This window comes from Oryzias latipes, chromosome 21, assembly GCF_002234675.1.
Source record: "Oryzias latipes chromosome 21, ASM223467v1".
Taxonomy (NCBI): domain Eukaryota; kingdom Metazoa; phylum Chordata; class Actinopteri; order Beloniformes; family Adrianichthyidae; genus Oryzias; species Oryzias latipes.
In genome coordinates, this window is record NC_019879.2 from 25,635,536 (window position 1) to 25,779,714 (window position 144,179).

The 144,179-nt window shown below is 39.1% G+C and overlaps 1 protein-coding gene across 4 annotated transcripts; it reads left to right on the top strand.

Annotated features, from left to right (window-relative positions):
* Positions 1-11,174: 11,174 nt before the first annotated feature.
* Positions 11,175-112,861, top strand: myo16 (myosin XVI). Of its 4 annotated transcripts, none has more exons than XR_002292838.2 (36): positions 11,175-13,933; positions 19,702-19,971; positions 38,419-38,489; positions 38,733-38,876; positions 43,410-43,518; positions 45,809-45,933; positions 46,017-46,142; positions 51,020-51,095; positions 53,865-54,015; positions 54,096-54,246; positions 54,736-54,846; positions 56,949-57,014; positions 57,761-57,888; positions 59,149-59,254; positions 60,572-60,689; positions 60,982-61,129; positions 61,254-61,371; positions 63,286-63,403; positions 64,073-64,144; positions 66,687-66,828; positions 68,267-68,339; positions 75,629-75,781; positions 76,141-76,341; positions 78,463-78,538; positions 81,687-81,886; positions 82,740-82,820; positions 86,139-86,344; positions 92,228-92,330; positions 93,389-93,485; positions 93,590-93,863; positions 95,157-95,542; positions 95,636-96,862; positions 99,004-99,153; positions 99,892-99,971; positions 102,292-102,397; positions 108,355-108,467. XR_002292838.2 is itself a non-coding variant. In XM_020713268.2 (35 exons), exons 1-35 carry the CDS (start codon positions 13,906-13,908, stop codon positions 108,526-108,528), a joined length of 5,859 nt encoding a protein of 1,952 aa, XP_020568927.1. In that variant the 5' UTR covers positions 11,175-13,905; the 3' UTR covers positions 108,529-112,861. The 4 variants fall into 4 exon arrangements, 2 of the variants coding, with proteins under 2 accessions (XP_020568927.1, XP_011488238.1); XR_002292839.2 differs by having other exon boundaries at positions 108,358-108,467; XM_020713268.2 differs by lacking the exon at positions 102,292-102,397 and having other exon boundaries at positions 108,355-112,861.
* Positions 112,862-144,179: the final 31,318 nt, after the last annotated feature.

The following is a 144,179-nucleotide window of genomic DNA, read 5'->3' on the forward strand; positions in this document are numbered from 1 at the left end:
CATTTCCCAATGGGACTTCAGGCAGAGTATGGAGTTGACTTCAACTAGAGCTACAACAGCTCTGACAGTGGACAAAAAAAAAGAGCACAAGTGCAGAGTGATCAATTCAGATCATAACTCACTGGACCATTGACTGTAAAATATCAAATGAATTATTTATCCAGAAAGCCAATAACCCACTATTATTGGTGTGTTCAGTAGTTCACCGGAACAGAAAAAAATAAAAAAATAATACACTGAGCAACAGCCAATAAATGAAAGTAAAAACGAGTGTGGAGGACAGATCATCCATCCATCTGAACCAGCTGGATTAATTTTGGGGTAACTGGGTTGGTGGAGCCTGTCCCAGCTACTGTCGGGTGAAGGCGAGATGCATAGGTCGCCAGTCTGTCGCAGGGTTGGACAATCATACATACACACATTAGAGGAAACATTTTGTTGAGCAATTGACTCCATCTTTTCTGGCTAGTCTAAAGACCCACTCCCATCATCTCTTGAACCATTTGAACAATTTTTGAAGTGTTTATAATTATTATGCAATGTTTTGACAAAATCAAAAACCTGCCTTGTTATCTAAGACATAGTTTCTAGGAGCGGGACTTTTGGTACGTAGCAATTCCCTCCCAGTTTTCCCTTACCTTGTTGTTCTTGAGAGCTCTCTGTTTACAAGCAATATTGAAGCTACATCGTACATTGTAGTTTCTAAATAAGACTCTTTTTAAAACTGCGTTTTTTTGTCTGCTCCTGATTCACAAAAATTTGAATAAAGAAATACTCAGAAATGCAAATGTTTTCTTAATTTTCTTTAAATATGTCCTCCATCATCAGAAAAATGCCACGAAAAAACATGTTAAAATCAACAAAATTACAATTTTCATCAGTGTAAGTGCCATATTACTACAATTTACACCTCCATTTACATTCACACACAAGGATGGGAGCAGAGCAGCCATGAGAGATGCTAATAAGGCAATGTGGGGGTTCATCATGTTGCCCAACAACACGTCAACACATTAGCGGGGAGAGTGAAAACCAAATCTGTGATCTTGCCATCAGGGGTTATCCAATCTGCACCACCCCTGCAACCTTCAGTCAGTCATGCATGTCCTTTAATCAATGTATGCTGACCACTAGCTGAGACTGTGATTCTAATGGTGGATCAGTGGACCCAAATAGATTCAAAGAACGTTTTACGTTCTTCCATTTAAAAAAAACAATCTGTTGATAACTAGATTTTCTGTTCCCAAATTTACTTGCCTGTGAAGAAGAAGAAGAAGAAGAAGAAATGGTGTGTACTTATATAGCACTTTTCTTCCTTCCTTAATGGCCCCAAGCCCTGTACAGTCACAGTTCCATTCACACACACACATGTGGCAGCTTTGGTGTCAACCTTCCACCAGAGGCAAAGTGGGGGTCAGTGTCTTGCCCGAGCACATTTCAATAAGGCGGGAATCAAACCTGCAATATTCCGATTAGACTGCCATACCACTGCACCACAGCCATCCCCTTTACCTCTTTAGGTGACAATAAGTGAAACAAATGCCTCATTTTCAGAGCCAATGGGTCCACATACATCAACAACCTACAGTCAAGTCCATTGGAATAACATCCACCAGTGCCAGCAGAGCTTTTTAGTATCATTAAACTTTTTACTCTTTGAAGTTGTTCCCTCACTTTCTTAGTTCTTCAAAAATACTAAATTTCACTGCATTTGCAGAAAGATTAACTCATGAAGCGAAGCGAGTTTATGCGGGAAAAAAAAAGACCACTGAAAATATGACCCCACAACATTTCATTTCTCCACGTCTTCCTTATCTCTGAGTGAAACCCAACAGCTGAATGTTGGAGATGCCGATTTGCATGTAAATGAAACCGTAGTCTGTTTTTTTCATGAAACCACACCTTAAATTTCACCTTAACTCAATTTATACAGATTTGCGGGTTGTAGAGGAAAAAACACCTTTGGAAAATGTTTCATGAACGGCCGATAAATGAGAAAAAAAAAGTTTTTATTATTATTTCTTTGCTTGAAAAAGAAAATACTTATTTATGTGTTGAATAAACAAAGAGATTATCCATGTTGGACCAGGACTGATGCAAACAGATGGAAGGATTTTTCAGAGGAAAAGCACAGCAATCTACAGTAAATATTAATTATAAATAAAAACATATTGGTGCCATTTTAGGTTACGTTTTTTTTTAAACAAATAAACCAAACTATAGTATAATTTCCAAATTCACTATTTGACAGAAAGATATTAGAGCTGCACAACAAAAAAAAAACAGGGATAAAAGCAATTTGTGATGCTGTTGTTTTTAAAATATAGAAAATAAATAATTGTACACAAAAATGAACATATATATTTTGCTGTCATTATAATATTACGTGTTTTGCTTATATATGTGCAAGCTTTACAGTGTGTTTTACTTCATTATGCAATCCTGAAGAGAGCTTTAGTGTTGTCGTTAGTTGATCTATTCTTGGCTCACACATTTCTCTCCTTGTGTTGTTTGATCCTTTTTTTTTTTTTTTTACCAATTGGAGATGAGAGGGTGTAGTAGATGCGTTTAGAGTTTGAAAGCAGCAGGGTGGAGAGAAGCCCAGCAGCTAAAGGAAACTGCAGGAGGAAATAGAGAAACATCTTGACCCTGTGGATACACTGGAGAAAGGACTTTCTGGATGCTTGCAGAGCAAAGGAAAGCTCACAAACGGGTAAAAACTATAATCAGAGGCAACTTCTTTTTTCCACATCCAAGGTCAGTGTAGAAATTATGAGCAGGGAAAGCAGCATAATAATGATGGCGGCAGTCATTAAGTATTTAACACCCTATTCCACACTGCATGCTTTGGACTTGTGAGCATAAGGAGTAACAACAAAGATGTCTCTTTTTGCTCTAAAGCTTTTTTTGCTGTTGTCTGAACTGGATTTTTATTTTGCAAACTTTTTTGGAACTCCCTGTTGTCTGACTTGTTTTGGGTTTTTCCCTCATTCCTTTGTCATCTGCAGAAGCTCGGTCGGTCACGCTTTTTAGATTATAGGAGCTAGGTGACTGTTTGCAAGGCTGGATGGAGTAAATGGGCTGGGCTCGCCAGGGTCTGAAGATGGGGGGGAGTATTCTGGAAGAAGAAAAAAAAAAAGACAGTTTAATTAGAATGTACAGCTAGAAGCGGTTGGGTTGCCATGGTTACGGGAAAGGAGATGAATGAATGACATCAGAGTGGCGGGGAGGTGAGGGAGTGTGAAATTGATTTGGTGGTGGAGCACGGGGGAGATGACTCTCACTGGATTTTCGCCAGGCAGACACATTCCTCGCCACGCTGGTGTTTCCTTCTCTGGCAAGGTTCTGGTGTGTTCTAACGGTGGCGGTGAGTCCGGAGGGTGAGTGATGGGGAGGCTTTTGCTCGTACGTGTGGCTTGGGGGTTCAACAGCATGTAAAGGAAAGCATGAGAAGAGGACATGTGCGTGATTGTTTCGAACACAGCTCTTGCCGTGTCACTAGGAATGAAAGGAGGCAGATATGGCATGCAGTTGTCAGGGGGGCTAAATATACCGCGAGATGCTCCTTGTGGAGGAATGTGAGAGTATTTGGTCAAGAATGAACAGTTGATCAGTCAAAAACAGGTTTCTGTATGGAAAAAAGATGCATGTGTTGTAGGAAATACTCTCCTAATGGATCAGTACTATTATCTCATGTATAAGTTGTTATTAAATTTAGTAAGTTGATAATTTTTGGTTAACCTTTTAATAACTTGGCCACTTTTCTTGTTTCGTTTTACAGTTAAAGTAGGAGTTAGTTCCATATAGTCTTAGGGTGCTCCTCCTTTGCAGTGACAAGTTTTATTGACCACCCACTTGACCTTTCTTTGGTGATAAATGAGAAAACCGACCTTGGCCGACCCCCTCTGAACAAAGGCCTTGGTGTTGAAAAGTACAGGAGCAGGAAATAACGGCGAAAACGGAGGATCTCAAGTGAGGATGAGGATGTAACAGATGACAACGCGCTTAAAGGATTTATCTTTATGCTATTATGGAAAGCATCACTCCTTAATACAGCTGGAGGAACTAGTTAATGGTATCTTTCACAAAGTTAATCAGCGATATTGGAAAAAATATCCTACTTTCAGAATGCACTACATATTGTAATTGCAGATGTGATTGCAGCTACAATGTTATTTTTTACATAACATTTGTTTGCGCTTATGTCAGAGCTTCAGTTAAAAAAAATAAAACATATAGATATATATATGAAATTTGAATAGAGAATAACAAATATATCTACATATGCACACACAAGAGTTTTAATTGAAGTCTTTGACATCAATTATAAGAAAAAGAGCAGACAAACTTATGAAAGATGAGAGGGTGTAGGATTTTTTTTTTTGCTGTTTTGTCGGAGAGAAATAAAGAAAAATATACTACAAATGTAGAAAATGTGTAGGTTGTTGTTTTTCTCGTGTGTGTAGCCCTCGTAACCTGGCGTGCATTTGGAGGGTTGGCGAGAGTGGATGTTGAGGGGCTCAGAGCAGATAACCTAAAGCCGCGTTGGCACTCCTCCTGAGTCTTTAAAAGCTCGGCTCAAAGCTTGAGTGGAAGGCTGCCAGCTTTTTGGACGACATGGTTGGGGGCACAAGTGGGTCAGATAGTCACTGGTCTTTTTTACTGAAATCTCTTTATTCGGAGAACAAAACTGAGCAAACAAGTTTTTCTTTTTTTTTTATCAATGAAAGTAAATGTACAATTCAAACTAGGTCAGCCTGCGCCGTGTGTAAAATACTGCAATGTTGGTGGAATTCATGTTTTTCCTTTCTCTTTTATTTTTAAACTCCAGTTATATTCTGTCATACTGTAGAAATGAAAATTTAAAAGATTTGCTATGTTTGTAGTTACAAAAATTATTTAAAAAAATCAGAAGCAGTTTGCTGACTTTGCATTGAAGCTCCTCAATCAGGAAGTTGAATTTATTTGATTGTTGATCGCCATTGTAAATTTGATACTGGCTTGATTTTGTAAGTGTCTAGAAATATACATTCCAACATCGCCGGACTGCGATGATGATGATGCTTTGACCCTTCAAAGAGTAAAAATACCAAGTTTGAGACAACGCAGACCAGGTATTCCAATTTTAACCCAATGATACCTGCCCACATACAGCAAGAGTTGTCCTTCATGTTTTGAGCAAAGGACAACATTGATACTGCCATGGTCAGTGAAATTACCCGATCTCAGTCCTATTGGAGATTGTTTCAGATGAGATGGAGTGTCGTTTATGTCAGCAACCTGGTGGGGATCTGATCTAGGTGTGGACGACTTTAACATGTCATATTGGCTCCATTGGGTGAAGATGCACACATTATTGATGCACAAGGGGAACACATTCAATAATGTCTATGTAAAGTCAACTTTCAGCGACTTCTGAGAACTCAAAAAAAGACATCTTGATGGCTTTAAGTTGGGTTAATCATTAGAATGATTTCTCGGAATTTGATCATAAGTTTATCCCAGCGAGGTACATATCATGGCTAAAAAAATACAACCCTTTTTTTTAAGAGTTTAATTCACTAGGATATCCTTATTTGTCTCAGCTTTACTGTGACTCTACTAGTATTGGTTAAAAAGGCGCATTTTTGAAAGATTAGCAGAATATTTACCAAAGTCGTATCTAAAGCATGGGATGTTCTAAGCAGATGAGTTGGGGTATCACAGCATGTTATGAGTCCATTTGTGTGACTTACATTTGATCCACTGCACTTTCTCCAATTTTTTTTTGTTTTTTCATTGCGAGCTGGTGCAATTATAAATTCTGTTATTTTACAAGATTATACATCAATTCATGAGCATAAAGTCATTCATGGTTTTGGGTAGAAACACTTGTTTCACAACAAATGTAAACTCAAATCCTTCAATCCACTTCAGGTTATGTTTTTATGTATGTTAAATGTGTTTCTTTATTGCATTTCCCCCCAGTCTAACCACCAAATCTTTAGCAGTCTAAGACAGTTTCAAATGCATAAGTCCTTCATTTGAAATGTGTGCAACATGCAAGATATGTATGTGCTTCTAAACACAACAGCACTTTAGTGAATCTTTTTGGTGTTTTTAACATCTTAAAGCTGCATTTCTGAGTACTTATTTATTCAAACTGGGGTGAATCGGGGACAGACTAAAAAAAAGGAAGTTTGAAAAAGTCTCAGCTGCGATGCAGCAACTGAAAAGGTGGGCCAGAATCTCCCTACTCTGCTCCATTTGAATGCGTCCACTTCCAGACAAATATTTGCTTTAACGTCTTTACTTTCCTCATCTGAGCTGCCTTCTGGCTCAAAACTGGACGGCTGGATAGCTCCAATTTTGCTCGCCATTTGTGTTGCTCCGCTGATGTTAACGTGAGGTTGTGAGAGGCTGGAAGCTAGTGGGAGAAAGCGAAGGCTTTCTTCCACGTTCACAACCCAGAGGCAGGTTTTGGATGAACTCCTTTTGCGCTGCACAAACTCTGTCCAAAATAACAACACAGGTTTTTTTTTATTGCATAATTATGATTAAAAGAACACTGGAAATGCTTTTACAATAGATAAACTGCTCTCAGCAGGGTTGCAAAAGCTGAGGACAAAATGTGGGTTAAAAGCTGAAGTTGTGTTTCTGTGTCAGGCAGCAGTCTATTGGTTCATCCTCAGTCATCAGGGGGACACAACAAAAGGCAGGAAAGACACCATGGAGTGTTGCTCCACTCAGATTTGTTACATGCTGACTTGAGCTGTTCTTTCATTTGTTGAGGTATTGATTGGTTCTCACCGAGACTCGCCTGCATCCAGTCTAGTCCACTGTGTGCCGGCAGCTTGGAGCTGAGAGTCAGAGGAGGGAAGTGAAGGACAAACAAAGGCAGACTCTTTCAGTTTGAGGAATTCAAGCGGTTAAGAGGAGGGAAAAAAAGTCATTTAGAGAGCAGGGGGGAAGGAGAACTCACTTAACCAATAAAAGCAGAGAAACTGGCGTGTTAATTTTTACAGCTCTCTTGTCTTTTCTGCCTTCATCACGTTTCCTAATTTATTTAATTTGTCTTTTCTATTGTCTTGACAGCTGTTCTCTCCCCTCGTGTGGTTAGAACGTCTGCAGGTATGAGCTGAATCTGTCCAGCAAGACGCAGATTAGATGGTGTCACAGATGTTTTGTTCTAAGTAATTACCAACCAACCTCTTTATTTTCTCTTTTTATACTTCTGTGGAATCTTGAATTGCAAAATTAGAGGAGTTTTGGCTGATCTGTCTGCTGTAGAGTCCACAGTGAAGCATGTTTTCCAGCTTCTGTGTGGCCACTTTTGTTGATTTATGGTTCACATCCAGTTTCCTTCGAATTTACTTTTGGTTTTTGTTGTGTCACAGTGAACTTCCAAAAAAAGACTGAAGATTTAAAGTTTTTTTTGTCTGTTTTTACCATGTGGATGTATGTGAATCTCATAAATGGTCAATTCCGACTAATTTTGCGGAGGACTGACCTTCCTGCTGATGTTGAAATAAGTCAGTGTTGTGTTTAAGGTTTTTTATGTTTAAGCTATATTTTCTTGCGACAGTACTCATAGGTTTCCACACCTCTGACAAACGAACAAGCCTAACATACACAGAAAGTTGCTTTGCTGTAGATTTTAACAGCAATGTTCTTGCAGTCATCTTAGTTCTCAAAGTTATTAAAACGGTCAACAGATCACGATCTGGCTCCTGCAAACACAGGTTCAACTACACAAAACAGATGAACTGACAACAAAGTGTGATTTTAATCTAACAGATTATGTTTTGGCATCAAGAAAACATAATCAGTCGAGTTAATTTAAAAAAAATAAGTGTTTATAATTGTTCTAGATTAGTCTGCTTAAGCTCAGCAGTTCATCTCAAAAGTTCAAGCATGAAGGCGCAGAGGTTTGCAATTTGTTATTTCATGATCTGTTGGTCAGCATTTGCCTCAAAGCCATTTTTTTCAAGTTATTAAGGATAAACTTAGTCCCACAAATAGAATAATACCAAATACATAAGTATTTGATCATGTTTCAGCTCAAAAATCTCTTTCAGACGTGTGTTTAGAGTTTTGGCACGATGTTGTATTACAGACCTTGTTTAGAGCAGACATATTCAACCTCTACAGACACTTCTATCTTTCCACTTTATTTCTTTATTTATGCTGCATTTCCCCTCAACTTCAAAAGCAGAATTTGGAAAAAAAAATATTTTTTTGTGCATTTTTAACAGAAATACTCCAATTATCATCTGAAACAAATGTGCAAAAATGCTTTATATGCTTTTATATTTTCTTACATCTACATTCTGTTCAGGAAACTTTTATTATTATTTTTTGCTGGGAAAAATTATTTTGCCATCTGTCCTGCTTTCAGACGAAAGCAGGCAATATATGTTTGCATTTAACACACTTCTCTTTACAAAAAAAGTCACATTTGTATCCAACATCGTGGTAAAAAGGTACGGTGTCACAAGAGCAGGCAGACGGCTGGATTCAAATGCAGCAGGTTTGTTAGCTCGGCTAAAAGTCCACAAAGCTAAATCAAGGTCAGGCAGACAGGGGTCAATAGCAGGCATAAGATCATCAGAGGAGAGATAGGTGTAGTCAGGAACCAGGCAAGAGTTGAGGCAGGCAAACAGAGTCAGATACAGGGTCAGGAAATAGTTGGTAAGAAAGGCAGGGTGGCACAAACAATACTTCACACTGAGTGGGGCTCAGGTGTGCAACATCCAGGAAGTGTGCGCTGGGGTTGCTGGGAGGTGTAGTGGGGTTAAAACTCTGGGGACTGCTCCTGGCAGTGACCAGAGGGGGATACAGAGTTCTGACTTTTGACACATGGCAACACAACATCAAATATTTTCATATGTGTGGAGCTGATAAAGATCTTATGGCCTTATCTCAAAGCTTCCCATTTCCATAGCAACTGAAGTTAACATGATACTGTTACAAACCAAATGATGTTTTGAAATATGGAAGGGAAAACATCATTTTGTTACATTTTATGTCAAAATTTGATGAAGAAATTCTGGAAAATTTGTCTGAAATTCCAGCACTTTGCAGGTCATTCACTAGGACCCCCCCCCCCCCCCTGAGTGTCTGAAATGACATTCTGAGTGTCTGAAATGACATTTGACTGAAGGTGGCCCCCCCACAACAGAAGAATCTCATTTTCATTTGAATGTTTGAAGTGACGAATGTTTATACAAATTTTCTAGACGCCCCTTACATCTTTAATTTTCATGTATTTCAAAAAAATTGAAATAAAAAAGTAACACTAGCATTGGAAATAGTTTTGTTTTGTAGGGTTGTATTTTTTTTTTTTTTTTTAAAGTGGATGGGATACCAAGAAAAATTAAAGTACCCTACCAGATTAAAGGTTTTTATTTGAAACATTATTAAAGTATTTATTTAAAAAAAAGTGAAAATGAATTAAAGTAAAAAAAAAAAAACTCTACAATGATTCCAACAGCTGCTGCAATTTTCTCCTCCCATTACAGTGCCATTATGTAAAAAAACTGATTTCCCTTCTTCACTGCATACCAAATTGTTAAATGCATGACTTTTCCTTTGTTTTTATTTTTACTAAGAATACCCTTTTGCTGTAATGCAGATGGAAAAACCCAAAGGGGACACTTTTTTTGTTACGGTTTCGTTACAGAAGAGAGAAATTAGCAACAGGAAGAAGTGGCCATTGGAGCTGAAAAACACTTTTTTTTGTATTTACCAAGATGTTTGATTATTTTCTATGTCCATAAAATTTTCTTTGAAAGAACTGACCTTGAAAGAAAAATGCATATTGGTTGAGACCAAAACTCCCATTTGATTAGATGCTTTTTTCTAGCTAAAGCTTAACTGAGGTTATGTAAAGCTGAAGGTTGTAGAGCAGGGGTCGGGAACCTTTTTGGCCAAGAGAGCCATAAATGCCACATATTTTGAAATGTAATTTCGAAAGAGCCATACAATAATGTAGTGTCCCTTCCCCACACTGAGGCACGGAGACTTAACCTCTTTTAAAGTTCTTTATTCCGATTACTGCAGACCGCAACAAACGTCGTTCAATTAATTCAGCAACTCCTGAATCTCTCCCGCCGACACGAGAGCGCTTCTCCCAACTTTATATTCCCCCCTCCCGCTGCAGCCCTCCCATTTCCCTTATTCGGCCCATAGCTGAACCCCATTGGTCCAAACTACCTAACAACAGGCTGAGCGACAGAACTGAGGGCCAATCAGAGCTCTGCTTGACGCGTTCAATGAACTCCAGAACTTTTAACGCGGCCCAACAGCCATCCAACTCAGTCCGCGACAATTTGTTTAAAACTAAATATACAAATGAATGTGTGCATTTGATTTAATTTCAACATTTTTAAAGTACAATAAGTCTGTGGATTCTTTTTAATATTGTTATTCTGTTGCTAATAAATGATGAGTATTTCTCGTGGTAGTTTTGTTGATGGTCTAGTCTGGTTGATACGTGGTGAGTTTCTGCTTCGTTCAGGCGTTGAGACTTTAAACGTGATCGTAGGTCTGAATGTTCTGTAGATGTGACAAAGACTCCTCACATGCAGACGGGGAGCCAAACACACACTCACACGCTGCAGTGAGTGACGGGAAGCGGGTTTTACGTTTTTACAATCCCTGCGCGATTCACCTGCTGCCTGTCCCCACAACACCTCAGCCCCACCCCCCTGCTTTCTCCCTCACACATCCCGTCCCCGCATCTGCGCGCTCTTTCTCAGAGACGGGAGCGCGTAGTTTTATGCACGTCAATTCACAGGTTTCCAGCTGGTACAAACTCTGTGAAATAATAGATAATAGTAACTGATAGCGCTGGCGCAGATTTCTCTCTCTAAGCACTGCTACTACTGCGCGCCTCTGGCATCGCATCGCGCCCGAGAAGGACTGGTCTAATGAAAAAAAAAAACTATAATTAAAGATTTGTCTGCGAGCCACATGTGACCATCAAAAGAGCCATATATGGCTCGCGAGCCATAGGTTCCCGACCCCTGTTGTAGAGGAATAATTAAAGTAGCAGTTTTCTTCCTGTGCTTTACCTCTTTGTTTGTGTGGCAACATCACGCATGCAAATACATTCAGACTTCTAAATGTGCCTTGTAAAATAAATAATATTTGTATAAATATATCACACAAAATGAATTATTAATTGGAGGAGGTCTCCTTTCATTTATAATGCATCACTGCCGAACATGCAAAGTGCCTTTGGATGAGCCACAAAATATCCCTGCAAAAGCCAGGATGTCCTATTGGTGTGGTTAATTACATTGGATGCAGTCACAGTGGCACACATTCCAGCCTAAAATTATGGAAATCATCCCACAGGTTTGCTCCACACATCAGGAAAAGTGCAGCAGAATGATAGGTGTGTCAGAAAGTATGTCACATCTGCTTTTTCTGTAAATCCGAGCATCCAATCAGAAGAATTTTGCACTCCTTCATAGAAGGCGACACAGACTTATATGCCCTGCAAGATATTTTAATCACGTGATCTCCGCTGCAAATTCACCTCCTCCACCTCTGTTTTGACGCACAGAAAATTCGCTGCTCCATGCTCTTCTGAAACTGTAATCATAAATGTGATGATTCTACCGCGTGTGGGAGGAGCTACTGTTCAAAGCTCTCAGTCTCATCACTATATGGGAGCTTTGACTGTATGTCTGTATATCTCATACAGTCAATGCATGGAAGACATGGATGAGGCTGAGAGATCAGGTTTATCTAATTTGAAGAGCTCCACAAAAGCGTCTGTAATCATGTCTCCATGTCTGGGGGTCATGAGATCATTTAGAGACTCACCCAGTACGATGAGCTTCACCATCTACTGCTGGAGCTGCATTTGGGTGACGGTTGCTTTCAGCGGTACTCCCATCTCTCTGTGACCAAGTTTGCAGTTTTACATTAGTCCCAGGAGGAAAAAAAAATCTATTAAATTAAAGGAACTTAGTAAGATTTTCCTCATTCAAATTAGAAACATATGATAAAGTTTAGGAGGAGAAAGATCCACTCCAACATGTTGGTTTTGGACTCCACCTGCTGATCACGTCGTCAGCACCTCATAGGCCGAAGCTCTTGATTGATCGACACGATGCTTCTTCTTCACCAAAGTTCAGATATTTAAACTGTTGACATGCTGGGATGCCCAAATCATGACACGACGCCCGACGCTCAAAACAGGCCGCTGGACCTCCGATAGTGATGTACATCGACTTCACATTAAAACTGGATGCCCCAGACATGCTAATTGCATTCTATGTAATTACAGGTCAAGTCATTAGGTAAAAAAATTATAATATATATATACATATAAATATGTATATATACACACACACATATGAACGCAAGTATGCATTACGTGACTTCACAAAGCATTCATGCAAACTGACATTTAAAGTAAAAACATGACATTCAGATCTACTGCAGCGAGGTCAGAATGTCACAGGGAATGGCATTAATACAGAAGGCTCTCTGCATTATCCTCGCCCAAAAATATTACACTACCTGTAAGAACAAGACAAAAAAAAGCATCACTTGATGTTTTCAGCCTGTGAAAATGTGTTAAGCTGTGTGAGAGTCAGAGTGAAATGTTGGCAAATGGCACAAACATGCAGGCAGAAACACACACTTGCATAATTTTACAAACTGATCTCACATAAAATGTGGCGTGCAGCAAAAACATTTGGCGTGATTTGACCTGATTTCCAATGACGGGACATTCTTTAGTATCTAAACACACATGCGCACACGTATGCACACCACTTTGTCCTGCTCTCATTCTCCTTCAAGCTTCTCCATTGTTCACCAGCACTGAAACCCACCGAGCTTCTCATCTTCTCTCTTTCCATCTCTACACATTTTTGACAGCAGCCGGGCGAATCAAAGCTCCCACTCTCTCATGCAGACGGAGCGTGCTTTATTACCCGCACAAGTGGAGGCATCGTGCCGCAGTTTGCTAAAACTAATGTGGCTTTAGTAACACACCGCTGCCCGATCAAATTAGTTTGCTTATTGTTGTGTTTCATAGCGTTCCTGTGAAGACTACTATTCAAAGAAATCTTGAGATTAGCTGTGAGGCATGATGTCATTAGGATCGTCCTTCACATTGCTTCATTATGAGTGTCTGCATTTGCTGTCTCGTCAGACTCATCTGTGAATTTGGGAGCATTACCATCAACGATGAGCACTTAACCTGCACAGAAAACCGCACTGCAGCAGCGTTTTCTCCGTCTGTCTGTTCCCTCCAAATAATCTTCCCGCGCTGCATCCCTCTCTCCTCCATCATTGTATTCTCCATTATGTGCTTCGAGAAAATATTTTGTTCTTTTGCCTACAAACAATTACAAAGCAGAATGAATGCTTGCCTCGTTGCCCTTCTGGAGCAGAGCTTACAGCAAAGCATCGGTATTCATCTTTGCGTCTATGTGTGGGGGGTTAAAAAGAAAGGAAAAAAAATCAGAGCAGCAGTGAGGAAGGAGAATGAAAGCATTGCGTCATGGGGGTGTGTTTGAGCAGGAGGAGGATGAGCCGGTTATCAGTCAGTGACGCCAGTCGCACACGTGTGTTGGCTGTGGCTGGGAGGACATTAGACAGTGCTAACCTGTCTGAGGAGAGCTGAGGAGGAAGCCGCAGTTCCCCTGCGCTGACCAAAGGCAGGCGTTCATGTGTGTGTGTGTGTGTGTTTGTGTGAGGCTGCATGAGCTGCAACCAGAGTGGCTGGTGAATAATGCAGACAGGGGAACCGAGTTTGAGTAACATGCACCAAGCCGGTTTAATAATGCATTGTGCCGGTAACAAGCTCTGCGTTAGTTAGTCGTTCTGGAACCTGTAGCTGCTTACCGCCTGCCTGACAGCCTTTCCGCCTGACTGCTGGACTCCTGGTCAACTCAGAAGATGTCTCACTACCATTTTATTAAATGTTGTAAGTAGCCTTTTTAGATGCTGTTTTCCTGCATGCTTTCTTACTTATGCCATTTTGCACCTTGTGTGTCTGTGCCCTAGGTGGGTGTGTGTGCTGCAGAGAGCTGCTGCAGATGGGTGAAGTTGACCGGTGAATGCGGCAGGTAGCCGGGGAAAAAAAAAAAAGACAGGATGCAGAGATGTCACATGCGAGGAAAGCAGCAGAGAGGGATAGACATTTCTGAGAGAAGGGGACAGATGGAAGGAAAACTGAGGGTGATTGAGAGGAGGACTGGAGAGCAGGAGGGAGAGGCAGAAGTGGAAAATGGAGATGAGGTGAGGATGGAGCGAGTGTCATGAGGAAAATGTGTTGCAAAGAGTGAAGCCACAGAAACAAGGGGGATGCTGTTATGTCAGGAATTAACAAAGCTCTGAAAGATGACAAATGCATGACTTTTTTGATGAAGAAGAAGCAGAATGCTAAGAATTTCCCTCCAAATCTGTTCCTTCCTCTCCCTTCTATATTCTGTATATTAAACATGTCTTACATCCTGTCTCTGCACCTTTATTTGATAAATTATAGGCACCTGCAGCACTGTCTGTGCTATTAGCAGACGCCTGTATGGAATAACATTTACATTAGATAAGTCACATGGCAGGAAAAGGAATATCTCTGCTCTTTGTCTCTATTTTCTTTCTTAATTTTTTCTACTTTTTATCACTTTCCATTCATTAGATCACAGCCAATCCTCATTGATTTAGCATGTAAATGGAAATGAAATGTACATGCAGGGCATCACTGCAGCCATGACGCCCTGCTGGGAAATCTCTTCTCAAAGCTCTCAAGCAAATTGTGTGCAAAAATGAGTAGGATTAGTGTGTTTTTCAGTTCAGTTTGACATCAATGTCTGCACACTTTTTTTATGAAACTATAGAACATTCAAATGTCAGTAAATTACAAATGTGCACAGTCCCATAAAAATGATCAAACAGAAGGCAACATGATATAGTTGACTGCATTTTCAAGTCAGACCTTTAGTGTCCTGATTCATGCGAGTCCAGTCACACCATTGTTGAGATTTTTCACATGTGCAGCGAGTTTGCAGGATTCTGCTGCCTTGGAGGTGTTTTTCAGAGCTGATGCAGGTGTGGGACTATAGTGCAGGGTAAAGTGTTAATCACAAAACGGTCCCAGCACAGGCAAAGATGGAGACCGTCTCCACCATCTCCATGTGTGAGGTGGAAGTGCGAGGCGTCCTGTACTTGTACCTTACAACAGATCATAAATACTTCAGTTAAAAGAAAAATGTTCATAAAGTAAGCATTACATTTTAATGTTGTTTATCACTTTTCTTTTGTTTTGTGTAGAGGAAAGCAGTGAGGCTGAAATTAAATAAAATTGTTCTCTGTTGCATTTTTTTTCCTTTTTACTAAAAAGATTTTTTGCCACTTTTGGTTTTACATCATCCTTTTGATGCAGTTAAGTTACTTTATTGATGCAACTTTTAAAATCTGACAAGCATTTCTTTATTGTTCTGTGTTTTAGTTGACAAACGCTTTAGACATTACATAATTAGTTGTCGTGGCTTTAGTTGGCCAACAGGTGTCCATGTTTCAGAGCGAAGCCAGACAGTTTTATTTATTTATTTCAACAATTTCTTCAAAACCTTAAAGTACCTCTCCGATCTGCTTTCTATTAGATCGAATTTGAATCAAATCGATTTTAATTTCAAAACATTCTCAGTGGTCTTTTAGTTACTATTATGCCATTTCTTAGCCAAAATAATACTAAACAAATAAAACTATAGCTTTCTAGGACATAGTTTCTGCAGAGCGGCAGAAGTTCATTCGGAATTCACCTCTGAATTGTAGGCGAAACTGTTAGGCCGAATCCGAATTCTTCCCCAACCCCTCCGGCTTCTTGCTATCCCTCCAACTGCAGGGGCATTTGAAAGGATGGGCAAGATGCACAGCCTCATATCCGCATCACAAAAAGAGAATCACAGTCGTCAAGCTTATATGCTTTTCTTGCTTTATTTTCCTATCACAGTAACGCAATGACAGTGTGTTGTGCGTTTTTGTGGTTTTACTACGTGTGGGTCTTCTGCCTGAACAATGTAATCATGAACTTTCACTCCTCAAGTCTGACAATATTTATATTTCTGCTTTTGTATTCATAACCAGAGCAGAGGACAGAGATGGATTGTCTTTAAAAGTGCTGCAGGATCGATCAGGCAGGTGTTTCAGTGAAACCTCAGATAAAAAAAACCTCAGATAAAGATCTCACTTAAGCAGACTTCAGAGCCTGCAGATGGACGTCGAGCTCATGTGAAGTCTATTGGGGGACTGCTGAAAAGATCTTTTGATGTGTAACTTTTCACTCCTGCATGTGTTGATCTCTGTTTAAAGCAAGGATGTGGAATGAAATTTCACACTGGTGCCAGGAGGGACAAAAGTCTCCCGAAGGGATCCAACAACACATGACAGCTTTGCTTTGTGGCATAAGGTGAAAAAAAAAGCCTTTTCAGATAATAGCTTAAGCTAAACTTACAAATTCATCTTGAAGATTTTGTGTCTGGAATTTGGAAACTGTCCCCCCTTTATTCGTGTGTCAATATGTTCAGTTTAGCACCTGGGTGTTTTGCAGAAAAAATACTCCCACTTTGGGCTTAGAACAACTTTACAGTGTTTTTGTTGATGAACTCCAGAAGGAAAAGGTGATGAAGGCAAAAATCTGCTTTGGCATCCTGGCATATTTGTTCAGAACCAAACAGTTATCAGTTTTTTCAGCAAGAGAGAGACTCCCTATGGCTCAAAAAAGTTAGTCTTGCTTTATTTAACATAAAAAATGACCCATGTTCTCCAAACGCCTCACAGTGGTAAAAAAATAAACAACACACCATAGGTCAAAATAATACACAAATCATATTCTTCACTCAAGTGAGTGAAATAAAACTTCCTAAAGACTAACTTAGATCACCTTTTGATATATTTTCAAAGCGTTCTGAGTGTTGTTTTTTTTGTTCTATTATGATTATGCTGTTTAACCCAAAAATGTTTCTGCAGTGGCAGTAGTTCATTAGAAATTCACCTCTGAATTGTTGGTGGAACTGTTGACACAAAGCAACCCCACCTCCCCTTCCCATCATCCATAACTGAGGCATCTCTTTATGCACTTACTCCTGCTAGTTCACAGCCCCTCACATCCCCGATGTAACATTATCGGTGCAATTGCAACGGGGAAAAATGTTGGATCTATCCAGCAGTACAGTTTTGAGGCAGATTCCAGCTTGGATGAGGAAAACAAAGACACACGTGGATCTAGTCGTCTACAAGTGGATGCATCAGAATGGAGCTGAGCAGGGATTTTGTGATCCGCATAGTGTATTTTCTATGTCACAAATGCAATCTTTTTCCAATTGTATTTTTTCGTGTACCTCTGATTCACAATTTGAATTACAAAATAAAATACTCAGAAATGCAATGTTGAGCTTAATTTTCTTTATATATGTTCTCTGTCTTCAGAAAAAAACTATAGGAACCTGTTAAAAACACAGAAAGCACCATTTTCATCAGAGAGGGTCTTTAACAGTTTTTCTCACCATAGTGATAAGGACTTTTCTAGTTTTCACAGATCGTATCATATGTGTGCTAACATCACATGTAAAAATGGCAGAACGCGTTTTTTTTAATTATTAATAAAATTGTTAATAACATCAGCATCTCAGCTCGCAGCAACAAGCTATTTGTCAGTATGGTGTTGTTTGGTGGTTTTTCTAGTCTGTGGTGCTGCTTTCTGTCTTTTCTGCACCATTATGCACCACTTGGTTGGAGCACAAAGTAGTCTTGGGTGGCTGTGACATTAGCATTCAAAGCAGTCAAGCATCAGAGATTTACAAATTTGAATGTCTGATTTTCCATGATTATTTGTTGAATTTGTGGTTGCCGGTTCGGGTGGCAGTATGGGTGACAAGGCTTTATATTAGAGTGGCAGCTGCCATTCTATGCAACCTCAGTATATCCAGTATATCCAGAGCGAATAAAGCAAAACGGTGCATGCTAGTCATGGCAGGCCTCCTTGCAGTAGGAGATTGGCTTTTTGGCATCTGCTCTAGATTGATTGAACAGAGAGGTGTTGGGAATATTGTTCAATAATCTGTCAAAGCCTGCCTGCTATAGTGTTTTTCTTTTTTCTTTTTTTTTGTTTTAAGATGATGCTAACTCAGAGCTAACACTGGGGGCTTCCAGCAGCTTAAAAAAGGAGCAATATTTTCATGGGTCCAGCCCACATACACAGCTTTGTTGCTCATCCTACACATACATATTCCACACAAATCCATTACAGACACACTTTCAGTTGTATAAGAAATTCAGAAATATTGCTAAGTATCATGTTCAAAAAAGAAAGAGAAAACAAAACACACACAATTACAAATTTTTGAAAAGCCAGAATTAGCCAAATCCCCCTGGCCATGATTTAAAAAGTACACACAAAATATAACACAAAGTATGTATACAAACACTTACTATATAATACAACATCACAACATATCAAAAGATTCATTCACAACATCCAAACATGCTAAGCTCTTAGTGTTGGCAGAAACACTGCTGCAAATGTTTTGTGCTTCTTTCAATTTTAGTAACAATATAAATCACCAAGAAGTTCCCACTTTTTCCTTTTTATTTCATTTAGTCTCATTCTGCTGTGTTAGAGGCTTCCTAATGTCTCACAAGAGACTTTTCTTAGAACAAAGTAAGATTTAATGACGCTGCATGTAATCGAGTTTAGTTCATCATTGCTGTCAAGAGAACAAATTATCTTAAAGTCCAAACTGTGAAAGTTACCTCGCTTTCGTGTTTTCAATGATAGACAATGTGATTTTAACATTTTTGCAAACTTTTATATATAAAATGTGTCCGATAAGTGAGAAAAATGTTTGACAATGCTCCATCCTTCAGCAGTGTCAAAACAAAACTTTTCACCTAATGAACTGACAAAGAGTCAAATTGAGATGCAGCGAAGTCACAAAATGCTTAGGGGAGAATTTATTACAATATAATATGTACAAAACCCAGAAGCCTCAAAGGAAAAGATAGTAAGAGGCTGTTCAAGAGATGAGAAGTGCAGACAACATGGACAAAAAGACAAGTCTGAGAGCCAAAACCAGAACATAGACATCGTTTTCTTTGGATTTTCATCATTTTTTGGCGTGCCTGTGACCTGGATTTGTCAAAATACTGAGGTCCATCAATTTTAATTCTCATTCAACACACTTGTCTTCTGTTTTTCCGTTTTTATCTCTCTTGACTTTTGCTGGCGAGATCCTGGGGGCTGCAGTTCTAGTCCACCTGCTGCTCAGGGACGATACATCTGTGGTCTAAATAGGCAATAATCGTCCCAACATCAACCTCGAGACAAGATATGTTTTATGGAGCTCCACCGAGGGCCGGTTAGATCATGCACAGTCTGGAGAATTGCTACACTCTGTCAGGATTAGAGAAAACAAGCCGTAAAATGCAGTGATGCCCACCTCAGGGCAAAGCACCCTGTAAATATGCTAAATGGCTGCCCGAACACAAACTGCTGACGATCATATGAGAGCGCACAAGACAATAACAGATGCACGGTGCCTGCCTGGAGGTAACTGTCAGTGTCGGTGTGTTTCATCATGCACTGCAGTCTTTTCCCTCAACGACCTTCATTTCTCTTCAGCTGCTTTTCTTCACAGATCAGGTTGAAACCGCCAAACCTCCTCGTCATCCTCGCTTGTTTTTGTCTTTGCCCAGGTTGTTTCCAACTATGTAACGTCTTCCGCCAGAACATGGAGATCGACCAGTGTCTGCTGGAGTCTCTCCCCACTGGCCAGCGCCAGCGGCTGGTCAGAAGGATGCGCTGTGACCAAATCCGAGCGTACTACGAGAGAGAGAGGAGCCTCCAGAGGCAGCAAGCTGGAACCAAAGTTCGAGCTCCAGCCACTCTTTGCAAGAGGAACCGTGTCCGCTTCAGACCTGCTGATGTTTTACAGGACGCCATCATACATCATCATGACAAAGAAGGTGTGTATGTGTGTTTGGAGCTCATGGGGACAGCTGAATGGCAGCACATATGCAACAACAAGTCAAATATTCCTAAAATTTTGCTTTAAATAAGAAAATAAAAATCTACCAAATGGGTAAAAAAATGGTTTTGCAAAGAATTCAAACTTTTAGAAAAACTTTTTAGTCAATGAAACATTTTCTTAAAAGGGTTTATATCATGCAAAATAAACTTTTTTGAACTTTTAAGTGATTTATAATGTTCGTTCCTCAAAAACAAAAAACAAAAAAAACAACAACAACAACCATAAAGCCGTATTTTGCTCCATTCCTGCATCTTCACACAATATCTTAAAAACCTGAGCTCTAAACACCAGCCCCTCCAAATCCATGAAAACGAGTTTGAGCTGGATTGGGATTCTGGTGGGATCTGGCGTTATGACATCATGAGGAAAAGATGCACACCCATCTTTGCAAAAGTTCAGATGTTGTTTGATTTCGTGAGCGAAACGCAGACACACTGCCGAGGCCAGGTCTAGGTTGGCTTCATGAAATGGACGGCACCCACACGGAGAGAAAGGCGATGCCTCAGAGATCCAGTCTTCTTACTTCCTGGGGGGAAAATGAACTGCCAAATATTTCATTTAAAAAATGTTCTTAAGTGTTCCAAAGGTAATGTATTTATATATATATATATATATATATATATATATATATATATATATATATATATATATATATATATATATATATATATATATATATGTATGTATGTATGTATGTATGTATGTATGTATGTATGTATGTATGTATGTATGTATGTATGTATGTATGTATGTATATATACGCACGGTGGCGCAGTGGTTAGCGCTCTTGCCTCACAGCAAGAAGGCCCCCGGTTCAAGTCCCGGCTGGGGGACATGAAAAACACAACATCAATGGGGGACCTTTCTGTGTGGAGTTTGCATGTTCTCCCCGTGCACGTGTGGGTTTTCTCCGGGATCTCCGGCTTCCTCCCACCATCCAAAAATATGCTTAATAGGTTGATTGGCAACTCTAAATTGTCCATAGGTGTGAGTGTGAGAGTGAATGGATGTGTGATTGAGGATATTCTACCCTGCGACAGACTGGCGACCAGTCCAGGGCATCCCTTGCCTACGCCCAAGTGGCCGGGATAGGCTCCGGCAACCCCGTGACCCCAAAAAAAGGGAATAAACGGTAAAAGAAGATGAATGAATATATATATACATACATATATATATATATATACATACATACATATATATATATATACATATATATATATCGATTTAGTTTAGTCTGAAAGTCTTAACAAAAGCATGATGTGGGCTCGTATTATTTTGCCATTGAAATTTTTTCTTGATCCGGTTGTTTTTCTTACAAGAAGAACAAGAAACATGGGTCTGTTTACTTTCTAAAGATTTGGTTCCTATAGAATCCTCTGCATGCGGAGACAAACTTTTACTCGTATTTTCTGACAAGAGGGAAAGGACAAAATAAAAAAAATAAACAAATGGACTTATATGCACTGCAGGTAATAAGCAATCACAAAGCCGCTGTGGTGATTCAAACCTAAACCTGGTGTGCTCATGGGGTCCATGAAGTCCTCCTGATGGCAGATCCCCACAGCAAAGTCATTAATGTCATTTTCTGGTTTTTAGTCATTTTGGACTTTAAAGTTGCAATGTGACATCTCTGTCACATTTTAGCATGTTTTAACATTAAATGTGAAGCAAAGCAAACTGGGAAACTTTATTTCTGCTTCAAGCTTTAGCTTTTTAAACACTTTATTGTTGTCAGTCAGAACAGATAAGATTGTGAAAGTGCCCACAAACGGACAAAAAAATAGATTAAACGTTACCTGGACTTTTGTTTTGTGCTATTTTTATGCTGAAAGTGACAAAGCAGCAACGTCTCTGTTTTTTGTCAAAGTTTTATTTATTTTTTTCTGAGCTGCAGATTCACTTATGATCCCCATTACTCCACAATACAGTTTTTTATGAAATAACACTTTAAGCCAACTCTGCAAATGTTGTTTTTATGAATTTCTGCTTTAATTAATCTAAAACCACCATGCATTAAAAGTGACACAGTTAATGTCACATGAACGTCTAAAGCTCATTATCTACGCTTCACAGCCAATCGCCGTAATCTCTCTAACTGACAGGCAAGTGCAGGGATTTTACAGAACCCATGCTTTCTTAAAGACAGACCGGACAGCTTATTGGCAGCATTAAGGGCCCAACGTGTGTTTGGGATAAGGGCCTTTTTCGGAAAGTGGTTGAGGGATAGATGGTGGAATCAGACAGAAACCCAGAAAAAGCAAGAGTTTGTGTGGTGTCCCAGCAACTTAGTGTGCTGTATTAATAGATTAATAGGCATATTGGGTTTTCTAATTCTAACATAAGAAAATAGGGAAAAACATTGATCCAGTGTCACCTCTACATATTGAACCTGTTTTTTTCCTTCACAAGATGAAAATAATTAAAGCTGAAAATGTTCTTCTTAGTTGTAAGTCACAAGCTAAATACTGCATCTTCCATAACATAAATGGTGTATTCAGACTGGAAAAGTCTCTACGTCAGGACTGAGTCCGGACCCTTAATTTGATCCGGATTCAATCCTGAACCTTATGTTTAATCTGTATTCAGATTGCCTTTCACCCAGACATTTTTCTTCCGAACCAATGCTTTTAATGAGATGCTGTGACTCATTGTCATGGTTGCCTCCTTCCTACTCTGTTTACAACCAATAATGCCTGGCCAAGGTTGAGGTTTTGGTCCTTTTGTTCCAGCCTGAGCATGGAGCCAATTAAGATTGAGGAATCTCAGAGTGAACCGGAGCTCGGTCCGATTGGAATCGAACCAAGACTCCCTCAAAAGATGGGTTCAAGAGTGGTTCCTGGTCCTGTACCAGAACCCGCTTGGGTGTATTCAGACTAGTGCTACATTTAAAAAAGATTTCCAAGATATCCAAAGAGATTTTCTTTATACCTCTGAAATAATCTAAAATGGTTTTGTTTATCCAGCCTCCAAACCTTCTCATAAATGCACAAAAGGCTACATTCCATGGAACATGATTCACACGACAGTTTCAACATTGAGTCACTGTACAGACGCGATTTAAGTGTCAGACGCGGTGCAACAGTCCTTCATAAAGCATGTCTCAGGCATTGCGGTGCAGCGTTTTCAGAGTTTCTAATATCGGAACTTTGCCAAAGAATTTGCGTTGCACTAACCAATCAAAAATACAGTTTTGACCCTCAACATGTTGATGATCAGCAGGTGATTGTTCTCCTCCTGAACTTTATGTCATTTTCCTTATTTGTATCGAGATAAAAAAGGTCTTCTAATTTTATGCTTGTTTGTTCCTCTTCGGACTGATGCAGGACAGCAAGTTGTCAAACAGGGTCACAGAAAGACAGAAGTATCGCTGAAAGCATCCGTCATTGAGACGCAGCTCCTGCATTAGACGTTGAACCTCACCGTACTGGGAGAGTCTCTGAACTATCTCAAAAACCCAGACATGGTCATGTGTTTACTGACGCTTTTGTAGAGCTCTTCAAAGTAAATCAACTTGATCTTTCAGCATCACCCATGCCTTCCATGTATTGACTGTATATGAGATGTATATTTAATGCTTCCATGTCCCAACGAGGTCAAAAACCTCAGGAGCGTCAAGTTTATGAACATTTTTGGACAAGCGTTGATTAGCAAATTAGCAAAGAGAGGCACCAGGCGTACAAATCACATTCAATGTAAAAAAGCAGCACAAGGAGGCTTGACAGAAGGGCAATAAAGCACCAGCCAAGCAACAGTTAAAATATTTATGATTCTTGTTCAAAAATCATCTCTCTATCCATCCATCCATCCAATTTCCAAATGTGTTAAATCCATTCTGAAGCCTTTCCCAGCCACTGTTAGGGAAAGGTGAGGTGCACCCTGGAAGGTTCGCCACTCCATCCCAGGGCTGATTAAGAACCAGTTCATTTAAACAATTGGTCATTCACTTGAAGATAAAAGACATCACCTCATGCTCACAGACCATATCTTGTCTTCAACTCAGCCTCTGAGAATTGACATCTTGTTCAAAGGTAAAATACACTTTGTGTTAAAGTTATACGACCATTCTGTCAAGAAACTCACAGAGTTTAAGGAGGAACTCACACACATCTACTTGATGTTTGTGCTCCTATCTTTTCATCTGTGACGACAGCAAATGCAAGTCTTTTCCTCAGCTGAACGGACATCTCTGTTCCAGCCTTGCCAGCAGTTTCTTGCAGGTCAGTGTGTTAATCTCTGCTCCCTCACTCCCTTTGAGATTCAGCTGGTGTCTATAGGAGCAGCTGGTGTCCCTTTGGAAGGACCAGACTGAAAACAGCTTTCTTTGGCTTAGCACAAATCACTTCCCCCTCTGCTGCTCTGCCCAAGCCCCGTCTAACTTTAGGTTGGTACAGTGATAATGAACCTTAACAAAGACAGAGGCATTTTCTACTCTAACTGACTGAAGGCTGGGTCAAGCAACAGCAGGGTGGAAAAGGGACAATTGGGATCTTTTTTTTTTTTTACCAGAATCAATGTGGTGACTTAAACAAGTCGCCCATTTTTAACAGGTGCATGGCAGTTGTGTAAGTTAATGCATCGGATGGTGTATGAAATGCTACAACAACAAAAAATGCTGTGACTTTTGGGGCTTGGAACTGATTTTCCTAGTTCCTGAAAGGCTGTTTTTCCACCACTAAAAGAGATTTTATTTTTCTGCTGGAGTCAAAGGCAAAAACTAAATCAAGCTTGAACAAATGGAGGGGTGCATGCGGGGCGCATTTATTTATGGAGGACTCTGTGACTCACTCATATTGTACATCTCCTTTGCTTGTTCCTTTCAGAGGATTTATGTCTGTGGATCCAAGTAAACCAAATATTTAAAAATATATAAATGTACTTCCTCCTTTTAGATAAAATACCAACAAATGTATTGATTAATCTGAGCTTTGCCTCTATTGTTGTCATAAACTTCATTTTACTGATCTTTTGAAGAGTGAAGTGTGAAATGACACTGTTGAGCTGTTAGGAAACAGATACACTCAGCTAAATGCCTTTTGGCTAACTCAAAGATATTTTGCAGTAATTTTGCATTACTGCCATTAATTATCAGAATTATGCTCTCCAGATGGCGATGATTAATAAAAGATTTAATGAAAACCAATCACAGCAGCACATAATTGTGGAAGTTGCAATTATGAAGGGGAAAAAAGATGATCAAAATTGACTCAAGGAAAGAGATAAATGAAAAGGTTGGATTGAAGGCTGGAGTCGCTCTAACAGAGGTGTGTTTTAGTGAGCTAGCTTGCGTTTGCACAAACTTTAATTAAGTGATTGTGTACATGTGTTTTACATGAACACAAAGTCACAAAATATTGTACCCTCAATCTTTTCTGCCTAAATGGGCAGTAAAATAAAGAAAACTGAGATAAGAAGAAGCAAAGTAAAAAGTAAAAAGGAAGAGTTCTGAAACACAACAGACATTTAGGTTGAAAGTATCCGGTTCACCACAGTTGAAGCAAAAAAATCCAATAACAACACAGCCCATTGGCTCTACGTAAGCAAGAAACACCTTGTCTTTCATCTTCATTTTGATGAACATCTGTTTCAGTTACAGTTTGACATCTGGCCAAAAAGCGTTCCTTTAAATATCTATCCCAGATGCGGGTAAAACAGCTGCTGAAATTTGTAATCCCTGAATCATGATGCTATCAGAAGCAGTCCTTGATTACAAACGGAACTGTACCAGTACAGTTCCGTTTGTTGACCCCTACGGGTTTTTGGCTTGTCCAGGCCTGAGAGGGGTCAGAGCGCAGGTATGTCTTGCAGTTTCTTTGAGGCTCATGCAGTCACCTTAAAGGCCGTCATGAAAATGGAATGTACCATTGTCATGACAGCCACCTTAAGGGACGTCATGACAATGGATTGTACCATTGTCATGTGTGTGGTGTGTATCGTGAAGTATTTGTAAGGCTAATGTAAGTTGCACAGAATTATGATATATGGGTGATGTTGTCGTAAGGTGTCCTTACACCACACTAGTTTGTTAGTGAAGTGCTCATACTGGCCCTTTATTGACCATGCGCAAATGCTGCACACGGGGTGTGCGTGTGACATCAAAGTGCCCATAGGATGCCTATATGTATGCACTGATTAACTACTTTTGTCATGTCTTACAGTCAGGCTGCGAGCAATTAGTGTGCAAGGAGCGCACACCTATCACTTGATCAGCACTCGCAGGCCTCATGTGCAGAGCGCACAGTTTGAAGGGGTTGAAAAAATGAACAATCCATTTGACATGCCTGTGTCTCCCCTATTTATGAACCTTACTTACCCTTGCGTGTTGTAGAAGTGCTTGACATGTCGCCTGCAGCATGCCTAAAGAAAAACATTTGAACATTTTGAGTGATCTGCGATCTTAAAATTTTGTGCGGGCCACCTGCGTACACCATACAGGTTTGGCCATTTTTTTCCGCAGACAGCCTCTTTCCACCCGTAAGACTAAGACATAAGGTGCACATCTCAGGTTTTTGAAATCTTCCATCCAACTTATCTTCTGAAATCCCTTCTATACTTCTGTTTATCTGGGTAAGGGGAGTTTAGTCCGTCCTACAATGAAAAAAAACTAATCCCATTTATCAAAAGAGTGAAAGCAGAATAACAGGATCTCAGTGACCAGGAGTGTTCAGCCCTGGTCTATTGTCTCTTTAAAGAATCCATCGAGCCGAGAGGAAAGTGATCTCAACAGCTGCTTGGTGGATGGCCCAGAATAACACTCTCGATCCCTGGAGAATCAATCCTAATGTCTTTGTTATGCTTCTGACTTTTTTCTTCATTTTCCTCAGTTCAAACTTCAAATATTTCTCCACTGGCTAGAAATCATCCAATTTCTATTCTCCTCAGCAGGGAGGGTAAACCAAGCCAGAAAAAGCAAGGTACTGTCAATGCAATAGTGCTCAGATCCCTGCAGTAATTATCCTGTGCTTCCCTTCTCTGCTATGTGCCCGTCTGTTCAGTAGGTGTAATCACCGGACATATGGTACAGTGCAGGTACATTCTCTGCATTTGTCAGAGCATGCACACAGACAAAGTTGAGTATCTATTTATTGATTAAGGTGTTTAAATCCATTGTGCACAGCTCAGGTTCTCCAGCTCCAATTTGCACCCCACTGTTAAGGGAGTGAAGCAAGAGAAGCTAATCATTTCAGGCTTGTGTGGTACTTTTGCAACACAGCCTTCATAAGCAACAGAGACATCTGAGGCAGGGGCATGCATAAAACACCAGTGCTATGAAATATAAATATTGAGTGTAGACTTTATTTGAATAATATTGTGCCTTTGAACTAATTCGAATAAACTCTGTGAGGAAATGTTCCTGCTTTTAAATCACTCTTTTTTGTGATCTCCAAATTATTTGTGTTTTTCATAATAACATTGCAATTATGTTATCATAAATGATGGGCTGAAGAGTATTAAATCTCAATATAAAAATCCATCTGCCACCGGGATGGCAGTCAAATGACTAGCAGCCCCCCAGACATTTAACTGTCAACTACGTGTCAGCAAACTCTCAGAAATATTCTCTCCAGGTGTCAAAGTCAACTAAATGATAGAGAAATGAGCGGAGTGGAGGAAAATCTCACCTTTGATTCACAAAACTTCCATTAAAAGTACATCTGACATTTGTCATGTAACAGAACTGGGCCGACACCCTTAGAGACAGCCGATGAAAGATGTCCGCACTGCTCTGAATGATAAAAAACACTTAAAAAGACTTTGGGGGTGCTCAGTTTTTAAATTAAACTCATAAAATACTTCTAACCTAATCCCAAAAGACTACCCAGTGCCCTGGATTTTAATGCAATTCGGACACATGCTCACTACTTTGTTTATTTCTAATCCCAAATACGACATCACCCATTTGCCAAAGTAAAAAACTAATAAGACTATTTATGAATCCATTGTGTTCTGATGATGAAAACGTAAAAAGTAAATGTAAATACAATGGTTTCTAATGACAAATTGTTCAAACACAATGCATTGTGGTTTATATTTGCTAATCTAGTGAGTGTTAATGGACACCAGTTCTTCTGGGAAGTTTCAAGGGCACTGGAGTTTGGAATTTTAGATTTGGACACCCCGACAAAATTGTGAACGCCCTGTATAGTTTACAAAGTGGCGAGTAGGGAAGTCATTCGGACACAATCTAAGTTTTGCACTCATGTAATACATCAGCTTTTTTTGATATACCCTAAAAGGCCTTTTCAAAATTGGAAATGGTTTATGTGGTGTAACATGTAACATTCCTTTCATGTTGTATTTTTCAAAGACCGTTTAAATTCATTTTAAGACAAATTTGTATAAAACAATATACAAAGAAATATTTTAATTATTTGCATATTATTTAACAATTTCGACTGAGACATAATGAAGAAGAGAAAAACTTGAAATTAAACTCAGTGCCTGAACACTAGGTTCTCTTGCAGCAAACCAATTAAAATCAAAAAGACTAAAAACAGCCTTTAACGAGGCAAGAAGAAAATAGGATTAACAGAGAAAATCAGTTTGATTTTGAAAAAACTCCACATTATAATATTTAGGGAGATCTGACATCTCAAGGTTTTACCTCACAGATAAATATAAATAAGATGGTCGGTGAAATTTGTAGAAGCAGAAAAACCACTCATGTGTGACCACACCCAATTTTCCTTCACCTTCACTGTGGACTGCTTTAAGATGTGTTTTAGTGCAACCATACATGATAAATAAAGGAGGGGGGCTGGAGGGTAAAGCTATTAAATCTAATAACATGCTCCAAAATGTGATTTCTTCAAGGTGAGTAAGACATGAGTTGATCATTGTTCGATTACAACATTTAATGTGATTGCTTGTATTAGGTAATATTATATTTACTGAATAATTGATTGCTTGTCTTTCAATACATCAACACTCTGTTAAGTTGCCAGCAAAACCCCAATTCGTGCTCTGACATCTGTGAAATTCCGTTATTTTGGGACCAGGAATGTTGATCCATCTCTATGAGCTCATTGATAAAACAACCTTTCTTTGGAGCTGAGTTTTGTTTCAACATCTTTTACTTATGGAAACTGGAAAAAAAAAAAGTCAAATACCGTGTCATTTCAGAAACATGGGCAGTCTGCCACTGTGTGATAAGCAGCCCAAGATACACAGGCTTTTATATGAATGAGGGATTTGAACAGAAACTCATATTGAGGCGGCGTGCAAAGCTTACCTGGGGAGAGCGTGTCTGGCTTCATTATGAAATAAAAAGAAAATTGCAATAAAGCTGTAAGATGTACTTCCGAAGGCTTGGAATGTCGGGATTTGACATGATTTATAAACGAGTTTGCTTTGTTAAGAATTAAAATGGACCAAAAACATAAAAAAAATTAACTGGTACACTTTTCTGTGACATTTCTATAACGGCTTTTCCGCAATATATGGCGCACCGGATTATAATGGCTCCCGTCAATGATTGGTCTATTTTTCTGAACTTATGTCATCCATAAGGCACACCGAACTATAAGGCACAATAAGCATGACACAAAAGCAAAAGATAGGTCTGTCAGTCAGTCAGACTTTAGTAAATGCATTCACAGTAACTCTAGAACTTGTTTGTAACACACTACACATTAGGCATATTGGAAGTGTTAGCCACGTTAACATATTTGCAATACCTGTAACTGCAACACGTAAAAAATGGACTGTTACAGCTAGAATATGACTACGCTAACCCCGAACCTTGTTAGTAACATGTAATAAAAGACACAGTCCAAGACTGCCACACATTGGCTGCGTTAATGTATTCACCATAATTGAAACTATAAAGACAATTTACCTCACCTTGTTTGCAACAGCACATCCGGAATAAATCCATGTATAAGCGCACCTGATTATAAGGTGCGCTCTCATATTTTGAAACACAAAAGGCTATTAGAGGGCCTATATTATGCAAAATCAACTTTTTGAGTTTTTAGGTGTTTTTTTAGCCTTTAAGTGTTCATTCACACATCTTAGAGCATTCCTCTAAAACCCTGCGCTCTGAGAACCAGCCCCTCCCAATCTACAAAAAACGAGTGGCCACATTGTGATGTCACAAAGTGGGGAACAGCCCCTTCCAGGAAGAGTCCGCTGCCAGCACCGTCCCTAAGAAAACATACACACAAAAACACTTTCTCAGCTGAGCTAGCTGTGTTTGCAAATGTTTGGATGTTGTTTGTTTTCGTGAGCAAAACGCGGACACGCTACCAAGGCCGGCTGTAAGTTGACATCATGCAATGGGCGGCACCTACAAGGAGGAAGGGCGGTGCGTCAGAGATTGCATCCTGCCAAAAAAACTCCTATTTAATTAGAAAAAATGGTTCTTTGACTTAAAAACACATGATTTAGTCCCTTTGAGTGTGCTTGTACGTTGCAAAATACGGTCCCCTATCATTTTTTAAACTACCACTTGAAAGCTAGCAACATGTTTGCACCCTCACATGCCAGTGAATCATAGCAAAAAGCAAGAGAAGCAGCTCGTGCTGCAGTTTTATGTGCACACTTACTTTATTGATTGTAAGCTATGAATAATTGATTGTAATCTTGCATATTCATGGTCCCAAATGTTGTGTATTCATCCTCTAAGCACAAATGCAGCTCAATCATAGCATGCGACTGGCCAAAAGCATCTATGAAAGTTACATCTAATCTGATGTTATTTAGTAAGTTTTTTATAAATCTGTGAATGAGATGTATATAGAGGTAGATGTGTAGAAGCCTTATTATTTATGACCACATAGGGTTATAAAAGTCTGTACGGTGTAAAAATCTGGATGTTTAGTTTTTCAGTGCAGAAAAAAAAAGCTAAGTCATGTCTTCCTGGGAATATACAGCTATTAGTGTAATAAAAGGGGTTTTTGCATTGTCTCCCACTCCAGTCACAATTCAATCGCCTGCACCAGTTTCCATCTTGTTACCATGGAAACTCCACATATGTCTACAAGAGCTGTTTTTCCACAAAACGACACTCGGCTTTGCGTGTTCCATGTCCACCGTCACAAAGCTCTGACAGAGAAGAAGCACGCACTCACCATTGTTTGTCTGCCTTAGCATAGAATCAGTGTTGACAGGACACTTGGTTTTCCCTTCACCCAAGTCCAACTCGAACTTGGCCCAGTTCTAAGGTTCTAACAAGCCCATCCTTCAAGCAGTCCTGATTTCTGCTGCTAAATAAAATGCATGACCTCCTATTGGAAACCAAAAGAACACATATTCAAGACTTGAGACCTTAGTAAAGTTTAATCGAATGCCAAATGACATTTAAAGATTAAACTTGAAATGACTTTTGTTGCTGTGGGAGACCTGTTTTTACTACCTCATTGTAAATCCTAATCGTTCATAGAAAAGTTCAGTCCACTGCATTCAGATTCTAGTCATTTTTTAATGACTTTAGGTCAAGAAGATATAGGAAACCCTTGAGAATTGTCTGTCCTGGAGTCTTAAATGCTATTACCTAAGTTACTTATTGTTACTACAGAGTAGTTTGGAACTAAGCCGGCAATTTGAATATTTATCCAGGATCCTGACCCACTCCACTGTTTTAATGCTTCATGATTAACCTAATTACCTTTCTGAGGAGGGGCGTCTCGCTTGTCCATTCGTTACTCATGTTCTCTATATTAATATAGAGATATTAATTAAAAGTATATATTTGTAAACAACTCAAGTTATTAACTAAAAAGACATCAATCCATTCATGCTTCTTTTACTGTAGAATGGCAAGCTTTAGCAGAGATGTTGGGGCACTTTCAACATTTCTTCCTTTCACAGTTATAGCTTGGCAGCTTTTTTCTGCAATAGAGCTTGTCAATCAAAACGTTTTTGGTTCGATCCACTGACGTGGCGAGCTTCACGACTGGTGAGGCACTGATGCCATCAGTCAGATTTACAAATATATGTACCCAACAGAGTAGCCCATTCACTATTTGATTGGGAACAGTTAGAGTGTGTTGTTTGAAGTTTCATTTCAGCATTTTCCATCTGTTTACAAACTGTAGCATTAAAAAAGAATCACCAAAATTCACCAAACTTTTACTTGAAATCCATGTGCCGGTCCTTCTGAAGAAACACATGGATGACCTGTTTGTAGTTTTCATTTTCTTTCTTCAGTTTTAAAAGTCTCTCTAGCTCAATGGAAATCACTGCCAGAGACGTGTCTCTACAGATTCCTGTGTTTAGACACATAATCCTCTATTTAGAAAAGGTTGCTAAACAATATTAAAGAACAACTGGATGGCTGCACTTAACTTGCTATCACTAATTCTATTATTTTTTAGTTTAGACCGCACATTCTCTCAAACTCAAACTCAAACTTTATTTATTTATATAGCGCCTATCATTTTGGTTAAAAACACAAAGTGCTTAACATAAAAACAGATAAAACAGTCATAAAAAATGAAAGTTGTTCAAAACAGAAAACAAAGGACAATCCCACAAAGAATGTACCCCTCCCTCACCACCCCCCGCCCCCATCCCCACCCACCCAGTTACCCCAGTAGAACAGTGAACAGAAACAAATAACTGCAGTTGAAGAAGGTCTGGCTTGGTACTGCTGTGAGGAAACAATATCATGGGGATCCATTCATTCCAAGGCCCAGCCGGACCACAGGGGCCATTACCGCAGAGCCCGCCCAACACAGGGCAGCCCAGGGCCCCATCCATGGCTATTAGACCACAGAGTGGGACCCCAGCCCGCCCAACCAGAACGGGCACCACAGCAACGGCACGCCCTACAGGTCAAGCTGGTGGTGCCCAAGAACGATGGATCCCCCAGAGGAAACACTGGAGTAAAAAACATCAGAATAAAAAATAAAAATGATCATAAAATAACAACAATAAAAATAGAAAAAGATAAAAAATAAAATAAGATATAAGAATGTTAGTAATTAAAAAATAAAAAACGTCAGTGATTAAAACATAACCTAAGTATCATTGGTAAAATAACAATAAAAAGATTTGCATATTAAAAACAAAGATAATAATAGTCCTTACAAGAAAATAAATAAATAAATAGATAAATAAATAAATAAATAAATAAATAAATAAATAAATACCTCAATTAATAAATAGATGAATAATAAAAGACATAAGGAATGATCAAAGTCATATAAAAGCCAGACTAAAAAGGTGGGTCTTGAGCCTCTTCTTAAAAACCTCTACAGTCTCTGCGGCCCTGAGGTTCTCCGGCAGGCTGTTCCACAGGCGAGGACCATAATGGCAGAATGAAGCCTCACCATGTGTCTTGGTCCTTACCTTAGGGACAACTAAGAGGCCAGTGCCAGAGGACCTCAGGGTCCGCGAGGGTTCGTATTTTAAAATAATATCATTTAAATAAGAGGGCCCAAGACCATAAAAACATTTATAAACCATTAAAAGAACTTTAAAATCAATCCTGAAACGCACAGGGAGCCAATGCAGCGATTTTAAAACCGGTGTAATGTGTTCCCGCCCCCTGGTCCTCGTCAGAACTCGTGCCGCTGAGTTCTGTAGAAGTTGTAGATTTGAGATCGACTTTTTGGGTAAACCAGAGAGCAGGGCATTACAGTAATCTAAACGACTAAAAATAAAAGCATGCATTAGCACCTCTGTGCTGGCAAGAGAGAGGAACGGGCGGACTCTGGCAATGTTTTTGAGATGATAAAATCCTATTTTCACAATGTTTCTGATGTGAGGAGTAAAATTCAGCTCAGAGTCAAAAAGAACGCCCAGGTTTCTCACACACTGAGAAGATTTAAAATTCCTAAGTTTGGGTAAAATCATCTCTCTCTTGTCTTCAGGACCAATGATTAAAACTTCAGTTTTGTCCTGGTTGAGCTGCAAGAAGTTTTCTGCCATCCACAGCTTTATATCTAAAATGCAGTTTAAAAGAGTGCTGACAGGTTCAAGGTAATCAGGAGACACGGCGATGTAAAGCTGTGTATCATCAGCATAGCTGTGAAAGTCAACGCCGTGTCTCCTGATGACATCCCCAAGAGGCAACATATACAAGTTAAAAAGTATTGGACCCAAGATTGAACCCTGGGGAACCCCACAACCTATTTCATGGACTCCTGAGGAACGAGTATCCATACTTACAAAAAAGTCTCTATCTGTGAGATAGGAGTGAAACCAGTTAAGAGCAGTTCCTGAGAGGCCGACCCGACTCCTAAGTCTGTCAATTAAAATCTGGTGATCCACTGTATCAAAGGCGGCACTCAGATCCAGCAGCACCAGAACAGAAAGTTTCTGCGAGTCATAATTATGTCTGAGATCATTTAAAATTTTTAAAAGGGCCGTCTCAGTACTGTGATTTGTCCTAAAACCAGACTGACACTTTTCAAGAACATTATGTTCATTTAAAAAATCATGTAATTGAATAAAAACAAGTTTTTCAATAATTTTTCCTAAAAATGGTAGGTTGGATACAGGTCTGTAATTGTCCATGATCTTTGGGTCCAAGTTACTCTTCTTCAGAAGGGGCCTCACCACCGCCGTCTTACAGGCAGAGGCCTTGAATGCCTCACTGTAGGGTATTTCTAATGTGCATTTTTGGAAGATAATATAACACTAAATAAAAAATGGCACCAAGACAGTTGGCAGGAAATAAGCAAAGGAAGTAATTGAAGATAAAGCGTCTTTTATGACAAATAAAAAGACCAAAACAGTAAAGCGCCTGTGTCATCTGCCGCTCAGTCAGTGTGTGAGCGCAGGCTGGGAAGCAGGGCAAGCACGAGCTGCCGATGCCTTCCCTGTATATTTTTTAACGAAAGAAACGTAGAAATCTCACACATAAAAAACAGTCAATATAGAATAGACAAGTCTAAAAATTAATATTTAATCTTTTGTCAAAAACGTATATTCATTTTATTAAATTCATGCCCTCCCTGACTGCTTCAATCCCAACCTATCATGAACTGTTGTTAATCTTTTCCTGCTCTGCTGGATATTTGTTGAAGGAAATTAATAAACATTTTTAAAACCTTTCTGTTTCAAAATGCACCACATTTACTTTGATTTACCAAAACTTTCCAAAATAAAATTACTTTAAAATATAGTTACAAATATTGTCTTGGTTAGTTATATCGAGAAAAATTCCATAAATAAAATTAAATATAACAACAAAAATGTATCCAAGTTATTTAAAAAAATGTCACATGTAATAGCATTGTGCGGCCAGGATTTCACTCGCAAGAGGGAGTTGTGAGAAATATTTCAAATATCTCCTGTAAACCTTCTATGTTGCAAAATTTTCAGACTTTTAGTAAAATAAGAACTCAAGATTTTCTAATGTTCATCCACATGTTGAGTGAGATTAATGGCAGAAAAAATGGATCTCTGGCATCTCTCACAATGTGAGCACAACATTTCAGATTGTCTCAAATAGGCCCCCAATCTTTTGATTACCACTAAATTCTCTTACATTCCTTCAACGGTCTGATTCATAGGGACAAAATCCAAAATTTGAGACCTGTTGAGATGCCCGCAGAGACTGTATTTAGAGAAAATGTCAATATATTATTTTACTTGTCCTGTCCGGCAGCTGAGCAAACCGATAAGAGCTGAAGGCCCCTAGATTTTACTGGTAACCCTTGTGCTGTCCAAGGCACTTTAACATTGGGAGTGTGGTCATCTGGACCCCACAAGACAGTGTGTGGAACCTTTTTTAAATTTCTTATATTTTTGTGATCTTCACTGGTGATCCATGAATTACATGAAATCCTCTTCCCCTTTATCCACCTTTGTCATGGTAGAGAGAACACATCAATGTAAGGGTGGGGTCATCTGGGCCCCACAAGATGCCACAAGGGTTAAAATTAATCCTCTGACACACAAGGTGTATATTTGTATAAACCCCTTTTGTACTTGAGGCTAAACTTTATTTATATTAATTCTGTTTGTGTAGATTTCGTGTTAGTTTGTATGGAAAAAAGACGAGAGAAGGAGAGAGTGGGATCTTAGAGATGGGGGGAGGATAAGCATACAAAATAAAGGGGAAAAAATGAGAAAAAAAAAGTCAATGTTTAAACAAGTTCCCCAAAAATGCATTGCAAAAACTTTTAGCAAGTTTTTTTTCTAGTAAATTAAAGCAGGCCTGTAAATATATCCTTAACGTTAGTTTCACTCTGACTTCATGATCAGAGGTTATCTTTCAGAGAGGAAGCAGCAGAAAATTTGGTTTTACAGAAGCAGGAAGCAGTGAATAATAGAGGCCAAATACTGATAGTGTCTGTGTGACAAGTGGGTGCTCTGTCTCTCAATCACTCTGCCTTCAGTTTGTCTGATCATCTTAGATGCGCGGCTTAATTGTTGTGTAATCCAAAAATGAGTCAGTCAGCTGATGTCAAAACATTAGTTCCACCTCCCCCATTTTAGCACAGAGGAAGAAGATAATGGGGCGGGGGCGCTTGATACGTAACTGCACAACTAGTGTCCTGCTGCATGTTTAATGGGGACAAAGATATCCAAGCACTTTACAGAGCTGTCTCTTTTTTAAAGAAGTCAATTTATATTGTGTATTTAAACATGATGCCCTAATGGGAAAGAAAACGTCCAGGGTCTGTCTAGTTTTGCAATTAGCAATTGTTCACATTTTATGACTGATTCTATGTTTTTGTACAATTATTGGTGCAAAGCTAGTTGAGACAACTGTGTTGTTGTGATATTGGCAACAATGTTAAAACCACGAAACAAGTACAAATAAACCACACGTAAACCCGCACTTCATTTAATTGTTTAAACTTTGATAATAAGCATTGCGAGGGTGCTGACCTTGTTGCTGATGCAGTGTGATTTCTGCTCAGTGCTCTGACTGTCAAAATAAAGAAATTCAATTAAGCGCGGGTTAACGAGTTCTTAGAATAGAATAGAATAGAACCTGTCACCAGCTGCATACCCCAAAATATTTTCATAAACATTTCTCTTTAAAGGCTCACTGTCGACCTTGATGTTTAATGTGGGCCATCTGTATTTCCCGTACAGACTTCCCCAGTTTTGCCTGCAGACAGTAGTATCCACTCGTTAGGACAGTTTAAGGAATGAGGACCATTGCGTAGTTCTAAATCATCAATGTCTCAGTGAACAACTTTAATATTGTGCCATCAAACTACAAACACCCCTAGCTCTAACTAACTATGAGACATTCATTCACTTTACTTGGTTTTATGAGTGAACTCACATTCACTTCTGCAGGATCCTTAAGTTCAAGTAGGGACAAATCACAAAACACACTATCAAAGGTTGCAGTCTACTAAAAGCTTCATCTTCATCGTTTGGCCTTCAAATATAATTTGAAATACAAAAAGAGGAGTATTATCTTTAACCAAAAAAAAACAGGCATTAAAGAAGCTTTAATTGGAGCTTTACAGACTTGAGTCCTTCAGGATATAAAAAGTGAAAGGCTAATTGTGCCGTTTGCTTCAGGCTTGTTCTGTTTTTTTTATCAAGACTGCTAAGCCCTGAGAGCCATATCAGGCAAGAAATCTGATCTTGTTTGATGCACAGATCTGCTAAAACATTGACTTGTGACAAAAAATAATAAATACTTTGTTTATTTTGTGGACGTGAATTTAAATAAAAGCAGAGTTTAGTGTGTGTGGCTGCATGACTGATCCTGTCAGTGTAATTACTTTCGATTTATTTCCTTAAAATTTCCAACTAAAATGTCTTTAAATTCAAATATGTGTTTATTCTTTTATGATTTTGTTTCAACTTAGGTTTTCCGTTTGCATAATTGCCTCAAATATCTTGCAAGCATGCCAGTAAATATGGTTGTGTGTGTAATTTTAATATAAAAAACTTTCATCCTGGCAACACACAGTGTTAATGTTGTGTTTACCATTCAAAAGCTCATTTAAATAGTCTTTCTGTGCAAAGATGGAGCATTACGTCTACATAAATATGTGCTGTCAGCATCCACGCATATGTTCAGATGAGTTTTATCCATGCTCTTCCATGTCTCAGTTTATTTATTGCTCCCAAACTCACCAACACTCCCCGGGTTTTCACAAATATCTCATGAAAAATGTATTTGCTGTCAGGAAACCACCTTGTTTGCCACACAAGCCAGCTTGCACTATCCCTGCAAAGATGTGTGTCAGTGTGTTAGTGGGTTGTGAGTTTTTGCAATGTTAATCTGAGCACCCCAGTGGCTTTCTGACCTTCTGCGGGAGCAAGAAGCAACCAAAGTCCCACGCGCAGCCTCAACACTGATGCAGACTGACACGCCAAGGGCACACACGGGGCACTCAGCACAGACTGACGTTGACAGCGAGAGACGGGGATCAGTGGTGGTGTGTGTCTGCTCTCTGTTCTTTCCCTTCTTCACAAATTACTGGTGTTAACACACAGTTGTGTGTTGCTTTTTCAGTGCTGAGGCTCCTGAAGGAGGGGGCAGACTTCAACACCTCTATTTCCTCTGAGGGATCCCTGCTCCACCTGGTAAGATTCATGGCTTCCATGACTGAGATTTTACAGTTACTTACATTTTAGCCCAGAAGTAATCATCCTCCGTCTTAATTATTATAATTCTCCTGATCCCTCTGTGCACTTCAGTACAATAATTCCCTCCTGCAACATAGAGGTATTAAACCGGATCTTGTGGAGAGTTTATAGCCGGCAGAGCCTTTGAAAATACCACTGGCCGGGGTTCTAATCGGGTAATTTATTATGTCTTCTCTGCAGTGCGCCCGCCATGACAATGTGTTTGCAGCAGAGCTACTGATCGAGCGGGGCCTGAATGTCAACCGGCAGGATGAAGACCTTTGGACAGCTCTGCACGTCGCGTGTGCGTGTGACCATGCAGACACAGTGCTGCTGTTGTTGATGGTGAGAAACGGATGAACGCTTTTAATGAAGTCTTTCTCCAATGTTGCACAAAACAGACGTGCAGAACTAGGTTTGGTCTCTTGACGGTGTCCAAAAATCCCACATTCGATGAAAAAAGAACAGCTCCATCTTTGAAAGCAAGGACATTAATGAGCTGGAGATAAAAAAAAAAAAAAAAAGTATCAAATTTGTGGAGGGTACTGATTAGGTAAATGCAGTAGATGTGCCAGCTGCAGAGGAGGGTATGCACATCCACCCCAGCCACTCACTCAGGGATTTTGGTGCTGATTAGACCCAAGGAGGCAGGCTGCAATCTAGTCTTCTGCAGAATCTTGGACAGCTTGGTTGTGCTGATTAGGTCCTGAGCGATGCCTGTTTCCTGTCTGTGAGGCAGAAAATGGACCCTTCTGTGGGAAACATCTGAATATGTGAGCTGCTGCACAACTGATGAGTCCATGTTAGTGTTGAGTGTTTGTGCATTTAGCATGGATGCTGTCCTGAGTCGATACCTATGCGTGGGTGACTCATAGTCTCAGTGTTCTAAATGCTTTTTAATGTAGACTGTAATGCATTTTGTTGGATCATGCAATAATGATAAGGGATACTTCTCCATGGGGGACAGTAACTAAAGCTTTCCCATTCACTGAAGAGAAATCGTTTGTGAATAAATGAGTTCCCTTCTTCCAGCAGTTAGTAGAAAATAAAGAGGAAGTAAATTTCTAAGAAATCTTCACTTGTGATTTTGACTGAGAAACATTTTTAGTATAACAAGAATCTTTATTTTTACACTTAGGAAGTTCATTCTTGTGCTTATTTTGCAACCTTGTGCATTCCTCTGTGACAGCCTCCAATTCAAAGGTGACCATCCCTGTAAGACAACACCTTGAATGTGGTATTTGGATTTGCTTTTTTTAGTTTTTCACAAGCAGTTTCTTCTTTCCTGTCATTTCTCTGTAGTAAAAATATCTTCAATTAAGCCAACAATAGAGCAATATTATTTTTGTTTTATTTACTGTAACACCTAAAACAGCCAGCCAGTGTTTGATGCTTCTTCTTCCTGCCGCCACCTCATCATCGTCTTACATAGCGTTTCTCTATTAGTTTACATTTTAAAACTTAATGGAGGTCACTCTCATTGAGCTTCGTTTTGCCATCTCCATCGTTGATTGGTGCAGAGAGTAACACGTGCAAATCTTTTGTGTCCTCATCTGTTATCTCTTTTTCCATGTACCCCTTCATCTGCCTCTGTCCTTGATTTTCTCATTTCTGGTTTCTGCTCAGAGAAAGAGTTTTTTTGCTGACAGGGATGTTACTAATCTTGTCCTACAGGAAAACCGGAAGGTGGGGGTTTATTGATGAAAAGTGCATTGGTGCTCCATCTAGATTAGCGGTTATATTAATTCTCTTATCTGCAGCGACCAAACAGCAGACGAAGGAAACACTTCCAAACATCATCATGCTCTCTTTCTTTTCCAAACACATTTAAATCTGTTTTTTTCTCCAGTTTTGGTTAATGATTGCCATTAAGGTCCACACTGGAATTAAGGAGTCATTCAGAAGAGCAGTTTAGAATAGAGACTTGAATACTGATGAAAGGTTCACATTTCCATAAGTGACCGAATCCCCATGATGTCAGAGAAAATCCTGATTTAAAATCATGGTCGCTCATCTAAAATTAACCGGATTCATTAAATGTATATATATATAGTGAAAGTTCATTTGGATTTTCTCATTTCTGGTCCAATAAAACTGCAGGAAAAAAGATCTATGAGGGTAATAAGTGTTAATCTCACTCTTTGTTTCATTTTGCTTCCTACCTGAGGTTTTACCCCTGAGAGGAATTCCTGAAAAATATGAAGACTTTCCTTTTTTTTCATCCTTTTTTTTTTTACTTTCTGTCTCTCTACCTGTATTTTATGTCTTTGTAAATAATTTTTAGGACTTTTTTAGTTCAGAACTAGAAATATTAAATATTAAACTTCTGAACTCTAGTTAAATTATAAACTTTGGCAGACTGACTGCTCTGAACAGTAGTTAATTCAATATTCATAAATTACTTTTTGTTTCACAAAAATGATGAGGACTCACTGAGTCTTCCCTGCTCCCCCGTTTCATGTTTTTTTTTAGATAAAAACCCAAATTTCTGCTGAACTGAATTGATTCTTTTTTTCAAAAAAAGCATTCACATAATGAGTGTACAATGCAATCTTTTTTTTTGTGCTGACCTACCCACTTTTGTTCCTCTGCCGCCTTAAAGACTCATCCATCATGAATCCGTCTGCTTAAAGCAAAACCCTCATTTCGAGTCCCAAGTCCCTCTTATCAATCCTCACGCAGCAGTGATCATTGCACCAGCTTCCCATTTATGGTTTAATATGAAATAACCTTTTATAAGGTATACATTCTTTTAATAGCCGCTTATAGATGATTTTTCTTGAGCCAAAGAAGGAAAATAAAAGAAATGTAACGAGAAAGCAGGAAGTGTCTGTCAATAAAGCAGAGATTGCCAACAATTCTCTCTGCAGGTACAGTGGCTCATTAATTTTTACAAATAATTAAAGCAGCAAAGGGGAGTAATCAATAGTAACATTCGGTTTTATGGGCTCTCTGGAAATTATGGGGACTGGAAAGCCAACAAACCTTCAAGTGGTTTTTCTGTGGTTGGATTCATTTGGCAGATAAGACCACTGAGCGACATAAAAGCCAGACAGCGGCTGGAAGACAAGAGAAATGGATGTTTTCTTTGTTTCGATGACAGCTCAATGAGTCCATTCTTTCACTTCTGCTTATTTCAGTAGTTGTCATTTGAACAGAGGAAAGGCCAGTTCCTTTACACATACTGAAACCAATTTTGTTCTCCAAGAATTCCAGTAGGAAAATTATCTGATAAAATAAAAATTAATGAATAAAAAAGGAGAAAAACCAGAAAAATGGTTTACATTTTTTTATTACTTTACATAAAAAAACCTAAAGTAAAAAAAAAAAACAACACAAGAAAAAAATACAAAAAGGTTTGCACACCCTTAATGTAACTCTAGTAGTATCATCTGAAGCTTGTTTACAAATGTAACACTAACCATTAGTGGCAGAAATGTACACCTGAATCGATGAATGTATATGAGAACTGGATTGAGTGACCCAGGGCCTCTCAATTTCCAAACAGGAAGTACCTGTTGGCTCCAAAAAATCCCATAGACTTCCATTGAGAAATAAACAGCTATTATTCAGTCATTCTATTTGTCAGAAGAACCATTTGTTGCTCTACTACATTTTATAACATGTCCTTGGTAATCCTGTTTTTTTTTTTCTTTTTTTTCTGTAGTGCAAGTTATTCATGTTATAAACTGGCCAATCAGGTGCCTTAATAGAAGTAGGTTTGATTGACAGATTCTCCCTAACCTGCTTTTAAGATAGGGGTGTGGCCTTTTAACGAGCTCTTATCTGATTGCCAAAAAGTGTTGCTGTAGAATTGTTGACTTAGACCAACTTGAACCAATTACTGCTTCTTGACAACGTCTGGCATGGTGGCGTCCATATCACACACAAAAAAAAAAAAATGGTGACTGACTTGAATTCAGTTCGTTGGAGCCAGAAGTAAACCATTTTCCAAGGGGGACGTCACAGTTCTCCTACTCAGTCAATGACCAGTAAAAAAGCTGATGTTAATTATAGTAAACATTTTTGAAAACAGTCACAGGTCTGTGTTCCCCTGTAAGAAATCTCTGCTGTGTGTGCTCTGCAAATGTGCAGGAAATCTTTGTCATGCGTAGGTCAAATATCAAATTCTGGGATCGATCGCAGTAACAAACAAACCGCAGACTTCCTGCCTGAAGTGAAATCAGCAGAATATGACTCCACCAGAAGTTTGAAGACTAAAAGGACTTTTATCGTCCACCTTTTGTCATTAGCTTCTTGTTTTTTGTTAGTTTGTTTTAGTAGGGCAATACTCATATTTTAATACTACCTCCAAGCAAATATTGGTTTAACTAGGTGACATTATTGTAAGATTTGGTTGACTCTGAAATTGGAATAAGAAACCAAACCCAAAAGATGAGAAAGTGGCCCTCTGGACTGCTCTGGACCATCCTGCATGAATATTACTCTAGTTAGCACACATTATAGAAGTAGCAAAGACCCCTGTACACCATGGGTCATTAAAAAATTATAGTGTTTAAAATCATGGCAGCATTAGTTGTTAAAGGGATCAGGGGAAAGACTCCTTACACTATCTCACACAGTAGCGTAGGCCTGCTTCTGCTCCAGTCCCAGCAGACTCCTGCTGAGTAAGCACGCATTTGTCTCTGTCACATGCACTCACTAACCCAGACAATCCCAGGTTACGGTAACCTGTGCCCTCCCTCCTCCCTCTGGATATTAATTATTAAGACTGTTCTGTCTGCACATTTGTTCAGGTAAATGTCGCAAAAGGGGAACCAAGATAATCAGACTCACTTAATCATGGATCACCTTTAATAAATGGCCTGAACTAAAACCATTTGTTTCTGTCTTCTACCTTTTTTTCTGACCTGCAAGGCTGGGGCCAACATTCTGCTGCAGGACGTCAATGGAAACATTCCTCTGGATTATGCCTCCGAGGGGACAGAGACCAGATACATCCTCCAAAAATATTTGGAAGAAAATGGTAAATTTATGTTTCTAACTGTAGTCTTTTCCTCATTTATCAAGACGGCCTTTTTCTCACACTGGGTGTTACTCTTCTGTGTTTCTTCAGATGCTCTATTGTTTTAGTCTATGAAGCACTGAGATGATGTGAAGTATGAGGGAGAAGCACCCTCCTCCCAAACCTTAATGATGTGGCAGCTGTTTTTCAAAGATAAAATAAAAAAGTCGATCGGAGAATGAATGAAACAAATAAAGGAGAGAAACAGGAAATGTTTCAGAGAAGGAGCAGAAAAAGGTGACAGATGAACCAACGTGGATGAGGTTGTCCCTCATCGCTGCGTGGTTTGGCCACCCAAATGTCCACTTCAGAATGAGAACAGCTAACTTATCAAGCGTAACCGCTGCCTGAACATACAAACAGACCCAGTAAAACACGTTTTTCCCTTCTTTCCAACAGCTGTTTTATATTCTCCGAGGCCAGCCTCACAACATTTTGACATCATGAAACATATTCACTCACGCTCACTTAGCCTCCGTGCCATGGTTTAAGCATGGCTGCAGGCTGAATATAAAGTTTGCTTTGGGAAAACAGACTTTCTATTCCCGATGGCAAAAATTGTGGTTTTCCTTTAGTCACACTTTAGTCTTATATAAGAAACAGTTTTAAGATGGTAAGGATTGTTTATTTCTTTATTTCAAAAAGGAGAGATTTTAGGAATGCCAGTAAAGATTTATTTGTGTTACAGAAAAATGTAAGTGTAAAATGTACATATTCTTTGGCGGTTAGGCTCTGGACTGATGACGTCTTGCATGCTTGGGATTAACTCGGACAATGGGTGAATAAACCCCAGAGTCGAGACGCATGTGGCGTTTAGACGCCAGACGGCGAACCATCTAGGATGCTGAGAGAGATGGCCATTCATGAAGACAAAACATGATTGTGATTGGCGGAGAAGAAATGTGTGCTATTCAGCTTTTGGTTCAAAGTGAACGCCTTACTGATAATGGTGTGTAGGATGCATTTACTGTATATTAGAACTGGAGTGAGTGAGTGTGACGTCACCCATTGATAATGGTTTCACCTTCCACTCCAAACAAGACAAAGCAATACAGTCACCATTTATTGCGACACGGATGCTGCTATGTTTTTGAACCAGTGAACATCAGTAAAAAATGATCCAAGTTGGTCTGTGTCAACATTTTTATGGCAACCACTATCACCAATCAGGAGTGAGCTTGTTGGAAGACCACACCCCAACTACTTGAGAATCTGTCAATGAAGCATTTCAAAAGTTTGACATTAGACCACCTACTTTTACTGAGGCATCTGATTGGCCTCTATAAAAATTGCCCTATATAACTTGCAATACAGAAAAAAAAAATCAACAAAAAATGGGATTAGCAAGAAGGTATAAGAGAAATAATGATTTTTCTTACAAAAAGAATGACTACCTGCTGTTTTTTTCTCAGTAGGAATCTCTAGGATTTTGGCTTTTGGAACAAGTGCGTACTTTTTGTTTGGAATGCAAGGAGAGAAAGGTCACTCAGTCCAGTTCTCATATACAGTCAATGGTAGGGTGACGTAACAGCCCAGCAAACTTGGAAGTGAAGTTTTGAATCTGTTTTGAATTTGCGCCAAAGTTTCACTTCAATCTTCATTCTTTTATTTGGACAACAATGTCCGGTTTCACAAGAAAGATCCCTTATCTGTAGTGCATTTGTGGGGAATAAAATACTATAAATGTCCCCACTGGCTGTTTACTTGCACATTGATTGAATGATAGGTTTACGACTTGACTTTAACTTGTACTAAAGTTGAAGCCTTACGTAGATTTGTGAAAGGTGACTTGTGATCATTTCTGCCTGTCTGTTAGTAGTACAGATAAACTTTCCGCCTTTTATTTTGGTAGACTTTGGCTCATCTTCATTTGTGTCCAATGCTTGACCACTCTGAGGCTCTACATGCTTCAAGACAAATCGATTGTCTGATTAAACCAATTTGTTTGAAAACATCCCATTAATTATTGCAGAGAAGCTTATCTGAGTGATTTATAGACTGATTGATAATCCATTTAGACTATTACTGAAAGCAGAAAAGGGTTCACTGTGTGCATGTGATCATGGAGAAGTGCATTGATGTTTTCAGTGTGGAACACGCTGTCTGCATCCTGGAGAACCAGTTTTGAATTGTTCAGTTCAGAAAAAAAAATGTTTTCTTTCTGCTTTAAATTTTTGTTGGGAGCCACCACTAAAGCTGAAAAAATGGCTCAGAGATCCTGACATTAAACGTGTCGCGTTTGTGTTTTTAGGTGTAGATGTGACTTCATTGCACACCATGAAGACACAGAGGCCCAACACCATGTTGGCTGATGTGAAACAGCTTGTAGCCTCTGGGGGGAGCTTGAATTTGCCCAATGAGGAGGGGGTCACATTGGTAAGTAAAGTCTCTTAGGACAAATGATTTTCTTGATTTCACCCGTTCCTCAGACTTGTCCCTCCTTATTTCTTTCCGTGAAGCTCCACATTGCGTGCGCCAGCGGTTACCGGGAGGTGGTGTCTGTGTTACTGAAGAACGGAGCGGACCCTCATCCTGCTGACTGCAACTTTTGGACCCCCCTCCATTTGGCGGCTAGATTTGGACAGGTAAGCTGCACAAATTTGTCCAAAGTTTGATGTTGATTCCGTGAACTGGAGAGCATGAAGGAAATAATGATGAAATTTTCATAATCGATCGGAACCAGTGAAAGCGCTGGAGCAGAGCAGCACCGTAATCAGTTGAATCATGTTGGGTTAGCAGTTCTGTGGTTTCTCTTGGAGGACAGAAGATGATTTCGAGATGAGCTGTTTCTGCAGGATGGGAGATGGTTTGAGCAGCTTCCAGCCCAGAAGGGAGGAGAGTAATCGCTTTCACACATTGCTGACCTAACCAGATATTTAATTGCCCTTTGGGTTGTGTGCTCGACTGCTGACAAAGAAAATTTATTCACTTGGTATTTGAAGTAAGTCTCCATTTCATTGGTTTTTCTGTGCTGCTGGCCTTTTTTTTATACAGATGAAAAGATTATAAATCTTTCATTCTTAGTCACTTTACACCCAATTAATTTTATATTTTGTGCATTTTCTTTTGTCTTGTTTTACAATCAGTTCTTTTACATTATTCTTCACACTTTAAGCCCTAAAGATGAAAATCTGAAAAGCTATAATAAACATTTAGGTACTGTTTTTCTATATTTTTTAGACCAGTTCTGATTAGTTTATTTATGAAACACCAGTTTACCACTGGCACTGTCTCAAGGGCAACATCAAAACAGGCTTAATGCAGAAAATATTTACAAAACCAAATTGTTTTTACTTTGTTTTAATAATAATCAATAATAATAGATTTATAGACTATAATCCCTAATCTTGAGAGAATCAAAAGGTCTGAGAAGGCAAGAATGGGAGAAATAAACACAAAGACACTTGAACGTCGATTATAAGACAAATGAGGTAATTTAGTAACTGCAGCAAATAGAGAACAGGAAGTGGATAAACACAACATTACAAGCATATTTTAAGAAAACGAAAGAGATGTTAGTGACTGCAACATAAAGAACATGAGGAAGATGGACCAACTTGAAATCCTGGTAAGAAAGGTCCATGGAAAAAGACGATAGTAACAGTTTCATAGTTTTATGCACTGCAGTGTAGGGATGCAAGGTTTACCTTTCTTGGGTCTCACCTCAATTTTTGGGTCACAATCTTGTTTCCATTCAATACAAGATTAGTTTTATTACAAAACAACAAAAAACTAAAAATTCAGAAAGATAATTGGCTAATAAGCAAGAAACAACAAAGACAAACCTCAGTTGGTTTATACTAAGCCTGGTGTAATGGAAACAACACACATTTGACACTTTCCACGTAAACATATGCAAACGTGTGCAGTACGGATGCAACGATTCATTTTCTCCATGATGCAGTTCAATTGTGTAACATAAGGTTCAGTTTTAACCATTAACTGTATATGAGAACTGGACTGAGTGACTCCTCCCACCTCAATTTCTAAACAGGAAGTACCCACTGGCTCCAATAAGCTGAAATTCCACAGACTTTCTATTGAGAAATAAACAGCTATTACTCAATCATTCTTTTTATCCGAATAACCATTCTTGCTCTGCTGCCTTTTTTTTAACATGTTCTTAATTTTACTATTTTTGTTTTATTTTCATTAATTATTATCTGTAGTGAAAGTTATTCAAGTTATAAACTGGCCAATCAAATGCCTCAATAAAAGTATGTGAAGCTTGCTGGTCCCCACATCCAACGTGCAAAACGTTTTAAAGATTTGATGTAGCCCGCGTTTAAGTGGTAGGGTGTAAACTTCTAGCAAGCTCACTCCTGTTTGGTGAGAGTAGTCCCCATAGAAATGTTGACTCAGACCAACTTGGACTAATCACTGCTTCTTGACGTCGCCTGGGTCCAATATAGCTGCGTCTGTATCGCAACGACATTGACCTCATTCTGTTAAAGCCAGAAGTTAGCCATTTTCTTTGGGAGACATCTCACTCACTTGGTCCAGTTCTCATAAACAGTCAATGGTTTTAAACTGAGAATTATGGCATACCTACTGCAGAGATGTATACATGTTTACTTGCAAGACATTGTTTTGGCGTATTTTATTAGAAGTTTGTTGTAAATTATGAATCTATTTTCCCTCCACTTCAACTTCTTTTGCTGCAAGAAGCAGAACTGAAATGTCTGTGCTTTTTTTCTCATTTTACTTTCATTTTGTTTTTTTATTTTGCCATTTATTACAACTTTATCATAAGTTTTTGCCATTTCTGCATGGATGTCATTTGTTTTTATGTATTTCTGTGTCATCGGCAGACAGGACGACGAGGGAACTGGTCGAGTTTTTCTTGCATAACAAAATCATCTCAGCAGTTTGTGTTCTGCTGCATATATTCCTGCAAACGTGGACACTACATACACTTTCTGAACCTTCTTAACGTTTGCCTTCCCTGGCCCACTTCTTTAAAGTAGCCTCGCTGATGGATAACCAACATAAGATGTTTTTGTAGACTTGTGCATCTGTTGAACCATGCAAATCCCCTTTTTCGGTTTGAAAATCTGAGTCTGGAGCCAAGCGTTTCATGGAAATGTCTGCCAAAAACTGCAGCCCCGGCTGCAACACTAAACCCAAAGCCCTTTCGCTGGGTCGGGGGCAGAAAAGGAGGACCCTTTATGAAGATGGATGACCTTATTACTGCAGCTAATTAAGCTGCTCTCTCTTGGAGCAGAGATAAGTGTAACCATTCCTCTCTGCTCACTTTATTCAGTCATGGATTACTAAATGATGTTCTCATGGAAGAAGGATTTTAAAATGGTTCTATGTTGGGTTTTATGACATGATTTTTTTTAAATAATGTTTTTTTTAAGTCAAAGCTGTAGAAATAAACCAAAAGCCAGATTTGTTCAATGGCATTTTCTACATTTACATTTACAATCAGTTCTTTTACATTATTCTTCACACTTTAAGCCCTAAAGATGAAAATCTGAAAAGCTATAATAAACATTTAGGTACTGTTTTTCTATATTTTTTAGACCAGTTCTGATTAGTTTATTTATGAAGCACCAGTTTACCACTGGTACTGTCTCAAGGGCAACATCAAAACAGGCTTAATGCAGAATATTTTTAAAAAACCAAATTGTTTTTACTTTGTTTTAATAATAATCAATAATAATAGATTTATAGACTATAATCCCTAATCTTGAGAGAATCAAAAGGTCTGAGAAGGCAAGAATGGGAGAAATAAACACAAAGACACTTGAACGTCGATTAAAAGACAAATGAGGTAATTTAGTAACTGCAGCAGTGACAGAACAGGAAGTGGATAAACACAACATTGAAAAATATAGAATTAAGATCAAGATCAAATTAAAAATGCAAACAGGACTCTTAGTCTTTTCCTCTCCATTTCACAAATGAGCATCAATCCTGTTCATGTATTTCTCCTTGTCTTTCCCTGATCTTTTTTTAAACTTTGACCCTGTAATGGGTTCAGACCTCAACAGGTTGTTGGCATTTATAGGGCAAGAATTTGCAGCTTGGCTGAGGACGTGCCGTGGGCTTGTAACTGAACAGCTGCTGGCGTGGGTCAGTGCCAGACCACTGATTATGCAGAGTCATTCTGTACTTCACATTAGAGTAGAGTAATCCGTTAATCTCTCTTGCAGAAAAGGTAGAAATGTTGCTATTAAGAAACTTTTGCAATAGATTACATTTGTTTTTCTTGTGACTTTACTTAGGATTGTTAGTAATACACTTTAGGCTGATGAGGGAGTATGAAGGTTTTAGTGCTTACTCAGATCAAATCCACATTCTATTTTCTAAATGTATATTCAAAAGAATAACATCCACAAAAAGCTATAATTGAAATTCTCATTAATTATCCTTTAAAGCTCTCTATTATTTTCATTGGTGCATGGCATCGAGGATGCACTGAAAGCGGAATCTAAACACCAGAAACAATGAAAAGATAATAGAAGGTCAAATAAATTTGATAGAACTTTTTTTTTTTGGTGATAAAGCTAAGATTTTATATTAAAAACCACAGTTGGTCATAATTTACAGAAAATTAAATCAAACAACTGACTTTTAAGGTATTTGATCCTAAAAAATCTTGTGCTTTGCTCTTACATTTCCTAAATTACACCTTTGAATGCATTACGTACAATAAAGTTTGATAAAACTTCCCATTATTTTGGCTTCACATCTTGTCAAAAAAACATAGTTGATCTCAGCAACTATGAGGGGCTTATGGTTGAGGCCTCAGCAATGAGCCACTGGTCCCGCCCCACAACTCAGAGGGGAATTTATTGCCGCTCTGCAGAAACTCTGTCCTAGAAAACGACATAGGTTTTTGGGATTTTGGCTTAAAATCAGCATAATCATTATCAAAAGACTACTCTGAGTCCTTTGAAAATAGATGAAACACTAGGAAACTGGCACTGCTTGTAACAGGCATATTTATTTATGACTTTTTCTTCTTTTCTCTTTTCTATTTTTTTCTTCTCAAATGCATTTTTCTGTCACATTTCTAAAGGACTGCAACGCTTTGAGCCCTGTTCAGGGGTAAAGAGAAGTTTTTTCCTGACTAAACTAGTGTTAGTCCAGTAAAAACTAGACTAAACAAAAAAAAAAAGAGAGAGATAAAGTACTCACTTTTTGTTAAAAATAAATGTTGACATCTACGAAATTTTCCCTCTATGACACGTTGAGGAACTGGGGCTCATTACCAGAGAATCTCTGTAGTCAGTGGGACAACCCTTCATCTGCCAGGTGTCAGATGCTTCACATATCATCTCAGTTCTGACATTTCTGCCACCGTGTGAAACATCACACTGACAAACCCACTCTTTACCAAAGCCTGGATCTGCTGTGGTCTCACATAGGGGGGGCTTGTCAAAAATCATGGTATTCTGCTCTGAAAGGTAAACCTCTGGTTTTCACAAAATCTTTTTTTTTTTTTTAACAGACCAGCATCGTTAACCAGCTTGTAAAGCACGGAGCCGACCCAACTTTACTGAACTGCAACCAAGACAAACCATCCGGTAACCCACACACTGTTCAGACACCAATATGTTTATGAGCCTGTAATAAAGATCAGGGATTTATGCTCTGAATGAATCTAAAACACCGTTTCACTCATGGAAAAATGGGGTATACTTTAGAATTTAACGGATAAAACACAAAATAAAAATAAATCATCTGCACATCACAGGACATATTTTTGTAAGAAAATGTAGTGTTTTGTGTTCATATCCGAAATAATGTACCAGCTCTGATTATAAATTGATAGTTTTTTAATGAAGGTTAGTCTCTGGCCTGCAGATGGCACCATGGTCTCTAAATGAGAAGAAGCAAACACAAGGAAGGGATATAGGTTGTTCTTGTTGGTCCTTACTATCAGAAACAGATGACCTAAAAAAAAAAGTCCAGCATAGCAGAAAACTAAACCTGGGAGAAGGAATAGTCTGGATTAGAAATGTAACAATTAATTAACTTAATCAATTTATATTGCTACAATCCAACCAGATTGATTTTTCTGGGGTAAGTTTTTAATTTAATCAACCTATACTATTATAAAATTTTGTCAAAGTGAAATAAATCATATCGATATTGGAAAATACTATTTGTATTGAGGCATGGTAGGTTTATTATACTATGACATAAAAACGACCAATCAATCAATGACCAATGATTGTTAAAATGACTTATTGGGATAGAAAACTCCTGTATACAAGTCTTCGTGTTCCTCTCGTCTTCTGGTCAAAGGTAGTGACGAGTCTTGTTCACAGATTCTTGGTGGGATCATTGCAGGATACTTAAAACCATTTGACAAGACAAACAAATCCCATCTGTGATCCAAGATTCCAGAGGAAATTTGCCAAACCAGGTCAGGGAAAAACACATGGGACTTGGTCAGAGACAGAAAAATAGGTCAAGTACCAACCAGCCGAATCAGTGAGACAGTGGTGGACAGAAGCAGACAATCTGACGACAGGTTCGCCCGCCTCTAATACAGGGAGACCCATGGATGTGGATTGATTGCAATCATGGAGGTGCAAAGCAAGAGCATGACAGACGAAAAATGAGTGGAGATTATAGGATTATGGTTGGTCTGTAAAAGTTCTGAGATTGTAGTGCAACACAATTAAAATCTAATCAGCAAAAATACTAGTAAGCCACAACAATCTAGAGGAGTTGAAATTTTGTTGACAAGAAAATAGAAGTTCTAGCACGTTCAGCACAAGCAGGAGATCAGTTAAGGAGGTTTCTGATTCAAAAAAAACGTGTTTACAGAACTCTGCCTCACATCTGTCCCTGCGATCCACCAGAAAAACACATTAATAAATGATGAGTTGTCAATTGAGCCATCTGACATTAAAAATTAAGCTTACACTATGTTCAATTAACATGTATATATTTTGTTTCTTTTTTTTTTGTTCCACCCTATCAGAGCTGGCTGCTGTAGAGAGCAAAAGTGCTGTGGAGAAAGCTGGGGAAATAATATGGAGTCTTTGTGGATGTCATCCACTGTTAGCTAAGAAAAACAGAAGGGAGGAACCTACAGTATCAGTGTTTACTGTACACCGGAAACAGCATCCAGACGTTTTAGGGTGCACTCAGACTGGACACATTTGGTTTGCTGAAAGTGAACCAGTGTTTGTTTCCCTCGATGGAACAAACTTCCTGTCTGTATTTGCCCAAGTGGTCCAAAAACTCTCAAACCCATCTTTCGAGGTGCTCTCGGTTAGTTTCCATTCGGATTAAACGGTTCTCTCTGAGATTCCTAAGTCCAATTCCTCCGTGCTCGGAGAGGAACAACTGGACCAAAACATAAACAGTAAGCCACTGACAGATGTGGAGCAGCAATGCAACAGCGACTCATTGAAATTTGGTCAGAGGAATGCAGGCACATGAAACAACTTTTAACGTGAAACACACTGCTTCTCGCACTGTCTTCCATACAAACTATATGTCAAAAAGACTCATTAGCGTACCGTCTTTAGTTGTCTCCTCGGCAACTGCCTTGCAGTGGGCCTTTGCTGAACAAAATTAGCTAAAGTAAAAAGCGTTGCACCTGATGTTCATACAGATGTTCAAAATTGGTCAGGACTCGATCTGGACCAAATTAAGCCGACTCGGCCCGGACCAACTGACTTTTCCAGTCTGGATACACCCTATGTCTCATAATTTAAAAACAGGGACTTTTCACAAAATAGCTGTTTATCTTTTCCAAAAGTGAAACAATCCAAAATGTTGACTTCCAGTCGTTGACTACATTTTCATTTCCTTTGATTTGGCCTGGAGTTTTTTTGGGAACAAATGTTCAGTTTGTTTGCTTGTGATCAAGCTCCTTTTAAGAAAACTTTGTATATAAAGAATATTTTATAGGTGTCATCACAGAGTATTCACCCAGACCATGGTATGAGATTTCTTACTGTTTTTAGATACAGATACCAAAAAGGAAGGAAGGGTATTTGGGACGCCGTCTGTCTATAACACAGCCACAAATAAACAGGATGAAGCCTTTCTCCCCCGGAGAGCTCTTTTGGACCTCATCACGAACAAAAGGATCTCCTCCCTACACGCCTCACTGTGAACTGATCCTCATTGAGATTCAGAATCTGTCGCAGAACCCCTTCCACCTTGATTGTAAAGGAGCGTTAGCATGCCAATGTGTAGAAATGCAGTTCAGGAAATTATAGCCTCGTTTTAACAGTTTCTCCTGCATATGTAAAACTTTGGACAAACAATCTGAATCCAAGAATTTGTAATATCTAATCGCTTCACTGATCCACTCTGTCCTGTTTTAGATGTCGCCGTGTCAGAGCACATAGCAACCATCCTGCTGGACGCAGAGGAGAGCTGGCTCCAGAGGCTGAAAGACCCGTCTACCCCTGTGCCGCGCACTGACCACAGCTACGATGGCGGGTCTTACGACATCGACACCCCCCTCAAAAGCCTGTGGGTCAACAGCTAGTGGTCTTGCATTTACGTAACTCAGCTGTTTAGTCTCTCCGTTTACTGTTTCTTTTGTCCCACAGGAACCCCCTGGGTGTTTCCATTTCTAAGCGGGACAGTTTTCTGGAGAAGTGCACCATGTTCAGGGAGGCGGGAGGTGCCTTGAGTCGACACCCCTCTCAGGATAACGGCCTGGATGGCCCCTTAAACTCTGGACCCAGTAAACTGGAGCAGGTCCACTTTATTTGGCAAATTCTCAGAATTTTATTTTGAAAGTTTTTACACATTTTGTTTAATACTTTTGATCATAAAGGAAATGAATGTGGAAATGCACGATTTCTAAAAAAAATGTCCTCCCCAATGAATTAATCCGGCTTTTAAACTTGATGGTATTATCAAAACAAAAAAAAGAGATAATTAAGTTAAACACACACTTGTAAAACAATGGGTTACGTCTTCAAACCAAATCTTGAGTTTGTCTTGTTGCTATTTTTTGGTATATAGTGGTTTCATTTGAACCCAATTTATGTTTTAAGATTCAGTTCCCCTTTAACCTCAAAGATTGGCTACAAAACAACGTAATGCGACGGTTTCTTTTGGTGTAATGAGATTTAAACACATTCATGCAACTGTGATTGGTTCTGGAGAGTGCAAAAATCACTTCTATGTGCAATCTTTATGTACAAATGTTTGTTTAACAAAGTAAAATATTATTTTTCTCAGGTCAAGCTGATGCCTCCAGCTCCAAACGATGATCTGGCATCTCTCAGTGAGCTGACGGACAGCAGTCTCCTCTACGAGATGCAGAAACGCTTCAGCAACGACCAAATCTACGTAGGAATTCACTCTGGAAGAACACGCACACAACTTTAAATATTCAGTATACCCCCCAGGATCCAGAGAAACATGAAACAAATGCTTGTTGTTTTACTTGTTGCTGGTTTTCTGGGAATTTTAGTATATGCCGTTTGATTCACATCACAGTCTCCATGAGCCAATGAGCTCCAGATTGCAAATGATTTCCCTCCAGCTGTGTACATCTGATGTTGTTGAGCTTTAATATCTCAAAATAAATAAATAAAACACTTAAAATTTTTTCCTCAAGCTATGATGCCCATATATTCATTTTGTCTTTTAGACAACACTAGTCTCCAAAGCCAGCAGATATAAACAGTAGAAAAATATAAATTGGATGTTTCTGCACTAAAATATGACATTTCTATTGTTTGTTTAGGGTTTTCCAAGTTTTCTGTTAGCGAGGAAAATTGGATGAAAAAACACTTCAGCATTATGTTTTTGTCCGTTCTTGACCTAAATTAATGTAAAATAAAAAAAAAAAAAAAACTGTACTTCCCTGTCCACTAAAAGAGAAACAATTGAGCTCTTAACCTGCAACTTGTGCCAGGTCTTCGCAGTTTTGAGTTTGAATTTGTCTTTTATTCTGTCTTGTCTTTATGTTCTGTTACGCATTCAGTACTTGGTGAAAATGATAAACTCTGAGCAATTTTAAGGAGCTGAAGAGAAAAATCCTTTACCACACTTCCATCCATCATCTTTTCTTCTTGCTTCTCTTTCGGGGTCACGGGGCTGCCAGGGCCTACTGTTGTGCGACGGTGCGGTACACCCTGGACAGGTCACCAGTCTGTCGTAGGGCTAAAACTCCATCCATCTCTCCATCCCACCATATCCCTGTCAAGGTCATGGGGTTGCCGGAGCCTCTCCTGAACCATTACAACACTTACATATGAAATTCTTTCTTCTACCAACAATTTCAAACCCTTTTTTTTTCTTTCATGGGAAGTCAGCTCTTTGAAGACAGGATCCAGATCAATGTGGAGCAATCTGTGAGCCAGCCTCCCTGTGAGGAGGCAGTAATAGTCCATTATTACAGGAAGCCAGATTGGGGACAGACAGTGGGGTTAGCCACAGCAGGAGACAGAGATGATTGGGACAACAAAGAAAGGAAGTGTGAGTGGTGTGCAGAGATGATTCTGAATAATGAAGGCTGGATGGATACTACCATCCATTTGCAAGGAGTGGTTAAAAAAAGGCTTAAGAGTGCAGCTATCAAGGTAATCTCACCATAGTTGATGGAAAGGCTTTTAGAGGTGAAGTAAAGCGGAACCAATGAGGCTTACAGTATTTTCTATTTCTTGAACAAATAAATAAAAACAGAAGCAAAATTTCGTAAAGTTAAATAGTTTCAAACTTTACGTTCATGCTGTGGGCAAAGAAAATCTTCATTTTTTTCAAGTGTTTTCCTGCAGAATAGATCTCACCACAAATGAAGGGCAAACAGAGATGATGGGGGGGGAATGAGAAGGGAAAGTGCTGCATCTGTTCCCAGCAGGGGGCTCAGCAGCTTTCATGGGGAGTCTCTTGTCTCCCGTCAGGACAGAGACCAACAATAGACAGCAGAGATCAATCTGTCAGGAGAATAAGTGATTCCCTCCAGTTTTTTTTTTTTTGTTTTTTTTTTTAACAAAAACGACATTTAATAACCTACAAGCAACATTTTTTCCTTGGGTAAAAGGAGTGGGGGTTTTGTTGAAGTCATTAACCTTGGCTTGAGCCAGGGAGCCAGGACAGAGTGTCAGTGTTAGCGACACCCCCACCCCTCCTGTGGGACACACATTCAAACTGCCCCAGGGCCTCTTTGCGAGCTGGTGGTAGTTTCGTGGGTCAGAATTTTGGAGTTATATGTCTTAATGAAGCCAGAGTTTGTATGGAAACTGTGAAGTATGGGTAGAAAAAAATGTTTTAGTATTGGGAGCCGTTTGTTTTCTGTGACACGTCGAAATGACTGGATTTGGAATGGGACAGAAGTTCTGTTTTCATAACAATGTCGACACATTTTAATCATCTAACCTTTCTTGGGTACTTTATAAGTGAATGTGATTTTTTTCTTAATAATGTTTGTTATGCTTTACTTTTAGACTTACATCGGACACATCCTTCTTCTAATAAATCCAAACAAAGAACTGCCCATCTATTCCACTCTGGTAAGCACACTTTTTAAAATGACTGTTTTTATACTTGTTGGTTAAATTTAGCTTTAAAAAAATTGAATGATAATTGTAATTTTCTCGAGTGTGACCCTCCATTTTTTTCTGATTTGATCTAGTTATTAACATTTCTTTTCATTATACACAACATGAAGTTGGATTTAGATCAGCCAGGGAAGAGGCACTGTCGTGTATGTTTTCTGTCATTTAGTTTTTTTTAACAGAAAAAGACAGAAAACATTTGTTACAAGAAGCTTAAGTAGAGACAGATCTATGCAAATGTATCATATTCACATCTGTGCAATCATTTCCTTAATAATTTTCCAATCATTTTTTGAATTTTTTGTTTTGTTTTGTTTCGAAAATACATTTGATTCATCAGTCCCAGCTAAAATATTTTAAGTTGGAGTTGTGCAGCGCGGGGACATGGACAGACGAAGGTATCCCCAAAAAACAGATATAATTACATTTGTAGTGGGAGTATCATGGTGTGGGGCTGCTTTGTCTTACAAACAGAAAAGTTTTTTTGAAGAGTCATGTTCAGGAGTTTTCTATCATTAGCTTTAAGGCACAATCACAAACCAGAGTTTGCTGAAGTTTTGTCCGACATAATCTTCTATTTGATCTACGAGTCGTGTCTATCTTCAGAACCCATACGGTTTTAAAAGTTAACTGCAAGTTTTGTTTTCACAGAAAGCATGGGATTTCAGTCTTTTAATATTTCTTTAATACCTTTTTCTTAGGTGAGTCAGCTGTACCTGAGCTCCACCGGTCGTCTCTGCTCCTCTCTGCCTCCTCATATCTTCTCCTCGGCAGAGAGAGCTTTCCACATGATGCTGCAGGAGAGGCGGCCGCAGTGTTTTATCCTGAGGTAAACTAACCCGCTCGCAGTCACTGAACTGCGCCGCCTGAGACTTGCGAGATTAAAATGACCCTGCTGGCATCTTCACAGTTGAATAGCCACGTGAGAGATTGCCTGGCTTGCCACCTGGTTTGCTCACACCCTCTCAGCTGCACACCTGTTAAGCAGTCTTGAGAGTTTAATAGCTCTCAGCCTGAGGTGAGGCGCGTGGCTGGACGTTTGCTGTGAGCGTCTCCCTCTTTGTCCTCAAATGCACTGAGGCGGCTCCCTGATTGCAATTAAATCCGGCCCCGGCTCTCTGGTGACATTCCCACTGAGTCGTAACCAATCTGGCAGAGAGTTAATGCACACTGGCCACCGGCTATCCATCTCCCTGACACACTCCAACACACTCACAGTAATAATGTACAACGCACCGAGATGTACACATGCTCCTGTTTCCTCTTTCCTTTCCTTCCACTTTATCATTCCTTCTCTGGTTTCACTCTTGGTCAGGATTTCTGTTGCATTGGGCATCTCCTCGCTTCCGGACACATGTGCACACACACACACACACACACACACACTCTCCTCCAGGCAATCAGTAGCCCAGATCCCTCCTGAGACAAGCGCTTCAACAAAATGCCCTTGAAATCTAATAAAACTGGAAAATGAAAAGACGCTCGAAAGACATTTGGACCTCAAGCTCTGCAGGGCGGTAAACAGGAAATGTTGCAGAACACAGACAGGCAGCGCGTGCGGTCAAAGACGAAGGCGTCTGACCCTTCGGAGCCATCTGGATGGTGTTACTATGCAGGTCTCAACTCTGCATGACCACGCATGTTAGAGCATGCACTGTACAGGAACCTTATGTCGGATTAAACATGCATTCAATAGAAAATTAAAAAACTAGCCCCCAGTGTGCTTAAAGTGGGAGCCAGTGGAGCAATAATGACTGCAGGAACAGATTATGTATCAAATGAACGGATCTCCCTGAAGGGTTGATGTAAGGAGGGTGGAGTCTGAAACAAGAGATCGTGACAAACAACTCAAAAGTGTTGTTCTTTATAGAGAGACTCTAAAACTTTGTAAAAGTTTTGGAGAAAATGAGGGAAAAAAAGTTCTGAAAACAGAAGCAGCAATAAAATTTGCATAATCCTTCAAGCTCTTGAGATGTACGACATTGTTTTTATGATCCACTTCAGTATTTCATCTGGAAGAATGACAGCAATAATATTAATTTGAGCACTTAGAATTGGAAAACGTTCTGCATCTGCTTTGCTTCTGCAGCGGTGAAAGCGGATCTGGGAAAAGCGAAGCTTGTAAGCACATCGTGAGACACCTCACAGCCCGCTCCTGCTCCAAAGGCTTTGTGTTGGAGCCCAGAATGAAACATGTGAGTGAGAATTTGTTTCCCTTTCTCCTTTTGCAGTATTTCTGAGATTGCGTTTTCTGCAGACTGGAAATAATCAAATTCCTTTTGCTAGAAATGAACATTATTAAAATAAACCTAAAAGCTCAAAACACTGATTTTGCATATGGGCCCTTAAAATGAGCAAAAAGATCTGCCTGTGGGGAAAGAAAAATAGTCTTACCAAGAATTTTATTTTAAGAAAATTATTCTTGTCACTGAGACATGTTTACTCAAACTAAGATTATTTTGCTAATTAAAGAGCTTTATTGATAAGATTACTTTTTTTGTAAGGCAGAAAATAAGATAATTTATCTTGAAACAAGAGCTTTTAACTTTAAGATTTTGTCTTTTGTGGTTGTTTCATGAAAGTTTGGCTTAAAGATTTCAAAACCTAAATAATTGACCACATTTTCCACTGCTGTAATGAGATAAAGTCATTGATTTACTCATGTTGTGACATTTCATATATGTGGAATGAAAATTCACAAATAAAAAAAAGGCATTGATGAGATCCAGATAAACCAGAACATTTTCCTCTTGTTGGTTTGACACAGTCTACAAACATAAAATCAGAAGAACAAAGTGTGCACACTTTGCACACTTCTTTGAAAAGCTGATAAAATACAAAAGTGGGTGGTTTTCTCTCAAAAGAAGGAGTTTGAGTTGAAGAAAAAAGTAAAATATTTCTACAATTTATTCAGTTCATGCATTTTTTATATTTTTTTACTTGCAGCCAAACGTCAGAAAGGTGTGAATTTGCCTTTTTGTTCTTTTACCTTCTGCATGTTACACCTAAACTGTTCGTTTTTCAGTTACACGACAGGGGGTTTCACACGTGATGCATCGCCAGCTTTTGCAATCAGACTCTGAGACTTTAAAAAGGGTCATTAAATTTTACAGAGACCACATGTGGACTGATGTTCTGCATCATATATGGAAATGTATATTTATACATCAAAGGCTACAAGAAAAAAGCCTTCCCTAAGATAAAATTGGCCGGTGATGTGTTTACTGACACCAGAAAGAAAAAAATATATATTTTCAGTATTTTCCATCCATCTGTCAGACAGCTCCATGTATCCTGAGATGCCTCTGTTCCGATGAAGTCATCGTTATGCAGCTAATATCTGGGTCAGCTTATCTTTCTGGGACACACATTTTAAATGTTGTGTTGTGAATGTATGAGGACATCTAGTGGTGATAAAAGGAAAGAAGCTCTTTCACAGACACAGTCAAGGATTTAATTATCGAGTTATAACATGATTTGAACTGGTTTGTATTGATTGGGGGACTTTTCAGGTGAACTGCATTCTGGAGGCTTTTGGTCATGCTAAAACTCCCAGGAATGACAACTCGAGCCGCTTCATCAAGCTGTTGACCGTCCAGTACTGTGAGAAGAGGGAGACCATGCTCAGTGGTAATCAGCATGAGTTTGAACGTGTTTTCTTATTTTATTTCATTTAGTACTTCCAGAAAATGAGAGAAGCTTTAAAAATCTCAACCAGTTGGTGCTGAGTTTTGCTTTTGTGAAACACCAACAGGGGGCAGCAGAAGCCAAACTATAGACTGAGAAAACCCCTTTTACATGTGTCACTTTGTCTTAGTTTAGTCAATTTGATGACTGAGGTCTGGAGATTTGCTGAAGGTCAGAGATGTGATGTTTCTAATAACTCTGTGGAAATGGCATTTACTGAGAGGTCATGTTTCAGCTCATGTCTGCACCTACATGCTGGAGAAGTCCCGCCTGGTCCATCTCCTCCCCCAGCAACACAACTTCAGAATCTTCTACCTGATGGCCGAAGGCCTTTCACCTGAGGAGAAGAGCGTGCTTTACATGAACAATGTGCTGGCTCACAGGTATAACACTAACTAATAATCTGCTAATAAACTAACTTGTTAACCGTTTATTTCCGTACCCTGAACTGGATGCGGGATGCGGCCTACCTCATGTTAAAAATGTACCGTTTTGTGGTTATTTCAGGTATCTCAGTGGAGGCGTTCCAAAAGAGGTCGCTCCTGTAGCCACAGCTTCTGCTCAGAGCAGAGAACATCTGGCTGCTGTCAGACAATCCCTGAGAGCTCTGGGTTTCAACAAGCAGGTACAGTAAAGGTGCTCACATCAAATGCATATGTTGACTTAAAAAAAGGTTTTTGAGGACAACAATAAGGGACTAGCGGACACACACCCCTGGATGAGGGACAGATGAATAAGAATTACATTCAGTTCAAGCACAAGTGACATTTAATCAACCTTTTATGGCAAGATCAACTGAAATGAGTGACCCAGTGAGGATTCTTATTTTTAGCACATCCATGGTGTGTATTGGTACAGCTTGTTCTGTGCACCACCAGCTGTGTTCCCAGCCCATTATCAGCTTTTATTCTAGGACGGCCACTCTGCGTCCATCAGCAGTAGGTGACCACCGGCTCACTTTTTAATCCAGCAGCAGCATGAGGAGGAGAGCAAAGGATGCTGGAATTATCTGAGCCCACCATCGTCAGGTTGATCCCAAACCAAAGTACAGGGTGGGAGGGGGGGTGGGTGAAAATGATAGGCCACCCATTGGTCTCTGTCTGAGTTCCCATCAAGAGACAACTCCCAGTCCAGACCCAAAGGTCAACCGCCATTAATGCTCTGTGCTGCTCCTTTTCTCTTACTCCCTCTCCTTCATGAGGGGGGTGAAGGGTGTGTGTGTGTGTGTGTGGGGGGGTGCTCTTAGTATAGAGTGTCAGACAGAGACTAATGCTCCTGTTTATCTTGAGATTTCAGCTCCAATATCCTGCCTGGAAAGAGTGTACAATGCAAATACACTCACCAGCAGACATCCTCCAACTCCTGAGAACCCCCCCCATACACACACCACACACACACACTAGAGTATCACAGCTGCAACATAAATGGGGTATTCCACTAAATCTCCCCCGCCTATGGGCAAAGGGGAAGAGAAGGAGACGAGGAATCCCTCTCCATGTTTTTACTCTGTTGTTGCTTGCATCTCCTTCAGGAAACCCCTCCCTGAAGCTCCTGTTAAAGTTTCGTGTCACACAACCAATCCAGTCCTGCAGAAAAAGGAAAATAGATGTGACAAATGAAAACAGTTTTTAGGAAAGAAAAAAAAAACGATGTTTTCTAGGATATCGTTTTTGCAAAGTGGCAGAAGTTCAGTAGTATTTCGACAATGCAGCAGATTAGCAGATAGTTTTTACGTTGCAACTGGAAGCTTTTTCAAATGGCAAATTTTTGCCTGCTCCTAATTCACAAAGATTTGAATAAATAAATGATATATATCCTCCATCATTAGAAAATGCCACAAGTTGTTTTTGATGTTAAAAAAAACAAAAACACAATTTTCATCAGAGTTTGGTTTCAAATCATTGATATTTTTCTCTGCAGCATTTTTTAGAGCTAAGAAACATAAATGTTAAATTTAACTGCATGAGCAAGAATAATGATGTCTATGTGGAGATTCTGTCTGGAAGAAAACTAGATTTCAGCAGCAAAGAGGTTTAAAAAACTTTTTTTTAAATATAGCTTTTAAGTTAGTGAAAGTATTTTTTGTCATCTTCACTAAGGTTATAGAGCATCTGAACTGAGATTTTGCCATAAAATCGCATGTTCTGGTTCATTGTTGAGAATGGGGACAGATGGTTTACCTTTATTGAAAAAACTATTTATAATTTGATATGTTATAGTTGTGTATTTAAAACAGGAACATTATGAAATTAAATGTTCACTGAAAAAATGCTAAACTTTTCCAGCATTCACTAATAAATAAAGGAAAAGAAAATTTAAGACACTAAAAAAGTGTCTCATTCACTAACTTTTTGGAAGCATCTCATATTTTGTTCCAGTGGCCTCAAAATACGGAAAAATCTCAAGAGTTTAAGGGTTTAAAAATAAAAAAAGAAATCTCTTATTTTGAAAAACTCAAAGCACTTTTGATGAAAAGTTCCAAAAGATGTTGTTGATTCCTAATTCCGCTGTGTTGTCTTGTGCACTGTGTTCTTTGTAGGAGGTGGAGTCGGTCTTCATGCTGTTGTCTGCTGTCCTCCATATTGGAGACCTGAGTTTCACCACACTGACAGATGCTAATACAGCATTCCCCTCTGACTTGCAGCTCCTGGAGAGAGGTGGGTATCCCCATCACTAGTGGGAGAGACTCCCCATTCATGGTGATGAACAAGGAGGGGTTTTCAGGAGGGGTGCTGGACCACCTCCTTTTTTTCAGCACTCCCCGTCTCACTTGGACAGCTTGAAAGTTTTCCAGCAGGACCTAGACGCCATTACATTTACCTGTTTGGAAAGAACTTTTTTCTTCTACTAAACAGTAACCATGGTGACAAGAATCTCTAATGCTCTCCAGCATTAGGGGGGTTTTCTCTGCTCCATGTGCTCCCATGACCCCTGACCCTTCAAGAAACGGTAAACAGATGACATCAGCGCCTGACCAGGAAAGAGCCTGCTACTGACAGAGAGATGTGAAGTCATGGCTGGTGATGTCAGCACAGGGTTTCTGGGCTTCTCTCACCTGTTTTTGTTGCTTGCTTATGAATCAGAAGTCCAGCGATGACTAACAGCTTCCTGCTCTGCCAATCAGTTAACGGGGACAGAGCAGAACAGAATTCAGCTTGTTCTGCTGTCAGTGTAATGTCACAATGAGCTCAGTGCCAAGCAGACCAGCCTGCGGAACGTCATCAGCACCAGTGCTCTTAATGTTTTATGTCACTGTGGTCTTTGAATCTTGTTGTTTCCTCTGTCTGATCTCTCTTTTTTCCCTCCCTATGATTTCCTCGCCAAAGTTGCCGCATTACTGCAAGTGTCCTCCGGCGATTTGGGCGCTGCCCTCACCTCTGATGTTCAGTACATTAAAGGTACTCAGTTTCTGATCTTCATCCTCACATCTGAAAAAACTTCAAACATGTCAATGGTGTTCACCTAGAAACATAATCTGTGTCCAACAATAAGGGAGAAAATCTGCAAGTTTTTAAAGGTTCAACTGCAGATTTAAGCACTTTTTATAACCAACAATCTCATGTTTTTTTAATGAAAAACAAACTTCTTTTACAGGGACCTGTTTTTCTTTTTGAGACAGAAAGACAGACAGATGTGCCATCCCATTCCTAACCCATGTAGTCCAATGTGGTGTCAACCTACCTTATGCAGCTATTACAGATTCAACTCTTCTGGGAAGGCCATCCACATGTTTGTGGAGTTTGGTTATAGGAATTTTTGACCGTTCTTCTAAAAGAGCATTGGTGAGGTCACACACTGATTTTGGTGGAAAAGGCCTGGCTCTCCACTGTAATTCATCCCTAAGGTGTTCTATCGAGTTCAGGTGAGGACTCAGTGCAGGCCAGTCACGTTCAACCACACCAGACTCCAAACTGTTACTATAAGGTTGGGAGCATGAAATTGTCCAAAATGTTTTGGTATCCTAAAGCATTCAGAGATCCTTTCACTGGAACTAAGGGGCCTGAAAAACAACCCACACTGGGCACAATGGTCCGAAATGTACCGTTCTCCTGGAAACCTTCAAACCTAGACTCGTCCGTCAGATTTGCAGATGGAAACGCGTGATTCATTCCGTGGAGCTCTCTGCGTGCTGGACTTGGGCTAATCTGAAGGTCACATGAAGTTTGGAGCTCTGTAGCAATTGACTGTGCAGAAAGTCAGGCCAAGTGATTAGGACACCTGATTCTGATCATTTGGATGGGTGAGAGAACACCTTTGGTAATATAGTGTTGATAGCCAAAACTTTGATCATGTGTTAGCCACTTTAGAATGCTCCTGGACTTCCTCCAAAACCACGCCTTGGTGGAATTTAGAACGAGTGGTCACCTTTATCCCATAGATATCCCAACCTAAAAAGTTTCTAAATACGAAATAAATATGAATACTTTATTTAGACTATTTAAGAGTCCAATGGGTTCTGATTGTGAAAAGCTGGATGGTTTATAAAGAAGAAGGGAAAACTAAAATGAAACCGGAGAGCCCGGATAAACCCATGCATGCCTGAGGAGAACATGCAAACTTCACACAGAAAGGACCCAGCTAAGATTCAAACTAGGTCCTTTACACTGTGAATCAAGAGCTCTGCCCCACTGTGTAGCCCCACCAGGAGTAAATCCAAACCTCCAGCCAGGGCTGCCCAATTCTGACCCTTGAGATGTACCACCCTGCCTGTTTTTCCCATCTCTCCTTGCTGCTGATTAGCTGTCCATGTTCTGGTTCACACACACACACACACACACACACACACACACACACACACACACACACACACTTGATCACAGGTTTAGAGTAGCAAGAAGTGCAGGGAGAGGTAGAAAGTAGGCAGGGTAGTAGATCTCAATGGCCAGAATTGGGCAGCCCAGGTCTTTAACCCTTGTGCTATCCTAGGCACTTTAACTCTGGGAGTTGGGTCATCTAGACCCACTAGACAGTGCTCTGAACCTTTTTTCTTCAATGATTTGTGATCTTCAATGGTGTCCATGGATTACATGAAATCTTTCCACCTTTATCCACCTTTGTCATGGTAGGGAGAACACGTCAATGTAAGGGTGGGGTCATCTAAGATACCACAAAAAAAAGCAGACTTAAATTCCTCATGTTCTCTGATTATTAGGTATTTATAAACACATGCATCTCATCACTAAATCATGTTGTGACTTGGAGATTTTAACAGCTGTGGGCTGTTTTTTTGTGTTTTTTTTGCTCCCATTACACAGCATTCCTTAGTTCTCTGTCTGGTCTTTGTGCCGTCACAGTAACACAAACCACACCAAAATTAATTGGCTTGTGAGCCAAAAATCTTGTTCTCCAGCAGATCTGAGTCCTCTTTGTTCTGGTCCTCACCAGAGCTTCAAATGAGCCTTCACTCACTGAACACAGCAAACTGTTTGAGGAAACAAATTCTGGTGCGGATCAAAGAGGACAAAACGTGTCCGTGCAAATGTGCCTGTGTGAGTCGTTGTTACATGGAAGGAGCAGTGAGTCCCCAGCACACATCCTGACAGATTACATGACCTTTTCTCTTAGAATGTTTTATTGGCCAAAGTATACTGCAGGGTTCAAATGCCAAGTGAACCAGAGGTGAACCAGAGAAACATGAATATTTCACTGCTAGCTTTAATCCATTGCAACACAAAATCCACTTTTTCTCTCTTTGATTTAAGTTAGGGTTAAATCATTTGATTGCACATGTCAGAAATGAATCAGTAAAGCCTCTGAAGTCCCAACAAGGAGCCAAAAAATGGTGGTCCATGAAGATATTCCAACAGTCTTCTTTAATCTTTCAAAATTGGCAGAAAACCCAAAGGCTTGATCCATTTCTTAGTCTCTTTCTTTTGTCTTTACGAAGAAACAACTCACAAAAATCTCATTTGTATTGTTTCTTTGTTGTTGTTTTTTCAGGTAATTTGATGACCCGACATCACACAGTAGAGATGTCAGAGCTGTACAGAGATCTGCTTGCTAAAGCCATCTATGGGCGACTCTTCAGCTATCTAGTCAACTGTATCAACGAATACTTGCAGGGACAAGACGACAGTCCTGGGTAAAGCTGTGTTTATTTGTGTTCATGTGTCACATAAAAACAATAGCAAAAAACACATAAATTAAAGCAAAGACAAACTTTATATTTTTAGGCCCTTGCGGGCTTTCAGCTATTGAAAAATTGGCAAGGGCATGCAGGTGGCCAGCAGGAAATATCAAGGTCGTAGATGGCTCGGGGATCTTGTAGCGCAAAACAGGTCGTAGTAAACATTAGGTAACACAAGGGTAAAGGCTATGTCACACGGCCACTATGTACATTTTGCGTATTTTCCACTATGAAATTTTGGTCTTCCGTGATACATACGTGATATATGTAATTCACAAGTGTATATTGCGTTCATCATTTGTCAATGTGCACAGATGTTCGTCCAGTTTTGAACTGTTAAAAACTTTAGGTCAGTTGATGATTACGCAGCTTATGTGCATTTTAAGTAGTTTATACGCAATTATTACGTTAATCTTATGCAATTTTGCGTGATTTTTGCAAATGTGTTCCACCATTACCCTTTTGTCCACGTATGTCTTACAAATTGAGGACATTCAAATGAAGTAATTGTTGCACAAAGCACTAATGAATTGCATATCAACAACACCATAATCGCACACGGTTCAGGTTCGGAATTGATTTAAGTGTGCTTTGAATGGTTTATGATCCATCTTTAAAAAATTTACGTAAATGCCACAGCTTTTCTCACTTTTTCAAAGTATATTCAGAGATGGCCGATTTTCATCCATACAATATGCACAAAATGTACGAAGTGGCAGTGAGACATGGCAAAGTACTGTAGGTAAGATGCAGATGTGTCATTTGGATTTCTCTTTTTTTCAACCCCCCAAAACGTGTGCACTTTGCAAGTGTCCCGTGTCAATACACTCACCAAGCCCACGACAATGGTTCGTTCCATTTTCATGGCGCCCATTGAGATGATTACACTAGCCTCAAGGAAGCTACGAGACAAACCAGCTCTTCACATCCGTCTACGACCCTACATAGACCCGGACAACCCAAAAAAAAAAAAAACACAGTACCCATCACACCAGACTTTTGCAGGCATCTTGTGGTTCTGATACATTTCACAACATTCAAATGTAAATCACTGATCAAAGATCAGAGATGAAGGTAACAAAAATAGTCAATCAATTTCAAAAGCATCTCAGTAAAACACTCCAAAACTGAAATCCACACGTTTCTGAGTGAAGCTTAAAGGATTCATGGGGGTGTTGATGAAGGCTTATCACACTTTTAAAAATCTCTGACTACATCCTCTGGTATGCGTTTGTGTTGAGTCTTGTTTACGGCCACATATTGGAATCTGTTTTTCAACCACAGACTCATGGCACACCCCTTTCAGATGTGATTACAAACACAACACACAAGTTCTCACAGGAAAAACAAAAACAGTTGCTTAATTAATACAATTTCTGTTTATTTCTTCCAGCAATCCTTCCATGGAAATTGGAATCTTGGACATTTTGGGGTTTGAAGAGTTTCAGAAGAATGGATTTGAGCAGGTGGGACAGTGTTTTCACCTTCTGACTTTGGTTTTACAGAGAATGACTTTTAGCCAATGGATGTTTTCAGCCATCAAGCGTGGAATAAAACAACATCACACAGACACAGTCATAACTTTGGTTGGGTTTGAAAAGTCTTCCATTTGTTCATTTCTAATAAAATTTAACATTTTGAATTGTTCTAACTTTGTGCTTTAATTTCTTCAAAGGCTCTGCATTTTTAGGGAAAACTTTCTATTAACATAGATCTGACATTCTAATGGGTATAATGTCATTCTCTGATATAAATCTCTGAATGAGACGTGTTATTGTTGCAAATGAAACCTGATCAAGTTTTTAAAAAACTGAAAGCATTTATCTGACGGCAGAGCTGTAATGACTGAGCTGGGGTCTGTTACTGGCGCTGGTACGATTCATCTGTCCTCAGATGAACTGAAACAATGACTTTGTGTGCGTAACATTATGGCAGCTTGAAAACATTTGGTGGAACTGTCTTTGTGTGAGTGTGTGTCTGTGTGTGTTTGTGCACATGTGAGCTGGAGTATGAAATAAGAATTAATAAAAAATTAGCTTCAGCAAAAAAAAAAAAAATGAAAACAGATATAACTAGTCAGAAAAAAAGAAAAGAAAGTGTTAGATTTCAGAAATATCTAGGGGACAGGTTTACATGAAATTAACGATGTAGGCTACAAGTGGATCATTGACAAATATGTGTTTTTAGACTGTAAGAGGTTAAAGTTTAGGCGCAGTAACTGATTTTTTTTCTGGATTTGCCATGGCTGAATCAAACAAGTATCCATAACCATAATCAAGTACATTTTTTAGGTAGAAAAAAGAGGCTTTGTTAATCCTGAGAAAGTCCCATCAAATTTTCAGAACAAAACTCCACAAGCAAACTAATTTGAAAAACTGCTGATCTCTCAGGTTTTTCTAAACAGACAGCTCTCTGAGTTGATGTGTGAGGAACTGGAGGTGAAGAACCCAAAATGCAGGAAACTAGGCATAGTGGAAAATGGAACATTTAATAAATAAACTGAAACGTGACCAAAAAAACCCAGGGCGAAACAAAGAAGTGACAAAGCAGAACAGATGACCTGACAATGAGGAGCTGAAAACCAGACACTTATGTAGGCTCAGGGCAATTAACTGAAATGAAGACAGCTGTAGATCGTGATCAACCTGAAACTGGTGGAACTGACACAGGACAACTCTGAACATGACCAAAAACCAAACAAAAAGCAAAACCCTTACACAATTCTCTTCTGCAACATGCTTGATGTGATGGGAAAATTATTAAACAAAACACTTCACTAAATTACCAACCACTTGTATGTATGTGTTAATGTATTTAAATATATATCGCTATGGTGGCTTCTTTTTTATCTTGGCTTTTTATTTTTCAATCAATTCATGACTAATTATCCTATTTAAGTTGGATATTTGGATAATCTATGATAAGACATACATTTATTCTGTTTGCCCTCCCATAGGTTTTTATGTTTGTTATTTTTTGATTGCTTAAAATAACAAACGATAAAATAATAATATCAATAAAATATGTATTAATAATAAATAACAATAATAAAACAAAAAATGTCACTTTTGCACAGGTGCTTTGCAGAAGGTAATGTAAAATTTTATCATCATTTTATCATCATCAGGTGTTGTAAAAAGGGGTGGGATCATACAAGATTTCTCTTCAACCCACTACTCTTCAGCACACTGTCTTGTTTTACCTGCCTATGTTAAGCTCTTGTGTTTATGTTAATTTGTGTTTGAAATAAAGAAATGAAATTGAATTAAAATAAACCAATTCAAAAAGAGCAAACCGGTTAGACTGTTATGGGTTTAAACTAAAAGAAAACAACGAAAAATATCTCTATGGGCTGTAGAAATAAAAAACTGCCTAACATAAAATTCAAGTTGCATTAAAAAAAAGCATGTTACTATAGCTCCAGCGACAGCAAAGGTAGCTTTTGTCAGTGTAACTAAGGCCATTGAAAAAACTTTAAAGGCGTAAATCAAGAAGAAGGTTCCACAGCATGTATTCATTTGCTGAATAAACTATATTTAATTTTACTGCCACACTAATAATATTTAATAACATAACATTTCAACATGTCTCTGAAGGCTGTTATTCTGGTCTTTCAGTTGTTTTAACTTTCTAGCAAAACAATATTTTGACTTTGATGAAGATGTTAAAACATCAGAATAATCTTCATATTAATGCATTGAACAAGATTTAAAAAAAACAGACTTTTGCCTTTTGTTTCTGTATAGATATTGTATGTGCAGCATTAAACAAAGCATTTCTACTGTATCCACTCAGCTCAGAGTTGTCCGTCACTATATTAATGCATTCAAATTAGTAGATTTCTTTTCCTTTTAGAACTAATTTTAATATATTTGTGTTTAGCAGGGCTCAGTTTGATTCTTATTTGAAGCTTTTTTTCTAAATAGATTTTCTAAACTGACAGCTAATAATACCATTTAAGGTCCTGGATTTAAGTAAGATAAGAGTTGAGTGAAACTTTGCATTTACACCGTAAACCTACATGCAGAAATAAACAGCCCAGTCTGTACGTGATGCTCACTTGATGATGATGATGATGATGATGATGATGATGATGATGATGATGGTGATGATGCATCATTTTCAGAGTGCACTAAATTTGTTGCCTTGTTCAGATCACTTGTTACAAGCTGTAAATCTGCCAACTCATAGTCGGCAAACATACACTTTTAATAGTCTAATCCTTAGTAAAACCAGCAGGGATTAGGCAAACAACCATGTAAGAATGCGTGTGTGTGTGTGCAATTCATAGTGCTGAAGAGGATAAGTGCCTATTTTTGCTATTCAAAGCCTACTCTTCCTCCCTGTGGAGCTGCTAGCTTTTATTAAGGGCAGAGTGTGTGTTTGTCTTTGCTTCTGGAAGTGCGTGTGACAGTGGTCAGTGTGTCTGTGTGTCATTGAGATAAGTGGCTGAAGTCACAGGTTGTGTAACCTTTTTAACCCTTCAGGTCTTGTAAAGAACCAGAAAGCTCAAGAAGCTAAAAAGGGGTCACAGAAGGAGAGAAACCGGCAGACCGAGGATATTTTCTTCACATAAATGCACATTACCTGTCAAACAAAAGGAGAGGAGGATAAACAGTCTTATAGTGGATGCACAGATGCAATGACTTGTTTGTACACTTGAGGACACTTGCGCACAAACACACACCAGGACGCTTCACCTACGCAGCACAATCAGGGTTATTATCGCCTGTTAATTAGAACCATGTTTGTCTGGTTGTGTTGTACCGGCTCAGCACATTGCTAATGAGCTAACTCAATCAACCACCTGCAGGGACTAAAGCTTTTAATGGAGCAGACTAACTGGCAGATAAACAACAGAGAAGCTATGTTACAAAAAAAAAAAAAAAAAACAGAACTATAGCTACTGCGTCGTGAAACATGAAGCCATCAATTACTTAGACTAGAAGAGCATGACCAAAAACATGGGTCATAGTTGTGTTGTGACAATTACACGAAGAAAGAAAAACAGGTGATCTTCATTAGTGATTTCCTTCTATCCGTCACCTTTGAGACACAGCTTTAATGGCCTAAGGGCTTGAAGCATTGTCGGAAAATGGTCAGAAAAAGAGGCATCCCTTACATGCTGACTGTTATTCGTTATCAAATATCAATCATGTGTTTCCACAAGCTGTGCAGCCGTCCTATAGGTTCCCTGGTTAAAGATGTGACAGTCGAATTAAATGTTGATTAATCTTCAGGTGCATGTCTGATTAAATCAGCTTCAATGGACACTTCTCTGTAAAATAGGAATACAGCACCAACCTTTAGAAGAAAACCACTAGAAAGCAGTAAAATGATTCGTCCATGCTGTTAGTCAACTTTACTTAACAGGACATCTTGTAATAAGACGTCAAAATCTTGAAATGAGTTCCACACAGGCATTCAAAAAAGGAACGATAACCTAAAAAAGCTAATTGTTTGATAGAATTACTTCAAATGGATTGTTATATAGCCCCATCATAAGTATTTTTTTTTTGCTAGTTCCAAGCAAATGGTTTGTATTTTTGAGATTTCATGTACGTAATTATAGTTCATTGTGATTAGTGACAAACAACAAAATAAGTAGAAATGACTCATTTTAGAGAAAAATGGGAACAAAATGAGAATACAATCTTAGAACATGTTGGCCCAACTCAATGAATCCTCACAAAATCTGGCATTAGTACTTATTCTTAATATATAAATCTAATTTTGTTTCCAAAATAAAAAAAAACAACGAATGGCAGTCTATAACTTAGCAACATTTGTTGAATTTTTAAATAATATCCCTAAAATTGAACCAAAAATCATAGTGAAATTGTTTTTCTTTTGTCAAGAGTACAGGACAAAAGAAAAACAAAGTAAAAATGCATAAGTAAAAATGGATTTTTACTTATTTTTATAATAAAATAATAATAAAAGATTACATTTTTTTTTATATTTGTAGATCCTGGCTCCTAACAAGACAAAAGGCTGTGGCTTAATTTGATAAAAAAATTGGAGAGGTGAAGAGCAAAGGGAAGTTAAAACAACTTCAAAGCTGCTATCTTGAAAGTCTAATAACAAGATTTTCAGTTTTTGCATGTATCAATAGTTACCTCACCCAAAACAATCGACAATCCAGACAATTGGGAAAATGCATAGTAGTTTGAGTTAGTTCCACTCTAGGGACAACGCTATAATCTTTAAAGACCACCTGTAGTTTTAGATTTTCTTGTCTTAACTCACTTGTGTGTCTTGGCAAATAAAAAGCAGCAAAGCTTGGAAAAAGAGACAAAACAGCCTTCAAGTTCTGAAGCTTTTCCATTCTTGATCCATACAACTACGGGTTTACATCCTGATTAGATAAGAGTCAACTCAAGGGAGGAAAGAGTCTTTTCCTCTTAGATGCTAAGCTTTTCCTCTTGGCGATTGTTTTTGCCTGATTACATCTGTTGCATCATCTATATTACAAGTGTGGCATCATACCTGCGTGATATCTCGTCGTTAAATTCAATGAATGAAAATGCAGGCAACATAAACAAAAATGCAACAAATATAGTATAACCCATCCTTTTGTTTGAGCATGCAGCTGTTTCAAGTATTTTCCATCCTATAATTTAGCTGCTGGGTCAAAGCGGCAGGAGGATGTCATGAACATGTGATGTGCATCAGTTCTGTTACTTTTGGACACATTTTTTGCAAAAAATAATAAGAAGAAAATCACAAAGAAAAACACGGGAGCATTGTTTTGCTTAAACTGACTCAATGAAGGGGGAAAAAATATTACATTTAGAAAAATTTGATTTTTTTTTTTTTCTCTTTTGTTGTTTTCCTGATTTTTTTCTCATTTATTGATCTGTATTTTTTTCTGATCAGGCGCCTCTTTCAATAAGAAGCCAGAACTTACAAAGAAGCTGAAATTAGACCGAGCCTAAGCTGGAAAACTGAGCTGTAGGTTTCAGAAAGGCTGATGGGTAGCTTGATCTACTCTGACAAGGATGAGTCTGTTTATTACACACAGGCCTCAGGTTATGTTGCTTTTCTGTTCTCCAGCCTTGATCACACCAAGCTTCAGCTTCATTTAACACAAGTGCTTTCCGTTTCTTCATCATGCCTCAGCATATTCAACCAAGCCCTCGTCTTCTGTTACTGAACTTGATGCAAAGTGACAAAAGTTGCAGTTCCTTCAAAGACCACTAGAGGCTCGTGTCAGAAAGGACCAAAATTCCTACTGACTCCTTCATTAAAATATCTTTTTTACATAAACACAGCCTGGTATTGAAAAAAAAAATTTTAAAAATTTCAAATCTTTATTGCCCTATTATATCAGAATTTTTTTTTTTAAATAAGATAGTTTGAGTCAAGAAATAGCTCAATATAGCTTCTTGTCTTATTTTTATTCTATTTTTCTGTATTGTCTGCCCACTTTAAAGAAAACTGTCCATAATCTCATTATACTATGCATTGGGAAAAAAAGACTATCTATTCTATTTGAAGATTATATGTTTTTTGTTTCATTTTTTATTAACAGGTGGGTCAACCTATACTAGAATTTATGTGTTGTCCTGCCCTAATTACTGTTTTTGTGTTTAGATTCAATTCTTCTGTCGCATATTTTAATTTATACAATGAATTTTCTGCCATTCCGTCTGACAGTCCTACCTGTTGACCCTCAAAAAAACCAAATTCCTTGAGGTTTGACATTTTACACGCCCAGCAGTCAATACTATAGTTTACACTTCCTTATGATTCTAAATGCACAAATGAATTTATACCAATGAGATTTCTCATTTTTGTAATGTTTCTAAAAGCAAGTTACTTCAAAAAATGTCTTTTTTAACCTGGTTTCTGGGATGCGTTTTAGGTCAGTCAGTGATTTACTCAGACAGACGGTGTCTGCTCACCGTTCCTACAGTCCTGCAGACCTGAACTGTAAATCAGCTGAATGACAGCTGCCTTAATCATAGGAGTCTTCTTTTAATCCAGCCAGCCCATTTATCAGTTCCCTTTAGGGCTACTACCTCAGGCCAGCAGAGGTGAGCAAAACACTGGGAAAATGTTTCGCCTTTCACATTTACAGAAGGAGCAATGAAAAGGCTGTCTGAATTTAGCTTTTAATGCTTTGCTGCAGCATACCAGAAGGCAAACATTTGTCCTTTATGACTTCCCAGCAGTGCAAAGATGAAGGCCACACAGCATTACTGACAAAGCAAGTGAGCCCCACACCTGAAAAGGTTTTCTTGTCTGCTTTAAATGCCATAAAACCTGTTCATTCAGGATTCTTTTTGTTTATTTTTACAAAGTAAGTGATTGTTTAAGGGACATCGATAGTTTGATGTTACTGCAGTAGTTCTAAAACTCAGTTTTTCAGGTTAAATGATAAAGTTTATCACCAAAAGATACTTGTATTTTGCCTTTGGATGATCTGCAAATCACCGTATTTGAGAAAATTTGCGTTTTCTTTTCACGTTTGACTTCTTGCATTTACGGAACAGGTAAATACATAACAGGAATACTGCACAGTGTTTACAGTGTCCACACGCCGTTTCCTGTTAACGGCTAGTTTCACATTGCAGGCATCACATGAGTAGTCAGTTCATTTATGCCTCATTGACTAATCTATTGGTGCCGCTGCAGGTTGTGTTTGAGATTGTGGCTTTGTTTGCTGTAAAAACATTCAACAGTGCGTCTCTGAGGAACTCCGGCATCGTGCGTGCTGGAGAGTGTTTACCGTGTGCTGTGCTCATTCCAGCTGTGCGTGAACATGACCAACGAGCGGCTGAGGCAGCACGTCTCTGAGGTGCTGTTCCGGCAGGAGCAGGCGGAGTGCATTCAAGAGGGCATTTCCATGGAGATGCCCTGCTCCCCCAGCAACCACCCCGCCGTTGTGGACTTCTTTCTGCAGGTAGCATTTGTCTCTGGATTTGACCAGTCTGCTCCAGTTTGGTTCCCGCTCAACCAAATTTAACAAAATTGCTCAGATTTTTCTTTATTCAATTAATAAAAACACCAAAGCATTATAACAGACGACACAGTTTAGTATTCTTTAGATAGAACATTCCTTCAGTCTTTCTACATGTCAATATCAGCTCAAACACTGCAGCAAAGGAAGACAATTGAATCTACTTTATATTGGAAGGAGAGCCCTGGCCTATGTGGATCAATAGAAGTGTCACAAGGAATAATGTATCAGTAGGATCAAATGTGCTTTGTAAATATGACCAACATAAAAAACACGAGCGCATCTGTTTGCTTTGGCTCCAGAAGCCCCAGGGACTGCTGTGTGTGCTGGATGAGGAGAGTCAGAGCTTACGGCCCGCGGAGCAGACCCTCTTCAAGAGGCTGTCGGCCCAGCTGGACTCTACTCCCCTCCACGGCCTCTCCATCACCACCAAGGATGGAAACGGCAACCCGCCTCCAAAAGACCAAGGCCCGGCCTTCATTGTCAGCCACTATGCAGCGCAGGTCTGTCTTTATTAAAGGAGAATATGGATGGAGCACCATACAGCACCTTCCAGCTTTTGTTCACCCATAAGTAATACCTAAAGTACATAAGAGGGCATTTTCTGTTATCATATTCCCATCATATTCCCATTTTTTCATCTTTTAAAGGTAAAAATTACAATCTTTCATGTTACATGAAAGATATTGTAAAAAAAACAAAAAACAATACCACATATAGGATTTGTTTCCAACGCACTAACAAGTTTTTCATACGAGCAGTTTGATAGATGCTCTGACATATGTTTGAAAGCCAAAGCGCCAGTTGCACTCATTCAGCCTCCCTTTGACAAAAACATGACTCCATTATCGTGTCAGCAGCCAGACGCAGGGTCACACCAACCTTTCTGCAGCTCCAACTGAGCACTAGAAAAAAAAGAACACAGGCTTGGTTTGGTTTCAAAGAAGTTTCATCTGAGTATTTTACATATTTATCTTTAGGATTCACAAAAAAGTAGAAAAAAAGGGATGAAAAATACCAAATGAACTGCTTTCTATTAAAAAAATGACTTGACACTAAAAATCATGAGATGCTCAAACCAGTTCAAGATAATAGGATGATTTAAAAGCTCAAGAACATCTAATTACAACAAAGCAGGAGCCTTTTTGCTTGTAGGCAGAAGCCGTTCGGATTGAAATATAAAGTTATTTGGATTTTTCAGTGGTGAAATGGCTTTACTGATGTTCCAACAACTGTTTGCCCTGCTGGTCCTTCTTAAAAGCGTTGTTTTTTTAATGTCAGAAACCAACACTCCAGAACAAGCTTCTAAATAGATTCTGAGAAACTTGTCGAGCTTTTTTTCCTCCTTATTTATTTATTTTTGTCTGAATTTGTGAAAATCTGCCTCATGAGTGTAATTTTGTCTTTAACAGAAATATTAACATTAGCTTTGCTATAAAAATAAAACAAAATTGTAGCATCATATTTTTACTATTTGACTAATTGAATCAAATTGCTGCCAAACAGTGTCTGTTTTTTTGTAGAGGAATCAAAGGTGTGAAAGTCCCACTCCGATCATCTTTTGATCCATTTTCAAATCGTTCCCAACTGTCTTTTAATCATGATTATGCAGTTTTCAGCCCCCCCCCTCCAAAAAAACAGTGTTGTTTATAGGACATATCTGCAGAGGGGCAGTAGTTTATCAGAAATTTGCCTCGGAGTTTGAGGCGGGATTTTTGGCACTGAGTAACCCCGCCCCCTCTTCCCCTTCCCTGTTGGTGAGAGCTCAGAACACGGAGCATGTTTTTCATCCAGCATATTTTCCATGTAACAAATACGTTTTTTTTTTTTTCAAACATCAATTTTTTTATCTGCTGATGATTTGAATAAAAGAAAAATTCAGAAATCCAATTTTGAGCTTAGTTTTCTTATTATATGACCTCTATTATTAGTAAATGCAATACAAAAACATGTAAAAAACACAATTTTCATCGGGCTGGGTCTTAAATATGTTTACACCTGCAAAAATGTCCTTCTGTGTGTATACCAAGTGGAAAAGAATAATCAGAATAATTACATTTGACAATTTTTTTGCGTGACAATTGAAACATCTTCTGTTTTTTTGTAAAACTTTTGATTTTGTTTCTTGGTTTTTATTACATTTAGGGCTCTGGTCACCGAAGATTTTTGCTTAGAAAATGATATTTTTTTAAAGATATCAGAATAAACTTGTGCAAGATTTTGATGGGGGTCATAATTTTGGTGTGGTGTTTTTGCTACAGGTCCACAGATTTTATTGAAATGTTGGAACCGTGTTTATTTAAAGAAGACCCTAAATTCTCCTTTTTCACCAACCATACTTTCATACTCTTTTTCAAAGATTATAAATGCTAATTTTGCTTCCGACACCATTATTCTAACATACATACTATAATGAGGAAGTAATGATTTTTCCTCCAGCTGCTCTATAGAAGCCACATTAAAATGTGACGTAACACTTTTGCACAAGTCTATAAGAAAATTTTATTGTTTTTAGCATTTATTATAAACCCTTAACTTGTGAGTTTTCTATATTCTGTGTTTTATTGAGCAGTGTGTGTGTGTCATTTTAGGGAATTTATCAGTGTTATTTGTTTTTTAATCAGGTGTCATATGACCTGACGGGATCGCTGGCAAAAAACAAGGATTCTCTTCCTCAGAATCTCCTGTTTACGATGAAGTGTGAGTATCCAAAGCGTGGCATGTGTGTGAGCGCATTGTGGCGTCAGAGCCCACTCAGACACGAAGATGCACTCTTGTTTAAAAAAAAGGAAGAAAAAAAACAGGGCACAAAAACAGTCTTTGTCTTGGTGTGGTTGTTGTTGAGAGTGTGTGCTTCATCCAAAACTGCATCCCCGTCTGTGTGCACAGAAGCTGCCAGATGTGAGCTGTCGCGGCTCATAGGGCACAGACACTTTTTGTGAGACTGCCAGTCTCGCCTCGGGTCCAGCAGCCTAATTGCTATAATTTCCATGATGAGGCTAAAGTTGTAAAAGCTAGCCCTTCACTCCAGCTTGGCCATTATCCTCGTGAGTGACAAATAGAAGCACAGTCTTTCATAAACTCTGGTTTTTTTGTTTATTTTCAGTCTGTCCATGTATTTGATGAAAAACAGAGGCTTTTTCAAATGCTTCTGATATTGCTGGGTTAATTGTGATCAGTGACTGTATATGAGAACTGGATCGAGTTAGTGTGACGTCATCCAGAGCAAATGCTCTTTTACTTCTGGCTTCAACCAAATATAGTCGATTCAGACGCCATTTTTTTTCATAGTATGTGCGTTGCCATGTTGGAACCAGGAATCAGAAACCAGTGATTGGTCATAGTGGGTCATAGGCTACATTCACACTGCAGGGCTTAATGCTAAATTCCGATTTTTTTGAAAAAATGCGATTTTTTTTTGCAAGGCCATTCACATTTCCAGTTAAATGCAAACTTTTGTGATCTCCTGTGTGACCATGAAATGACCCAGAAGTGATCCGCATGCGCAGAAGAGTACTCAACGGTGAACAACGTCACTGTTGTTTGCGGAAGTAGCTAACGTTAACAATGGATGTTAACAACAGTGATGTCAACAGCGGAGCTCTTTTTGCATTATTACATTTATTTCCACAAAGGAGCTGACACAATTGCAATCTTCTCATTTTAAGAAGGCATTGGTGCCTGGATCGTCTGTACCCACTGTTGTGGAATGAGGATTTGTGTGTGTAAGACACAAAGGAGAGAGCGCGTGCAGCGCAGGAGGGAGTGAGAGGGGGGCACAGAAGTGTGTTGGGGGCGCGCATTCATGTTGTGTGTTACAGATGAAGGAGAACGGTAATAAAAGAAGGCTTCCCCCAGAATAAATGCTATTGACTCTTTATTAACCCGCTCTGGAGAATCTGAGGGTCCGAACAGGGAAGTGAAAAAGTAATTGCGGGAAAGGTTCAACACCACGCTCGGCCATTTCGCTGGAAGCTTTTTCAAAAACTGCCTGGTTGCGATAAGACCCCTCGAGTTTGGCCTGAATAGAGCTGTCACCCCAAATATGAATCAAATCGGTGGCCTTGCTTCCCTTCCACTGACTAGTCTCAGCAGCATCGTCCGCCATGGTTGATGTTTATGTTCTCGTTCCCGCCTACTTCAACACAGAATTATGAAGTTTGGAGCGTATCAATGACGTACGGGTCGGATACATGTGGCCTGGCCGGTCAGTCGCATTTCAAAAGATCGAATACGTATCGGATTCAGGACCACATACCCAAGTGGCCTGGGTCGCATTTGAAAAGATCGGACCTGCGTTGTTCAGACTGTCATGAAAAGATCAGATACAGGTGGCATAGGGGCAAAAAATTCGGAATTGGGTCATTTCAGTCTGCAGTGTGAGCGTAGCCTAAGACCGCATTTCTGTGGCAACCACTCTCGCCATTCAGGGGTGAGCTTGACAGCTTTTTTAACGTAATCTGTCAAATGTTTTGAATGTTGGTCGTGGAAGCCAGCCGGTTCCACTTACTTTTATTGAGGCATCTGATTGGCCTGTTGCACTACAGAAAAGGTATCATGAGAAGTACCTGCTTGGAGCCAGCAGGTACTTCCTGTTTGGAAAGCCAGGGGTGTGGGGTCACTCAGTCCAGTTCTCATATGCAGTCAATGATTGCGCTTGAAACAAAATGCTCATATACATGTATTTGCAAAGTTTTACCATTTTTGTCAAGCAAAGTTTTACTTATTCTCTTGTTCAAAGACATTAATAAAACCAATTATAACTTATTTCTGTCAAGTAACCTGGAGTATAACAGATAAGGAAAGGAATGCCTGCTTTGTACTGCTGCAGAATAGAAAAGCCAACTTTAACTAAATAAAAACGACACATGAGGCATACTGAAGGTCAACCCTAAATTTTAAGGACAAGTTCCAAAAAAATATCAGTCAGGTTTGAAATATTTTTCCGAGTTTGGTATTTCTTTGTGACTTCATATAACTTTTTTGTGTGAACATTTTCTTTTCCAGTATTAACATAGTAGATAAAAAAAAGGTTTTAATTAAAAAAAGCAACCAAACGTTATGTTTTAGGCAGTTCTGATGAGACCTTCTGACCTCAGAGGTGTCAGACCGTCTCAAAAGCTAAAATAAGTCTGAGCTTCAGCTCGACCTTGTCCTGACAGGAAATATTTGTTATAATTGAAGTGGATTAGGTTTATTCGTTGGCATTTTTCCTGTAACCAGCTTGAGACTGAATAAAATGTGTTTTCTCTGTTTGAAGTTGAAACAGAGGAATCTAAATTCTGAGGCTACATTTTCATTTTTTTTTGTTTTATTTATTTTATCCATTAAGTATTCAAATTGTCAAGTTGTTCAGTCTGTCAGAAGATAAACTTTGCTTAGAAGCAAGACATGTTTTTGGTTTTGAGTTTTTCCTTTTCTTCTGTCAGCATACAGTAGATACAGCCTTATTGGCCCAACAGAGCATGTTGTGCTCAATACTTTCAGGAAACGATTATTCTTCATTTGACTATAACTACACGAAAAGTAAGACATAAAACTTAAAAACAGTAAGTTTTAAAGTATTTTTTTGAACAAATGAGTCCCTTCTCTCCATAGTTATCTCTTTTCTTTCAGTTTCTTTTTTATCTACTGTCTTTTGGTCTCTTAGAAAAGATCCACCCACACACTGTCACACACAACATGTTGTTTGGCCCTCTGAATGACCTCCTCGTCACAGGTCCGCCCACTTTTGTTGTTTGAATGGTTGTTTACATCCAACCTGACTCTTTTCATACAGTGTTTCCCCTTTGGTTGTCAGTTGGTGCTTTTCTCACTCTTGTTTTTTCATCCTCTTTGTGCCTGACAGCCAGTGAAAGTGTGTTACTGCAGCAGCTCTTCCAGTCCAAGCTGACTCAGACCGGTTCTCTGGTGCTGTCAGCCCCGGGCCGCTTGGGCCTGAGAGGCTCTAAGGCAGCGTTGTTGCTCCACAAAATGCCAACCACCGCCCTTGTCAATGCCACTGCATCCATCCCCCGACAGCCACGGAGATACCAAGATCTTTCAAAGGTAAAGCAGCAGCTTAGTAGAGGGAGTTTGGGGGATTTGTTGGAAAACTTCTACATTTTCAGTCAAACATTTTATCATTAGAATGTTACTCAGACAGAAATTTGAACCCGAAGTAGGCGACTACACATTCAGAAGCTTTTTGTGTCAGACAGTGGAAAAACAAGAACAGCATTTATGGAAAAAATGAACATGTCTAATTTAAGCTTCTTCCTATCACAGATCTATATATAAACCTCTGGGAAATGGATCAGTTTGTGCAGCCATGCACGAGATAAAAACCTCTCAAGAATGCACACACACACACTCACTTTTTTCCAGTTCTCTTAAGTGAAGCAAATAGCAACCTTTTTTTTTTGAAGGTCCCCCGTTGATTTCTCTGATTTTCTCCTTTTATCTGCTACAACTTTTGATGAAATACAGTGTAGTTTTTGTGCAGAGCTCACAGTTGTGTAACCTCCAGGAGGGTCTGGTCTGCTGCTTCTGTGGCACATTTTCCATCTAGAGTAAAGACTTGCATAAGGGCCCCTTTCAACCTCACTGATCTGTTCCAGCTGCCTTATACGGTAACATTAGGTAATCCTTGTAAGGCTGTAAATACGACACTATAGCACTGAAAATGTCAAAGTCTTTATTTGGATTTTTATGCAGAATTCCGATTAAAAAAAAGGAGAATTTCCTGCTGTGTCTATTAAGTTTAATTGTTACCATCACTGCCATGTTCTGATCCTTAGTTAGGGCCTCTCAGTCACAGTTAATTATAATATTATAATGCTCCACATTCCTCAGAAGTTATTTAGAGTTACGTGTGCAGATATCTTATCTTTTTTTCTCTTTTGTCTCTTCTCACCGGCAGATTCTAAAGAAAAAGGGTTCGAGTTCTTTTGTGCAGCGGCTGGAGCGCTGTGGGCCCGTCACGGCGGCTGTACAGCTCAGGGTACTGCATGATGACCACAAACTGCCCATTTATGTTAACAAACCTACTGCATGAAATCTGTACAAACATTTTTTAAATGCAAAGAGAAAAAAATAAAAATAAAAAAAAACCCTGAAGGTGTTTCCATAGTTACCTGCACGCATCTGGATCCAAACTTGCGTAGATGAATCTGTTTGTTCAGATCCAGTGGTTTATTTTAGTACCTCAAGCACGCTCAACACAGTCAAAGCATCTGTCACAACAGTCACAGCCTTTGCACTCATAGGATTAGGGCATTTTTCTGTGTTGGTGGTGGGATTTCATAACAACATAAAGAAACAATCATTTGCAGTTACGAGAGAGCACTTCAGTGTCTGCTGGTGACGCAAAGAGGCACAAATGGGGTTCAGAGAAGCAGTACCTTAAGTCTGAATGAATCCAGTGTGTTGCACAATCAGAGTTGTGAACTTGTGGTCAACGAGCCCTTCAGGGAATGGCAGAGAAGGAGAAAGTGGGCTGAAGAATGACACTGTACCAAGCCAAACATGAAGCCCTGCGTATGAATGAATGAACAATGAACAACAGCCAGTGTTGTTCTGCAAGCATGCACTCATCTGGAGAAAGCATGGAAATGCGAACGCCGTTTATAGCTTTCAAACATCAGAGCTTAAATACTGTTTTGTAGCCAAGGTTATAAAGTGCGTACTGTAGACTGACGTCAGCTTCAAGAGTGGAGAAAACACAGATGTAACTGTTTACGCACATGTCTGTTTGACCTTGGAGGCAGGTTTGTTTTTAACAATCAGACGCAGAAACTAGAAAATATTTCTTTAGCAGTTCCCATGCAACACTGGAATTATTTTTCTCTGTGCTATTATTAGTTTACAAAATGGATTTTATATATATATATATATATATATATATATATATATATATATATATATATATATATATATATGTGTGTGTGTGTGTTATACACAAAGTACATCTGCAGTTCAATACATTGTAAATCTATCTTTAGAAGCAACAAGCAAAATAAGTCAGATCAGGGTTTTTATGTCATATTGTGGAAGAATTTGTCTCTTATTTTCTTTGTACAACTAGCAGTTTTTGGTGTGGACTTGAACCAGGCTAGAGGTCTGCAGCTCTTTAATCCCTCCATTATGGCTCCTTGGCTTTGAAGAAAAATGCTAATAATTTGAATAAATAATAGGTTGGATGAAGTCACACCAAAGTCATAAAGACAGAAAACGCGATGTCTGACTTTCTTGCATTTTTAATTCAAATAAATCTGCAGCAGGAGGATCTTATTTAACACAGTGTGCATTTTATTTTGAAAGAAACTTATATTTACTGCTTTATAAAGTAAAACAAGTTAAAATTGTTAGACATAGGAAAATATAAGACTTTTTTCTCTTTGTAAGACCATTTTTCTCTTTGTGTGTTAAAGGTTGCAGACCCCTGAACTAGGCCATTTAAAAATAATCCTCATTTTTATTTCTTGGCAGAGAAGGCTTGACATATTTTTTTTTAGCACAACCAAAATCTTGCTGTTACTTGACACATTAATTTTCTATGAAGTTTATATTTAAAAAAGTAAATGAATTGATTTTAGGCACATTTATTGCTTGGATCCTTGGTGTTTGGTAGCACATTTGTTCATTGCATCAATGTCTTTAGTTTTGTGATAACTTAAGATCATTGTCATACAGCATGACCTAATTTTCCAAGCTTTAGCTGTTGGACAGATGGTCTCACATTTCCTTCAAAAATCTAATTATAAATGCTGCAAGCTGTGACTTTAAAACAAGTCCAGATCATTGCCCTTCCACCACTGTGCTTTGTTAACTGCTTCTCCAAACCTCAGACTTTCCTGTGTTCTGTTTGGAAAAACAAGACTTCCTAATGTGATCCTTTCATTAAGTCTACCTGAAATGTTCCTGGCGTAAACGTGGACATGCTCAGTGGAGTCTGAAGAGTCTAACATGTGGCTTTTGAGATTTTTTTAATCCCTCTCAGCAACCCATGGCTGATGTTGAGGTCAGTTTTCCAGAACAGTCACTTCTGGGAAGATTGGCAACAGCTTTGAGTGTTTTCCACTGGAGAATAATCTGTTTTACTGTCGAAACCTCCTTTATTAAGATATGGTTTGGCAACCCTCCTCAGACTGAGTTGCATTAACAGTTGCTTATTTAGATGCCTGATTTCTTTTTGGCTCACTGTTGCACAACAGATGAACGCTCCAGGTTCGGACCGAGGAGCCTTCAAGATGACAGGTTTAAATGTCTGGGTCTTTCTGTCAGTGGAATGGTGATGGATCATTAGATAGGTGTAGCATCTACAGCAATGCAGACTTTGTGCAGGTAGATCTCAAGGAAGTTCCTAATCAAGTAAATCTACCCTTCTGAATAAATGGATATAGGATCCTTTGCTCAGTGGCTGAGGTCTCCCTTAGAAAAATCATGCAAAGCTCAGCCATCCATAGAGACACTTTTCCTCCACATCAAGAGAAGCCAGTCAAAGTATCTGGTTATCTAACAAGAATCCCTCCATAGAGAGACGTTACAAGCACCACAACCAGGAGGAGGCGGAGGACAAAAAATAAAATAAAAAATCAGGTTTCGAAACTTTTACTCTTTAGTGAATGGGATGAGTGATGGCTATCCTCCCCGAGTGATAAACAGTGTCAGATCATAATTGAGCGATAACAAATGTTTGAATTGTTCTTACAATTTCTTCCAAAGTTCTGCTTTCAAATGTTTTGATCCTAAACTAAACTAGGTTGAAGATTTCCACCTCAACCATATGGATGCAGGAATGAAGAACTTATTTTTGTTCACCTTCTCTCTTTGCTGTGGTTTTTTAAATTAATAATTAAAGTAAGAGTTTTGAAAGTAAAGTATTTTGCTGTTTGACTATGTTTGATTTTAGTCAATTTGATTGCCTGTCTTGACCCTGGAAGACCGATGGCATCAAATTTGGCCACTTTAACAAAATATATATATTTATTATACATTTTTTTACTGCTTTTTTTTTTTTTTTTCCAGGGGTGCATTGTTAATTGCTGCTACCCAAACATAAACAAAACCAAAAATAAAACAAAAAAACATTCAAATTAACTTCAGAGGCGCAGAATAAAATTGTTCTTGGCTTTTCCAGGGTTATAAAATTGGAAAATGCATGTTACATGTAAAACACCCAAACATATAATGATCTAATGTCAACTTTGTGTATGGCCACAATGAAAATGCTAAAGGGGCTTTTGTGGCCTAAAACTATTGATAATCAACCAGAAGATCATTGTTGTAAAAGGCTTTTAATGATCCTTTTTTTTTCCAGAACTCCCTTGCAGAAGTGATGTGTAAACTGCAGTCTTGCACTCCTCATTATGTGGAGTGCGTGCGCCCCAATCCCAGCGGTCAGTCAGACAACTTTGACAGCTTCCACGTGTCGACACAACTGCAGTACATCGGTGTGCTGGACATGGTGCGCATGATCCGTTATGGATACCCCGTCCGCCTGTCCTTTACAGCCTTCCTCAGCAGGTCAGTGCCAAGCTTGTGTAACAAAGAGTGGAGCAACTGCTGAAACTTATCCTCCGATGGCCACTGTGCTGTATGTGTCCCCATTCACTCTCTTCTTCTCCAAGTGCATGTTCTTAAAAGGTACGCTTTTAAACATGATGGATTGCTCTACTTTTTCCCTTTTTGTCTGTCACGTCTCGCAGATGCATTACGCTCCCAGCAGGTCACGGCGGTCTCTGGCCTGTTTGGTATGGCAGGTCCAGCAGGTCAAAGTAATCTGAAAGTTTGACAGCACGTGGTTGCTCTTGCACATTCACGCACAGACAGACATGCTTAAAAGTCACAAAAAGCCTTTTATTCGAGGTGCAGGTTGACTTTGAATGTCTCTTTGGCTGTTGTGAGAAACCATGAATGCTGCCATCACATTTCCCAAGTCAGTCTGACATGCAAGGTTAGGCTCCATGGAAGGTTGCTGTGCCCACACTTAAAGTTTGAACTAGATTCTGCTTATCAGTTGCTTTTTTTAAGACTTTTACAACTATGTGGTCCTCCCTTTCTGGCAAACAGGTAGATCCCATAGAGCACAGTTTATTTCCCTGCCTTTTTTGTGTGGCGGGTTTTAGTTTTAGTGTCGGGGAGTTGGAGGATTCAAAGACAGGACGACCAAAAACACGCCTGTGGAAAAAAACCTGACAGAACCTAATTGCAATCCAAATGAATAATAAAAAAAATGACTGGAGTTTATTATCATTAAAGCCGTTTCTGTTTCTTGCAGAGTGGAATTGTGACAAAGGGCAAAACAGAAAATTGGAAAAAAAACTGAACCTTAATTAACAAGCAAGAGATTTAGATGAAACTGTACCAATTTCCCAGAAGAATCTATTTTTTTCTTTGCCATTTTCTATATGCATTTCTTTGTCAGGGTTTTTTTTTTTTTTTTTTAATGCGGGTTACTTTTTGCAGTCTCGCTGTTTCTCCAATTGTTTTTAGTGCAATTTTTCTTACTGAACATTTTGTTCTGCGACCTGATTGGCTGTTGACCCAGGTCAATAAATCTCCTTGCTGTGTTTCCTGTACCGCATGCACGCAGTTTGCCAAATTGATGTAAATCTTCAGCTTGTGTTTCTACAAAGGTTTGGGAGTTTAAGCAAAAGAGTAAAGTGCGAAACTGTTCATGTCTGTCAGAGAAAAGTATATATAATGTGTAGTTAGGGATTTTACAACCTTGATAAATCTCTAATAATGTAAAAAATAGAGGTGACGGCTTCGCATATTTTACCTATCTACCTGCCTTATTATAAAAATGTAACTACCGTGATAAACAAGAGACCACTTTACCAGTTTTTTGTGTTTTTCTTTCGCATATTTTTGACATAGTGAGGTCATTTCCTTTTTGTACAAATTGGTTGTGTACAGCAAAGCAACAATTACACATCTGCTTCCTGTTTCACTGCTGCAGTTATTTTCCCGCCTGTTTTGTCTTATAACACACGTTCGAGTACACATTCAGGACAGTTTTGCTTTTGTTTTTAAAATGACCCGATCTCTCTACTGAATTATTGGGTTTGTAATAACAGGTCGCAATAGACAAGCGACCTGTTCAGGGTGCATCTCACTTTTGCCCAACAGTGGCTCGGTTGGCTCCAGACACCCCGTGAACACAAAAGGGACTGAGCGAGTTGTCAACATGTATGATAGAATCTGTTAAGAGTTACCTCAGTTTTATGTCTGTGCAACATTTTCAGACAATGTGATTGGGAAATAGCACTTTACAAACAGAATTTAACTGAGCAGAGACAAAACCTTTATTCAAATGTGTGAGGTATGAATCGATGACAGGAGAGTTGATGCAATACAAAAGACAGCCTTGGTTATGGCATTTCTGCAAAACAAAAGTGACGCTTATTGCCTCAAACTGGTAGTTTGTGTGCCTCCATGTCTTATTTCGAATGTGCTGGCAACATAAAAAATATTTTTGGGAATCTGAGCTCACTTGGAAAAACATCCCAACTATAGTTATGTCAGTCTTTTCAGGAATTGGAGGTGCAGGACTCAAAATGCACAAGACCAGGCTTGGTAGAAGAAACTTAAAAAAAAAATGTAAAAATAAAAAGACACTTCATAAACCAGCTTAAACATGACCAACCACAAAAAGGTGACAAAGCAGATGACCTTACAGTGAAGAAACGGAACACCAGACACTTAAAATACACTGAGAGCCGTTAACAGAAAGGCCGTGCAAGATAAACCTACACCTGGTGTGACTGACAGGGGGACAAGTCAAAGCTGAACATGATCAAAACCAAGAAACATAACGGATAAACCAAGAACCCCAGTCCTCACTGTCTTCATATAATTCCGTGTTTGAACTTTACAAGGACATCCATAAACTCTACAGAAAAATAAACATGTTTTTAAAAATGGAAAAAAACACAATCTAGAAAGCAGATGATTTCTAGTTTTTGTTTGTCTTCTGCTTCCTCCTTCATCCTATTGTTTTGTTTTCCTTTAAATCTTTATTTTTCTGCAAACCATGAATGATTCCACAATTTTTTCTGTTATTCTTTTATTCCGTCGCTCATCGGAAACCTGCCATCGACCAACAAATCAGCCATTAACTTTGATGTTGCTGTATATCTTGAAACCCAACCCGAGCCTACATGGATGCACGCATAGCGAAAGCCCAGCGCCCCTCTCCACTAAGTCATAGCAGCCACCTGCAGCGAATTACATTAGTGTCCCGGTAACCAGAGTGATTTATGAGGAAATCTATTTTACCGTTGGTTTTATTTGTCTTTTATGAAACGAAATGTGTTTTGTGACCAAGTTTCTTTTCCGCTAGTGTGTAAGGTCAAATACAGTGAATCCCTCCGTAAAGATTTGTCCCAGCTGTTCTTGTAGATATATTTAAATAAAAAGGGGAATAAAATCAGTCTATATATGGAGCAAGTCACCAGTGGAGTTCCCATAATGTGTTATATATGACTTTTTCCAAATGGATCCTCATTATTTTCCATTGATTGACATTTCAGAGTTATTAACTAACTCACAGGAGGATATGTGTAGCTCGGGATAACTATGATTTAACAGCGATAATGAGCTGATCAGAGATTGGCTTTAAACAGCATTGCAGTTATCACATTTGTTTAATCATTGCAGCCCACGACCTTCTGGTCACAGCAACTGCGTTAGCAGAGCGCGACTCTCCATTTAAACTCGTATCAGTGGCGCTGTTTCACTTCCTCGACTCCAAACAAAGTCCCTGGGGTCCTGTAAAAGCAGGGACCATCGACAGTTTTCATATCCTCGTAGGAAAGGTCACGGGTTTACAGAGTTCCTTTGTGTTTTATGGGCGCAGAGGGAGAGCGCGAGCTGTCTGCCGCGCTGGTGCTGCCATACAAAGAGGGTGAGAGCGCGGTCAGACAGACCCCACTTCAGCAAATCAAACACATCCTATGTTCACGTGAACTCACTTACTCGCTGCTGATAGCACAAGTGGTTTATGTTTCCAGCCATCTGCCTGTTTTGTGTGCCTCATCACATGCATGACATCAGAAAGACATGCACTGGCAACATGCAAAATGGATTTTATTGGGAAATTCTTAGTTTTATCAATTAGGAATAGTTTATTTTTCTCATATTATCATATTTAGACTACAAATAGTTTACTGGAAACGAAGCAAAATAATTTATTGTTTGTATAATATATATATATATATATATATATATATATATATATATATATATATATATATATATATATATATATATATATATACACATTGAGACACTAAAAGAAAACCTTTTAGACTTTCGGGAATATTACTAAAGCGGGTGATGCATTCAAAAATAAATCAGAGTAAATGTTCTTGATTGAACCTAAATTTCTTGTTTATACACTTAACAGCAAATTGACTGAACCGGGTTTTTCAATAAACCGTTTTCCAACAAACATTGGTAGTGAATGTAAACCCTAAAAAAGATGTGAATAATAAAAGTCCATGACAGCAGAATTTCATTAAACTGTTCAAGCTACAAGCAGCGCAAATGTTTCATGAGGCTTGCCATCATGGCTTAAAGGGAAATAAGCCAGAATGAATAAAATTACTAGCACATATTTCTATGATGGTAAGCCCAAGTGTCCTCTAGGTAAAGTATTTTTTATGCACTCTGTATCTTGCAAGCGCAGAATCTTAGTTTTAATCATTTATTTGTAAAACAGTTATAAATTTATAGCCTTAATAATTATGTGTTTCATGTGCATTCATCACTTTTACTTTGTCTCAATTTTGCACAATGACATTTATGTCTTGATAGGTTGTAGTTAAAGGACCCAACACAGAAGACAGAAAGAAGAAAAAAAAAACACGATGAGAAACTTACATGGAACAACTAAAACCTGGATTGTTATTAGCTGATTGAAGGCAGGACTAAGCAGAAAACATGTATGTAAATAAAGGCAGGTATAAACAATTTCAACATTGCAGAGTAGAGCAATAAAGAGGCTGGAGGTGCTTTCACACAGAGCAGTTCTTTGTTGGGGTGCTTTCTGCCTGAAAACAAGTCTCAGTTCCTTACAAGTGAATCTGGGCTCAATTCAGCAGCGGTGTGAATGCAGGCAGACTTCCCAGCATACCAGAGGACAATGAACCAAACAGAACAAGAGTGTCCCCACACTACGGCCGTATCCAATTGATTCCCTATGGCCGTATCTAAATTGCACTATATATTGTATTCATTTTTGTAACGATGCCCAAATCTCCAATTTTAAAAATCCAGTGCGCAACAAATTTCCCAGAAGTCTCTGTGAAAAACCAATGTGCATCGATGCTCACTACATTGGCGAATATGGACCGCAATGCATTATGTTTGAACAATTTTTGTGGAAAAAAATGTGTTTAAATGCACTTTTTTAGTAAATAACCAACATTTTCATCATCAGTAGACAGTGGATTCATAAAGAGAATTCGGGAATAGCCAGTGTCTTCAAATTCGAACATTACTACCACTCGATGACATCATCAATAGTTGACTATTATCTATGTTAGCACGTAGCTACCAGTGCTCGAAAAATAAATAACATAATTCACGCCCAAGTGAAGAAAGAGGTTTCTCAACCTACTGACAGTCACCAAAGCTTCTCCTTAAAAAAATAAAAAATAAAAAAAACTTTTCGGATGCCCCTAAAACTGGACCAATAGGGAGGAGCCAGAGGAATAGGGAAGCAACTCGGATTTGGCCAACGTGTTTGTCCCAACACTATGCTTTGTTTGGCTAGTGTGATCTCTCCAGTCCATAAGGAAAATGGTGCCATGGCTATCTCAGGGGTGATTGAGAAACCATTGACTGTAAGTGAGAACTGGACTGAGTGACTTCTCCCCCTTTGTGGGTTTCAATGTAAAACAGAACTGCAAAAGATTTTGTGCTGTCCAAAACAAACCATATAGGGAAATATTGGATCTTTATCCAATTACTTTAATTAGGGATTCAGGCTACACTGTCTACAAATGTTTGTGGTGGCATGACTGATCAATGGGTTTGGTTTGATCCTATGTTTAAGTCATACTGAGATCTGAAGGGTTATTTCTACTTTAACTTTGTTGCCTCATTAGGCATTTGTCTAAAAAGTCTATGGCAACAGAGTCTAAGATGCTCCTTTTCTCGTTTCTTAGTTGTTTTGAAGCTACTCTGCGACTAACCACAGGTCAATCATAGCAACTGCTGCCTAGCACAACAGCAGTGGTGGCAGATGCTGTTTGGATGCTGCAGCATGCGACCCCGCTGACCTCTGAACTCATTGTTTTCAGAAGAGGACATAGCTGCATCCTCTCCAAATTTTCTGAAAGTCAGCACATTTATTCTTTGCACCTGTAACAGCTTTTTTCTCTTTCTGGATCTTCTCAGATATAAAGATCTCGCCGTCCCGACTTTGGGAGATAAAAAAAAGCTGTCGGCCGAGGATAGATGTCGGTGTGTTCTGCAGCAGTCAAAGCTCCAAGGATGGCAGGTGTGTTTGTGTCCATACATCCTCCTGTAACAAAAGGTTGTTTTTTTTAAACCAAATGTCTTAATCCTCACTCTGTGTTGGAGTGATCCTATGGAATCTTGGCAGCTTCTTCCAGCTGTCCAGCCTCATCATAATTCTGCTCACATACTCAGCACGGACTCCTCCACCCCCTCCCCGTCCTGTCTGCTAGACTGCTGTTGTGTCTGACTGCGTGACCTGTAGGGTCAGGCAAGCATGCACCCTCCCCAACAATGCCCTGCAGACACGCCTCATTCCGCCCCATTTTAAACACAATAGATGCTGCATGGAGTTCGTGGTGCAGTGAGTTATGTGCTGCAGAAAAATGTTCCCTTCAAGGTTTGACTCACCTTTAGTATCATGACTTGTGCAGCCACACCCAAAATCACTTGAGTAAATACATGTCTAACATGCAAATACATGTTCTGCCCACTAACACACCCTACTTGCTGCTGGTTTGGTGATTTATATCAGCGGTCCCCAACCTTTTTCAGTCCACGGACCGCTTTTCGATATTTGCAAGAAATTAAAGTGGGTGTCTAATTTTTTATTTTTTTATTTGCCTCTAGTTTCCTTTAACTTTCGAGGGTAAAGATTATCTTCCTTCTCTGTAAAATAACTGCTTTTACTTTATTTGTACACCAGATTTTGCGTAGGAACCATTAAAATGTGATCTAGATTGTCTCCTAACTCATAACTGTGGAAGCTAAATAAATGAAGTGCCAATTTCAGCCTCAATCACTGATTTAAACACTGCATGGTCTGAGTGATTAAACAGATGATCTACCACAAATAGAACAGTCGTGGCTGAAAACGCACAGGGTGTCAGTTCTAGAGGATGTCAAGGCAACCGTATCACTATGCAACTATCATACTCTCTTTAACATAAACTATTGCCCCCTTGATCGTCCAGCTCCTAACAATTTCACTCCTTTTGAGACACGGTGCTCTTGCTACAGAAACATGTCAATAGTGTCAACATATTGACTGACAATGGATACATGTGTCATTGCTAATCTTGTTTTGTTGCTTTTTTGTAGATTGGCACCAGCAAAGTGTTTCTGAGATATTGGCAGGCAGACCAGCTCAATGACCGCTGCTACCAGTTTCATAAAAAGATCATCACCTGTCAGAAGGGTAATGGGCACATTGACAAACCAACAACTGGCACCAACTTGTATGCTTTGCCCCTCATCTTTACCTTTGATGTTTTTTGCTTTTATCCTCGTCCAACGTGTCAGTGATCCGAGGCTGGCTGGCCAGACAGCTAGTTCGTCGCAAGCTCTCACTACACCACAAAGAGGACTGCAGCGTGCAGCGCTTCCTGCAGGGAGCAGAAGACATGGGCCTGCAAACTTATGACCAGCTTGTCATCCAAAATGCCGCAGACATTGCACGAGAGAGCGACCGTCTGCGCAGCCAAGGCAGAAGCACGGTTAGCATAGGTGGCAGCAGTCCACCACTCGGTGAGAGGCCGGAACCGGTGGGCAAGGAGGAGGATCAGCCAGTCAGGAGGTAGACCACACAGTAACCCACACATTTAGGCCGCTTCAGCTGCACCTCAACACAAAAATAGGCTTTCACCGTTGTGTTTGTTTCACTCTCGTTTTTTTTGTAATTTCTAATTAGATTTTCTCAGTTTTTCTTGTAAACATCATCTAATTTTGCACTTCATTTAACTAAAAGTAGATCTTTGAAAAAAAGATTTGTGAAGTACTCAATTTACTATTTTTATATGTTTTATGGAATCAAGGAGAGATTTTCGAGTGAAAACAGGAGACCATTTTTGTCTTATAAATTTGGTTTATTGTTTACTTTTTTGCTTTATCTCCACTTCCCATTACTGTTTAAAGGGGCCTAAATCAAACAAAAAAAAGTGTATTATACTGTTAATTCCTCACGAAAAACAACCCCGCCAGGCTAACACACACACCCACTTTCTCCACGGAGCAAGCGCTTGGGAGAACACCTGCATTTCAAATACACGATATGCACATCCATCTCTGAAAAAGTTTGGAAGTTGTTTGCATTGGTTGACGTCATGCCCGGCACCCACAAGGAGCGAAAGCCGGTGCCTAAGAGATCAAGTGGTCTTACTTCTGGGTAGGAAAAGAGCTTGCGAAAATAACTAATTTCAATAATAATATAAGATATTAACATATATATATATACATACATATGGATATAGTTTCTTCTGAAAGGCTGAAGAAAAGCATGATACAGGCCCTTTAAACATTGCCATCAGCAGGACCATAGCAATTAGGGCGTAGGTCGTAGCCGTGGAAACTAGATACCAAAAGAAAGATTTGTAAAGACTTTTTGCAATTTTCCATAATTTTGACAGGAAGGTTAACTTATTCCAAATACTTATTCCTAAGCGTTCCTAAAAAATGCACAAAAAATAGTTATTCACAGCATAATGTCACAGTGCATAAAGGTACAGGATAGTAAAATGTATTTGCATGTATATTTCCACCTTTAGTGAACTAATGTCTCTTGTGGTTTGGAAAGATGCCCTTCTTGATCATTTTTTCCACATGCTCAATTACCCCCCCCTGCAATTACTGGAGTAACAGATGGCTAACCCAGATTAGGCAAGGAAATATCAAACTGGATATTATCCAATTTCATTGAGGAGATTATATCTAAAGCATTATCTCTTTGGTAGTTTCAGTATTATTGCTAAAATATGCATATGTTTTAATGATTATCGTCTATTAAGTAGTAGTAACTTTTGCAAAAAAAAATGTTACCTCCTTTTTAAACACAGAACATTTGTTTTGTTTTTTTATGTATCTATTATTTTAGGATGGTGGAGAAGAGCGGAAAGGTCAACGAGGGCCACGCTAACACGGGATGTCGACTTATTCGCCACTTCCGCTCCAGCTCTGGGCCAACCCCCCTCGCCATGGACAACATGGTTCATTTCACAGCCAGTCCACCCATCAAACCTGCCTTGCAGCAAGTAGTGACCCAAAGCAGCGATGATGGAGCAGGCAGCATCAATCTCTCCTCTCCTCGAAAGCAGCCTCCTCCCAAGCCCAAGAGGGACCCCAACACCCGTTTGAGCGCCTCTTATGAAGCAGTCAGTGCTGGGTTGACATTGGCTGCCAAGGAAAGCTCAACCCCTGAGGGGTATGCCTCACCATCTGGAAGTCCTCCTAAATCCCAGCTATCTCCCACTGACCCAGCAGGTGTGGTGCATCCTATTTAGCATGTACACCCAGTTTTGCTTAGATGCAGAATTATTTTCCTCTGTGAATAACTATTTTTTGTGATGTCCTCAGCTTCAAAGCCCCGCCCTCATAGTGATGACTACACAACAATGCGAAAAGTACCACCACCCAAACCAAAGCGCAGCCCTAACACAAAACTGACTGGCTCGTACGAGGAGATTAACGCTGTAGCATCCCAACTCCACCAGCTGCGCCCTGCTGATGTAAAGCTGGCCCTGCTTTCTCGTGGTGGGGGATTTGGAGGCTTGATGCAGAGAGCTGCCTCTCTGGATGCTCCTCAAGGAGTGGCTTTGAGCCTGTACAAGAACCATGACGAGGAGGACATTTACATAGAAATGATGGGATCTCAGCCGCGGGCTCGTAGTCTCCAGGAGCCCCCTGACAGCCCAGACATGGCAGACTCGGAGGCTGTATACGAAGAGATGAAGTACCTTCCTGCTGAAGAAAATGGAACTGCTGCAGTTACCAAAGCAGCCAGGCTTGAGGCTTTAACTTTGGGTTTGGTGGGACTGGGAACATCTCCTCAGAGAACGGAGACCAAACGAACAGTGGTTGGGGGGACTTCTTTAGGGGACGTAGCTCAGAACACATCTAATGCTGGAACTTCCAAAAGTCAATCTGGGAAAGAGGGCAACTGTGAAATTCCTGCTCCTTTCCCCAACTTGCTTCCTCACCGCCCACCTCTCTTGGTGTTTCCACCTTCTCCGGTCACCTGTTCTCCTGCCTCAGATGAGTCTCCGCTCACCCCATTAGAGGTCAAAAAGCTGCCAGTATTTGAGACAAGCTTGAACTATGCCACTGGCCCAGATAGCCCCCTGTCCCCACAGTTTATCCGGCAGAGAGCTGACTCCTCTCCAAGCCTCACAGTCCTTATGCCAGAAAAGAAGTCTACACCTCCACTCACTCCTCCACCACAACCTCCTCCTCCAAGTGCCCTTCCTCCTCCCTACAGACCTCCTTCCCACTTTCCCTTCCCACCTGAAGCCAGCTTCCTTGCACAGAATCGAGCGGCATCGATCCCCAGCTGCTCAGATTCCCCCAAAACATCCTCACAAAGGCCATGTGGGGAGCCCCTGGGGAAGCCACCACCCTATTCTCCCGTGAAGGCGTCTCGACCTGAGCCAAGAAGAGCCCACTCCTGTTCCTCCTCCCCCCTTCTATTTAACCCAGCCAATGGGAGACCCCTGACTAGCCCCTTGGATGAACTCAACACTCTTTTCAGCTCTGGACGCAGCCTACTGAGAAAATCCACATCTGGACGCAAATCCAGAGACGGAGGTCTGTTTGGTAAAACTCTTATTCATAACAAAACAGTCACTCCTAGTTGTAAAACACACCCAGCTTTCTTTGTGTTTATTAAAAGTATATTTTAGTTTTCTCCAAATTAAGTTAATTGACTACTTTCTGTAGAGATAATCTGAATAGATGAAGGCAAATATAACATTTGTTGGTGTATTTTTGGCTATAAATAGACATAAAACCTCGCCATTGCTTTTTGTGTCTTGTATTTTCATGTAGAACAGCTGCACACAAGTGTATATGTGTGCAAATACTTAAGCAAAAGAGAGAATCCATTTTGCTGTAGCTCCAGACAACTGTGGGGTTTAATGGTCCATTTCTTTTGTTTTTTTGTCAAATAAATAGAAGACAATCTTAAGAAAAACAGGTTTATGACATACATCTGTCGGTATGTGAATGAGATTCACTATTACACACATGAACTAAATGAAGTTTGAGCAGTAGGCAGAAGCTTTTGTTGACCTAACCTGCGACAGTCTTCAAAGTGGAGAACTTTGGCATCTGTGCCTTCTGTGCAGCATGTTGACCAATAGCTTCACATGTGCACCTATTTTTCCAAAGCACTGTCAGTAAGTTCATGTTTGTTTACTGTAAGCTGCAGTTCAGTGAACTTCATGCAGTGCAGAGTACATGTGGCACATGCAAAAGCTGACCTTTGGGTTAGGCTGGAAGGGGGGGCAGTCACAGACCATCAGTAGGATGGGTGTTATTTCAGTCTAATTATTACAACAGTAAATGTTTTATTTCTGTAACTGTGTGGTGAAAGTCAGGTATATCCAAAAGAAAATAGAAAGTGGTATTCCACTCACTTTAAGTCTGTTTAGTCAATGTGAATTACTGCTGGCCTGGTTAATAATACATGAGGAGAGGAACAATAAGGATTAGACATCAAATATTCAACAGTTCACTCATGTTCTATTGAGGGGAGTATGACTGCTCGGCAGTAGTGAACAGGACAACCTGAGCAACTATTTAAGAGACAGCTAAGAATCATTTTAATCCAACCAAAGTATTTGCTGGAGTCAAATCTGACATCCATCCAGAATGATTTGTGTCACGGTTAGAGTATTGAGTCATGAATCTATAACTGTAAGTTCAGGACGCATGAGTCTAAAGGCCTTATAAGAGGCGGTATGCAAGCAAGTGCGTGTGCTTACGCATTTGCCTCACGAAACATCTTGCACTTGACTCTTGGTCAGCACCTGAACCTGTGCAGGAAAAGCGCTGGCATCATGGAAACAGTGTGTGTGACAGGAGGACCAGGCACCAGGGTATTTTGAGCAGGGAAACCAAGGCGGTCCCTTTAGATCTGAGCTTAGAAGGATGCCAATGGGCTTAACAGGACTAACCACTTCCGCTGCCTCTCGACAGTCAAAATGAATGAATGTGATACCTGATGCCGGAGGAGGGGCTAAGGGTTACAGTTGCTATGCCAGACATCTCTGTTCGGAGCAGCTGACCGTCTCATCCCCTCTGGCCGCCAACCTTTGCTCACTGTTGGGGAATGAGCTAGCCACAGGAATGCCAGGGAAAGAGGGCAAGTGAATGTGGCAAGCTTCTGCAAATCATTGTCATAAGATATATCATGCGTCAGGAGCTGCATGCCAAAAAAACATTTTGAACTGGGGTTCATGTCCCCTGTTGCAAAGTCTAAACTGACCCCGTTTCAGTGCCACGCTGTATGTAGATGCCCCAGTGCACAAACCTGTCCTGTGGGACCTACAGTGTAGTAGAATTAGCTGAGCTTTTTTAGGCATCTTGTGACCATGTGGGGGAACAGGAGGCATGCATTCCCAGTGTGGGACAGCAGCTGATGAATTCCCATTTACAATGCCACGGGCGTATGTAAGCACAGTCACCTACTCAGGCAGTTTGTGACAGCATGTGAGCTCTGAGGAGCTGCAGGGGAGCAGCCATGTAAAGTATATCCAACTCAGCTGACTCTAAAATGCACGGTGAAGTTGTAGATGTAGATTGAAAAGGAACATAAATGTAAGAAAAGCATTTTTGCAAGAATGCTCCCTGTTGTCTTTTTGTCTCTTTATTGAAAATGGCCCTTCTACACATGCTGTGTTTGGCATCACCCATAGTATGTTTTGCTCTGCTCATACTGCTTCCAGGTTTCAACTCCAATATCAATCTGCCAGGAAGAGAAGAATGTGGCTCTGCACCCACCTCCCCATCTTTGCTGCAGGACAAGAATGCCAACAACCACTCTCTCCACTCCCCAAGCCCCATCACCATAGAAAATGGCAATCAGATCTCAAACGGTAATAACCCACCACTCCACAATTTACTAGTGGTTTCAATTTGTCTTGATTTTTAATTGGAATAACCTTTGTAAATCAGTTAATTCATTGGCGAGTTTCACTAAAAAGCTTGTTTAAAAAGCAGAAGTAACTGGAGCTGAGTCCAGTTCACCAAATAGTTTTACTCAGTTGAATATAAAACATCCCAACAGTACAGGATAAATATACAAAACGGCGTGCTGGTTTTAATGTCCATTCTGTGGCTAGATTTGTAAAACATCAAGCAAATTTAGTGAAGGGAAGTTCATTCAATTCAGTATTTTATTTCTAATTTGATCCCAAAACTTCACACAAACTATTAGGGAAGCTGTACAACTCTGCTGAGGCCTCTTCATCCACAAACTGGCACTCCGGTCTGGGAGAAGAACACACAGACACCATGAATGGTTAAGTGAAGTTTATATCAGCAATGGAAAACAGTTTCTGTAACAGAGAGCAATGTCTCCTTTCTCTACAAAATAATTTGTGTGTCAGACACCTTAACGCAATTCATCATAAAGCATAAAAATCAATTGTTTTCAAGAATTGACTTTGTCATAAACACTCACTCTATTGACTGAGAAGGCTGACTTTAATAGAAACATGGAATATGTCTGAATTCCCACACTACTCCCAAACTACGACAAAAACATCTACAGTAGTGTGGGGCTATCTGGTGTCCTCGTGGTTTCTAAAGTGTTTGTGCTGTTGGGTTTCCAGGGTCACTGGAGGATGAGAGTCACAGCAAGTCAAACTCCAGCACTTCTCTGCACCGACACATGGACAGCCACCACACTCAGGTGACCCCCAAACACACACACACACACACACACACACACACAGTCTATTTTTCTACTAAAGACATAGCGGAAAAGTCAGATGACGTAATTTGACATTGACTCTGCTTCATGGACACATGGATACACTCACTATCACAAACATTTACAGCACAGTTTCAATGTGTAAGGGCTGCATTGTGTGCACTGTGTGTGAGGTTGTTGACAAAGTGTGTTAGGAAAGTGGCTTGGTTGGAACAGCATGTATCACCCGTGACATTTGAGCTCTCTGGGACTCTCTGGACAGGTATATCGTTACAGGATTTAATTTACTGTCCGTCACGCTTGCACCCAAGCAGACACACACTTATATGTTTGACTTTGCACAAGCACGCGCACACACACACACACACACACACACACACAATTGTAAAAATATCTGATTAGGTTTCAATAAGTATAAAATGTATTGAGTTCTTTATGTGCTTTTATTGCATGAAAGCTTCAAAAGGTCCACCGTTGATCAATAATCAGCTTGTATTTTGAGTAAATCTTTGAAAAATCTGTCTGTAATAGATTTAATAACAAATAAATAATTTAAGTGATCTTCTGAAAATATCTATGTTCATTCAGTATCCACAAAGAGGTTATGAACCAAGAATATGCAATTTAAGAAATATCCGGCCACCGAGTCTGAATTGTCATAATGCAAGTAATTCCCAGCTAACAACTCCTTAAATACGAGTTCAGCATTTAGATGTTCTGGTTAAATGGTGGCTTTACGACTAACACAAGTCCAAAGCCTGTGTGAGTTCTCAATAATGTTTTATCCCAGTGTAAAAGATCAAACCTTAGATATTTAGCTCACTTATCCAGAGCAGAGCTGTGTTTAACCTTTTAACACAGGAGATGTCTCCGCTGATCCCTAAATAAAACGGTCTTTGATGTATTTTTTGACTGTTTACGCAATCAGTGTGAATCAGCTGATTCCGAAGTGGAGAAAAGCGGCTTGTCATATTGGTTTTGCACCGATTTGCAACACGTTAATAGATGTCGCAAATGTACACCTAATGTAAGCGACGTAAGCAAGGCTGCTTTCCCCCGCTTCAGAATGCAATGGAATTACGTTCAAGATCTACTCCAATGAATATCATGTTTTTGGTGTTTTTACATGTTCTAGTGGCATTTTTCTGATTATGGATGACATATATAAAGAAAATTAAGATCAAAATTGCATTTCCGAGTAATTCTTTATTCAAATCATTGTGAATCAGGAGCAGACAAAAAAAATACCATTTCAAAATGAGCTTAGTCGTGATGAAGAAAATAAACTGGGGCTCCCTGCTTACACCTCCAGCAATGGGGAGGGGAAGGGGTGGGGTTACTTTGCACCAATGGTCCCGCCCCCACACTTGGAAGTGAATTTGTTCTGCAGAAACAAAATGACAGATTTTTTTATTGTGGCTAAAAACAGAATGATCACAATTTAAAAAAACCTGGGAACACTTTGAAAATAGACTTTAAAGATAATCGGAGAGGTTCTTTCAATGCATAAACAGTTGAAGAGTCAACAGTGGAGCTAAAGCGCCGATGTTAAAGGGTTAAGTGTTGACATGTAGTGCCTTTTTTTACATCATAACAAATTCCGTGGTTCTGTTTCCATGTTAAAGTAATGATGGGCTGAATTCTAAGAATACCTGCTGCTGCCATTATATAGTTTGTAAATTAAGCTTGCATTTTTTTATCATCTTTTCTTGTGGTGAAGGAAAAAAACAAAACATGTCGGATTGGAATAAATGTGACCATTGATGTTTTCTGCATAATTATACCCAAAAACTGGGTAAAACTATTTCAAACTTTCATTAACTTAAATGTTTTCATTATCTAGAAAGAGACTTTTATAAAGTTGTGTAGCCTGTGAATGTCTTTTTTCTAGTGCAGGACGCTCTGTCCTGGGATTAAAGGAAGTTTCATCACAAGAAAACGACCTGAGATTAATCACAGCCTGGATTATTGAGTAATTGTCAGTGTGAGCGGACATGATGCAAAAGGAAGAGCAGAGTGTACCTCTTTCAGAGGAGCTCAGGCCTCACCTTTTAGAAGACAGCAGCTTTAGGGATGAGAAAGAACGCCATGTTCCCACTTTTCAATCCTTCAGGTTAAAGGTTTATCTCTCCATTCAGAGCTGAACTGAATCGAGTGTGTGAAGAAAAATACTGATGTCCTTGTCCATCACAATCTCTCAAGACATCTAAACTACATTTTTAGTTGATAAGGAATAGTTTTTTTTCTAATGATTTCTAATTAGAGTTCTATTTTACTCTCTCTTACCTTCGTTTTTCAGAGGGGGCATCTCAACTTTTCTCCATTTGGTGCAGGGGCCGCCCTCTAAAACAATGAGGGGGTCCGGGGGGGGCTCATTGGAAGCCCTTTCCACATGTAGAGATTTGGTGAGTGTCAGTCATGCCTTAGGCGCCCTCCAGCCTTTCATAAAACAGCAGTGCTTTTCATCAATCCAATCACGACCATCAGATTTTGAAACATCCAAAAACTCCTGTTTAGTATTTAAAAATGTTCAATTAAATGTAAGCGGAAATTGAAAAAGAAAAGGGCATCCACTTTCAACTTTTTAGGTTTTACACGTCAACAAATAAGATTACCTGGAAAAAAAAGCCTCACAACAGCACACAACGCATTACACCGTGTCATTGTTTCTTTAACCAAAAAAGGACTCTAAAACATTAAAAATACACTCGCAATTAGATTTACTGTCTCCATGAGAATTGGGAGGATAAGGAGCAGCCAGCTGCTTTTAATTAGTTACACTTAAATAACAGATCATCAGCAAACATGAGTACCTTTAAAAAGAAAAATGCTGATATTTTGGTGCATTTGGGGATCTGGAGCTTTCAGGTTTGGTTTCAGCTTTTTGAAGATTTTATTTTTTTATTTACAATTTTCTAATCTAACAACAAGAAATAAAGGAAACCTGCAACTAAAAGCTCCACACCCTAAAAGTTAACTTTTGGAGGTTAATAAATGGCAAACCAAAAAAAAGACTAAACAGGAAATGGATGCTCCTTTTTTTTCCACATGACTTCTTTTCTATATAAACAGTTTCTGCTTGATTTACTTAAAACATTAAGTGTTTTTAGAGCTCAGATCACTGAAAGAATTTTTGAGAAGCACTGCTTTTTAAGAACATCATCTGTTCACTCGCTATTTTATGCCTGAGTTTATTTTAAAGAGTCATTGATCGTTCTGGCCATCTTATTTTTCTTTAATTTTATACAGAAAACTGCAGCTTTCAGAAGGGGAATAAAAACATTTTATTGTAGCCTTGGTTACAATTTTGTTGGTAAAATGCATTAAACAATCAATGGGAAATATTATTTGCCTTTAACAGGATTGGAAATAAAGCTGTAGTTTTTTACACTTTTTCATCCCTTGTTCCTTTTTGTGCCTTTGTGTACGTTTGTTTTTTACATTTTGGTTGGTGATCATTTTGGCTGTGTCACAGCATGTGGCCTGAAACTTTATAAGTGTATTATTGTTGATTTATTATAGCATTTTAAACACCATTCTTCAGTACTTTGATATGTATTCCCTGGTGTTTCATTCTGAATCCAATAAAGACATTTTGATATATTTAGAAGAAAATGTTTTTTTTTACATGTTCCAAATAAAAGGATGGATCTTTTGCAGTAACAAAACCCTTTTATCACAAAAACTAACAATGAAAGGTTAGATTAAGGAGGATATAATTCAGTTGTGCTACTTCTGTTTGATGCATCCAACTTTTTAACTATCCAACTAATTGTTTAATTTCATTTTATTTATTTTGGTAATCAATAATCACATTTTGAAATTAAAATCTCAGTATATAAATGAAATTAGTTCACAATTAAATGTTTAAACATTTGAAAAATAATATTTCTTTCTTTATTTTCATAAAAGGTAAAACTCTTGAATTATTTTGACCATTGGCTTAATTTCTTTTAGTCAAAAATACTTTTGATTTTTTTAAATGAAAGTTTAAACATTTATGTCAGTTGTGCAAACGAATAAAATGACATAAAAAGATGAAAAAAGGAATATAATACACAAGGTAGCTTCTGATTAAAAAAAAAATAAAAGGAGAGGAACAAATTGTGTTTTATTAACCCTTACTGTCTTTACAAATCAGGGGGGAAAAGCATCAAAAACAGTATTTAGTGAATATCAAAACAGAAAAAACACATGTGCAATAATCAGGGACAAGTGTTAGAAAGTGTATAACTATAACTAAAGAAGCAAAATTATTTATACCATCTACATTTTCCAAATTCCTTTATATTTCTATAGAGGTTTTTTTTCTAATGTAGTTTTGAAGTTGGTGCTTAAATGTTTCCAAAGAGATCTTCCTTTAACTTGTTGCTCAGGTTTTATTTCTATGTAGGCTTAATATAACTTAATATTTCGTTTTCTTTTTAAATTGATTGGCTAACTTTTGTTTTTTATAATTATTGTGTCTGTTTTTACCCTCCTTCCATGATTTTTAATTATAACTATGAAAGTCAGATTCTCAAATTGTGATGCTTAAAACTTAAGCAAAATGTGTTTCTCTTTAGTATGAACATCTCCAGAGACAGCATTAACTGAAAAATGATAATAGCTAAATTTAAAAACATGTGCTAGGTTAAATTATGGGTCAAACGTTAAATAAAATACGGTACTTTCAGCCTGTACAAGTCATCTTTTGAAGGTTTCTGCTTAGACCTGGTTTCTGTTGGTTGTTCTCATTTTAAAAATTCCGCAGACGTCCTGCAGATTGGCTCTCACCATTTTTGTTTTCATTTTGATCTACTTTACTGGCATGGGTTTATTTATAACAATTAAAGGGGATTAGGTTTGTGACCCAGAATGGAATGACTTTTTTTTTTAGCCACATTCCAGACAGTGGAATGGGATGAAAGAATTGAAGATGGGGAGTTGAAGGGGTTAAATGGTTGAGAGATGAATGGACTGGTCTTTCATTTTTGTTTTTTTGTATTTTACTGCAGCAGTCTAGACTAATTACACAAAGGGTTCATGGACTGTTGAATGACCGATTGGTAGAAAGATTAATAGTTCTGTTCATCCCTTCCCCCTTAAACGTTTGCCTCCGGAGCTCATGCTTTCTTTAGGAATTATGGGGGGATATTTCCTGTCATCCTCCAAAGAGCGGGCAGGCAAGAATGTGCTGTTACAAGATAAACGTATCCATCAAAGGGCTTTACTGAGAAAATGTTTGCACTTATTTATCGCTTTTATCTTTTTTCCCATTGTGCTTCTATGGCTCATGTTCTACCCAGTGCCTCCTGCCCTCCACCTTCTGGACAAAAGACTTCCAGAAATTCATTTGGTTGAGCATAAATGTCAACAAAAAAAGTCAAAACAATGAAGAGATATCATCATACAATCTCTGTTGATTTAAAAACATTCGTCATCTATGTGTGACACAAAGACATTCAGCATTTTGAGTACTCTACTAGTGAAAATGAGGATAAAAACTGCTGAACATTCATTAAATCAGTTACTGACCGACTTTGTTTTGAGACTGGAGGCTTTGAAAGAGTCTCAAAGTATTTTCCTTTATGTTTTTACATACCTATTTAATTTTAACGCTTGACCATGATTTTAGCCCCACTGTTTCCTGTGGGCATCTTTTGTGCCAGGGCTTGCCAGCATGGTCGGCGATTGTTGCTGCAGTTGTTGCCCTTGCTGGGGCAGCTGGAGTTCAACAGTGCAATCTCAGTTGTGAAGTGGAGCCCATTGCTGTCCTGGTCAGGGTGGGCACTGGGGCGATGTTCCTATGGCTGAAATGGCTCCTGGTATGAAGAGATTCCCAATTGGCTGCTTCCTCACAGCAGAGCCTAGCCTTAAGTTTTGCTTAGAAGTTACTTCTATAAGTATTCATTTTGTGTGTGGGGTCATGGGATGTATGTGTTAACGGAGGGGAGGGAGGAGGGTAAAGGGTGGGTTTTTAGCCGTACTTTCTGTGTATGCAAAGCACTTCAAGCTGTTCAATGCATGAGACGCACTTTTTATAAATAAAGTTTGATTTGATTTCATTTGATCAAATCATGTTGGATCCCATAAAAGTTTCACAGATTTCCCATTTCCATCAAATTTCTTGAAAAATGAATGAAATGTTAGTTCTTGCTTCATTGAGAAAAGAGTATAGTCTTTTTCTGAGTGGCTTCCAAGAAAATCCACAAGTATGGTTTTAGGGGTCAATGTTTTCTATTCTGTGGCTGCTTCATTTAAAAGCAGCTCTCTGTAGTTCCTTGACAGTTGATGGTCTTTCATTGTGATGCTTTAAAGACGACTCTGCAAAAGTTGTCCACCACGAAAGCCATAAAATAGGAATTCCAGGAAGGGTTATTGGTGAGATCTGTATCTACTGCTGACTGTTTCCAGTGTGTGCGCTGCAAAAGGACACGGTGTTCCTTCTTGTCTACTGTTCCGGTAGCTTGTGTTCCCGGCTGGTGCCAATGCAGAGAATAGCCTGGCAGGGAGGTGTGAATTATGGATTATTTGCTGAACATGAATCTATAAATGTGGACTCTTAAATACTTGCTTTCTTAGAAACTTTAATGCAATCTAATGCAGTGTTTCTCCCACGATTTCTATTGGAAGTTTTTGAAATTTTTAGGTTTCTTGAGATTAAAAGCACACAGAATTTTGCTTTTTATTGACATCATAAAGGATGTTAAATCATTAGTGCTTCGTTGTGAATGAGTGATCAACATATCACTGCTATAAAAGTCATTGCAAAAACTATTTAGAAGTTATTAAATGATACATATATACATTTCTACCCTTCAAATATTGTAATCCCAATTTTTAAAGGTGTTCTACAGATGCTGCCAATATAAAGAAAAAAAAGCAGGAAAGAGACTACTCATAAAGAAAAAATGTGCAATTTTGGAAATGAAATGGGCAAAAATGCAGAGACAATAACTCCTTTTTTGAAAGAGGGGCTACATATGAGTATTTAAGTTTGAAAATCAAAAAATGTAAGGAAAAAAACCCAAAAAGTCATTTCTTTTGTAAATCTTGGAACCTAAAGGTGACAAAAAAAACTATTACGCATGGATGAGGGTAAAAAAACTCAAGACCAAGAGAAGTTAGACAAATATGAAAATGTTTAAAAATAGAAAATACAATTGAGAGGGGTTGTAGGCACAGTTTAAAAATGTTGAAAAGTGAGCAAACATATGGATTTAGACAATATTTTCTAAAGTAGCTTTTTAATTTAGATCTTTTGTGTTAACTGGAGGATTTTTTTCAAAACAATGGGAGGATTTTTTTTTTCTTGTTTGGCACTTTTTTCTCTTTTTCCATTAAAACACACAAACTGCAGGCCATATAATAAAAATTAGAAAAAAGTGACGCAAATCCCACGCATTGCTGTTTTTGTGTATGTTAGTTTTGGTTTTTTTGCTGTTGTTTTTTTAGATGAAAGATGTGTTAAAAAATGAAATAAAAAGTTTATTTTTTTAAAACATTCCAAACATTTTTCCCTCATGTTTTATAGCTTTTTTGGTGTTTGGGAGCGCGTAAAATACTTTAAAATTTGCCCTGAAAAACATTTTTATGCAGTTCATACTGTTATTAATGAATATCAGAATTTTTTCAAAAACAAAAACTGCATGACACCTGTTCTTGATGCTTACTCTCTAAAGTATGCAGTTGAATCTATGAACTAGTGGTCACTGAAAAGCCATGTAGAGGCATTTTAAAGCCAGAGGGACCACTTTTAATCAGATCAGTATCACAATGTGAACATGGATAAAGGCAGCAACAGTCTGGTGTTACCTGTTGATAACAAATAAAAAAGAGAGCAAGAGAAGTCCTTTTATAATCTAATTCATTCTTCCCCTTTTTTTAATCCTGGTCTACATCTTTAACGTTCAACCCTTATGAGATATTCCAGTCTGGTGAAAGATTAAGAAATGCAGCTGGATTGATTTGGCTGACTCAGAGATGAGGGATAAAGTTGTTCTGTACAGTAATTGTGTGTCAGAGTGTGCGGTCCTCTACAAGAAAGGAAAGGAAGAATTTGATCTGTTCAGTTGTGAAGTGTGAGAATATCAAAACCTATTTTTCCACTAAAGAAAAATACCTAAAAAACTATGAGTGCTTTAAAAGTTGTTTATAAATTGTATTTGGTCTCTCTAAATCAGTGGTCCTATTGTCAGACAATGCAACAATGTAGGTTGTGTATTTCTTTGCGGTTCTGTACCAACTACCCCACAGACCAATACCAGTTCACAGCTCAGAGGTTGGGAGCTGCCGGTACTCCTCTTTATTTCTTCAGTCATGTCATGTTTTTTTCAGCAAACCCTAAAGAAAAAGGCAATAATCTCGTTCGTTTCTGCAGCAGGTGTTCCAGAGGCTACGTCTGTCCAACGGAGATGAGAGTGCCGCCCTGAGGGAGCTTCTGAACTGGCGGCGAGCGCAGTGTGAGGGGCGGACTGACTGGAGGCGTCGGGCATCTCAGTCCCCACCTCTGCCCCCCACACTACTCTGGACCAACAGGAAGGCCTCTCCGTGACCGAGGTCGTGTTTTACCATCCCGCCTATGGCCGACGGCGCTCCCCCGTCCCTTCGTCCTCAGCCAAACTTGCACTTGCTCTTAATGGGTTACTTTTTTTGTTTATTTTATGTTTTATTTAAATTTGGGACAGTGACTTCAGCTCTAATGGACAATGCTGCAGCTTCAAGCCCAAAAGAATCAACCTCTCGTCTTTGCACTTGACTGTGGAGGTTACCCCAACAGAAATGACAGAAACCCAGCGTGTCATTTTGATATGACAGTGTGGCATTTAATTACTTTTAAATCAAGCCAACAGAATCATACACGATCACTCTTCTGTCCATTCACAGGGCAGAAATGCGCCCTTACTCCCACAGTCTGTCAACATACAGGTGTATTATGTGCTCATATCATGTTTACAGATCAGGTTTTTTCTATGTTGGCGTTTACATGATTTAGAATCTAATTAAATGCCAAATGGGGATGAGGATTGTGTGAAAAAAAAATGTAACAACTCCCTCCCACAATGAGTGTTGTGTTTGGATCAAGTACTGTATTAACAAAAGAGACAAATGGAAGTTAAGAATCCCACCCAAGTATTTATTTCATCCCCTGTGTGGTAAAGGTGAAGATCTTTGAGTTTAAGAGCAACACAGCTGCATTCTGTATGGCTGATGATGAATGAATATCCTTTTCTTCTCTATGTCATGATGCCCTGCTGAATTATCCTCTTAAGATGCGGTGCTGAAAATACCTGACGTGCTGCCCTGTGATGTCTCCACGAGCTTAAGCGTGTGCACAGGATTGTCAGACACCTGATGTTTACAACCAACGCCTTGAAAAACCTTCAGGTTCTTACAGTCAGGCTCGGAAAGGGGATCACCTAACAACTCATGTTTGGGCCCTAAGTGCCGTCCTGGCAGAGAGGGAACAGGGGTCAAGGTGACCTCGCCATCATATCAAGGTGCATTTCCTCTGGTGTTTTCACCAGCCTTTGAGGAACAAGTCCCTGTGGCCAATGTACAAACCAATGTACTCATCTTTAAGAAAACGTCAAAATATAATGCTGAGAAATCAGAGCATGGACAGGGCGGTGTGAAGTTCTTGAGGTAAACTCTGTGCCAAAGTGAAAAAACAGATTCAGACATAGCGTTTGATGCAGAAGGGTCTGGGACAAAAAAACACCAAATTATAGAATTTACCACAAATTAGTGGTGATTCTATGAGCACCCAAGCAGTTCACACGTCAGTAGAAAGACAATCTACTTGTCCAAAATAGAAACCTCATTGTCATTTGTCAATAGCTGGTCAAGTTTGTGTGTTTGTTGTCGTTCAGGAGATTTCACACAGTCGGACTTGAACACTGTACTGATCCTTCCACTGTGGTCTCTTCCTTCCCTCTTTTACCACACCAAACTGAACTTCTGATAGATTCCCTTGGTGGAGGAAACCCATTGTAGTTTGTTTCCAATGTTGACCACAATGTAAATAGTGACCGATGTTAAAGTCTGCATTTATTATCGAAGAAAAGCACAGAAAATTGAAAATAGCAAAAGGAAGAGTTGAGATAATGCTGTCTATAAGGGTAAAACTGAATTTTAAGAATGTTTTGGGTTTGATGCAATGACTAAGTAACAAAAAAGATGTTTATTTTAAAATGTGAACATGTTGGTTTTTATTTTTAGAGTGACATGTGTGTGAAATTCTTACTCTATTTAATATTATGTGTTAATTTTTGTCTCAATTTTCATTTCCTCTGATGCAAGCCAGGTGTTTCCAATGTGCCCGGCTCTTTTATTGCACAACATTTATGTGTTGTTGACCTCAGCAATGGACTAGTAGTGTCTTTGCAAACCAATCTGGGAGGATTTGGCTTCTATTGTTGGAACAGAAAATATCAATAACCCCAAATGATTCCTCATTTCCCCAATCTATCTGATTGATCAAACCTTACAAATTAGCAGCCCTGTTGCAAGATCAATATAAGCTGTTGTCTGCATGTGAAGATGCGCAAAAAAAGAAATAACCAGTGATGTTCATATCAGAGATGTTGCACTTGCTGAGCAGCATTTTTGAAGGACTTGATGCAAGCTTTAATTTCAAAACATATGTGCATTGCTAAAATCGTTTTGTAGCGTATCTTTGAGTCATGCTTTTGTATCCAACACTACATAATGTGAATCATGTCTTCAGAAGATATATATGCACTTCATTTTTCAAAAAGATGAATATCAACAAAGCAACAGTTCTGCAATCCGTGTCTTGTGTACATAGAGCACTGCCTTGGTTCTGTAACTGAGAATCAACTCTGTTTTTTGAAGGATTTTAGCCTAAAGGTATGGTTTCAGTATTTGTACTGAAGCTAAAAAAGAGGAACCCTTTTCAAACTCATTCGACACAGCAGTTGTGTTTTCTGCACAGCCACACTCAGAAGTAAAATGTTGGATTTGTAAACAGCATTTATTCATTAGTCTAAAAATAACCTGACCAAGATCCCATAGCTGGGAAATGTTACTTTTTGTTTGTTTGTAATGGACTTTGTTGCAAACATTAAAAAAAACTATTGACCACAGCCAAGTAAAGCTGCTTTTAGACATCAGTTTAAAAATTACTGTAGCCAACTACTATTAGTCAGTTTTGCTTTAACCCTTAAACACCGGAGATGTCACCAACGACACCTAAACAACACACTTTGGCATACCGTAACTCTTTGATCGTTCATGTCATCAACGTGAATAAGCCGATTCTGGCGCCACTTATTTCCTCCCACTGTCCAAAAACATGCTTCATAGGTTAACTGGTTACTCTAATTTGTCCTTAGGTGTGAATGTCAGAGTGCATGGGTGTGTGATTGTGGCCCTGCGACATACTGGCCACCTGTCCTGGATGTCCCTTCCTTTGCCCACGAGTGGCCAGGATAGGCTCCAGCAACCCTGTGACCCTGAAAGTGACAAAGCGGAATATGAATGAATGAATGAATAAATGCATGTGTAAGCACCTCACTACTTTAAAGAGTGGCATAGTCTACTTGTCTCCGCTTTGGAATCTGCTGGAATTATGTTAATTGCATAAATGGTTGAGGAGATACGGTAGCAGAAAGAATGTCAACACTGGAGCTAAAGCTCCGGGGTAAAAGGGTTAAGCTACCTGCACTCTTTGCAGTGACAAAGCTACACTTTTCCATGTTACATTTAAGTAGCAAATCCTATAAAGTACACAATATGACAAAACAGAAATCACATTTGAGTTTACTGTACAGTTGTCCCTCGTTTATTGCAGGGGTTACATTCTAAAGATAACTAGATAAAATCTGCAGAGTAGGATTATAGTTGTCTTAGGGCTGGAAAGCCCCACACTACACACATTTCTCAGACAGACATGAACATTTTCACACTTTCCTCTCTAGTTTAAACTCCCAAAGTTCAAACCTCCATACAAAAATAAGTCCAGTACTTCAGAATAAACAAAGATCTGCTCGTGTTTGAAGATTTTGGCAAACTGAACGCATTCTACACCGGAGACACTGCACGAAGAAGATTGATGAAGAAGGTCAGCTGCCAATCAAGACGAAGAACACAATACGCTGTTTAAAAAAAAAAGCCTGCAAAATAATCAGCAAAAGGTGAACCGCCATGTAGCGTGAGACCACTGTACAGGAGAAGGCATACATTTCATATATTTCTCATGACAGGAAGTTGCAAATATTGCTAATATTCTATCAGCAAGCAGAAAATCTAACCTTGAAAAAGGTAAATAAACTGTATGATTCGTTAATTTGATTTACATAAATAAAAGCTTAGAAAAATTACCAATTAAGGCAAGACAACCCTTTTTTTAATCTAGCATTAGCCAGCATTAAGTTTAAAACAAACTGTAAAACAAGAAAGAAAATTAAAAATTGTAGAGTAATCACTAATATTTGACTAACTTTACCACCTCTAATACAAAAGCAGCATTTGTTATTCATGTAATTGAGAATCTTGTTAGTCATGCATTTTTAAGCTTCCTAAAGGTCATGAAATGAGGACATACTGATGCTTTTTACCTTGCATGGATCAATATGATGAGCCTCCATATAGTATTCTCATGTTACTAGTTAAATATATAATGTGAAGAATTGCTTCCCACCATGCTGTCAATGACTGCACCCCCCCTTCATATCCTGTCAACATTCAACCACTCGAAGCGTCAGCATCACCACAGATGAACCTCAGTGGATACGCACTGTCACCACCATGCCACACAGCTGGTCACATTCCTGCAAATTTATTTTTCTCTGACAGAAATCACTTTTCTCTGCTCTGAGATCAGCTTTCTGGTGCTAAAGTCAGTGTAAAAAAAAAAAAAAAAATAGTCATTTTGTAGTCTCCAGTTTATATTTATTTTTTCTGAAATACACCTTAAAAAAGAGACATGTCACTGCCTGTCATAGTGGTTTGTTTTTTTATTGTCACTTTTAAGTTTATATGAAACTATGATTTAATCTGCATATGTATGTGTTTGTGCAAAGGAAATCGATTGTGATATTTCATAATTAATATGTTCCTAATATTTTATAAATCCGTATCTGTTCAGCAATAAAGCACAGTTGCGCCAAAGTTTGCACGTTTTGTTTGTCGATGATATATATCTATCTATCTGTTTATATATCTATATGTATGTTGTTGGGTATTTACACTCACACCCCCAACCTAACATCACCAGTGAGACAGTTATGGCGAGGAATATCAGAGCTACCCAACTAAACAGTTCTGATCCAGATGTCAGCTCAGACGAGGAAAACAAAGGCATACGTGGATCTATTTGTCTGCAAGTGAATTCATCAGACTGGAGTTTAGCTGGGAGCTTATGGAGGCCGATTGTAGTTTGTATGTAACTACTAAAACCTTTTTTAAATAGCATTTTTTCGTCTCATCCTAATTAACCATGATTGGAATAAAGAAATACTCAGCAAATGGTAAAAATACCACAGAATTTTCATTGGAGAGGGTCTTTAAGTCGCTTTTTCACAAACATGTTTCTTTTCAAAGCCCTTTTTTTCGCCAGTCGGTCGCAGGGCACACAATCACTCCTACATGCACACCTAGAGACAATTTAGAGTAACCAATTAACCTGTGTAGAATGTTTTTGGACTGTGCGAGGAGCTGGAGTGCTCAGAGAAAACCCACACATGCACGAGGAGAACATGCAAACTCCACATAGGGGGGAATTGAAACTGGGCCTTCGCGCAGTGATGCAAGAGCGCTACCACCACACCACTATGTGGCCCCCCAATAATTGTGAACCTAATAGTTTAAAGTAAAAACATAATAGCTTATTATCATATGCATGTTGTTTGATTTAGTTGTTGAATGGGCTTATGTCTATTACACAAAAGAAAATAATAGCTCTCCACCACCAATTTTTAGTAGTTGCAAACACTATCAGTTTGTAAACACTTAGACCATTTGTCACAATCTGGATCCTCCCTTAAAAAAATAGAAAACTTCAAAAAGACACAAGACTGACCTTCAGTTTGTCACATGCTCTCGGGCTTCAGTTGTGCTGATAGTAATCCTTATTATTGGAAATACTTTTGACTTTCTTTCCTGGTTTAGTAGAAATCAAAAGATGTTATCATGATTGCCTGTTTTGAACTGCATCAGCTAAAACTTGGGACTAAAACAAAAAAAAAAATCTCAAGAAACCCGAACTGAGAGTTTTTTTGTTTGTTTTTTTAAACAAAATAACCAACTAGCAAAGCTTTTATATTTTTCTTGTATTTTTACTCAATTTTTGAGGGCAGAAATATCTGTAAAATCTTCATTACTACCTTATTGAATTGCACAGAATATCAATTGTGTTTTCCAGGCTGAGAGCATGTGCTTCAACATCTCATAACCTGAGGTGATTTCTGTTGAAAGTCAGGTCCAGACATGTGCAAGTCAGTCAACTATTTGCCTGAAAGATAAATAATTCATAGCAGTAATTCATAGAAAAGTTTCCTCTGAGCATTAGTCAATGGAAAGCTCCACTTCCAAACTTTAGTGCTTGGGTTTCATTTTATTGAGGTGTGCAAACAGCTTCGGCGAGCTCTGCAGGCGAAGGTTTTGAAGGTCTACAAGTTCACTTTCCCTGGAATTTCATTGGAAAAATACATTTTCCTATAAATATGTTTTTGCAATGACACAAACATCTACAGTTAACAATTACACCGGTAACACAAGTGTATATTGTTAATTAAAACTAGTCATTCCAGTTTGTTTTTTCAAAACTTTATAAGTCAGATTTCTATATTTGTATAAATCTAGCAAGACAAATGTGCAAAGTTAATGACATCCACCAGTGTGTACTTGAAGCTTTGGCCGACAAAATACCGCAAGAAACTTAAATGATTTCCTTAAGCATCAAAGAAGGCTTTATTGGCACCTGAAAGGGTGGAAGAAAAGGAAGGTGATATATAGGTGCAGTCAGTCCCAGAAAAATGATGTGGAAGAATTCTGAGAAAAAAGGGAGCCTTGTAAGAGCAGACACTTTCGCAGAACAGACAGATGGAAAACAGAAAAACTGAGAGACATGACTGAACCAACAAGCAAACAGAGCCGTTTTTTAGAAGGTCAGACAGGAAAAAATTAAATTATGAGACATTAAAGATAAAGACTGAAAATGAAATGGCCATAAATGTCAAACGACTAAAATAACATTTATAAAATTAGAAAAAAAACATTAAAACACTTAATTTATGACTGTTTTCTCATTTTTATAATTATAATGCAAACATTTAGAAGGGAATCCATTCTTTAAAATCCTTACATGTGTCTTTGTTCATCCAGTCACCTCATCTGTGTGATTTGGATTTTACTTATTGAATATGAACTTTTAAGGTTTTTCACTGTTATGATAGAGTCTCAACATTGCCTTCTTATAGGTTTTTTTTCTTCACATTTTATTTTGAAATCTTTTAAAACACTGAAATAAACTAAGCACCATCCAATGGTAAGAAGCAGCTTCCCCACAAGATCACAGTCATCTTTTCTTAGAGACCCACTCTGATAGAAACTGTGTTTTGGTGTTTAACAAGTTCTAGTAGCATTTTTCTGATAACAGAGGACATGTATAAAAGAAAAAATTAAGCTCAAAATTGCATTTCTTAGTAGTTCCTTTATTCAAATTTTTTGAAAATCAGTAGCAGAAAACATATTTGAAAAAGAGCGTATTTTTGACGTGGAAAATATGCAAGGTGGGCCACAAGTTTCCTGCTCCACCATGCATCGGGGAAGGGAAAGGGAGATGGGGTTGCTCCATGCCAACGGTCCCACCCACATATCAGAAACAAATTTTTAATGAACTTCTGCCTCTCTTCAGAAACTGAGTCTTGAAATGACTGTTTTTTTGTTGTTGATTTTTTGGCTAAAAGCCACATAATTAAATCAAAACACCAGTGGATATGCTTTGAAATTCATCAAAAGGTGATCAGGGTGAAACTTTAAGCTTTGCTTCTCTATTCTACTATTGTTTTTCTGTTTTGACATCTTGTGGTTCTCCATTTAGCTATAAAAGGAACTTAATCAGTTCTAGCAGCTAATCAGTTTATACAGAGTTCCAACCCGGACCATGGAGCCCATGGTTTGAAGCACATGAGACAGTTGAAGGAAGTAGAGCATAGTCAGTTCATCAAGTAACATTCAGTGAACAGCAAAAGTCATTAATTCCTAAGTGAAATAGTCCAGTTTTTCTTCTCAAATCTAGATTCAACATTCAGTTCCACATTATTGGGTCAATTTTTTTCAGATGTTTATATTTTATTTTGAATGGAACTGTTTTTATCTAATGAGATTAATTGCAACTTCACTTTGCAGATAAAACAACGGTGGAGAGCCGGAAAGCTGGAGAGGACGAGACGTTCTACCAAGAAGAAGTCCTGTGTCTACAAAAGTGGTGCTCGGCCAACAATCGGACAATCAACACGGCCAACGACAAAGGAGCTCATCCTGAAGTTCCAGAAAAACAGACACTCCAACCCTGTTCATAAATAGCAAACATGCTGAGAGAGTGAATGCCTTAAAGTTCCTTGAAGTCCACATCTCAGAAGACCTCTGTTGGTCTGAGAACACAGCAGTAGTGGCAAAGAAAGCAGTGGGTTCACTTTTTGAGGGTTCTGAGGAGAGAGAACCTGAAAGCCCTCTGGGCTGGTGACCTTCTACCGCTCCAGCATGGAGTCTGCTGACCTATGCCATACCAGTGTGGTACTATAGCTGAGAAGAGAAAAGGAGGTAACAGAGGGTTGAAGATTTTGGCCACTCTCTGCCCTATTTGCTCAACATCTACCGCTCCTGCTGCCTCAATAAAGCTCAAAGTATCACCAAAGACAGTTTCCATCACCTTTTTTGACCCGTTGCCCTCTGGAAGCCATGTACAATGACAGTAAAGCGATTCTATTCTATTCGAAAAATACCGGACCAGGTTCACGCGGCAAGCTTTAGTGGAATCTCAGCTGACGTTGCTCAGAACAAAGACACCTCTGGAAAAAGTCATGTGGTTAACACTGCAGTGTTCCAGGTAGAAAGCAGGCAAACATTGAACTCTTAGGAAAAAATCTCTCTAGGAAAACTGGTATGTGAACTGGTGCAATTGATTGTCATTTTCCACTTGGCCAATTTCTGTTTATAATGAGGTTGGCCTGAAGGAAACTGCTTCTCAGGGTTTTCTGTTTAACTTGTACTGGAGACTAGCTTTAGTCTTGATCCTCTGTCCAGGTTGGACTTGAGGATACGGTTGACGGATGGTTTTTCCCAAATAGATCACCTCTGTGAAGCTTTTGAGAATGAGCCACAGGTGGAAAGTTAAGGCAGCATCTAGTCATTTTATTTGCCCAAAATTATTTTAACTGAGAAAATTACAACAGATTGGGTTCATGAAATGGGTCAACTAACAAAAACTCAACTAGAATATTTTACAGCAAATAAAACCGAAGACAAAAATAAAAGTTTTACTTCAGAAAAAAAAAAAAAAACTAACCTGGAAGCAGTCAGGAGGATTATATACTGGCTTATCAGTCAATTGACACAAACACAATACAACATTGTCTAAACACTTGACTTAAAGTCCCACTCCGATCAACCTGATCTATTTTCAAAGCTATCCCAGAGGTCTTTTAATTATGATTATGACGTTTTTAGCCAATTTTTAAAAAATTTGTTTTTTTTCCTAGGATAGTTTCTGCAGAGCAGCAGGACTTAATTAAAAATTCACCTCTGAGTTGTTGGCGGCACCATTGGCGTGGAGCAAACACGCCCTCCCTTCCCCTCCCCATTGAGAGCAGAGCAGGAAGCTTCTGGACCGACCAACATAAATACGCCCTTTGTCAAACCGCATTTTGTCTTCTGTTCCTGATTCACAACAATTTAAATAAAGAAGTACTCAGAAATGCAATTTTGAGCTTAAGTTTCTTTACTCATGTCCTCCATCATCAGAAAAATGCCAAAATATCATCTTAAAAATAATAATAAACACCAAAAAAGGGATTTTCATCATTGATAGAAGTTTGACTCAAAGGAAATTAACAAATAAGTAGTTAAGTGAAGGTTGGCTCCAAAAATGATTAAAATCCACAAATGAATCCTGGTTCCCCCTTTTCTCTACCCCCCAGGGACTAAGTCTACCAAAAACCTTCCTCAAAAAAGCATCTTCCTCACCATCACCCTTTCTGACCACCAAGAACTTAACAGGCAAGGGGCCAGAGAGCCAAACTCCAAAGATAAATGCAGTCACAAATTCATAGTTAACACAAAACAGGAAGAACTACACACAGAGGGCTCTGCCATCACACTTTCCTATTTTGTACCAAAGCAGATTGAAGGACAGTATTTATAGTCATGCATTAGGCATACATTCTATGTAATTCCGCAGAAAGTTTATTTTACGTTGGCTGAACCACAACCAGCCACGCACGATCGAGTGTTCATTTTTCCGTCATTATTAGTCTTTTTATCAACAGTTTTATGATGGGGGTGGAACCAAAATGTTTTCTTTCCTTAGAAGTGCTGTCGCCCAAACAGAAGCGGGCGTGGGAGAGCAGTCTTGAAGATCTGTTACAAAATTCTAAAGAAGAGGTAACATATGGATCACGAGTGGCTGCTGTGTTTTTCTGAAGTCCTCCTCTCAGACGGAATGGCAGATTGTTCCGTTTGCTTGAAAATAGAAAGGAGCAGGAAGAGGGAACTGTAAAAGCCACTCCATCTGGGACATTTCAAAGGATGAGAAACACCGGATTCCCCACATCTATTGATTACTTTAGCACAGATTGGAGGGTTGGTTGGTTTATGTTGACTTGCAAATAGCCTGGGGAATGGTTTGCTCCTGCCTGATCGATGTTGTGGAGAAAAGGAACAGCTTTGAAAAGAAACGCATTTTCTGACTAGCCAAAGGTTTGTAGTTATCTCTGCAATATCCACATGAGATGGTTGCTTTCCTTTGAGCACTTAAAGGTCTCATAGTTTCCATTTTTTTAGCCCCACTTTGCAGTCAACCCTCATTATCCTCCGCTCACCTCCTGTTACCCTCGCGGCACTGCGACAATCCTTCTTTGACCTCACAGTTGTTCCCTGGTCACCTCTTCGCAGTGGCACAGGCCTCCATGCCCCACATCCTGTAGGTGCAAAAATCAATATCATCGGAACACTACCTCAATTTTCAATTAGCGACCTCCATCCAACACATCAATCATGCTGCGCAGCATCACAGCAGACACCTCACAGGAGGTTACTTACACAGGTCTCGGTCTGTATGCACAAATCAGCAATTGCAAATCCCATTACTGAAAATAAAAACATTAGGTTTGGGGGGAAAATCTTAGTTTTAATGAAAAATGACCTCACTGTTAATTCCAAATTTGCACTTTTTACATCCATTTACTTAGTGACCATTACTGAATTTTGTTTGCATGTCAAATATTTCAAAAAAAATACATGAATAAACATAAATGAATAACTAAAAAATATTTTTTTAGAAACTGTTTTGGCCTCTTCAACACATTCCTGTTTTGTTATTAATGACCTGACTGTTATCTGGAAGTTAAATCATAGCATCTTTTCATTCATCACAAAAAAAGTCTTTCAAAATAAAAATAAGTTTAAAACTGCCTGGTCTTATGCAGAAAACATTTTCCTTTTTAATCTTAAGTGTTTTGGCCACCCTCGGCATCAACAACTATCAAACGTTTTTGATGATCATCTTTCACTGCTGCTCAGCTGTCATTCTCTCCATAACTCCTGTCTGACAAGTTGTGAATAAACTATTTAATTACTTTCCATGGAAAGCTTAGTGTTTACGAACCACACCCTCATTGGGTAACTGTCAGAGTTGATCAAACGAGAAATTCTCTTAAAAATAACAGACTGATAACGTGAAGAGGACGTCTATGGGATTTCGGCTTCTTGGAGCCAGTGGGTACTTCCTGTTTGGAATGCCAGGGGGGCGGAGTCACTCATCCCAGTTCTCAAATACAGTCATTGAAAAAAATTGATGACAAAAATAATGTAACATTCCCAAACTTTGGACCAAATATTTTATGGACCAATGAGACAAGCATGAAAGTGTGATGGTCTGGAGCTACTTCAAAATTTCAAAGATAATTTGCTTTTATTGGAACTATGAACACTGTGGGCTGCCAAAAGATCCCGAAGGAGAATGTCCATCAGTTTGGTACATCTGGTTCAGGAGCTCTTGTGCAAAAGAACAATGACACACCAGCTGTCCACAAAACTGAGGGTTGATAACACAAATTGACATTGATGTTTGATGCATCCAAAATAATTGTCGAATTATGTTTCTAATACAATTTTGACCTTGACATGTCCAAGTCACAAATAGGACACACTCATTCCTAATCTATTGTTATGTTTGCACTAATGTTTACAATCAAGCAATTATTGAGATATTTGATTAAATATTTGATGAGCATCTAGTCCAGTTAAGACACCGTTATTTTGACAGCAAGTTTCATTTACTGATAAAAATGAACAAATCCTTTAAAAAAATCACATCGTTCATACAATTCTACGAGTAATTGCTTATTTATTGATTATAAAACCTTCTGACATGTTGACTTCAATATTTTGCAATTTTGTGTTCTTTGCATAAAATCATTAACTTTTTGCTCTTCTAAGTTATTTTTACTTTTTTTTTTCTTTCATTCCAATGAAAAATAAAATACTGCTTTGTTCTAGACTCTTGGTTCTCCCCTAAATTAAAAATTTTGTTTTTATACATTAAAATTTGACTTACTTTTAAAAATACATTACCAGTACAGAAAAAAAATTCAGATAGTCTCTGATTTAAAAAAAAATGGAGAAAATTAATTGCAAGTTTTCATAAATTGGGTTTTCCTTCATCTATTCAAAAAATGAAGGATTGAACAAAAGGCAGATGTATTCAGTGTTTTGTGTGTGTGTCTGTGTGTCTGTGTGTGCATGCAGGAAAGGCAAAAATGTGTGGCGGGGTGGTTGGGGGATGTGGGGTTCCTAACAACCAGTTAACAGCTACTAGCTTTTAGCACCAGATGGATACAATCAGCAGGGAAACACTTTCCTCATCGGCTCAAGCACTCAGTGATTTTTCACAGTATGACTCTTCTGTCATTATCCATCAAGGTGGTTGACTCTGTCTGCAAATGCAACAAATCAGTCATTCAACCACAAATCAAAGACTTTATGATGTTGGTACAGAAATAGGTATAAAAGAAAACTACAAAAATGAATACGATTTTTATTTCTTTTTTCTCAAAAAGCTAAAAACAATGATCGCTGAGCTCAGATTTGATCAGCACTCATGGTGTTGTGGTTCACGTGAAAGCTTCATCAAAAAAAGAAGGCAGTGGCATTTTTACTAGAGAAAATTCCTTCCGATGTCTGCACTCGATAAACATCCAGTTTGCTCTGTAATGTAGACAGGATAATTCCATGCTCTTTTGCCTTTAGAAAAGGAAAAACAACATAATAAATCATTGACAGCACATCAGTGACACAGAATGAATCCTATCTGCTCCACCCTCGTGGAATTCAGACAGCAGCCGCTGAATCATCCCCCTTTCCCTGTTCCCTTTAGCTGGCAGTCAGCAGAGACAGTCTGATGCCGGCTTTAATGAAACTAATTAGTGTGGCAATTAGCAACGCTCCGCAGTGCTGACAGTGTCAGTCAGGCTGAGACACACTTTACTGCAACCTATGGACTGGAGGACGTAGATGAGCGTCAGCTAAAGCAGAGGCAGAAATTGAAGGGGAAAATCAGCTGCAGCTTTGTGTTAACTGCAAACACACCCTCTGTTGTATTGAATTTTTTTGCAAATAGGAAAACAACATTTTCATGGAAAAACCAGGATATTTTTCTCCATCTTTTTTGTAGAAATGAATGAATGGAGATGCAGGTGCTTTTAGAAAAACTGCATCCGCCACTAAAGCCAAGGCGATTTCAAGGGGAGGAGAAAATTCTTGGGAATCCTCTTAAATTATATCAATATTTGTGTATTGTATAGCAACAGGATCAGCTCAAAGTCATCGTGCTGCAATGCTCTTCTTCTGCCTTCTCCAAGGAATTTTGTTTGCCTCATAATTATATTAATAAGTAACCCAAGCTCCCACATGCAAACATTTACTGTGGTTTGTGGACACACGAAGTGGCAGTAAAGGAAGTTCACCTCACGTTCCGGCAGTCCTTGGTACTCCGAAGACATCTGTGGAAAATTGGTGTCTGTTCAAACATTTAGAATTGAGATTAAGTGTGTATTTAGAAGGCTGCTGCTTGTTGTAAAATGTGCGGGATGAGGCAAAGCTCGACAGGCAATCCAAACTGGTCAGGAGGGAAAATGTCAAATGTGTCCATGCCTTGTCCCAAGGGCCTTTTCTTTGTGTGGTGGCCAAGCTTTCTTCCTTCATTTATCTCTGCTGTCAGCGGTAAAATGAAGGATAGAAGAAAAGCTTGTACCACCACACATTTATACACTTAATGTCTGGCGAAGACAGTGACAAATGTAGGGGGGAAACACCCTGCTGTTCTCCTTCGACGCAACACAGTTACAAAAGTCACACATACAATACAAAGAAAAAAAAAAGATGCGTCCCTCTCAAATCAAGTGTTATATAAATGTCTAATCACCCATTTGCCACCTAATTGAATCTTAATTGACCCACTTAAGCAGTAAAAGGAATTTATCGTCACGACTGGTTTCTCTTTGTTGATGAAACTGGACCGTCCGGATTTCACTGAGCAGCCATCAGGCCATCAGCCTCTTCGGTTTGTTAACACAATCATGGATTAGGATCAGAAGAGACACGAGGATGCACACCAACATTCAGCGTTGCACTAAGATATGGAAACATTACGATTACATGAGCTTCCTGTTCTTGATGTGGATAAGATTCATCCGTGTAATTTTATGCTTTCACATGCATTTTTATGAAGATATATTGTTTTCTTGAAGGATGACAAACTGTTGTTTGGCTCCATTCATAGATCAAGCGCATAGTTCTATGATTTCAGCATTCCCAAGATTCAGGTTTACTAAGGGTGTATTCAGACTGGAAAAGTTCGTTGGTCCAGACCAAGTCTGTTTAATTTGGTCCGGATCAAGTCCTGAACCTTGCATTTGGTCTGTATTCAGACCGCCTTAAAACAGACTTGTCTGTTACTAACCGAAGATATTAAACAAAAACACATGATTAAAGATCTCTTCTGTCATTGGCCAGGCATTTCTAGGGCGGGGCTAAAGCAACTAGAGAAAGAATAATGGCAGTCCTGCACTTTGCAAAAGTTCACTTATTCGAACGTTATATTTTGCAGACCAAATCTGAAAACTGTATCAATGACAAGTACAACACTTTTTACTTGCATAGCCAAGGCATGGCCAAGGCATGCCACAAGGCGGTTACTGAGAGGGCAAGGATGAAGGAGGTACGCTGATAAGTGTCTACTACTTATAGATTATAGATTGTTGGGATTTCCACCTTAATCCCCAACTACTATAAAACTATAGTACGGGACTATCTAGTGCCCTGGATTTAAAAAGCAATTTAGACACCAGGCTCACTATTTATTTATTTTTGACGTCACCATTTTCACAAACCTGAAAACCTAATCAATATGAGCATGTTTTGACAACTATGAATCCACTCTCTACTGATGATGAAAGTGTTCAAAGTTTATTAAAAAGATACGTTTAAAAAAATATTTGCAAGAATTGTTCAAACGCAATGCATTGTGGTCTCTAGTCGCCGATTTAGTAAGCATCAGTGCACGCTGGTTCTTCGCAGAGACTTCTGGGAAATCTCTAGGGTACAGAATTTTGGAATTGAAGATTCAGAAAGCACTAGAAAATGGCAAACGAACTATATAGTGCACTATGTAATGAGTAGTAATGAAATTTGGACATAGTTATTGTGGATCACGTTAAAGTCTGCATTCATACGACCACATTGCTGTGTCTTACCGTCATGGTTGCCTCCTTCTGACTTGGTGGCCATTTTGGTCCAGTTGTTCTGCTCAGAGCCTATTCTGACTGAGGAAGCTCAGAGTGAACAGACGATCAGTCTGATTGGAAACGAACCGAGACCACCTCAAAAGATGAGTCCTTGAGTGGTTCCTGGTACCGGACCAGGTTCCCCTTGGGTGCATTCAGACTGAAAATTTGTTCCGGATTATCAATGGAAACAAACTCTGGTTCAATTTAACCAAAGCAAACGTTTCCAGTCTAAACACACCCTTAAACCGCGGTCACAACTACCCTTAAGGGTGGATACGGGCTGTTTCAAATATCTCAAAGCTGTCATCCCAGTTCCCAAAAAATCCACCAATGAACTAACATCTGCAGTCATGAAAAGGCCGGAGATCTTTCATCCTTCCTTCCGCTAGAATTTGATCAGCATTGACATGTGGACATGGTTGCAGCTAGCAGGTGTGTTTATAACATTTGAGACAGGCCCCGCCCTTTGACATTTGTATTACATCTGAACCTTACCGTAATGATAAACATACAGTAGCTTGTTGCTTTATGCTGCTTCATGGTTTTACACACCCCCCCCCCCCCCCCCCCCAACATCCCTCTCTCTTTTTCCTTTCTTTCCTTTTCCGTGCGGTCCAACACAAAAGATTTTCAAATATGATTAAAATGAGTAAAGTTTGGCCTCGATTACAAAAGGGGTTTAGAAGATTAATAACCCCTGTTGTTAAAGTAAAATATGTCTAACACAAGAGGCCTTCAGCTCATCTGTCTGCCCAGCTGTTGGACAGGACAAGTTAAAAAAAAAAAAAAAAAAAAAAAAAGAATTTGATCAGCATCTGTTTTCCTACAAACCAAATCTCTCACCTCACCTGAGCTGGATGACATTTTTTGCTTCTAAATTTAAATTTTCACCTCACATCACTAACAATCTCAAAACTAATCTTTAGAATTTTAAAAGCGCATTAAAATGTATCCACAAATAAATGTATACACAGCCAACTAAATCCCTTTAATCCTTTGTAAACACAACATGTCAATCAACTTGAGTTTTTTTTTCCTTCTTTTTAGCCATTCAGTCCTCCTTTCATTCATTCAGTCAGTCTCCGCTCACGGGAGCCATGTGTGGGGCCTGGCTCCATTTCAGCTCAAGTCCTCCCAGTTGATAGCTCTCATCTCCCCATCCTGAGTGTCCTAATCCTAAACTGCACACTGTGCTCAATCGCTCTATTAGCGTACAGTAGGCGTTGCACAAGCCTGCTCTGTTACAAATGAATGGGTGGCACAAGTACACACAGGGTTCACCCATTCGCTAATGCATAACGTTGCAGTGGCTGCTGGATATTGCATGGAAATTAGGATTAAAATGTTCAGGACTTTGGAATTTGCCTAATATTTCACACGCAGATCAACATGAAACACAACAAACACAGATAATAAAATAGGAGAGATTTACACTTTTCAGTATTTTATGTTTCACAGAGGATTCAACTACTGACAAGGGAACATATTAAACATCTATTCTCCTAAGTGATGATGGATAAGTTTGAACATTTCTGAGAGACCATAATTTAACTGTGAAACATCACAGTTGGTGAGACAGTAGCAATTAGTATTACTATCTATTTGTTCCTGCCTAATATCTGTGAATCTCGACAGCTCACAAAGTAATACTTTATCTTTTTTTTTTTGACATGCAAACTTGTATTTAAGGCAATGAAAGTGTTGTAGCAGTTTACTCAACATAAAGTAATTTGTGTTGGTTTACACTTTTTCACACTGGGATGGTCCTGATGACATGGGTAAAGAGTCAAAGCATTGACTCTTTATTTAAAGCAATCTTTTGGGAACAAAAACAAGCCGTGCAGTTATAAAGCTGCTGCCTTGGAAGGAGAAAAAAATAAAATAAAACCTTGGACAAAAAACGAGCAAGAACAAAATTTAGCTGATTAATATTGCTTTTTCTCTTATAAAGTAAAGAAAGTTAGGTGTAACTCCAACTTTTTTGGCCAAATACACCTTAAGAAACACAATACAGGCAAATTACCTAAATATACCATCCACAAACTGGCTTTATTGTTTATATCATAATGTTAGCTGGGGAAAACAGCAATATAAATTAAAGTTTATGCTTGACATTTGTCTGGAGAGCAGCAATATTTCAACATATCTGGTGGTTTTGAGTATTTTTGTCATCTTCAAAAATTTGTTTAAAAAATTATATTAAAAAAACTGTACAAAATCAATCTTTTTAAGCTTTTCCAACAAATGTCTTGCACCTGCAAAACTAGTTGTCAGGAACAGATTTTGAAGGACCCAAAATGCAGGAAATGGAGTTTAACACTGGGAGCTTAACTCAACCATGAATGAACTGTGAAACAAGTGAGCCATAAAAAGTGTGTCACAACAGATAAACTGGCAAGACTGAACTGAAAACCAGACCTTTAAATACACGGAGGATCATTAACCTAAATAAATTCAGCTGTGGATAAATGACAACCTGAACCTGGTGAGACCAACAGGTGACAAACCTGAAAACACAACATAACACCAAATAAACACAAGTAAAATAAGACAAAACACACAACAAACAAAATCCTTACAATTTTAAAGTTCAAAACTAAGATTATAGTAAATAAAAAATATATCTTAATATATAAACGGGTATTCCAGAGATATAAATATCCGGAATAATGTATGAATGGATATCCAGACCTTTTCAGAAAACCCTGGACAGTCGGGAATACCCACACTGTGTCCTGTGCCCAAGAAAAAAATAAAACACAAGTAAAAATTCAAAAATGACACTTTTTTTGTCTTAGCTGATTGTAGTCTTTGGTGCATAAAGGCTTAGGAAAAGTGTTAGAAAAATATAGAGATAAAATGAGCAAATGATAAAGATAAAATGAGCACCAATCATTTAATTTGTTTATACATCAGCATGCAAACTGAGATAATTGAATAGCCTATATTTTAAAACTAAACCTATATAAGTTTAATTTCTGTATAAGTTTAACATTTCTAAAGATTTGCTAAAGCAAAGTATACACACTTTTTAATATGTGTTACGTATACAAAATTTAACAACTTTTCTCCACATTCATTGTTTTCAAGCTTACAAGCTTTACAAAAATGTTTTTACTCCATCATCATCCACCTGAAAATTAAACTAATTACAGAAGCCGAAAAGCATACTCCTATGAAACACATCATCACACTCTACCTTGTGGTAGGCAGGGATTTTGATATGATTGAAAGCATAAGACATTTTGTTCCCTGCTGTGCAGCAAAATGCATTTTTTTTTCCTTTCTTATTGTATTTGTTCTGTCCAGCAGCCGAGTAAAAAGATTGAAGCTGATATTGTTTTGGATACATTTGTATTGTTGGGTTTCTGTTAGTACTCCTTAGGCAAACTAGGGGTATATTTGTATAAACTCCTCCTGTACTGACATCTACGTTTTATATTAATAGGTCATTTTATTTTTACATTTTTAGGGAATTCTGGACCGGATGGAAAATAAAAAGGAGAGGGCATTGGAAAGAAAAAGAAAAGTAGCCCTTGTGCTATCCTATGACCCAACCCTTACATTGACGTGTTCTCCCTACCATGACAAAGGTGGATAAAGGTGAAGAGGATTTCCTGTAATCCATGGACACCAGTGAAGATCACAAATCATTGAAAAAAAAAAGGTTCAGAGCACTGTCTAGTGGGTCTAGATGACCCAACTCCAAATGGTTAAGTGCTTAGGATAGGACAAGGGTTAAATGGTTCATAGAAAAAAATGGCCGAAGGGAACATCTATTCCTGCCTTTCCGCCTTCTCCTTTTTCCATCAACAATAGTCCAATTTCCAACAACACCCTGTAGATCAATTGCACCAGTGGCGTTTGTTGTTAACCCAGGCCATCACCAATCCAATATTAAAGTTAGGGTACAATTTTTAGAAATTGCCTTTATTGTCCGTGCAATTAGTGCAAACAACGAAATTGCTTAGAATGGAAAAAAGGGAAATTACATGTGGAAGAAAGGATACTGAGGTGGCATAAAAAAACAAAAAACATACATCTGCTCTCTGCTCACATTGAGACATGAGTGTAGTTCAGTTTATGGTTTCCATGATTCATTTGACTTTTGTTTAATTTCGGATTAAGTTCCTTACATAACCTGGATTTGGGACGAACACATGAAAACACTTGTTTGGACTTGTTTCGTGCTTTTCTTAAGCCTTTCAGATGATATACGCTCCTTGTGGGTGCCGCCCATGATGTCAACCTAGAGCCGGCCTCAGCAGCATGTCTACGTTTTACCCACAAAAACAAACTACATCCGAACTTTTGCTCAGATTTATGTGCATATTACGCATATAAAAGGACAGCGTTTTGCAGATAACCACCAGCTCCGCTGAGAAAGTGGGCGTGTATGTTAGCCTTTGGGCAGCGCAAACTCTTCCTGGAAGGGGCTGTTCCCCACTTTGTGACACCACAATGTGAGAACCTACTTGTTTTCATGCATTGGGAGGGTCTGGTGCTCAGAGAGTAGATTTTTAGAGGAATGCTCAGAAATGCATCAATGGATCAAAATGCTGATTAGGGACTGTCTTTGTGAGAAATTAACATTGTAAAAAACTTAAAAGCTCAAGAAGTTGATTTTGCGTTATACAGGCCCTTTAAGTAAACTATCTGGGGAAAGGAAGTCAGCTGCAGATCAAATCTACCCATGACAATGTGTTCTCTTTGTTTTTTAAATCAAGCATCAAAGTTATGTGTTTCACATTTTGTTTCTCTTTAGCCAGGAGGTTCTATGATCCTTTGTTTTATTAACTATCATTCTGTGTTTGGAGTATTCAGAAAATTACAAATTATATATTATAAAAGGAATAATCAAAATACGCTATTCAGATTTGCGTCTTACTTTTTTTAATGAAATCATTCTTGGCACACACAAAAACATCCTTCAATTTGTGTAACCTTGGCTGCTGCAACTGCAATCAACCCTTTGACCCACTTAGGGTTTATTATTTCAATTCAGCCACATGGGAATATTTTTTTGACATAAATTTCCTATTTAAGACTCAATTATATCCATGGTTTGAGTAGGACACAAGACCCCAATTGTGCATTTTTTAACAATTTAGAAATTAGACCTGCGGATAAAAGCCCAGCTGTAGAGTTTGAGCTGAGAAATTCTTAACATTAATCTGCATTTAAACCCATTCAAACTACCATCACTGTATTTATCACTCTTTAAATGAAGAGTTGCACACTCTTTTCAAAAAATGCATTTTTTATACTTTTTGTTTTAGTTTCTGTCTTGAGCTATTGGACAAGTTAGTTGTTTTTTTTCCCTTAACCATGTTTTATCACTTAACATGTCTTAAAGGGCCTGGATCATTCTATTTTTAAGCCTTTCTGAGTAACTTTTATCCATATATGATAATATATTACCTTTGGCACACTAAAGAACGATTTTTTAACAAATCATTAGTTATTTCCACAGCTCATTTTCCTACCTGTAAGTAAGAAGACACCATCTCTGAGCCACCGACTTTTGCTCCTTGTGGGTGCCGCCCATTTCATGGCGTCAACCTAGAACCGGCCTCTGCAGAGTGTCCGCGTTTCACCCTTGAAAACAAACATCTGAACTTTTACATAGATGGATGTGCATATTGCTGTTCCTCACTTATCTACACCACGAAAACGAGTACGTCACAATGTGAGGACGCACTCGTTTTCATGGATTAGGAGGGGCTTGTGCTCAGATTGCAGGGTTTTAGAGCAATAGTCAGGTATGCATGAATGGATCAAAATACAGGGGCTTAAAAGCTCAAAAGTTTGATTTTGCATGATATAGGCCCTTTAAAACATTAAGTATTTTGCTACATTTTGCGGTGGTGGAGTGGTAGGGCCGTCGACCCCTGATTGTAAGACTGCCAACTCAATTCCCGGCTTGCATGTCCTTGTTTTGAAGTGCCCTTGGGCAAGACACTGAACCCCACCTTGCCTCTGGTGGAAGGTTGGTGCCAGTGTTCGGCAGTGGAGCCGCAACCAGTGTGTAAATGTGTGTGTTAATGGGTTTATGACTGTAAAGCCCTTCTGGCCTTCTAGGAAGGTAGAAAGCGGTTCACAAGTATATGCCATTTACCATTTACCAATATCTTCAAAAAAGTAACAAGTAATGCAAATGCATTTACCATTTTGCTATTTGTGGAGTTGTTATTGAGTAATATTAAAGTAAAACATGATTTGATGGCCTGATGAAAACCATATTTTGGCCGATCAAATGCCATGTTTACACAGGGTTTGCCAATGTGTGTTCAAGCGACCACTTCCAATGAAAAATCTATTGAAAACCGCATAAATGCCCATTTCAGGCTTCCCCAATTACTTTCAGGTTCTACGTACAAAAAGTGTGACCTTTGAACGGACATTTAAAGTTAAACCAGTTGAACTTTGACCAATCAGGGACTTGGTGTTACGGTGAGAGGATGAGGGAGTACCCAGCCGCAGAGAGGAGAGGAGGCAGGAGGTTGCAGGGGAACGGGGTTTAATAACAAAACTAAAGACAAAACCAAAACCACTGCATACGGCAGGCTAGAAACTCGAAACACTAAAAATGCACTAAGCTCGAAAACCGGGGAAGAATACAATATGGACCAGCACAGGAGGAAGGGAAAGACAGCACTTAAATACATACAAGGCAACAAGACACAGGTGGAAACACTCAGGACTGATGGGGCAAGGTAAAACTCGAAACAACAACAAAACAGGAAATACTACAAAATAAAACAGGAAATCAAGGAACAAAACACAAAGTGACTGAAACCGTAACACTTGGATTTGGTAGTGATGTATGGAAAGCATCTTTCTTCCTCCCTCCTTTCCTTTTCAGTTCCTTTTTGCATTCTCTTGATGACCTTTAGGGGGTAGTCACCTGAAATGGTCTTCCTACAGTCTTGAAGGAGTTCCCAGAGATGCTTAGCACTTGTTGGTCCTTTTGCCTTAAATCTGCAGTCCAGCTCACCCCAAATCAATTGGGTTCAGGTCCGGTGACTGTGTAGGCCACTTCATCTGGCGCACTACCCCATCACTATCCTTTTTGGTCAAATAGCCCTTGCACAGCCTGGAGGTATGATTGGGATCATTGTCCTGTTGAAAAATAAATGATGGTCCAACTAAACGCAAACCGGATGGAATAGCATGCCGCTGCAAGATACTCTGGTAGCCATGCTGGTTCAGTATGCCTTCAATTTCGAATAAATCCCCAACAGTGTCACCAGCAAAGCACCGCCACACCATCACACCTCCTCCTCCATTCTTCACGGTGGGAACCAGGCATGTAGAGTCCATCCGTTCACCTTTTCTGCGTCGCACAAAGACACGGTGGTTGGAACCAAAAATCTCAAATTTGGACTCATCAGACCAAAGCACAGATTTTCCACTGGTCTAATGTCCATTCCCTTTGTCCATTGGCCCAAACAAGTCTCTTCTGCTTGTTGCCTTTCTTTAGTGGTTTCCTAGCAGATATTCTACCATGAAGGCCTGATTGCGTGTGCGTGGCATAAGACTTTTTCCTAAAGCTTATCTGTCATCCTTGCTATGATGCAAACGTGAACAAACATAGGATATTGCAGCTGTGTGTATAATGTATGATCTGCCTTGATTTATTGCCTGTTTTGTGTCTTTGCTTTTAGATTCCTGCTTTCACATCTATCATCCACATCAGTTGCAACAAACTTTCCTGACGTTCTGAGGAAAAACTTCATTTGACTTGTCTTGTTCTACAAACGGCTGATATATCAGCAGGTCACCTTGCTCTTCCAGTGTACGGTGCTGAAAAGCCCTCACACTTATGCCTGATGCTGTGCCAGGGGTCTCTTCGTTCCCAGGTTGGGAACAGAACGTTATGTAGCTGCAGGATTAATTTGGACTGCTTAACACCCTGTCTTCTCCATAGTTGTCGAAGCAGCTCAGAGAGAATTTCTTTTCTTCTACTATACATAGAGAAGCACACATTGCACTCCATGAACTGAGTATCTCTCCTGCAGTTTTTGTTTTTTCTACCTTTTCTTTGCTTTGATGAAAGTTTATATGACTTCAGGGTTTTTGGATGTCTGAAACTGTGATTAAAAGAATCATCAACATGCTCGGTCACATTTTTCTCACAGGTTTTGGATCTGTACTTCGATGCTGCATATCTGTCGGGCTGATGGAAATAGTACCACTGTAAAAGTGGAGCATATATGAAGATAGTACAAGACCAAGGCAGCAAGAGACATGTAGGGCTTGATGTATGGAATATAAAGAAACATTTCTAATAGTTGCTTAGCTTATTACAACCGAGTGAAAAACCTTTTTATTTTATAAATGTCCCTCTACATATTTTTCTGGGAACGCTTCTGCTCCCCCTTGCATTACGCCATGTCAGAAACTTGGATTTCACATATATTCATATTAGAGTAGTGAAGTATAGTATTTGAAGCTACTGACGCGCTATGAAGACTAAACTGTTGTTTAGTCCTTAACAAAATAAGTTTCACACAACAACATTTTCCCCTAGTGTAAAAATAGTAATAATAATAATGATCGAAAGAGAAAACTAACCAGGAACCATTGTATAGGAAGATTTTTATATTTTTTGTGAATTTTACATTTTACCTGAGTTTTACACTGAATCAAAAGAGGCACGGATGTGCCTGGGTGAGAAGCAACTTAGCAGTTACCAAGGAAACTAACGAGGCTCAGGTGAGTCCTTTTAAACCTGTCTTAAGGCAAAGGTCATGGGGTCACATCTTGGACAAATACGTAAAAAATTTTGAAGGAACAAGGATGTCACATGGAGCAACAAAGCAATTTTATTCTGATTGTAGTGGCAGTGAGACACAAATGAATTCCTATATGCTCACATGTGCACACACAAGGCGATTGCAACACCATCCACGCTTGTGTGTTTTCCATAGCTGAGGAGAGTGATAACATGTTCTCTTATCTGCAGCCATGACAACACTCCAAACCCACTGAGGGCCCACTCACGCCTGTTCTGAATCTGCAAAGTGTCATGAATGCAGCCCAGATAGGAACAAAAGCCTTATGTGGGAAAACTGAGATAACAGCGTCTAATAATTCAGGAGATCAAACATTCAAATCCAGAGGGATTTGGGGGATATTTTACATTCTGATGGCCTTGGATCACACTGTTAGCCCTGACCTGAAAACGTACTGCAATTTTCATAGATAACTGGTGTTGACACGAAACAGCCATTGGAAATAGCTAGTAGTTTATGATGAACCACTGTAGGGCAAACGAAGAGCCTAGAGGTATTTTTTACCCAGCAGTCAGTTAGTAGACCCAAAACACAGGGTTCTTTTTAGGAGTTAGCCAAAACAAGAGCCCCCCCCCTTCGCCCACACCGTCTGCTGGACTTCACAGACAAAAGGTCAACCCGAGTCGAGCACCACAAAGAGGAGAGCATGGTCAATGAGTTCCTCCGAAGTTCAGCAGGGCCCACCTCTTCTTTCTGTGTATCCCCCCCCGCTATGTTTCCATACTTCAGTGTCTGTGTGTGTTCATGCTGGTGAGCAGAAGACAACGTGATCAGATCCTCTTTAATAGGCAAAGAGGGTGTTTTTGAGAAGGATGGGGGGGTAGTACATTGACCCTTAGACAGAGTGACCTTGGGGTCAAAACAACAGGAAGAAAGTCACGTGACACATTTATACACTTGGAGCAGTGGGGGAGGGGCTTAAAAATGTGGGAAAAGGGGGGGAAATGGGGTAGACGGAGCACACGACTAAAAGGGGGAAGGGGAAGAATCTGCTCTTTTCACTCTTGTTTTTCTCGGCCTGACGCAGGTGTCTGCAGACATGCTTGGCACCAGTCCAGGTGTGGATTACAACATCAAGACCACTAAAGGGAAAACAAGAAGCAAATTGAGACAGAGGGGGAGCCAGTGAAGGCAACGGAGAGAACAAGGGAGAGTTTCTTTTCCTTCTTGTTTTGGTTCCTTCAGCTCTTTCAAGAGAAGAGAGCTTACCCGTTTAAAGTCCCACTACAATAATTTCTTGATCTATTGGAAAAGTGTTCCCAGTTGTCTTCTACCTATAAATAAGCAGTTTTTAGGCAAAATCAAAAACCTGTGTTGTTTTATATACATAGTTTCTGCACAGCAGCAAGGTTTCATCGGAAATTCGCCTGGGCTGTAGGAGGAACTGTGTGGAGTGAACCTGTCTTCATTTCCCATCATCCATTTGTTAACACTCTTTCCCACTAGCTTACAGCCTCTCTAAACCCCAACCTAACATTATTGGTACAACAAAAATGTCGGGCAACATCAAAGCATTGCAGGCGTACAGTTTTGAGCGAGCTTAGACGAGGAAAACTAAGTCGTACATGGATCTAGTCGTCAACAAATGAATGCGTTGGAATGCTGCAGGCTTTTTCAAACTGCATTTCTTTGTCTTTTCACAATGATTTGAATGAAGAAATACTCAGAAAAGCTGTTTCAATTTTTAATTATGTCCTCCATCAAGAAAAAAAGGCTACAAGAACATGTTAAAAACACGATTTTCATTGGAGTGGGTCTTTAAAGTTAAGACATGAAGCTGCCAGAAACCCGCTTCACTTTATTGTCTGTGGTGGATCAGAAAAGAATTGCACTGAAATGTTAGCTGAGATTAATATAAATTGCTAGGGTTGGCTCTATAGCTCCTGTTTTATGAGAGACGCCCAGGTCAAGGGACAGGATAAACAGTGGTCATTAATGGCTTCATTTATTGGTCCCAGAAGTCCTAAGAGAGTGGTAGAGTAACATATAAAAGTGTGGGCGAGAATTGCAGCTTTATTGGTGGGTGTTAAACTTTGGCTTTTTGATTTGTCCTTTGTGGGGCATCGCTTAAACCTCTCTCTGACATGAGACATAGCGTTAATGGTTTAATCAATCTTTTAAAATGACAGTGTTCTTTCATGTAGACATTGGTCACTTGTGCTTTCATGTCCCCTTTATTTCGATACGCTTGTGAAAAAGGCACAGTGCCTTCCTTTTCCCATATGTGCAGAATTGGACAGTAAATCGAGGAAAAATATCATAAAATTCTCAAGAAGTCTCAGCGCAGCATCATCTCAAATCACTACAACCATTTATCTGAGTACCAAGTGCTCAGTGGTTGAAGAATGTGTGTTATGCATAGAAACCTATTTTGTATTTCTTCATGGTTTGCATTAATTCCTTAAAATGTTGATTAGAAAGAAAAGCAGACTTGCTATGATTTGAGAAACATGTGATAATGTATGACATATCGTAATAAACTACACTACGGTACAAGAACTGGGCTAATACGAACAGTCTTTGTTCTTGTTGCATTTTTATAACGATGGAGGACATATATGAAAGAAATTGAGCTTAGAATTGTGTTTCTGAATATTTCTTTATTCATATTGTTGTCAATCAGAAGCAGAGGTAAACATCCAATTGAAAAAGGCTTGTAGCAGTAACGTAGGTGTTAAAGTCGGCAGGCCCCAATCCTCCTTCTTTGCTCCATTCTGATGTATCCATTTGCAGACAAATAGATCAGAGTACTTCTTTGTATTCCTTCTCTATGCTTGCACCTGGCTCAAAACTGTACAGCTAGATAGCTCCAATATTGCTTGCCGTTTTTGTTGTACAGGCAGTGTCCGGTTGGGGGCGTGAGGGGGTGTAAGCTAGCATCAACCCTTGTGCTATCCTAGGCACTCTGACATTGGGAGTGAGGTCATCTAGACCCCACAAAACAGTGCGCTTAACCTCTTTTCTTCAATGATTTGTGATCTTCACTGGTGTCCATGGATTACATGAAATCCTCTCCACTTTTATCCACCTTTGTCATGGTAGGGAGAACACGTCAATGGTCATCTTGACCCCATAGAACAGCACAAGGGTCAAATAGTGTAAAAAAATAGTGTAAAAAAATAGTATGGGAAGTCAGTCTAGCATTCCCACCTACAACTCTGAGGTAAATTTCTAATTAACTCCTAGCACTCTGCACAAAAATAAGTCGTAGAAATCAACATAGATTTTTTTTATTTTTGGCTCAAAACGGCAGAATCATAATTAAAAGACTACTGGGAACACTTTTACAATAGTTCAAAAGATGATTGAATTGGTACTGTGATAGTAAGAGCGACACTGGGTCCAGAACGCAGACTTAGATCTGGCTAGAGAAGCTTAATTATAAAAAAGACAACATTATTTTTGCTGCCAAAGTTTGCCTGTCAAACTTCTACTCAAAAGCACTTCAGACTTACACAGGTTACTTTAATTTTTATTTTAAAGAACAAGAACTTATTGGGTTTACTTTTACTTTGCTTCATGCTGTCCTAATGAAAAGCCCAATAATGTTTACCCTGTTTGCCAATAAGATGTAAAATTTACTTCAACAAGCTGCAACCATTACCTAAAAACTTAAAATATGTGTGGAAGAAACATTGCCACGCAACTGTGGATCCAGTTTATACATTACAAAGACTGGAGTTGGCTGACAGTAAATGACATTTAGTGACATTTGGAATTAGTCTCAGTGTTATGAAGCACATTTCTCTCAGGCATTGGTTTTGTTTGAGCGTCACCGTAGCTCTGGTGTCGTTTTCATTTACAGCCCATGGCTGTATTATCTTTCCACTCCTTCAGTCTACACTGATAGCAATCAGAGGAAGTCTTTACTACTTCCGTTATGGCTAAATAATCATTGTTCTTGAACGTGCACATTCACGTGCACTTACTCGCATGCACGCACCCTTTCTATGTGAGACCAGCACGTCCTGTGTCAAATACAGGAAGGAAGTCATTAACTTCCTGAAGAGACAGGACTGGTGGGGGCAGAATGGGGTTAGCAGTGTTGTGGACTGGCCAGTAGAAAACTCCTAATGACAATAACTCCTCCAGACAAAATGCTTCCTTCCCTCAGATGAGAGTGAGATGAAGTAATAACTGAGCAACATTACATAAATCCTCCCTAGCTGTATATCCACAAACTAAGAGAAGATTGAACATTAATGACAAATGATTGAATCCTTATGTAGATTTTGACCAAAGAAAGTGTTGTACTTTAAAATTTCTACTTTAGTGTTAACATGCAACATTTTCGGTATGACAAGTGTGCAAGACTGAAACCAAACCAAGGGTGATTGAAATGTCAACACTGACATTCTGCAACCATTTGCAGTCAAGCTGGAAACACAATTTTGGCTAAAGGGAAGAAACAATTTCAAGAGGGGTGTGGAGTTCAATTCACCCTTTGACCAAAAGTGCATCAGGGCCAAATCACTAAAACATGTTAACTACCCTGACCTTCAACCTGCATCGCCGTCAGGGACTGTTGTTTAAATGGACAATTATGAAAGATTTACTATATGTGTGTCCTCACCAAATACCACTGATTCCAAATTACAATTCCGAGTGTTGGCGCGCAAAATGAGAAGTCTGAAAAGGGATAAGTGCGAAAAGCATCTGTTCTGAGTCGCTTTCTTCCGGGTCGTGCGACTGGGGGGAGGTTATGTGGTCCATGATTGGTCGAACGGGGGGTGTTCATCACATTGCTTCAGAGAAAATCCGAAAACGCACATGCCTACAGACTCTCGGAAACACAAACATGTCCCTTTTACTGTCAGTTTCACATAAACACATTTGGCCAGTACTGCCCAGAGCCTAGCTTTGTTCCAGCCAGCAAGTGGGTTTAAAAACAAATGACGTGCTTAGCCTTTTATTATGTTCCGGACACTGTTTTTCCTGAGGCTGGAATGCGGACAGGAATGTGTTGTTGCTCTGTTAGTGCTCAAAGAGAGAAAAAACTACCGTGCTATCACGTTCAAGAAAAATACAAGAATAGGAGTAACATGCAGAATGAAAACAGGAAAAGCAAAAACTTGAAAAAAGGAGGAAAATAATACTTTCCAAAAAAACAACAGCCTCTTACTGCTGGGTGAAAGTCAAAGGGTATTATCGTCTTATGAAAGTGGTCTAAGTTCTGATGAAAGGCCTTCTGATTTTCCCTGGTTTGCTCTCTTTTCCTTCATCCCTGGTATTCATTACAACCGCTATGATGCTCCTCACTTTGCCAACACTTGCGTAACTGCTTGTTATTGGGCTGCTTGTCCAGACCTCGCTTTTGCAAGTTCAGCCTAATCTAAGGCAGACTGAGTGCACTATGCCTCTCTTTGTCTGGGTTACAGTCACCTGGAACAGCCATGCTTAAAGATGTGGCAAACTTGCTCTAATTATATTTGAGCCTTTGGAGCATTATTTAAAAGCAGCAGTAAAACATGAGATGCATGAAAAAGAGTTTGCTGTTTTCAGGAGAAGTAATGACTAGATCATAGACAGTCTAACATTGGACAAAAAAACAGTGATGTCAAAGAGAATACTTAATAAGAAATTTTAAGCATAAAATCATACTAAGGGTTTGTAGCTATTTTGGCCAAATCAAATATTATGGTGGAACAAAATAAACACAATTCCTAAAACACGCGGCATCTTTTGCTACTTTTTATCTTAACAATTTTAGCTCACCTTAACTTGTTTTGCCTGGATTTATGTAAAGCTACTAAAGTTCTGCAGTTCTTGCGTCAGGTGTTCCTGGGGTTTCAGGTGCAGAAGGGCACTTAAATGAATCACATAGCAACTTCCCACACTAGTAATACAACAGCATAATACTGGTAATCTGTCCTTACTAAAGATCGAAACCTGTATATTAAAGTTGAAAGATAGCACTTAGACAATCCAAAACCAGTCATTTTTAAATGCAAAACAGAATCTGTCTCTTGATTTAAAAATGACACCAGCAACGGCAAAGAAAAACATTTTTTGGTATTTGACTGTTGAACATGCAACCAAACTATGTTTAAACTAATTTGTGGGGCCAATTTAAAAAAAACAAAAATTTTGATAGTCATGCCATTGACTGTACATGAGAACTGGACCGAGCGAGTGTGTCATTACACATAGAAAATGGTTTGCTTCTGGTTCAAAGTCAATTCAGAGGCCATTTTTTGCTATTTTATAGCAAAACTTGAAAAAATTTGCACTACAGAAAGAATATGAAAATATTTTTGGATTTTCAAGTACATGATAAAAAATGGCTTGAGAGCAAGAATAGTTGTTATGACAAATATAATGACTTAGTAATAGCTGTTTATTTCTCACGCGAAGTCTATGCGATTTTGGCTTCTTGGAACTAGTGGGTGCTTCCTATTTCTCAGTCCAGTTCCCATTTACAGTCAATGATCTTTTTGAGATGGACCTGGCTGCAGACAAAAAGGGACTTGGTAGAGGCAGAAGGGTTGTCCCTTGATCCAGACACACTGGACCTATCCATATAAACAACCATGTATTAGTCTAGTCGCATCAGAAATATACCGTATTTGTGAGGCAACCTAGAAAAACTACTGCCAGCTGCTGATTTAAAGATAAATGTAGAATTTAATGGGCAAAAGTTGACGTGGTTGAACAACACTTAGCCTGTATTGGCTGTGACAACAATTCAACGCTAAAGATGGTGTTGGCCTGCAATGAACGGGTGGACCCTTCCTTTTCCCAAAATATGCAGGGATAGGCTCTAGCAACCCATTACCCTAAAAGACATTAAGCAGGTTTGAGGATGGATGGATGGAAGGATGGAAAGATGGATGGATGGAAGGATGGATGGATGGATGGATGGATGGATGGATGGATGGATGGATGGATGGATGGATGGATGGATGGATGGATGGATGGATGGATGGATGGATGGATGGATGGATGGATGGATGGATGGATGGGAAAAACTCATACAAATAACCAAGGTTGCCTTGTAATGTGTCAAGATTAAATTATTTGGAAAAACCAATAAGTTGTCTTCCTTTTTTGCAACCATAAAATTAAACATAATTGCATCCATCACTTAGCCTAATTAACCCCTAATTTATTCCCAAATATACGATCTTGTTCACTCCTGTGCACAGTGGAAATAAAAAAAAGACATTTCCTTTAACAGTGCATGGCAAGCATCATTCCCCCCCAAGACAGTGATTCTGTAGCAGCTTTGTTTTGATGTACTGTGTTCATAAACCCAAAGGCTCTTCTACTTGTCACATATTCTGGAGTCTAATCAGCATCTAAATCGAGCTTTGGTTGAAGTGTAAAACAGTAGATGCCACGCAGGTGTTTTCGTGTGCCTCCCATGAATTACTTGTTCCGGTGTAAACAGCTTGGGCAACACCTTTAAATGGGAGCTTAGTTTGATGTATCTGAGTAGGACTGTGTAGTAGAGCAGGAGGAATTATTAAAAGATTTCAGAAATGGTTGTATATGTAACTGGCTCATTCTTCTCGGGGGGCCTCCCCAGAACTTATTTGTCCTGGAAGGGAGAGCCTGGTGAGGGATGTTGTCTTGAGCCCATCAGCCTGTCTGGAGCTTAGCAAAGGGCAAGGAAGACCGAAGATGGATGAGAGAGGGGCTAAACGAAAATAGGTGGATCAAAGAGTGGGAGAGGTTGGAGGAGGAGAGGATGGAGAGGACGATAAGATGAGCGATGGGTGTATGGTCTTTCTTTTGATCCGTCACTGACTGATGCTCAATTCAGAGTGTTGACTGAGACCACCTGGGGGACTCTGGGGAGGCTCTGTGTTTGTTTACTGGCGCTCAGGGGGAGGGGTATCATTCCGCCATAGATGGCTGTCAGCTTCACGGCCTTACACATTGGGGTGATTGAAGGAAACTGATGGCCCACTTCCAGAGAGTGTCAATTGTCTCTGGAGGTCTCAGTAAACCCGCAGCGCGATTTCAATGATGGAAAACAGCTTTCATTACACTGATACAGGAGAAGCCAAACAAGGGAATCTTTTGTTTTCTTGAAACCTTTTTTGTTATTGTTGACAGAAAGACTGGAAAGGGAAATTAAATGCACCCTGTGTTTTATGAGTGCTCTTCCTCTTCTGACACTTTGCCCTCCTAACAAAAGGCAGTGTTTCCTTGACTTTGCAGTTCACTATTTATTTATTTATCATCTGCTCATCACTTCCTGCATCTAGCGTTTTAGCTAATAACCTGGTAATTCCCAAATGAGAAGCTCACCCCCTGTCACACGCCTTTCAACTCTCCATCGAACCCTGACCACCCACCTATGCCAACTAGACACCTGGTTGTGTATTTTTGTTGGAGGATCTGTCACGTATACACAAGTCAACCACATCTAAAGGTCACTGGAGACTGAATGTGTCTTTTGTGGCCAGAGGTGTAATAAATCAAAGCATGCATGTAAAGAATGGCATCATTGTCCTTCACTCCTCACTTTTTGTCCCTCCCCATCAAAAGACACAACGCTTTTAAAATCCAGCAGCGTTCGAGGCAATCGCTGAGTTATCTGGAGAGCGAGTTTTCCAGCGCGTGTCCTGGTGTAGCATAGAAACAGCACGACCTTGCTTGGGCCTGTGCGTCACGTGGAGAACAGCTAAGATAAGAGTCTTGAGAATTCACAATAGTATCAGAGATAAATAAAAATGTAGATGGAGGTGACTGTGATAAGAGGGAGTAAAACTTCTGTCTGTTGTTTTGATAGGAACCCACTGCAATCAGAGAAAGCTGCGAAGACAAAAGTGATAATTATTGTTCAAAACAGTAAGGAAAAAACGTATGGTATGTAGATGTGTATGTTTATAGAACTATAATTATTGTTTAGCCGCAATGCAGAGAACACTTAGACACTAAACCCTGAAGTACATTGTGTTCTCCTGTGAATGCTGCCCAATATTGAGCAACATTAAATATAACAGCCTTGTTAATGTGTCCCAGAAGACGTGGCTGGAAAAAAGATTATGAAGCTTTCCACCAAGGTATAGCACCTGATTCCAAGATGCAACTTTGATGAGACTTTGGTTCATGGAAATTCCTACAATGAAGAAGACTCTAAAGACTGACCTGGATCAGTGTAATAGCAAGAACCTGAAAATGTGGATTTTTCAGCTTCTCAGTTCCTAAAAAGCGTAACTTTATTTTTTCAAAACTATTTAGAAGTGAACATTAACCGTCAGAGACCCAGTCTGGTCACCTTTTTGTTCTATTTTAACAGTGTTCTCAGTGGTCTTTTAATTATGATTATGCCCTTTTGTGTCATTTTCTGTAGGACATAGTTTCTGCAGAGCAGACATAGTTTATTATAAATTCATCTCTGAATCGTGGACGGGGGCCATTGGCTCGGAGAAACCCCTCCCCCCTTTCCCTCCACGTTACTGAGAGCTCTCTGTTTCCACATTCTCCTGTTAGCTTACAGCCCATTAAGGCTGATTTACAGTGGTGCGTCTCTGTTGTGTTGCCACTCCGTTACATTGCGTTGACATAAAAAAATAGAGCATTAATCAGTAGGAATGTTTACATTGCTTCCGTCATGTCTGAGTCTCACGTCCGTCCCAACAATGCAAGTTCTATTTCCAGTCCATTGACGCGTCAATTTCATGGCAAAAAGCTGGAGCAATGGCAGAGGACCAGCTTAAAAGTTTAATTTGTCAGTACAAAAGCACAAGATAATTTATGACACCATAAATGTAAGACAAGGAGCCTGACTGCGTGAGTTTTGGATGAACGAAGAGAGCTGGACAAACTTCTTTACATAGGGGAGGCAGGACAAACCACCATGGACCCGAGACACACGGAGACAACGTAAACTAACTGATGGTCCTCTGAGGTGGCCTCCCCGCAGAAAGCAACAGAGATGCACTGCAGGTGGACCAGTGTAAATTCAGGATTACACCCCCAACTTAACAACAATAACAATGGTGAGCAATATTAGAGCCGTATCGTTTTGAGCCAGATGCCAGATTGAACGAGGAAAACAAAGACATACATGGATCTAGTCGTCTACAAGCAGATGAATCAGAATGGAGTGAAGCAGAGTGCCTCATTTTTGAATTAAGAAATACTCAGAAATGCAATTTTAGGCTTCTTTATTTATGTCCTTACAGATACAGATACATTTATGTCCTCAGATGAAACAATTTTCATCTGAGTGGGTCTTTAATATCTGCTTTTTTAAGACATCTTGTTTTGCTGATGCCATAAGGTATATTTTGGCATATTGACTAAAATATTATAGCAACATTGTACCTCAGTCTTCCACCACAACTGTCTGTCTCCAATCTTGCATTTTTAAGACACCAAGGTCTTCCTGTTAGATCATTGTTTTAGTATTTCATTTAACGTTTATGCCAAATCTACCAAGTGAATCAAAGTTGTAACTTGTGTTTAAACTTTTCGGTGTTTTGAAAGTAATGTGAGACGGCTTTGTGAGGTGACCTGTAAATGTAACTTTTTTTTTCTTAAATAACGATGAAAATTGACACAGATGTCAGCAGAGAAATGCTTATGTATCATGACAGTGACTTTTTTATAAAATTTGCATAAATGTCGCACAACTTTTATGTAAACTTAATCGGATCAGAACCCAGATCCTGCTGGAGTCCGTGTGCAATCTTTGTGCTTTACCACTACAGAGTAAAACAGAGAGAAATGAACACAAATGGACATATTCGCTCAAGCCTTACTCCTAAAGACCCCACAGATGAAAAGAACAAAAGAGAAACATAACTGTTTGGTAATTTGCACAATCTTTTTGAACATCTGAGGTGACACAACCAAATGTTGTGTTTTGATGTCTATTGTGTTGTTATACTGCTAACTGGTCTAAAGCTAGTCAGGCAGCGGTCTGCCCCATTGTCAAGAGTCACAGTATATTTAACATTTCTGCACAAACAAATGCTGAGCATGTCCCACAGAGGCTCGTCAATGACACCATTACCACAATGTCAGCAGAAAGAATTTTTAACCAAGGCCTGCCCTGTACTCTGGATGAATTGTTGGTATGTAATGATGTCCATAAAGTGATTTTTGTCTCACTAGTGCATTCTTCAGCACACTGTAATGCTTTTGTTGAGGGTAAAAAATATTTTTTTTTGTCCAAGTGACGTCTTAAAGACCCACTTCAATGAAAATGGTGTTTTTGGTGTTTTTAACGTGTTGTCGTAGCATTTTTCAGGTGATAGGGGGCATATTTGAAGAAAATTAAGCTTAAATTGCAATATTCAGATTCGATATTCATTCAAATCAGTGCAAATACGGAGCAAAATGCAGTTTGAAAAATATATTATTTTTCATGTAGACAATACGCAGCACGAGCTACAAGCTCCCTGCTCTTCTCCATTCTG

What these genes read in the sequence shown, in the direction of transcription:
- myo16 (XM_020713268.2), top strand. Translation starts at nt 13,906, where the DNA reads ATGTCTCACTACCATTTTATTAAATGTT. An exon ending in CTACCATTTTATTAAATGTT is followed by an intron (nt 13,934 to 19,701) that starts GTAAGTAGCCTT and finishes GTCTTTGCCCAG; the next exon opens with GTTGTTTCCAACTATGTAAC. An exon ending in CAAAGCTCCAAGGATGGCAG is followed by an intron (nt 92,331 to 93,388) that starts GTGTGTTTGTGT and finishes GCTTTTTTGTAG; the next exon opens with ATTGGCACCAGCAAAGTGTT.